Genomic DNA, 118,129 nt, shown 5'->3' on the forward strand with positions numbered 1-118,129 from the left:
AGTGTTGGGCTGAGTCTGGCAGGAGACAAGGGTAGGAGAGAGGGAGCTCATGTTAGCCACCTGAGTATAACTCAAAGGGAAACTTGCCAAACAGAAAGCAAAGCCACCACCCATGAGAGGGGCACCTCAGAAAAAGAGCTGAGAGGGTAATGAATGGAGGAAGGATGATGATCAGAAAGGAGTAATTATGGTGAGGGTTAAAAGGAAGATGAATGTGAGCAGCAATATTGCAGAAAGCACGAGGCAAAGGGTGAGGTGAATCCTGGGTGTTTGAGAACTGCTTTGAAACCTCATCTGGTCTCCTCTTGGTCGTTGGTGCTCCTACAACAAGCAAGAATGAAAAGGATATGGTGTCAGCAATCTACATTCCATCATTCACAGTTCCTTGTGAGTGTTCAGTCCAGGCATTCCCCTTCCCTCCGTCAATGGTATCATTTTGGCAGGGAACAAGACACAGATTCTCAAGGCTACAGTTAGGTAAAGAGATGTGCAGGCTTACCAGCAAGTGGCTAAATATGAGTTGACTCCAAACTGGCAGGTCTAGACCAACTGTTCACCAAGAAGTCACATTTCTGGCAAAGTAGTTTGTGGGATTAACAGGTCTAACCAGAGAGACAATCGCTTCTATTGATATCTGGGGGTCAGGAGGTGACATCATGGGCAAACATTTTAAATCCAACCACTCTGTTGAGGACAGTGAGAGCCCAATTGCTCAGGAGGTGCTGCCGAAAGCCTCTTGTATGTTACTGTCAGCAGATCCCATCCTGATCCCATCGCGATATCACTATGCCTCTAGGAGAGGCTGCAACTAGGAGATCCTGAATTGGGGTGGGGAGGTTGTTGGGTAATATATGGTGTGGCTGCTGCCCCATTGTGTAGATTTAGGGACATAGCAGCGAAACTGGAGACCAACACCCAAACCATCAAGGATTGAGAATCCTATGACTTACCCATATGTCATTTCCCCAGGAAGAACCAATGTGGAAGTAAGTGCTATGAGGTTCTCCTGCGTGAAGAGGATTACATCCTTGCATGGTTCCAGAGACTTAAAATAATATTTGCGATTCTCCCAAGGGCCTACATACCTTTAAATGTGGGCTGATGAGAGACCAGCCTTAAAAAGATAAGTGGCTGGTGTGATTCCTAATTCCCAAATAACTCAATCTCAAGGAAGCTCAATTATGAACCAACCTGAAACAGGGAAAGGAGTGACTCAGGACAGGATCTGGATGTAAATCAAGGAGGTGGCTTCACAATATTTATTTTTCTGCAGTTAAAAAGCCCAGTAGAGACTCGTTTCAACCAACACCAACTAGAAAGTCAGCAGTTCAGCTGAGAATGAAGAATCCGGTCTTAACTCTGCCATTTTGCTCCTAACCAAAATCTGGAACACATCCCTCAACCTCTTAAATTCCCACCTTATAAAATGTGTGTGCCTGCCCTACCTACCTCACAGGATTTTATTTAAGCAAAACAAAACAACACAGAAATGAACACTTTCCACACAATTAATGAAAATCCTTCTTAGTCACTGGGGGCCTTACTTTTTCTTCAGTCTGGGCAGCTCAGAGACAGCCCAGATTGGACAAGCATTGTCATGCAATTGTCTCTTGGGCTGGATTTTTTTTTTTAAGCAAGGTTTAAATGCTCTAGGACCCAGGAAGTTTATGGAGCAATCCCAGAGCCAGCACAATCTACTTATATCAGGAGATGAGAACCAGTTTCGCTCCCAATTTCACATCATCTTTTGGTTCCCGCTTCTGTTGAGTTATCTCTTGGGAGAATTCTAGGTTGCTGAGGTGGTCTGCTAGTCTCTGGTGATGCCAGGAATGTAATCCCTCAAGATCTTGGCTGCCTCCATTTGTAAAACCCTGCCACCTGGAAGTAAGATGCTTAGCACCGTGTTGGCGCCCAGTAAATATTAGATGAACTTAAGAAGGAGGCAAAAGAAACCATATCTGCAGTTTCACCTTCCTTGGTGCCTCAGGATACCTTCTTTGCTCCTTTTTTCAAGGCACCGAGGTGTTCAGATGCCTCAAGTTGATGCCCACAGGACAGGGCAGATAACTGCTTTGGAATTTCTATCTAAGAGCCAGTAGAGGGAGCTCCTGAGTAAAACTCCTCTTCTCTGGTCCACATTTCCTTCATTTCGCTCTAAAACCAATCTCTGGCCCACAGGCCAAGGACTTTTTCTCAGAAAACGGAAGAAAACTGGAGACCTCATTGAAAGACCAGGGCCCAGTTCTGCTTTCAAGGCACCCAGTGGTTCCTGAATTTTAGAGACAGCTTGAGTCCCAAGCCAAGGTTCACCCTTGGGCTCCAGTTCCAACTTGGAATAATGAAGATAGTTCCTATTGGGGCTGATCCCAGAGACCTGAAGCTAACACTTTCCTGGCCCTTGGAATTTTGAAAAGGTGTGTTTTTTTTTGTCACCTTCTTCTCACAAACAGCTAGATTAAAGTCACTAAAGGACTTTGCTCTAAACTTGTTATAAGGCAGCCATGGAGCCTGGACCCTGGTAAGCAGCAGAGCGAAGGGGATAGTCTTTGCCTGCTCTTAAATGCCTTTAAACACAAGTAAGTACTTGAGAAACCCTATTATGGACATGGCATTTCTCTCAGATAAAAGACCTAAAATGGCCGCCAAATGGTGGCAGGAGGGACTTTGCAGAAGCTCTGGGCCACACTTGTCCACAGTTCCTTCTCTTCTCAGACTCTTCAGGTCAACCAGGTGGCACAAACCTTTTTTCTTATCCTTATTTTCTGGCTTACAGTTAATCAATGCAATAGTAGGAGCCCCAAGAGATGATGGGAGATCTTTCTAGGCTTTCTTATAATTAACATTTGCTCACAGTTTGCTTTTGATTAGAAGTGGCCTCATTTCTTTTAGGGTACCCAAGGGGCTCTGTGCCTCATCTACTTACAGGGTGATACAAGACTCAGAGTGAGGCAAAGACTTGCCATCCGGGAAGGTTAAAACATCAGAGAGATTCTCTGCCCCCTTCCGCTAGCATGATACCAAGAGTAACAATAGCTGATATTTATGGAGTGTTTACTAACCTCAGGTATTCTGCTAAGAGGTATGTATACATTATTCCACTCAATTCTTATAGAAATTCAGTAAAAACAGTTCTTATTACAATTTCCATTTTAAAGTTGAAAAGCTAGAGCTTGGAGAGGCTAAATAAACTGCCCTAGGTAATAAAGCTGATAAGTATAATAGCTGGTATTCTGAAATACAGAACAGCCCCCCTCTGGGCTCTAGCTGGGTCCTCCACAACTGACAATAGTGGAGTTCCCGTCCCTTCAGGATTAGGAGATGTTTCTAAGGGCGAGGGGAACCTGGGACTTAACCCTTGTTAAGTCCCAGCCAGAACCAATGGAAACACCTGATGTCTTTCTCAGCCTATTGTCCCATGTCCACAGGGCAAGTGCAGCCTGTCTCGGGAGGAAAAGTTGCCCCCAGGATGAAGCAGTTTACATTCGTTTTCTTCTCTAAGATAATCCTTTGGAAGAGAATTATCCAACTTGCTCTGAACAGCAGTCAAGAGACTGGTCTGGAATCCTAGGTTCGACTCCTAGTTCAGTCCACCTATCTGATCAAAGGGTCTCTGCAGAATGGGGCACTGATAAGGGAAGGTAGTTAGGGGCCACTGATGTGTGAGTCTGCTGATACTCAAGAACCTACCTTCTAGAAAAAAGAAAGTGAGGTATTCCTTTAATCTATTTAGGGAAGCTGGAGCCTGGAAGAAGAGTCAGCTGGACCCAGGTCACAGGCCAAGTTAGGAGTGAGCTCAATGATTTCTATTCCCAAGTATCCAGTTCACCAGATTCCCTATCTAGCTTTTAAAAATCTGAGAGTTTATAAACCAGTAGGCTAGTGTAGACAAGGAGAAAGCCTCTTGCCTTGGTATAAGTGGATAAAGGAGTTTTCAGGGAGAGATGGTGGCTATTTTGCTATTCCCTTTTCTCTTGCATCACCTCTCCAAACAATTTATGTTTTCCAAATCTGTATGAATTCATATAGAAAAGTAAAATGAGGCAAATAAAGCTTGTAATAAATAGGATCCTAACTCCTGCTTTCCCCAGAGTAAGGCTGGGTTAAGGTTATTCCCTGCAAAGCAGGTCTTTTCAGGCTTGGTGGTTCTTACTACCCAAGATATGGTGGTCAGGGGAGGTCCTGTAGTCCTGGATCCCATGGACCCTCACGTAATCAACCCATGGGCTTCCAATAGGATGAGCTGCCATGAAAGCCTGTCCTCTTCACCAAATGTTACCAGGAGTCTCTGGAACTGAAAATCTGTATCTTAATGGATGGGACTTGTTGCTCTTTCCCAACTGTACATCCACACTCATATACACTCATGGATTAAAGGATTCCTGATAGAACAGGACACAGGATAGATAGGTGTAGGACAGGGAAAGGAAGCTTGTGGTGGCTATTGGTCAGGAAAATGTTTTATAAAAATCCAGGGTTACCAAAATAAGACTGGGGACTTCCAAAGGCCTCTTTCACATTTGGGGCTATGAGTGCTATGGTGGCAAGCAGGATGCAAGTCTTAATTATCTCTGGGTTCTCCAAATGAAGGACACGGCCTGCTATCTAGTGGACCCTCCATAAATTCTTGCTGAGCTCCAAATTTTGATAAGGCCTTGGGGTCCAGGTAGGGGATTACTTTATTCTGTTCTCCATTTTAAAATGAGGTCATTGAAACTCAAGATCTGGATGAGGAGTAGATAGATAGTCCTGCTTCCCTCAACTGAATTACTGAGGGAGTCTCACAATGACCAAGGAGGACTTGGAACATCTGCTCCAGTGGGAAGGAGGAGCCTCGAGTCTCCAGGCTTGAGTAAGTCAAATGCAGATGATCTTCTCACCTATAGTCTTGGGGTCCAGACTTGTGTTGAACATTGACCTGGCCCCTTTCTCCTCACCAGAATGTCTCCTCATTCAGGACTGGAGGCTCCTGGGGTGGGGGTGGGCAGAAGAATTTATAGGCTCTGAGCTGAAGTGAAAGCTCCAGAGAAGTTTCCCAAGCTTGCCTCTGGCTTAGCTGGGTCAATGGAGAACAGTTCCTCTAGTTTCAGTGGGGTAAGGAGAGGGGAAAATAGATGTTATCCAGTGTCTCTGAAGAGGAGTCCCAATGTATGTGGAAAGTTCTAAGAATGACTCTACTAGCTTGAGAGAAGGAAGAACCTATCCAGGAAAAAAGGCACATGATGGAAATGCCACCCTACAACATGCTATTAAAAGATGCTTCCGCCAAAACCGGTTTGGCTCAGTGGTAGAGCATCGGTCTGAGGACTGAAAGGTCCCAGGTTCGATTCCGGTCAGGGGCATGTACGTTGGTTGCGGGCACATCCCCGGTAGGGGGTGTGCAAGAGGCAGCTGGTCGATGTTTCTCTCTCATCGACGTTTCTAGCTCTCTCTCTCTCTCTCTCTCTCTCCCTTCCTCTCTGTAAAAAATCAATAAAATATATTAAGGGAAAAAAAAGATGCTTCCAAGTCACTTTTCTGTTGCTTCCTTGGTCTCATGAATGGCCAGAGGTGCAATAACAATAAAAATAACAATAAAGTAGTAATATATCAGCTATTTTGTATATGCCAGGCACTGTGCCAAGCATTTTGCAAATAACGCAACGAACCATCATAACTCTTTGAGGTAGGTACAATTATTACTTTCATTTTAAGTTTAAAGAAAACTATGCTTTGGGAGTTTATATAACTTGTCAAAAGTCTCATAACCAAATACAGGAACCAAGAACTGAAACAAGATCTGTTTGGTTTTAAAACCTGAATGGTTCACCATCATACTGTACTTAGGACACTGTGAGAGCCCTGACTATGAAAGACCTATGTCTACCTCTATTGCTGAGATAGGAAAGAGAGGAAGGCAGGATTTTTTAAAAAGTTAACATCCGCCTCTGTGCACACATATGCTCAGATGTAGAGCACTCTAGAGTGCTTTTGATTAAGCCACCACACTTCTCATTTCATTCTCAATGGAGTAGGTCAGTGGTCAGCAAACTGTGGCTTGCGAGCCACATGTGGCTCTTTGGCTCCTTGAGTTTTTAGCAAAGGCCAGCTTAGGAATACCCTAATTAAGTTAATAACAATGTACCTATCTATATAGTTTAAGTTTTAAAAAAAAAATTGGCTCTCAAAAGAAATTTCAATCGTTGTATTGTTGATATTTGGCTCTGTTAACTAATGAGTTTGCTGACCACTGGAGTAGGTGAATATTTCCATTGTTCAAGAGAGATAAGCAGGTCACAGAGAAGCTAAATAATTTGCCCCCAATTCATACATCCACTTGGTTGCCTGAATCTACATGGTTTGATGGCAAATCTGTGGCTCTTTGTAACATTTTGCCACAATAATGAGGCATACTCAGAGTCAGCTAGCTTTTATTAAACACACACCAAGGGTCAAGCACTGTGATAGGCTCATTCACAAGCAGTAAATACTCATTGATTGGTCTTCCAGTCCACTAACTGGGCTGTCACTGCATCAGCTTCCAAGTCTAGTAAGGGTTACACAAAAGAATAAGTGAGAGTAATTCCTCTCACAGTAGCTTAGTAAAGCTAAATATTTAACCAAAAGGTGTTGCTGTCATCTAAAGAACAAGGCAAGAAAGAAAAACTAGATTGAGGATGAAAAACACAACTCTCAAACTCCCTGAACCAAGTATCTCCCTTCTCTAGATTGGATGCATTTTTAATGCCTTCCTATTTCCAATCTAGTCCACCTCAAATTTCTGAGGTGCCCTCTAGCTTTGCTCCTTAGAGGGTAATTGATGAAGGAAGGAAAGATTCCCTTTCCACTGGGGTCTATCAGAAATATAGAATTGTCTTTTTGACCCTTTGAGTCTCAAGCTCTACTTCTCCCATGTCAACATCAATTGAATTTACTGCCAGTCATTTCTGACCAAGAGATTACTGGGCAGACATTGGAGCAGTGGTAAGATAAATAATAACTAAAAGCAATAAATGCTAACTAATTAGTACAATTACTCATTAAACAGGCTAAATATTATTTTATTCATTTGTAGATGGTGGACCTAAATACATATCAAGCAGAAGATATGCTTCATGGAGCCAAGCTTGAAAGTGATGGGTAGGGATTGGATGAATACTTAATTTTCAAGGTGTGGGCTCTAACCCACGACTTCAGGAGACCCAGAAGGATCAACCGATGAACTCTCTCTTCAAAGCTGTGACACCATAATCAGGAAGTGGTGGACTTTTCATAGAGTATGACTTGGAAGGAAAGAAAATCCCAATGGATCAAAAATGGAGGCTTGCTGAAGTTTTGTTGCTTCAGACAGGATGATTCTCTTGATGAGGGAAGATAAGCCAGAGGGTTCTCAGTCTGGGACTGGGTTACTTCTCATCTACACCTGCCCAGGCTAGCTTCAAGGGCATGTGACGTGTATAGTGATCAGAAGGGCCTTGTGCTTGGTTTAATACTCTGTTATCATTATCTTGAGATTCTTAATAACTTTATCTTTGAACTTGTGTTTTGTAAGAAACGTCTGCAGGGAAATGCCTGGGTAGAGAAGATATGCATACTACACATGTCCACCATCCTTGCTGCCCTGCAGTGTTAGCAATATCCTAATAGTACAGAATTTCAGTGTGAGCTCAGTGAGACTCAAAGCAAGTAAAAGGTAGTCTAAGACTAAGTAAGTGGAAACACTGCCAGTACCTGGAGGTCATGCTTTTTGAACCAGAACTCCCTTCGAATGCAGAAAGAAGGGTTCTACCAAACACTAATGACCAAAGAATCCTATCTTATTTCTTACTGGTGTTCCTTCCCTGCATGTGCTGAAAATGATGACATAGAGGGAAAGGGAAGGGTAAAGCACAACATAGTTCCTTTTCCTTTTAGTCCCTCCTTACTTATCAGCAAGCTGAAGTCAGAATGCTGGTGGAACATTCACACATAAGAAATGAAATACCATAAAGGCAGTTGAGTTCATTTTGTTCAATGTTTCAATTGTTCTGGTAAGAACAAAATACATATGCATGTACGACCTATGAAATACCAATTATGCAATCTCAGTGATTCTGCAAACGAATTAAGTGTTCTTATATTTGCATATAAAACTACCATCGCACAACATAAAGATGAGTGGTAAAATTCATGCTAATAATTTAAATTTTTATTTAGCACGACATTAAACAGCAAATGAAAAAACATCACAAGTGGAGAGAGATGGCGGAAGAAAGAGAAAAACTTTGTATTTTAGTCCCTTTAATAGCACTTTTTCCTGGGTTTTGAACAAGGGGCCCTTCGTTTTCATTTTATACTAAGCTCCATGAATTATGTAGCTGGCTCAGCTCCCGCCCTTATTTTCTTATAAGAAAACAAGGAGACACATCAGGTCTCATCCATGGTGACGAAGGGACAAGGCAGACTTCATTCTTCTCATAAGTGGGTAGATATCAACTTTTAGTAATGCTCTCCAACGTCGAGTGAAGGGGGAACTGACACTCCTGAATGAGTATGAGGAAACCCAAGGCAAATTCAGGTTCACCACATACACTCAGGGACGTCAGATCCACCCCTAAACCGGATGTGGCAATTCTCCACTGGCATCTTCAGGCTTGATAGATGAAGAGGTCCTCTCTTGTGTGTAGCTCATGAGCTCAAAAATGGAGAGAACTCTGCGCACACACACATACACATGCGTGTTGTGGCCTTGTCACACATATGTGCATGTATACTGCATATATGTGTTTGCATGTGTTGTGTGCCTGGGCACTGGTGTCTTTACATGGATCTCAGAGGGTTGGCTGGTGGCCATGAAACACCTTCAAGGTGAGCGTGGAAATGGTGTCCTTCTGGGACTTAGTCCTCAGGAGACCCCAGCTAAGACTAGCAAGTGATACCGATGGGTTTGGGGAACTGTGGAGGACACATGCCTATACTTCCAGAACCCGCTTTTTCTTGTAACCACTTTTGATATAAAAGGAGACAAACACTTGTTGACTTAGGTAAAGAACAGACACAACTTCCTTTTGAGGGGCATGATATAGGTGACCCTATTACTTCCTAGGCTATGAAAGACTGTCCCCCTTCTGCCACTGAGCAAAAAAAATGAGGGGGCCGTCCTCTGAACTAGGACCTTAATGGTGTGGACTGTAGATGGCAGGCATGCTGGCCTGGCTTTACTCCACACCAGCAAGTCCATAAGGACGGAGTTGCCATCCGCTCTGTGTCCTCACCCCCAACCCCCCCACCCTACCCCCACCGAGGTGGACAGCACTCCATTCCACCAGCAGGCTCTGTTCCAGTGTGTGTGCATCTCACCTCCAGTCCCGTTTGTGCGTAATCCTTGCCTTTGGGTTATTCTAGCTCTGGAGCCATGACAGCGGCATGTTGATTCTAACCTCCAAGCATTCCCCCCAAAATCTACTTCCCACCCCCCGCTGAAATAAATTCATGTTGAGTTGGTAACCACGCTGGAGGAAAGGCTGCAACTCACTCCTTGAGAATCACATTCCCATCCAGGTGGTCTTCACTGCCACCAGCCCGGTCCAAAGAACCACCGCTTTGGCCTTCTCCATTTTCCCAAGTGCGTTCTAGCCAGACATGCAAATGGTGCCCCCACACATATATTTGAAGACGCACTGGAAGGAGGTGTTCCACCTCCCAGGAGTGGCTGCTCTTCAGCGTGGCGGTGATTCAGCTTTCCTGGAGATCATTTGCAGGGGAACACAATATTACCACTGAGAGAGAGCGCTGCCTGCTTCCCAAGGCTAAAAAAACAACTCTCACACATGGAATTCCCATGGACGAACTCTGGCCAACACCAGGGGCTACAATTCCCCCATCGCACACAAAGCCCAGGACGAAGGATGGGGGGTGGCAGTTGGGGGTGACAATACCTTTTCAGCCTTTTCAACCATCTGGGAGGGTTTGAACTCTGTTGCCCAAAATCAAATGGCTGATGTTCAAAAGTCCCCTCTTTTCAATCCCTCCACCTCTCTTCCCCAAGCTCCTGACTAACAAAGAAGGACTCTTTGCTACACACACAATAAAGCCTGGTGGATTTGCCCAGATTAAAGAACCCCTTGAAGTCTCTGTCAAAACTAATCTTCTCAGGAGAGAAACACTTGTTGATAACCACCTTGCTTTGTGAAGCAGCAGGGAAACCCGGGCCCCGCTGGAAAAGTTGGCCTCTGACCTCCCCTTCTCCACACAGCACCAGGCACCATACGATCCATGACCTCATAGAACGCATCCCACCACCACCACCACCACCACCTTATCCTGCAAGCTTCCGCCCCCAGTTAGCTTCTTCACTTCAAGCTGAACCATCTTCACACCAGCCTCCTAGAGCAAAGAGGCCAGCCCTGCCGCTCCCCAGACTGTGAGAGGCCCTGGCTGGTGGCCAGCCGCCAGTCTCTCCCTCCTTCTCTGCGGCGCCCCCCCACCCCCCCACCCCGGGGATTTTACCCTCCACCCAGCGGAGTTCAGCCTCTGTTCATGCTGCAAAGTTTGCCAGGCGCCTGCTCAGGCGGTTTTCTCTGCACAGTGGGCCCTAAGAAATCATGCTTAAAGATTTCCCTCTACAGGTGGTTGTGAGCTGCAGCAGTTTTTGCTCTTGCAATGGGAATGTGTTTTTATTTATTTATTTATTTCATTTCACCCACTGATCGGGATTTTAAAAAAAACAAACTGTTTTTGCTTGCACCCACTAAAGACTTAGTATTTTCTCCAAATAGTGGGGAGAGAGATTAAATTCTTTTTGCAAATGTTACCATTACCATAAGGACCACCATTTTCTGACTCTTTATCTCCCCCCCCTCCCACTTTGCCTTTTGGGAACTACATTTTTATGTGCAAAATAATTACAATAATGAAGACACTTAGTGGATGAGAATCAATCCAAAATATGACAGAGTGGAAGAAGCACTTGCTCACTGCATAATCCCCCTCCACCCTCCCATCCCCCTGACGCCACAAAACATTAGGGTGGGGGGAGACCAGACAGCACCCCCTCCCCAGTATACCACCACCACCTTATCTCCCAACTGTCATGCCTTCTACAACCCTCTCTTCTCCCTCTCTCCTTCAGCCTTCCCCAACCCCTCTTTCTTTCTTTCCCCTCCACACACACACACACACACACACACACCCACACACACACACACACACACACACACGCACGCACGCGCACACACACACACAGCCCCCCTCCCCCCAAGCCTGCTCAAGAAGTCTAGGTAATTTGTACACATATAAGTATTCAATGAAAAACACAGTAATCATGGCCAGTCACACAGACCCACTCCTCCAAACATTCACCAACTGACATCATAAACTTTGCAAAAGGCAAACACAAGACAGTGCACGGTATCACCTACCTTGGCGAGCTCCTTCACTTTTTGTGCAAATGTTTTCCCCTTCCGCACGCTTTGCACGGATTTCTAGGGAAATTTGGAAGGACCCGGTGCGGGGGTGGGAGAGGTGAGGGGATGAGGGTAATATAAATAAGGGAGCGTTTTAAATGCACCACGAAAAAAAAAAAAAAAAAAAAAAAAAAAAAAAAGCTGGGGATTTCACGTTATGTCTGCACTCTTCCCCAAGCAAAGCAAAACAGTTCGCGTTCAGTGCCAGACTTGGTGGGAGAGGGAGGGGGAGAAGCGGGGTGAGGCGGGGAGAGGGAGGGGAGAGAAAGACAGAGGGTGGGGAAGGCTGAAGGAGAGAGGGAGACGAGAGAAAGAGAGGAAATGAGAATGGAATAGAGGAGGCAGAAGAGAGGGGAGATGAGCGGGAAGGGAGGAGGAGAGACGGAGGAGAAAGGAGGGGGAGAGCCGAGGGAAGGAGCGGAGCGAGGAGGCAGCCCCCCTCCCACGCTCCCACCCCCGCACATTCAGGCACCTCCTGAGTAACTGATCAGAGAAAAAAAAAAAACTGCTCGCCCACGTCCCAAAACCCCGATTGGGGACTGAGTCCCGAGGCACTCACGCTCGGGGTCTATTTATAGACAGACCCCCCTGATAGGCATTGCATTCTGAACGTAAATGTGTGTCTGTGTGCGACAGGTATGATTTTCTTATCTGTATATTTTTGACTGCGGTGCGTTTGATTCTATCTGCTTGGATTTTCTTTTCTTTCTCTTTTATTGCATCAGGAAAACATGCATCATTTAAAGGTTTTTTTTTGGGGGGGGGTCTTAAGACCCTGGCTAGCCCCCTCCCCACACACAGATCCCCCCCAGTAAAGCTGGGGATATTTGCAGAGTTGGGGCTGCTGAAAAGGCTCCAGCGCTGGCTCGTGTAGCACGCCCAGTTCCAGCAGTGTGTGCTATTGACCTGCATTGACGTCAGTGCGTCATTAGGTCTCCCTTAGAAACACTGACTTTCAAAAATAGTATCAAATTAATTCAGTTGGAGCCTGGTGAAGAAAGGCTACTAGCTGGAATCAGCCATAAAACTCCAGAATTTTCAGCCCTAGATCTCTTCTTTTTTTCTAGGAGCCCAACAGAAATCAGATTGTATGGAAAATGCCATGGATGGGATTTTTTTCCCCCCTTAGAAAAGGGACCAAATTAGATTGCAAAACCCAGAACTGCTGCTTCTTCTTCTTCTTCTTTTTTTTTTCCCTTTCCCCTCTTTTTTTTTTCTGATCTAAAAATAACCCCTGCTTGAGCTGACTGCGGCATCTTTTGTGTTGCAGCTCTCTGTTTTTAGTAGTGTGGTCTGGTGAAGGGGGGGACACAAGCACAGATTGCCATCTATTGAGATGTGGGAAGCCAAGAATTAATTTTTAATAAAACAGGTGTGTCTTGGGGTGATGGTGGGTAATAAAGGAGAAGGGGGCGCCACACGAGAGATTCATGCCATTCACATGTTTCTCCAATTCATCTTTTTTTAGGACATAATTCCCACCCCACGTGTCTCACGTGGCCTCTGACCAGCACAAGCAACCCCCATTCATACAAACACAAAGCACCAGCACATTCACACTCAGCAGAGACAGTACATTCATAAGCAAAGGCTCTGGATCTTTCTTCCTCTCATGGCTGCTTGGCAGAGAAGGCATAGCAGCCCACCAAAATGGGATTAGGTTTAATCTTGGGGGATTTAAATTTGCCATCTAATCATTAGATTGCATTGTCAAAATCTGCATTTATTTAAAATCTGCTTTTTATAGAGGAGCACCCACCCCCTTCACCTAACAATGCAGTTTCAGTTGGTCCATCTTATAACCATAACATATATATATATATATATATATATATATATATATATATATATATATGAGTTATATATGTGCATAGAGAAAGTGCCTCCCTCCTGCAAGCCAGGAGGGTGATATCCTCCACTCTCAAAAGCGTTCATGTAGGGGGGGGACATTAGATCTTCCTCTTTTCAGAGGAGGCGTTCTACAATGATTTTGTATTGTCTTCATTTTTCATATTCCTACTTTCCACCCTTTCTCCCTTGCCCACTCTTCTCAAATGTGCTGAGTTTGTGCCTCTGGGTGACAAAAGAATTAGGTTTCTCTGACCCATTCAGTCTTTGCCCCTGCTGAGACTATTAATGAGGGGACTAATTAGGGCCATTGTGTACAGGGGCACTCTTGGAGGCCACTAGGATGACAAGGGGTGTGTGTGTGTGTGTGTGTGTGTGTGTGTGTGTGTAAGGGTGGAGGTAAGGAGAGCCCAAGATATATTTAAATAGTATGACTCAAAATTAAGAAGTCCTGAATTTTTTTTTTAACACAGCTACAAGGTCAGGTTCATAATCACCCAAACACTTGTGCTTATCATTATTTCCTAAAAGAACGAGGCCCTTCTATTCATCCCCTGAAGTGGAGTTGGGAAAGAGAGAGAGAGACCTGGGTAAGATCTTGTCGACCTCAACATTTTCAGACAAGGACAGAATATGCATGAGTCTACCATGCCAGGCTAGCAGACCAGGGGAATGGAAGGCAGAGAAAATCATACCCCCACTCTTACCCATCTGTCCCTTGCTGAGCTCCAAGGAGGAGCACTGAGGGTGAGTCAGGAGACTGTGGGGCAAGAGTTTATCTAAGGACAATTTCTAGTGTTTGAAGGAAACTTCAACTGATGACAGACTGACCACGTGCTTTCCCTTGTCCTGCCTCGCCCCCTTCATTCTCTGAGGGTTCTGAGAGGACAAGACAATGGCCAATAGTTAGACAAAGGGGATGTGCAATGAGAATACCCAGTGTTCCCTTCTCTCCCCATAATCAGCACTTACAGACTTTGGTAAAGTCACTGATCAGTGGATGCTTTCCAGCCACCCAGGCACCTGCAAACCTCCACAAGGGCTTGCAAGGGTTCCCATACACCCTTCATCACAAATGCATTCATTCACAGAAACCTAAACAGTCATTCATGCACTTGCATACGACCACATTCATTCATATTTTAGCCACATATTCACCTGCAGAGGCCAGGCAAGTGTGCACAGCAGGGACACACCTTTAGAAGGCTGCATTTTACTCCTCCCCTCTTACACACACACACACACACACACACACACACACACACACACACCATCACTGTTTGCCCCTGCTTCCTTCTCCCAGGGGGGTTTCAGCTCTGAAGTGTGCAAAATGCTGGTAGGAATAAATTCTAGATGGTCACAGCTCCAGCCTGTATAGAGACCCACTAACTTGGTCCATGATTAGATAATGGAAAAGATGCCAAAGAGCTGGCAGAGCTACAAATGCCTAGGTGTATGAGGAGGGCCAGTTCTCTTCCTGGCCTGGCTTTCCTCACTTGGCAGCTGGTGAACACAGAGAGGGCCAAGGGAGGGGCTTATCATGTGGCCCAAGACTGCACAATGTCCCACTTGGCCTGTTCCGATCTTGTCCTCTGGAGAAAGGTTAGACTTGTGGAGAGCTGTCAAGTACTGCAGGAGCCAAGACTTGGCATCCTAAGGCCTTGTCAGCTTGCACATGAAGGATGGGGAGCGGGGGATTCTCCATTTGTCCCTCCAGATTCACCTTACACTCTCTCCACTCTCCTCTGCATCCAGAAAGGTTGACTTCTGTAACAGATTCTACTGATCTCAGTTTCGGCCAGTGGGGGACCCTCACAGGGAAACTGAGGACAGAAGCAGAGCCCCAAAGGGTACTTAGTCCCCCATCTGCCTCCTTGCCAAGCTTTGGGTTATCTGGGGGCTGTGTCTCTCTGCCAAACGCCAGAGCTGCTGGCAGGTGGCCTCTTACACAGCTAGTTCCCACTCTAAGTCCTCTCTCTGTGTATGACTATATCTAGACCAACAATTCTAAGACCCTCTAGGTGTGTGAACCTCTTCACCAGGACAGAAGTCCCTGAATGCACATGCCTCACTGGCTACCTAAAAAGTCTCCCATCAGAATACTGGGTAAGTAGTGTTTGTTTTAGTACATAAAACACAGTGAGTTTTTCAGTCGAGTACATGGAATCAAAGAATAGATGCCGCAGAGATATTGCTGAGTAGTGGTTAAGGAGAGTTCTAAAAATGGACCATCTGCTCGGCTGTCTACCAGATTTGTTCTCATGGACAAGCTACTTAATTTCTGTAAGCCTCAGTTTTCTCCTCTGTGAAATGGGAATGATAAAAATAGCACCCTACACTTAGAATAGTCACAAAGACTGTACCAGATAATGTACGTGAAAGTGTAACACAAAGCCCAGGACAGAGTTAACCCACAACAAATGTTCGCTAATAGTATAAGCATGCATTCTACAGATGGACTTCTATGGGACATCTAGAACTTCCAAAGTTTTTGAACCAGGGCCAACAATAAAGTGTTCATTTTATATCATGACCTGAAGACACACACACCACACTGAAAGAAAACTGCAATGCATTTTGATATTTAATTTGTTCTACTTCATTAAAAATTAATGGAGAAACAATGATCTGGTGAACCTTTTGGGATCAATGTAATGAGGACATCCTTGAAGGTGACAGAATAGGGAAAGACCATTTCCTGATGTCTTTAAACAGGTGTAGTCACATTAATGGGGGGAAAATCATTTGGAGATATTCTCTACAGAATCTGAAATTCACTCAACAAGCATTTGAATGGACTTGTGTATAAGAAACTAAGAGTTGGGGCTTGAGCTCAAGGAACTTAAGGTTGAGTAACAGAGTTAAGATTCATTCACTCATTCATTCATGTAACAAATGGAGCACCTACTGTGTGTGAGAAAGCACTGTTCTACATCAGCGTACAAGACAGAACTTTCTAATCTCACAAAGCTTACTGTTTCATGACAGTGACAGACAATAAATAAATAACCAAGTAAACATACTATGGTTCAGATAGTGGCAAAGGCTCTTAAGAAAAGGGACATGGCTAGTGACTGGTAGGAAGGCCACTTCTGGATCAAGTAGTCAGGGAACACTTCTCTACGGACAAGGTATTTGGCCAGAAATATGGGAGTGAACCGTGTAAATTCTGAGAGAAATACTCCTTTAAGAAGAAAGCCAAGGTGTCAAGAGCTTAGTGAGCATGTGAGAAGTAGAGGGGGCCAGATGACATAGGTTCCTGAACATCATGGTAATCTCGAATTACTTCTAAATGAAATGGGAAACCATTGCAGAATTTTAAGCAAGAGAGTGATACCATGTGACTTATGGCTTTGTAGGATCCCTCTTGCTGCAGTATGGAGGACTGACTAGCGAGGGCAAAAGGGAAACAGTGGGACTGGCCAGGAGGCTATCACTGCAGCCCAGACAAGAGATGTTGGTGGCTTGGACTACTAGGCTGTCATGGATGGTGGTGGCAAGAAGTGGTTGAATTAGCGGTACCTCCTTTGAAAGTCGCTGCCCCTACGTATCCATAATATGTAGGAACTCAAGTGAAAATTATATATGGCTGAAAGATGAGCTGGCATTTGAGCTGTGTCTTCAAGGATGAATGGACAGAAATGGTGAGGAAGGAGAGGACATTCCAACGAAACAGAAGAGCATATGGAGTGAAGGCATGAAATAGGGAAAGCAGAAGCCATGTTTGGGGTTCTAGGGTGGTTCTGTGGATTATGAGAGGCCTGAAAGGGTGGAACAGACTGAACAGGTAGGTTTGGGGTAAATCATAAAGGGCCTGGAATGCCATGATAGTGCTGGGGCCACTACCCCAATGGAGAGCCACTCCAAGTTTCTAAGGAGGGCTTTGTAAAATCAGAGCTCAGCCTTAGAGCTCTGGGTACCTTGGGGAGGCAGGGGAATCCAGAAGCATCTGCTTTGGGCCTCAGTAGATTAATTCATCCTGGCGATCTTTGACCTACCCTGATCCTGAATCTTTTGTTCCAGCCAAATCAGCCTTCTCTGTGACCAGTAGGCTGACCACAACCATCCCTTCCCCTGTGTCTTTGTTCATGTAGTTCTTAGCACCTAGGTGCTTCCCGGGTTCCTGTCCATTTATTCAAATCATTCCCATTCTTCTCTGGCTCCATGGCCTCTACCTCATATAACCACTCATATTTCCTTAAGTATATATTTCAAGAATATAGGACGTCCCCAAGGAGATATAAATTCCTTCCCATCAAGGACTGTACCTGGCACATGCTTTGTTTTCTTCACAGTGTCTAGCATTTAATAGCCATCCTATATAATATAAGCCTAATATGCTAAGACTCCTGATCAATGGGTCATCCATTCAACCAATCAAAGTGAAATATGCTAATCATATGCTAAGGCTGCTCAACCGCTCCTATGATTTGCATTGACCATCCAAGGACAGACTCTCAGACTAGTAGGTTACCTTGCTGCCAGGGTCCAGCTTATGAGGACTGAGATGGGCTGGACATGCCCTGGAGCCCTCTTGCAGGCCCTCCTCTGCCCCAATCGTGCACCAGTGAAGTCCCTCTGCCTGGCCTGTACCCCCTTACAACCCAGGATCCTTCAGGGGATGTTGGAAAACCACTTTCAGCCTGATCCCGCAGGCTAAGTCGAGGGACCCCACTGGTGCATGAATTTGTGCACCGGGCCTCTAGTTCAATTATATTGACCACTCTCATCCATACCTAATAAAGTGAGTGTTGAGAACCAAGTGGCCTCCTGAAGAGCCAAAGGTAGAAAGGCAGTTGTCCAGATAAACTGACATTTAGAGACACAGCCAAAGGAGACCCAACTCCCTGTCTTTATCCCTCTCCCCATTCCTTGGCCACTCGAGAAACGAACACATTAAAATCTGGACACACTTAGTGTGTGGGTTTTGCCTTTCATAGAACTACTATCCTGGGGAATTACCTCTGCTCTAGGGAATACAATCCACGTTCAAGAGAACACAGCAAGCCCACAGTTTTTCTTTTTCTTTCTTAAGCCCACGATTTCTAACAGGGAAACATGCAAGGATAATGGAGTGGGCCTAGGTCCAATTCAGTGTCCTCCCCTGGCCACCTCACAGTCTTGCCCCTCCTCCAGCATGGACGGGTGGCTTCCCTGGCTCCTCGCCCCCAGCCTTTGGGCCACACGGCATACATCACTTTTCATGCAGACAGGGGCTTCCACTCTAGAGTGTTTCCCCCTGGCAGTGTCTGCTTCATTGGAAACTGCAACCAGTGAGATGCAAGATTCAAGACAGCAACAGGGCTGTGTGGCCTCCCTCAGCACCTGACACCTTGCAGGGACATGGGTCACTTGAGGACACATTGCGAAGGCATAGATGACGAGCTCCCTTTTCTGTTGCTGTGGACACTCAGTGTGGTGCTAGGCCTGTGCGTGGCCTCCACTCACTGGTTCCTTCCAGATGCTCCTTTGGGAAGAGGGTTGTGAGGAGGTGGGGGGGATTCGGGACTCAAGAGAGGTCACTGACCCAAGTAGGATGGAGATGTCTGATTCTTGCTCTGAGCACTGAGCTGGGCCCGGGCCCAGGCTTAATATGGCAGGGCATCTGACTCAAGCAGCTGGTTGAGACCCACCAAGCCAGGATGCCAGGGCACTGGCGTGGTAGTGCAGGCTTAAGAGTGCTGGGGGGACCCTTACCCCCATTCCAACATCTCTTCCCCCGACTCCCTCCCAAGCCAAGCTTAGGGTGAACTTCCAGAACCATCTCTTCACTGGGGGAAGAGACCCCTCACCATCTGCCTCCACCCCTGACAGCAGGGGCTCTGGGGGGTCAGGGAAGCAAGAACTCCTTTCTCGAGTCCCATCCCCCCGCATCCCCCCAATTCGGGCAGAACCCCAGCTCCGGGGCAGAACGGGTGGGGTTCCCAAGGCCGGGGATGGGGAAGGGGTGAGGGGCTGCAGCTGCAGAAGGCAGCTTCCCCGCAGCCTCTCCAGGCCGGCTCACCCCCACCGCCGCCGCCGCCGCCGCGCTCTCCCGCCCACGCGTGGGAGCCGCACGGCCGGAGGCGGCACGCGGCCCTGCGCCGCCGCCACGTGAGGGGGCGGGGCCTGCGCCCAGGATCCCCTCGCGCGCTGCCTGCGTAGGAGCCGGGCGCCCTCCCTCCTCCCTCTCTCCTCCACCCTCCTCCCTCCTCCCTCCCTCTCTCCTCCCCGCGCCGCCCGCCGCCCGCCGCCCCCGCAGCGCCGCGCCGCCTCCGCCCTGAGAGCTCCGCGCGGGGGCGGCGGCCGAGCCGGGGAGCCGGGCTGGCGGAGGGAGGGAGGGGAGGTGGCGGGAGCTGGAGGGCGGGCGCCTGGGCACCGCGGAGCCCTCCCCCCACCCCCGGGGACCCCCTGCGCCAGCCCCGCAAAGGCTCTCCGGGACAGTCCTTTATTTTTCTAGATTTGGGGCGAGGGGCTGCAGGGGTGTGGGCTGAGCTGCAGCGGGCGGAGGCGGGGTGTGTGTGTGTGTGTGTGTGTGTGTGTGTGTGCAGGAGCGCACCTCCCCCACCCGCCCACGCGCGCGTGCTCTCCGGGCGCTGGCGGCTCCTGCCCGCCCCGCGGCTCGTGACTCGGCGTCGTGCTGGCAGAGCTCCGCAGCGTGCCCGCCGGGCGGGCGGGGGCGGGGGATGGGGATGGGGGCGGGGGATGGCTTCTAAGCGTTGCCCCTTGTGCATGGCCCACCCTGGGACGTGCCAAGCCACCCCCCATACCTCCCTCCGCCCGCAAAGACCGTGACCTTCCCCATCCAGCCCCCGCGTCCCGTCCACCCCACAGGGGACACTGTCTGGTGTCTCCATTCTGCACCAAGCGCCCATCACTTCCCCTGGGCACCCGCTCTCCCCATCTCTAGAGTCCACGTGGAGGGGAGCGGGGGGGGGGGGGGGGGATGGTAAGGAGAGTGGAGGGGGGGCAACTCTGACTGTCCACAGGGCCCCTTCCGTGCACGCCCTCTGGAACAGGACGGTGGAAAAACAAACAGGAACTCGGAAGATGGAGCCAACACACCAGCTCCTTTCCACCTCCCCGGCCGTGGGTCAGCACGTGTGCCCGCCCCCGGGGTAAATATTGTGGTTTGGTTCCGCTCAGCGCCCAGAAGACGCACTTGCTGCCCCTGGTAACTGGGCAGCGAGGCCTGGCCCCGGGCTCTCTCCCGGAGGACACGGTGCCTCTGACGCAGGGGCCCCAGATAAGGCGGTGTGTTTTGGACACCCGGAGAGAGGTGGGGGTGAGAAGATAAATATTATGAGACGCAACAGGTACTCAGAAATCACACTAGGTGCCCTTCTGTTGGTAACACCCTGCCCTGGAGGGTGTGGGCTTACTCCGAGGGAGGGACTGGGAGAGCTGTTTTGCCCCTCCCCTGGCTGGAGGTCCATTCGGGAGACAGCCCAGAGAGAGAGGTTGGAGGCCCTCTCACCATGCTGCACTGCTGAGCTGGGCCCTGAGCGGTCCAGGTTGCAGCCATAGCTACTGTCTGAGAATATGATCTGCATAGGTTCTTGCCCTGAAAGAGAAATTGGAGCAAATGGATCCATCTCCCCAGGTTTACTACCTACTGGATGTGTCCAATCTGGTTGTCCTTAGCCACCAGCAACATGAGGGCGTCCTTCAGAAAGCCTTCTACCTCCCAGGCCACACATCTCAGCATTCTCATGACTCAGGATAGCCATTTTATGCAATGGAGCAGCAGATTGTCCTCGGATCGGAGTTCATTTTGTCACCTGATATTGCCGTGAAGAAGGGGGTTTTTGTACTCGTGTGCCAAAGACCTCAGGAGAGGGCTGCACTCCTTGGGGAGGCAAAGACAGTGCAGAGCATGAGGACCCTTGGACCTTTTATTTATTCGTTCATGCTTGGAGGGCTCACTGTTTCATGCCTTGTGCAAGGCACTGGGGAAACTCGGTGAAAATGCCGCGGGCTCTGATGGTGAGGAGTTGGGGGTCCACAGCGAATGCTTACATCCCGGTGAGAGCACTGATAGAATTGGACTGCTCCCGAGGTGCAACTGGAATCTGCCCTGGTGACTCTCATCAGCCAGCTTAGGCTACATCATGCTGCAGTAACCAGTGACTCCAAGCGTCTAAAACAATCAATGTGGTTCTCTTCATTCTGGAACCAAAGGTGGAGGTGCAGGCCCTCTGTGGGACTGGCTGGTCTCAATGGCAGAGGGAAAACGGAGATGGCAGAGTCATGGAATGGTTTCTGCTCCAAAGCACGCTATGCCACTCCCACTCCCACCTCATTAACCAAAGCAGGTCATGTGACTAAGGTGGCCACCAATGGAGCCGGAAGTATAATCTTTCCATGGGGTGAGGCCAGTGGGGAAGGACAGTAAATATCTTGACAAAGAATATAATCTACCACAGCCTCCCAGAGTTGGTGAGGCTTGGGGTGGTTGCAAATGTGAATTGGAACTGAGGCCAGTTGGGCAGACAAGGCAGGGAAGATATTCCTGTAGACTCAAGGACCACAGTCATGGAGGCATAAAACTGGTTGGTGTTTTCAGACAAGCCGGTCATCTCCTGTTCAACACCCTTTCCTCTGTGTCTGCATAGTGTAGGGCAGGTAGCATTCTTTGTCCACCCTGCCCTCCCGGTGGGAATCTCTTCTTTGTTTTGAGGGTTGTTTCTGGGGGAAGAACATTGATTTGCTGTTCTATGTCTTTCCAAAGAAAATGGACACCAGTTACCTAAACATTCTTGTCCTCCGTTACTACTGGAAAACAGACCGAAAAACCCAGCAGCTTGCCACAAAATTCTTGACCCCTGGGAGGCAGGGGCTATGCATGGGGGCTGAAGCTGCTAGAATGACCGCTGTAGGTGTCAAGTCTTCTAAAATGTCAGCCTGTGTTCATGGAGCTGTTTCAGGAACTGTCTCTGGCTGGTTCCGATGGCCGCCTGGTCTCAGCAGCTCAGTTCTCTCGCCTGGTGAGCCTGGTCAATCAAGGCCTCCTTTCCACCCTCTCCTATCAGTTTCTATCCTGTTTTAGGGATTAAAAGAGGTGCACCACTTGGCCACACTGTCTAGGTGGCAACCCCCAACCCCCAATGCCGCTAAGCACGAACAAATAGGTGATTCCTGAACTATTAGTTGAACGTTGCGTAGTGGTTAGTCCTTGGCTCAAAACTGACTGGCTATGAGCTCCTTCCTTTGGTTAAAACAAGTCACAAGGCCAAGTTTGACATCAGTGGGGCCGAGAAATATACTGGGGGAAAAAAAAATCATCCAACTTACCACAGTGCCACAAAAAGGGAGATCAGCAACAGGACTAGAATGTTCTGTGTGGCTCCTTATTCACTATTGTCTCACGTTCACCTGGACATGCGTGACGAGTACTGCAAGAAATATCACCTATCAAGTGCTTTCCTCCTCACTAGCTTCCCCTAACGTTTAAATATTGTTTCCTTTACTCGCTATTCACTGAGTACTCCTTACACCAAACATGGGGGCGTTTTCCTCCACCAAGCAGTTCTCCAACCGTCCTGACACCCGCTGGGTGTCCCTACATTCAACTCAGTTCTGACAGAAACTGCCTGTAGTCAGCAAAGACCCCGCCGGTTAAGGGCTCAGTCCCACAAGGGCCTCCTTCCCCACCTTAGATGTCCATTGCAAGTCCAGGTTGTCCCCTGTGTTTCTCCCCTTCTGGCTATAAATGAAACCCTCCTTGGGTTTGATTGCTAAGAATGGTTCACAAAGCTCAGGAAAAAACAGTTTACTTCCCAAATAATTGGCTTAAAGAGATAGAACTCCGAATAGCCAGATGGAAGAGACGCAGAGGGCAAGATACGTGGGAAGGGATGTGGGACTGCCTGGCCCATCCAGGCACGCAACCCTCCCGACACCTCCACGTGTTCAGAAACCTAGAGCTCCCAGGACCACGGGCTGTTGTGTGTGTATGTTTTTTCTAACAGAGGTTTTATCGCTTAGCCCGCGATTGATTAAACCATTGGTCACTGGCGGTTAACTCCACCTGCAGCCCCTCTCCTCTCCTAGGAGATCAGGGCAGGGGCGGGAAGTTCCAACCCTCGAATCACAAGGTTGGTTCCCCTGGCAACCAGCCCCCATCCTGAGGGGCGTCTCAGAAGTCACCTCATTAACAACCTCAAGTGTGGTTTCTAGGGGCTTCTTTGGAATAACAAGAGATGCTCCTTTTACCGCTGTGACTCCTAAACCTTAGAAAATTCCATGGACAGACTATATATGTTTTATTGTACATCACAACATCACACATATATTTGAATTTCTTGTAGTAAAATACACGTCACATAGAATGTATCATCTTGTTGTACAACCATCACCACGATCTACTTCCAGGACTTTTTCATTTCAAACAAACTCCATACTCATTAAACAGTCATTCCCCATCTCCCCCTCCCGCTCACCCCTAATAACCTCCACTCTACTTTCTGTTTCTATGATTTTGCCTATTCTAGGAACTTCATATAGGAGAAATGATCCAAAATTGTCCTTTTGCGTCTGACGTACTGAGCACACTGTCTTCAAGGTTCATCCATGTTAGAGCATGTACCAGAATTTCATTCCTTTTCATGGCTGAATCATATCCCATTGAACATTTTCCCCGCCCCCCCCCCCCCCATTCATCTGCTGATGGACACTTGGTTTGCTTCCACTTTTTGGCGATTGTGAGCAAGGTTGCTATGAACATTGGCACACAAGTATCTGTTAGCGTCCCTGCTTTCAATTCTTTGGGGTACATAAGGTTCTGCTATGTTTTAAATTCAAATTAAACAATAATCTAATTTATATAGTTTAAGTCCAATTAAACTTCCAGCTCTTTCCTCTTCTCAGTGCTGGACAAGGCAGTAAAGAGCACCTTTTACGGTCGGGGAAACTGAAAGATGAAACAGAGGGGCCTGAGAGCAGGACACAGGCATTATTGGAGGAGAAGACCCTGCCGGCTGCCTTCCAGAGGGGAAAGAACACACATGCCGGGGGTGAACACGCCTTTTGAGGGGAGGAAAAGGAAGGGACGGGGTTTAGGGCACTCAGCACATGTTGATTGGTGGTTTCATACAAGGCACATGATTAGGGACCTAGGAATCAGGGACTTAGGGTATCTGGCAGGTGTTGATTGGTGGTTCAATGTACAATCCATATAAGGTGCCTTGTTAGGTGCTCAGGAATGTCTGGGCTGCAGGTGGAGTTTACCTCTTTCTCCGTCGTCCATCAGTTGAGGGAAGGGAGGATCTATCAGAAACTGAGCAGGAGGCCAGGGCTGAAGATTAGGACGGGAAGCTCCGCCTTTGGTGTGTAGACTTTCGCCCTGGAGGCCCATCCCTGAGGACAAGCGTTTGGGTCTGTCCTTATCGCTGTGCATCTCCAGGAGGAGGGATTACGGTGCAGTCAATACATTTTTTGAAAGAATAAATGAATGTGGGTTTTGTGTGCTTTACACTCTGGCAAGAGCCTCTGACATAAACTCCTGGTGTCTAACAACGTATTTCTCTCCCTTTCCAAATCTCCCTCTCCATCTACTAGACACTTCCCCACCGGAGGGACTTGGGCAAACAGGCTGTTTCAGAACCATGTCTTAAAGGATAACAGCCGCAGTAAGGCCTGAAAAGGCTGCTTTCCAAAGGGCTTCTGTTCACAGTCACAGCTTGCCCTTCTCCCCATCTGTGTGTGGCTCCGTGTGAGCTCACCCAGGGGTTCCCTGCAGGTCCGGGAGCAACTGGCTCCTCGCTGTGGGGGAGGGGGGGTTGGAGAACTGCCTCTGGCTTGGGGGGGGGGGGATTTGAACACCCTCAAACCAGATTTTACTAGCGATTTCTAGCCTGCTGCACAGTTGCAGGTCCTGTTTTCTCCGTGCTGTCCTGGGGTTCGGGAGCCTCCACCCAAAGTCCCTTTTGTTTAAAAATGGGAGAAACATAGGGTTCGAATGGAGTGGTGAAGGTGCTGCTCTTTGGCATGCTGCACTGTGGGCTCAGCGTTTGCTTTAGAAAATGGGGGCTCTACCAGGATCCCCTGCTCTCTCTCCTCCTGGGAGAGAGTGGGCTCAGGGCTCCCAGAGGAGGTAAGGGGTGTGGCTTCAATCATCTGGGGTCCTTTGTCCACTGCTTCCTGCCTGCAAGACAACAAAAGCTGTCACTAATGGCACAGGGATGGGCTGCAGGGGCGCCTGGACTGTCTCTGCCCATGGAGGGAGTCTGAAAGGAAGGAGAGAGGTGATGGGGAGGAACACACACAGGCATCCACGTCTGGCCCCCAAAGAATCTGGCTTGTGGTTCAGCTCCACCAGGGGATGTCTTTGACTGTGAAGGCGCTGAGACAAAAGGTTTCATGGTGGAGGTGGAGGTGGGGTGGGGGCTGCAGACGAGCTCCTGCAGGGCTGGCCAGGGCTGGCCAACATAGAGCCGGAAAGTCATCTATGTAGAGCCGGACTGGAGGCAATAAGTACCCCCTCTCCGCTGAAAGGGCGCGGAGCGGAGCCGGCCCGGAGGGAAGCAGCTTCCTCGGGCAGCAGAGGGTTAAGCCTTCCGGGGCGCCCAAGGACGTCAGAGCAGGTTTCTATCTGTGGCTGGGATTGAGAGCTTTCATCCCTTGTTATTTTCCCTCCTGTCTTTGCTTGTTATTGTGCTCGGAGTTCGTGATTTGGCTTTTTTCTTTTTCTTTTTTAATGTTTAAAAGATTTAGAGGGGAGAAAAAAAATTCATCCCAGCGAAAGGGTGGGAACCCCAGCTGGTAGGAGGGTGGGCTGTTGGGGGGGGGGGGGGAGAGACACATCAGGCGTCCTGAGTTCAGGGCAGCCACTCTTACCAGCACCCCTCATTCCTACATCTCCCTGAAGCCCCCTGAAACCTCAACCTGGGCAAAGGGGCTTCCTGCTTTGGAGACCCCCTCCACCACTAGTCTGCTAGGAGAACAGCTGTTGACAGGGGTCACCCCCCATGGGTGTCCCTCCCAGACACACCTTCCCCCTGAACAGTGGTCTGAGCCTCTGTGGAGCTGGGAGGCAAGGAGATCCATGGTCCTGCATCCTTTTTCCTCTGTCCCTGTTTCCTCTGCATCCCTTTTCCTCAGTGGAAAGTGTCTGCAGAGGAAGGAAGGACACAACCTCTCTGAGAAGGACACACTCTGAATGCAAAGGGAGAGAATGCACCTGCCACTGAGGAAAATGGAGGCGATCAAGCTCCAGAAACGAGGGGAGAGGTGGCCTGGCTTACTCAAGGGCAATCGAGAGCGTAGATGTTTATAAGATATTTATGAAAGGAGGGCATGTTCAGCCTGTGGCCATAGGGACCAGCATCTTCTGTAGCAAGCAGGCTTCATGTCAGAGTCCTTGCTCTGAGGCCAAAGTCGCAGAGCACAAAAGTCAGGTGAGAGAAAGGTCAGGTAGCCAGGGTGTGGCACTGGGGGGCCAGAAGCTGAGACAGAGATGAGGTGACAGAGCCTTTGAACCCCAGAATTCCAGAGCTGGGAGGGTAAGCATGAGGGTATCTAGGGGGCCTGCTCCCCAGAGCAAGAATCGTGTCAACCCACGTCCCTGAGGTGGAGGCATTCTGTGGGCTGCATAATTTGGGCCCCAGGGAGATGACTGGGAGTGGACAATAACTACTTCCCAATGGACCTGGTAACCTGCAAGCCCTGGGAAGCTGCAGGAGTTGCAGGCATTTGCACCTCTCTTATTCTTACGTGTAGTAACTCCGACAGCGAAGTAAGCCCCGGGTAACGGTCCCCTCGTGTTACAGATCGGAACTGGGTCTTCTGACCTAAAACTTCCATCATGCAAATGGACTTCTACCAAAGACAGACTACATCTGAAGGGGATCATGGCAATGGTGCTGGGCAGGAAAATCTCCACCTGATCAACATAATTCAGAACTAAAGTTTGAAAGAAAGGGGGGGGGGGGAATATCCACCTACAATGACAAATGGATATCACAAAAAAAAAAAAAAAGAAAAAAAGAAAAGAAAAAGCAAAGACATTCTCAGTTAAAATATATATATATATATATATATATGATGTTTTTATATATATAAACACTGTGAAATGATTACCACAGTCAAGATAGTTAGCATCTATCACCTGACATAGTTATGATTTCCTCCTTCCTTCTTTTCCTCCTTCTTCCTCCCCTCCCTCCCTTCCTTCCTTTTTTCTTTCTGTGAGAACAGTTAATACCTACAAACTCTTAGTAAATTTCTCTGCAGTCACCATGCTGTACATTAGACCCCCCCAGAACTTATTCATGTTGCAGAAATGAAACTTTGATCCTTTGACCAACATCTCCTCATTTACCTCCTCCCCCCCAACCCCTATCAGACAGTCTACTCTTTGCTTCTATGAGTTTGATGATTTTAGTATAAGTGAGATCATGCAGTATTTGTCTCTTTGTGTCTGAATTATTTCACTTAGCATAATGCTCTCCAGGGTCATCCATGTTGTCACAAATGGCAAAATTTCCTTCTGTTTTCCAGTGGCTAAATAGCACATCTTATTTTCTTTATTCATTCATCCATAGACAGACATTTAGGTTATTTTCATATCTTAGTTATTGTGATAACATGCATTCATCATCCATCCATCCATCCATCCATCCATCCATCTATCCATCCATCCATCCACAATAGGTATCAGAGTCTCTGTTTCTATGAAACAGTAAATAGACCAGATCTAAAACAGCAGCTGCATTGAAATCACAGTCTGATTGCTCTCACATAATCTGCCATCATTCTCCAAGTCCAAGATACATCTGCCCAACCCAAATAGGTAAGTCAAAGGAGGATGTGATAAGGATCAACAGTGGTTTGGTGGTAAACTGGCTCTTCAAAGGGGAAACAAATTCCTAATTTGTAACATTTGCCAATTTCTGTGGTTTAAATCATTTCCACCATGGCCGATTTCAAACTACCAAAGTGACGTCACTGAAAGAGGAAGTTGCAAGGTAATGTTAACACTCTCATAACAATTTTCTTGAATAATGATAACAATTCTTATGAACCTGTACACGCTGATTCCAGCACACCGCTGTGCCACCAAACTCGCATTTTTCAAGCTTCTGTGACAGCACTAATCTCAGTGATTCTCCTGGAAACCTGTTATCGATTTTGATTTACTGTTTTCGTTAGAAAGAAACTCACCAGTTTTCACTTGATCCTTCCTATCATGACAGTCCTTAACCCATAGGTCAGGCAGTTGCTGAGTATATATATTCCAAATATACATTCAGGACCTAGAGCAGTAATGACAAGGGGGATAAAACTCCACTGGGAAGTGGGTTGGCTCACTCCAGTTCATTCCCACTCAACCCATGACTAGAAATAAGCATGATCTCAGAACCAGTAATAAGCCCTGAAAAGTTTAGGTTTTTCTTTTCTCCCATCCATCCATCCATCCATCCATCCATCCATCATCCATCCATCCATGAACACTTACTCTACTAAATGACCCCAGTTTCCTTGGGGAATGTCCTATGGTACATTATACACCTTTTTTCTATGCACCTGCCTTAGGTCTGGGAATTTAATGAAAACCTGTGATGCTCTGATGTCCTGGTATTTCACTTATCAGAACTCTAGGCTCTAGTTTGTGTGTGTGTGTGTGTGTGTGTGTGTGTGTGTTTTAAAGAAATTCTACAGATCAGGTGGAACCTTAATCAGTTCTCCATATATTTAAGTCCTTGGTATTCATGATCAATTAGCCATCACCCAAGACCCCTGTATGGTAGTCTATTTTGACTATCACTCTGGCCCTGAGACCTTTTGGGGGGTGTCCAACTGCCTTGAAGGCAGGAGAGGCTGCCATCTATGTCCACTTTGCTTAGGGCAGTGAGTGAATACATAGCCAATACTGGGATCTCATCATCCCCATTAACACTCAGGAACACATTTCCATGGCAGTAACTCCCATCGTCATCCCCAGCACATAGAGGGCTGTAACTATAACACTTATGATGAGTGCTGATGCTCTCTCCTCATCAATGTATTTCTCTATATCTGGATGGTAGGAAAGTCCTTCGGTCCCTCTCAGGGAATATAGCTAAAGCATGGGTAAGCCAGCCACATGTGATAAATCCACTTCACTATACCTAGCTCCCTAAGTCTTCTTTAAATTTCTCCTATGTTACTTCCGGGAATTTTGGGGGGCATCTCAATTACATTTGACTCTCCCCAAGCCCAGGCTTCAGTTGTTACGCACTGAAGTAACAATAGAACTTTTAGCAGATCCTTGAGCTGATACACCAATGTCAGAAGCTCTGGTAGGAACAACCATACTGAAAATTCTTACCAGGTTGAAAACTATAATCTTTTCTTGCCTTCTGGCACAATTAAAGCCTATTCATGTGAATAAGCTCCAGGTTTTCATTGCTATATACATTCTGAAAATTTGACATATAAGCATTCTAGGCCAACTTTGTAATTGGCATGCTGGGGACATCTTGTCTTTGCCCATGGATCTGGGTAACGTGTGTGGTGGGGAATAGCCACAGAGCCCTCAAGCAAGGCAGGGCCAACCTCCTTTGACAGCATAGGAGTGGCTGTTTCTATTGGTGAGAGAAGCCTGGTGGAGCTATGAGGGTCTTCAGATTTAACTAGGTCCTCCTAAATATTACCATTCTAGTTTTTGGGTTTTTTTTTTGGGGGGGGGTGAGGGGGGGGGTCTGGTATTTCCTCATTATTGCCCTAACTTAAGAAATCTGCTGAGGCTGTGAATTGAATCCATTTTGTCAATCAGCAATCTAGAGGATAAGAATTTATACCTGATTTTGGCTACATCAACTCATTAGCTCTAAGAGAGTTGCTATTATTTTAGGGCAATCGTAAAATGCCCTCTTAGGACAGTTATGGAAGTCCTTGGTTCTCTGGCTGTATCTTGAGCCATAAATTTAAAGCCTGAGCTTGTTAGGCTATTTCTTTAAACTCTCCTGGATGGTTAAAAGCAGCCAGCCTATTTCACAGTCCTTATATTCTTTACTAGTGACCCAGTGCACGGATTCGTGCACACTGAAAGGAAATTAATTAGAAGGTGGCCAGCAGGGTGGGACTGGGCGAGATGGACCGGACACACCCTGGAGACAACCTCCCGCTGTCCTTCCCCAGCCAGCTGCACCTGAGGTGGCGTCTTCAGAGTGTGCGGGGTCCCTCTGGCTGGAGGGGGTCCCTGACATCCCCCAGAGGTCCTGGAGTGTGAGATGGCACTTTGCAAAGCTGGTGTATTACAGGGTGTGGGACGCAAATGAAAGTGTGCACTAAACCAGATTCGGAGCTGACAGTACTCCAGCGACAACATAATCCACAGCTGAAGGTGGAACTGTGCGGACCCAAGAGGAATCAGCCAGCTCCCTCCTCTCTGGTTTTGGGGTTCATCACCCGAGAACTGCCACTGCCAAGTCACCACAGCTTAGCAGATCCTACATTGAGCATCTGCCTCCTGGTGGTCAGTGTGTATCTTAGCTACCGGTTTGACAGACACTTAGCATATTAGCCTTCTATATGTATAAGATGACTAGCAAACTGTGTTATGGCATTTGCCATTCGTTGTGCCAAAGCCATATTTAAAAAAACAAAAAACTTTTATTCCATGTGACCTTTCTTTCTTTCCCCCTCTCTCCCTCTCTCTTTCCTTTATCAAGATGATAATTCACACACCCTGCAACCCACCCATTTAAGTTGTACACTTCAATGATTTTTAGTATATTCACATAAGTTGTACAACCATCATTACAATGAATTATAGAACATTTGTTTAAAAAACCCATTACTTTAGTTATCATCCCCAAATCCCCATCACCTCTGGCCCTAGGAAACCACTAATCTGCTTTCTGTATCAATATATTTGCCCATTCTGGACATTTCATATAAGTGGAATCAGAATGCATGGAAAGCAAATTGCCTTCTTAAATTGTTTTTTATTTTAACTGGAATAATTCTTCAATGCAAAAGAATGAAGCACTAACTGTAGCCGCTCAGGCACTAGCAGAATGTGTGTGTGTGTGTGTGTGTGTGTGTGTGTGTGTGGGTGTGGGTGCGCGCGTTGGGGAGGGAGGACTTGGAGATTCAGACCCTACTTCCTCTGTGCATAACGCTAGTCCATTTGTGTGTGTGTGTGTTTTTCTATTATAAGTGCTTGGGAAGGAAAATGTCAAAAACCAGTCCAGGAGACTCCGGGAGAAGGCCAGTGAGTCACTGTAGCAGCTGAGGCCCTGCTGAGCATTGCATGAAAGAAGGGAGGGATCTCTGCCTTGGGGCTCCCCTCTTGAGGGGAAGACCAGCTGACTGTGTGGAGGCACCGGAGGGAATAGACAAACATTGCTGATCTGGAGGTGGCAGGTGGAGTGGAGGGAGGGGAGGCCGTGGTGGACCCACAGCACTGCCCCAGAGGACTGGGAGGGTCACCCAGAAGCCCCCATCTTTCCTTCCGCCCACACAGACAGCTCTTCATGGGGTCAGAGTAACCGGCACAGGATGGGGCAGGGCTCATCAGTGTTTGTCAAACTGGGGGCATAGACTGTTTGAACGGTGTATATGATGTTCAGTGGCTCACCTGAAACACATTTAGGGGCATGCCAGCCCCAAGTAACATTAAAACGCCCACTAAGAACAGTTCCTCCCCCTTTTAATTCTCTTTTAAGCCTTTTAAGTTCACAAGAAGGAACCACTTGGTGCCCATGTTTTTAACACGTCATTGAACATCCTCCTTAAATAAGGGAGTGGGTCTTAGAATCAGGGCCCGCCCCACCCACATTATCTCCCCAGGACTTACTATCACGGTTTGATGACAATGAATTGATTTTATCCACGATGTTGACCTTCTATGTCTGGTCGTGATGTAAAGTTTCCATCTTATGTAAATCTTTTTTCAGATTTAATGAGTGAGTCAGTTGAAAGACATCACAGCAAGCGGTGTACAGATACGGCAACACTGGTGACAGTGAGACATGAAATGGCCAAAGCAGGGACAAACTGAATTAGGATCTGTTTCGGCTCAGAGCGTCTGTGACTCGGGGGTTGAGAAGATGAGAAATGCCACTGAGGTCAGCCCTGGACTCGCCCGTCATTGCTCTCACCACCCTGCGCGGTGATGGGCAGCTTCCCAGCCTGCCTCTGTTACCAGATGTGGTGCCAGATATCTGTCTTGTTTTTATCGTGTCCCCAGTGCCCAGCATGGTGCCTGTACTGGGCACACAGAAGTCCTCAGTACTTATTTACTGAATGAACGTACGCATGAATGAATGAAGTGAGTGAATGGCTGTCTTCTAGGTTATTGGCCTTAATACCGAGAAGTTACCCTGATTATGTCCATCCATCCATCCATCCATCCATCCACCCATCCCATACTTATTAAGAACTACTATGTTCAAGACATCCTGGCCTTAAATCCCTTGTCAATGGCTTTATTTTTAGTCCATAAACAATCTACCTCGTGACCAGAGTAAAGATGCTGTCAGTGGTGGGGAGAACAACCCCATCTCTCTCTCTCTCTCTCTCTCTCTCTCTCTCTCTCTCTCTCTCTCTCTCTTAAAAAAAAAACAAAACAAAACACAACTTATTGATTTTTTACAGAGAGGAAGAAAGAAGGATAGAGAATCAGAAACATTGATGAGAGAGAAACACCAATCAGCTGCCTCCTGCACAACTCCCACCAGGGATGTGCCCACAACCAAGGTACCTGCCCTGGACCGGATTCAAACCTGGGACCTTCCAGTCCACAGGCCGACACTCTATCCACTGAGCCAAACCAGTCAGGGCGATCAACCCCTTCTTGATGTTGGTGCCAAGCAGACCCGAGATCGAATCCTGCCCCGGACCCTAGTTTGCCCACCTTGTGCCATTTCTCTTTTCGAGTAACTGTCTCTCCTATAAAGTGGTTTCACTAACATGCAACTTGCGGGAAGGCCCTGAGCCCGCCTCAGTGGATGTTGTTGAATGAAGGAGACAGAGGGAGGGACTGAGTGAATGGAGGCGGGGCTATGGCCTCCCTCAGGCTGGGTGGCGGGACCCAGGCGGCTGCTGAAAATTCAGGAAGACGAAGAGAAAGCCTAAGCCCCAAGCTTTGCTTAACCAAGTGGAAACAGAGCACACTGTAAAAAAGCAGGGAGCGCAGACATCCCCTCCCACAGTGGACCCTGCGGCCCGTGGCTGTGCCACCAGCAGGGCTCCTGGATGGGTGACCCAGGAGCTAGGCCATCCTATCACTAGGCGGAATGTCAGATGGCCCCAACCCGCGGTACCCTCCCTCCCCACAGGGTGTTGGCATGGTGACCAGGCAGCCAGTCCTCCCCCCACTCCTCTGCACGCTGACCTGACAAAGAGGCCCTTCCAGCAGAATGGGGCCCTGTGGGCTCCGCTGCCTCTAGAACGGTGGGGAGAGCGGGTTCAGGGACTGAGGGGGCCTGGCAGCTAAACACCCGCTGGGGAACAATGGAGCCGTTGCCCTGGCAACCAGGGGAGCCTCTCCCTGGGCCTCAAGGCTGAGTCTGGGAAGAGGTGTCCTGAGAAAGGGAGGCCGGGAAAGAAAGGGGTGGATGGGGGGGGGGGGGGGGGCCTTGTTCTCAGAGCAGCCTGCCCCGCAAGAAGGGCGGCAGGGCCCCCTTCCCAGAGCAGAGGACCATTCTGCAGAGCCAGGACCTTCTCTATGGTGCGGCCTCCCTCCTGCTCCCGGCCTCCAGAGGCTGGTTAGGGAAGGGGCTGTGAAATCAGGCCCTGGAGGCCAAGGGCAGCAGAGGCTCCACCTGAGACGGTGCAGATGATGGGAGTGGGGGCTGGGGTACTGGGGATGAGGGGGAACATTCTCCAAGCCTGAGAGGCCCTGGGGTTTTGTGACACTGTCAGCTTCTGGAGGGAGACAGTCCTGGCTTCAGGGCTGGCCCCGTCACCTTGCGGGATGACTTGGTCTCTCTTGCATCAGTTTCCCCAGCATCAAAGCAGGAAGGGCCCGGCCTTGGCTTGGTCGGAGTGAAGGCAGGATGGCGCTGTGAGCACCTTGAAAGACAGCATCGCTCATTGTGGTCTGGCGGCCCTTCCCCTCCCTCCCCAGCCACGTGTTTCTCCTCCCGAGCGCCTGGAACCCGGATCTCTGGGGGCACCTCCCAGGGCTGCACAAACTGCGGAGATGCCCCGGACACCAATGCTCCCCATTCTCCCCAAAGCCTCCTGAGGAGCTTAGTCTGTGAGGGCCTGGGCAGGATGGGCCCTCTGGTGGTGACGAGGGGTTTCTAAGGTGACCTGGTTACAGGTGTCCTTTGCCTGTCTGAATTTTCTCATGTTTCCCTTTGAATGGGGGTTGCTTTGCCTTAAATAAAGAAAAGGGGGATGAAGCACACCTCACAGAAGGCCTGAGAGCTCAGAGGCCCTGGGAGGGGCCGGCCCAGCCTGGAGGATGATGTCCTGGGCCATTTGACAATTGCACCCGCCTGGGTAGAAGCAGGTGGCTTGGGGTCAGCCTGACTTGGCTGGTGGCCACGGAGCCAGGGTCCCAGAGCGGAGGCCTGGCCCTGCACCCCATGCTCTGTCCTCACGCTGCAGTCAGCACCCAACAGGCCCGGGAGAGCTGCGTGGGCGTAGGATGGAGGCGGGAGTCACGACTCAGGCCAGACATCTCGTCCTTGCAGAACAAATGGGTCCCTCTTGTGGCTGCAAAGCCTCATAGCCCTTGCTTATCTCAACACTCCCCATCCCCCTGCATTGGGGGCTGCGCAGAGCACTCCTGCAGGTGTCTGAAGGGAAGGGCACCAGGGAGAGCTGAGTCTAGGACTGAGGGGATCTGGTCTGCCTGGCCCTTGTGCACCCAAAGTCAAGTCAATCCTGGCCTGCTGCCCCTCCCCCAAGTCTAATGGCTCTGCTTTCTCTGCAAGAACCTTGTGGAGGTTGAAATGCAGTCATTCTGAGAACCTCAACACACTCAGACTGCACTGCCCAGCGGAGGTGGGAGGGCTGCAGGCATCTCTCCTGCAAAGGTAATCTCGGAGTGAAGAAGATGGCACAAGTCCTTCACAGACTATTTTGGGAAATCCTGTTCCATCCTAGCTCCGGGCTGGGCTCTTTGTGGGGTGCGAGGCAGAAACAAAGAGACCAAGAAAATCCTCCTGTTGCTCTCCAGTGCCTCCAGTCTCAGTAGTGTGTGCATTCCACACAGGGGTTCTTACCTGGGATCCTTGGATTGGTCCATGGGTCCCCTGAACATATATGCAAATTGTAGCCTCATGAGCATTTTTTTTTTTGGACAGAGGGTCCAGAGCTTTCATCAGATGCCCAAAGGATCTGAAAGAATGACAACCATAGCCAAAATGAGTAAGCAGAATTTTCCTGCCCAACGCTGTCTGGGCCTTTTAACGGTAGTCACTTTTGGGGGATAACCATGTTCAGATGATGCTGTCCTCTTCCATTAGGGGCTCCTTTGGGCTGTCCCCAGGGATAACTTGAAACTATGGAATAATCTCAGGCTCATTTGTTTCTGATCACACCTCGTTTTTGTCCCAAGAATGTCCCAGCTTCATCACCCACTTTAGTCACCAGCTTTGAAGCCAACGCGGTTGACTGTTAGCTGTTTCCAAAAATTCCATCCAACTTAACTAGGCAAAGATTTGTCACCCTCAGGAGTATTCAAAGGAACAGGATGGCATCACTGTGGGGATCCTGACACTTCCTTCAGAATTCAGCGTGGGAAAGCAGGAGATAACGTTTTTTTGAGGTGACTGCTCTACAGGCTCTGATCAATCAGTAAAAAAGTCAGCCTCGTGAATTTATGATGACTTGTGAGCCTGATAGATAAAGTAACAATACCCAGATGAGATAAAGGGCCAAAGGAATGAGTGTGGGAAGTGAGAGGACAGGGAAGTGGTGGCCAGGAGCATGCCTTCATCCATACAGCATCCAGGATACTGGCTGACGCCCACTCTGGGCCTTAGATAAATAAGACAAGAGCTGCCAGAGTCAGGCCCACAAAGAGTCCGCTGTAACCCATGTGGGAAGTGGTATAACAGAGAGAGAACAGGGGAGGGGACACCCCAAAAGTTCACCCACATTGACACTACATTCACTCAAAAGTGACAAATCCTTCCAGAGAGAGCACAGAGCCAGGATTTTATCATTCACTGTCTTTCAGGAGTGTTTCTGTCTGGAGCTCATAGCCATTCCTCATCCTCTTTCACACTCAGCTTAAGCCCCACCTTCCCCCTCTCCTGCTCCCCCACAGGCACCACTCCTAACCCTCCTTCCCCAGGCTGGGCAGCTGTCTCTCCTCAGGGCTTCTTACACCTTCTCTTGTCCATCCCAGTGCTGCTTACCTCGCTGTCTCCTGATTACCTTTTTATCTGCCTGCCTCAAGCACACTCATGGGGAGGAATCGAGTTTATTTTTAAAAATAGTTTTTAATTGATTTTTAAGAGAGAGATAGGAAGGGATAGAGAGATAGAAACATTGATGAGAGAGGAACATCCATCAGCTGTTTCCTGCATGCCCCCTTATCTGGGATCGAGCAAGTGCCCTGACTGGTTCATGACCTCTTGGTTCATGGGTCAATGCTCAACCACTGAGCCACACCAACAGGGCCTTAAGTTTGCTTTCTAAAACCCCTTTTCCTCTGTGCTTATCACTGTGTGTGGCACAGGGTAGGGCCTTGGCTTGGCTTAAGTTGAGTTGCCTAGAAGACTCTTAAGATTCTAGTGCAAGTCATTCATTTGGGAAGTGAGCTGAAGAAGCAGAGGGGTGGAGAAAGCCAGTGAAGGGTGTCCTGTCAGGCCAGTTGCCCCTGGGGGGTGGGTCACCACAATTAAATCCCCTGGGGGCCTCTGGGAGAAAGGCTAGAGGAGACCTCACTGGGGGTATCTATCTACCCAGGCAGCACAGCGAGGGCCAATGTGCTCCCACAGCCACAACAACCCCCCTGGCAGAGTCCCAGCAGGCAAGGCCAGCAGTAGCAGAGGTGCTGAGGGAGAAGGCACCCATAACTCTAGTACCGTGCCCGCTGTGTGGTAAGTAGATGTGAAGGAAGGTGCAGCCAGGCTAGAGGTGATAGGCAGCAATGGGCAGAAGTCTGCTGATTCACTATTCTCAGGCTCCCTGGTCGTCAAAGGCACTAAGGCCCGAAGGAGCAGGGTGTGGCAGCACCTGCAGCTGGCTCTCAAAACACCTCCAAGTACTCCTTTAGCCAAAGACCCAGGTGCTGTCCCATTTCACACCCGCTTTCATCTGTAGCCCTGAACCCAAGTCCCATCAAGCCCGGAGCAGAAATAATTTCTGAGAAGGAGGAGATGAGGAGAGGTCTGCTTCAAAGGGACCCACGCTTTGGGGCCTTCTGAGGGCGTTCTCTAGGGGTGAGCTCCATGTCAGACTCCCTCTGAGGTCTGGGTGGTGGCGCGCCGGGGCTGTGGATGAAGGTCATTAGCCAGGGCAGCACTCTCCCATGGGCCCGAGGATGGAAATGTTGCATGCCTGTGCCATCCTACCGTAGCCCCTGGGATGTGGCTGGTATAATCGAAGAGCTGAATTTCTAATTGGATTCCATTTTAATGAATTCAAATGTAAATGTCAATACGCAGCCCTTCAGCGGCTACTGTGCTGGATAGCACAGGTCTGGGGGTTCCACCCACCTCCCTTTCGCCTCTCCATCCTCTGCAGCCAGCCGCTGGGAGCTCCTAAGCCAGGAGAGCCATAGGTTCCGCCCCTTAGTTGCCCAGTTTGGTGCTTCGATGCTCAGCCTTGTGTCCAGCTGCCACCTGCAGGATTTGGAGAGCAATGGGCAGAAGTTGGCTGATTCCCTATCTCCAGGCTCCCTGATCCTCTGGAGCCTTGCCCAAGGCATTGGCTGTAAAGAGATTGGCTGATGAGACTGACTCTGAAACAGGTTCTCAAATTCTTGGAGAGGCCGCAGTGGAGAAGCCCTGGCTCCTCCCTGCCATTTTAGGAAGCCAGCATGTGGTAAGGGTCTGGCTGGGCCTTACTCTTAACCAGGGTCTAGGCTTTATTTTCTAATAGGGAATTGGGAGATATGGTAGAACAGAAGAAATCCACCAAAGTGAAAAACAGAAAGATACACATTTCCCCAGGGATTTCTACTACATGCTTTTATGGGCAGGCTCCTTACCTTAGGCTAGGATCCACTGTCTCAAGAGCAGTCAATCTTTTGAATCAGAGTCCAGAAATGGAACAAAACACTTAACTGAAAGGAAAAGGTAATTTATTTATTATTTTTTAAAAACATATTTTTATTGCTTTCAGAGAGGAAGAGAGAGAGAGGTAGATAGAAACATCACTGATGAGAGAGAATCACTGGTTGGCTGCCTCCTGCATGCCCCCTACTGGGGATCAAGCCCACAACCTGAGCACATGCCCTTGACCAGAATAGAACCTGGGACCCTTTAGTAGACAGGCCAATGCTCTTTCCACTGAGTCAAATCGGATAGTGCAAAAGGTAATTTATTTATGGAAGTAGGAGATGTGTGGCAGGATTGCAGACTTCTGCTAATAAGAAGAGCTAACAACGCTTAAACCAGTTTGGCTCAGTAGATAGAGCGTCGGCCTGTGGACTGAAAGGTCCCAGGTTCGATTCCGGTCAAGGGCATGTACCTTGGTTGCGGGCACATCCCCAGTAGGGGGTATGCAGGAGGCAGCTGGTTGATGTTTCTAGCTCTCTCTCCCTCTCCCTTCCTCTCTGTAAAAAAAAAAAAAAAAATCAATAATATATATATATATATATATATATATATATATATATATATATATATAGAGAGAGAGAGAGAGAGAGAGAGAGAGAGAGAGAGAGAGAAGAGCTAACATTACTTGGTTGTGTAGGGTATGCCTGCTGCTAGTCAAAGCGCTTTAAGGGATCAGGAGGTGTGGGTGGCTCAGAGTCTGGGTTGAGATAAAGAGAGAACAGCTTCTCCACATGTCCTCTGGAGTTTTCCCTAACCGAGTCTTCTCTCTCCCTCCCTCCCTCCATTTCTCCCTCCATTTCTCCCTCCCTTCTCCTTCTCCCTCCCTCCCTTATTTCCCTTCCCCTTCCTTCCTTCCTTCCTTCCTTTCATAAAAATATTTTTATTGATTTTAGAGAGGGAGAGGAAGAGAGAGATAGAAACATTGTTGATGAGAGTCATTGATTGGCTGCCTCCTACACACCCCCTACTGGGAATGGGGCCCTCAACCCAGGCATGTGCCCTTAAATGGAATCAAACCCAGGACCCTTCAGTCCTAGGCTAAGGCTCTATCCATTGAGCCAAAGCAGCTAGGGTTTCTCTCTCCCTTTCAATAGCTATCTGCTTCTAGTCTCTTCTTCCTGGTGTTGCTATTCATCATTTGTTCAGTAGTTCAGTAACTATTCTTTTTACCAAATAACTAGAGGCCCAGTGCACAACATTCATGCACTTGGGGCGGGGGGTCCCCTCAGCCTGGCCTGAGCGCTCTCACAGTCTTGGAGCCCTCGGGGGATGTCCTACTGATGGTTTAGGCCTGCTCCTCATGAGAGGCTCCCTCCATCACCACTCTGCTCATTAGCCATGAGCCCAGATTGTGCTGAGTGGCACTCCCCCTGTGAAAGCACACTGACCAGCAGGGGGCAGCTCCTGAATTGAGTGACTGACCCTTGGTTCTCAGAGTGCATCATAGCAATCAGTCATTCCACCATTTGGTTAATTTGCATATTACCCCTTTTATTATATAGGATTGTTTTGTTCCAGGCCCATATGTTATTACAGCAGGAGATATAGACATTAGACATGGAGCTAAGCATCCAATCATAGAAAAGATATGTAGCTCATTTCCATTCAATGTGATGACTGTCACGAACTGGGTTAACACTGATGCTGTAGGAGCATGGCGTCCTGTGATATTTGGACAGCCCCTCACAAGACGAGTGGAATTAAAGGAGTGAGTATAGGAGAAGAGTGGGAGGAGCTGGCATTCAGGCAGTGGGCATAGCATGATCCCAGGCACAGAAATGGGGAAGTTTGATGTGTGGAGGGAACACTAATTCGTAGCTTAAAGTACAAGCTGGAGAGTGGTTCTCCATTTTCCTCAGGATAGAGCCCAAGTTCCTTAGCTCTGCTTATGATGTTGCTCATGATCTGGCCCCAGATTCATCTCTCACCTCTTCCCCTCCCACACACACACCTCCTCTTCTGCCCCCCAATGTACAGATTTATCTGCAGTGGCAACACAATCCCAGGCACAGAATAGCATTCAATCCATGTTTTTTATTATTTTAATTTGTATTGTTTTCAATTACAGCTGACATTCAATATTATATTAATTCAGGTGTACAGAATATAGTTAGACATTTATATAACTAATGATGCCCCTGATAAATCTAGTGCCCACCTGGCAACATATTACAATATTGACTATGTTCCCTATGCTGTACTTTATATCCCTGTGATATTTGGTAACTGCCAATTTGTACTTCCTAATCTCTTCACCTTTTATTTCTCTTAAAAAATGTTTTTTAAATTGATTTCAGAGAAAGGAGAGGGAGGGATAGAAACATCAATGATGAGTGATGTTTCACTTTTCCACCCAGACACCCAACCATCAGCTGCTCTCTGAATCTATGAATGTTTATTCATTTATTTATTTTAGATTCCACAAATAAGTGAAATCTTAATTTGTCTTAGTCTGTTTGACTTATTTCACTTAGCATAATACCGTGTTTCCCCGAAAATAAGACATCCTCCGAAAATAAGACCTAACGCATGGAAAGATAAGACATCCCTCAAAATAAGACCTAGCGCAACTTTGGGAGAAAAAATTAATATAAGACACTGTCTTATTTTTGGGGAAACAGGGTATCCTCTAGGTCCATTCATTGTCCATTCCTCTATTGTCCCTCCCAAATAGTAAGATTCCATTCTTTTTTATGGCTAAGTAATATTCCGTTGTATAGATGTACCACATATTTTATGTACCGTCACCTACTGATGGACATTTAGGTTGCTTTTATATCTTGGGTATTATAAATAGTGCTACATGGGTGCAAATATCTTTTCAAATTTGTATTCTGTCCAATCTATGTTTGCTGAATGAAAAATGAGCGGCAAAAGAAAAGCATGGAAAGGCAGGCAGGGCTGAGCCATGGAGGACTCTGCTTGGAGTGTCCAAACCAAGGCGTGTGCACCTAGAAAAGCCTATGCAATCCCAGGGGACTCGTATAATAGATCCGTCAGAGAACTGTTTCTGAGTCTTCAACATTCAGGTTTCTGCTGGAGTGGACTCTGTCTTTTAAGTCTGTTTCTTCTCTTCAACTAGATGTGACTCTTTGAGGGCAGAAACGATGTCTAGTGTCTCATTCACAGTGTTGGACATCAGCAAGTGCTGAATGGAATGCTTGTAGGTAGAGCTGGACTTGCCTGGTTGCATTTTCATGGAAAGGGAAAACATGGGACTAGATCTAGGGAAGGCACATCTGATCACTAGAAGTCTGACCATTAGAATCACCACATAAAGCTGAAGTTAGAAGCCAGTCTTCTCAGCTGTTGATTCAACCACTGGTTGGAAGACAATGGCAGGCATAGGAATTGCTGGAGGCCCAGGAAAGGGAAATTATTTGCACAAAGCTGCCCCCACCCCCACCATCTTCTTAACCAATGATGCAGAGCCCTTGAGAACAGGGAGCCTGAGGCAGAAATGTGTGTGTTTGCAAGTTCCATCCTAGAGAAGCAAGATATTTCATTTCTCTGAGATAGGTTTTCTAAACAATTATAAGATGTGGGTGGAAAGCCCTCAGAACTCCAATAGCAGGAAGAAGAGGAACATATTAATTGCATTGTTTATAAATTTTTCAGCATTTATTAAGTATAAATTTTTAACATAATATAGTGCACTTAGTGCTAGGAGACACAGACATAGGACATATGAAACACATATGAGAGAGACAAGATCAACGCCCTGGAAAGCAAATAAGGAACATTTAAGGATGAAGTATAGTCACTAGAATTAAGTTATACAGGAAAGTATAGCAGAGCAGTGAAGGGATCTAGTTTGGTGTACTAATTGAGGCAAATCTCCAGCATATACTGTGTAATTATGAACCATTACTTCACCTGTGAGCTTGGTCCTCTCATCTATAAAATTGGAATAGTATTGTCTACCTCATTTTGTAGTTTTGAGGATTAAATAAGATACTGGGATGTAGAGAGCATGATGTTTGGGCATACTGGCCCCAGAGTTAGTCTGACTCGATCACTTCCCAGCAAAGGTCTTGAGCAAGTCATGTAATCTCACTCATTCTTAAAATTGAAGTAACAACAGTACCTGTACTTTTGGGTTGGCGTGAGGCTTATATGAGTTTTATCCCATGAGAACTTTTAGAGTACTCTTGGAACATAGGAGGAACTCGGTACATCAACAACAAGAAAACAAACACTGAATTGTTTACACAAGAGAAATGAAAACCTGTAATGAATGCTGATTGCAGCTTTATTCATAATCTCCCAAAGGTGGAAACATCCCAGTGTCTCCCAACAGGTGAATAAACAATGGAACACTATTCAGCAATAGAGAGCAATGAACTGGTTCACGCAACACGGATGAATCTTAAGTGCCTCATGCTAAATGGATGAAGTCAGACTTAAGAGGCTACATACTACAGAATTCCATTCTGTGACAATACGTTAAAGGAAGAAACAGAGAGAACATATTGGCGGTTGCCAAGTGTTAAAGATGTGTTCGACTACAAAGACTCAACGTGAGGGTCTTTTAGGTGATGTTGTTGTGGCTACGTGACTATGCATTTGTCAAAATTCACAGAACTGCACACCGAAGACTGAATTTCATTGTATGCAAATTAAAAAAACAAACAAACCCAAAACAACTGTTGAGCGTTTCAGGATCCTGAGCACCAAACTGTGAATAAGTGGGGTAGAAAGGAATACACACACATTAATTCATAAATATCTTGGTAGTGATTCAAGTCTCACTTTGTTCTGCAACCAATGAGCTTATTCTCAGAATACAGTGGACAAAACTGTGTGGGATTGATTGGACTCTAGTTGCATGAAGGACAGAGAGCTCACAGGCATGTCTGACTGCGCATCTCTTCTAGGTGCTCACATGGTCTGTGCTCCAGTGTCTGAGGGGATTGATGTCTGATCATGTGCTTGGGACGTCTGCACAAGTTCCGTCTCCCGTGGAGTCCTGTCCCAATGGGCTGCTCAATTTCATTCTGTGAAACTCTCACCAAGAGTCTCCCTGAAGCTTACTTGATAAACTTGAGGACCAGCTCTCCCCGGAGGGGATGTGACTGGCTTACATTACTCCTCCCTTCCTGGGAAGGTCCACACACACCCAACTCTGAACACCTGCTCATCGCACATCCTTCCTGGCCAAAGGTTCATGCTAATACGTTCATGGACCATAAAGGCTAGTGAAGATGTTTCTCCCCTCCCCGGGCTGTGGAAAGAGAAAGGTGGCCTAGGACTCCAGCTCAGATGCAGTGACAGGCGGGCTTCCCAGCTGTCCCAGGTAGCCCGCTCTGAAGAAAAACCACACGACACACCTGCTTTGATCATAGACGACTTTTATTTTTGTTCTCAGTATGTGCCCTTGAAGATTCCCAAATGTCTGGAGTTTCTGATTCCCCTGGGACCAGAGGTGACAGCATTGTACGGAAACACTGGACCCTGGCTCAGCTCTCCCCTGAGGAGCTAAGTTTGAAGGCCTTGGGGAGAAGGAGCTGCCACTCACACCTTATTCCAAGATGGGTTACACAGCGAACAGAGAATTAGTAAAACACAGACCCAGTCTGTAGAGGGCTTCAAATATACATATTCTATATATATAGACCTGGGATATAAGATTTCCACTTATTGGTTCCCTTGTGATTTGTAATCAACGTACACATGATAAAGATGTTGTACACCACTGGTTTCCCCTCCTCAGCCCCCCTCCCTCCCCAACATAAATAACATACAATGGTCAGGTGATTCTAAGGGTTTTCGCTGTTGTGAATAATTTGTTTTAAAAATAATTTCCCCCCCTGCCTCCCCTGCAGGCTACCTCTGAGTTTGTCACATAGCAGCACGGAACGGAATGGGTGAGACTGGGCAGCAGGGAGATCTGGCGGAGAGCGAAGGGCGCCGCTTCTCACCCAGTGGAGCTGGCTGGGCTTCTGCAGCCGAGGCTGTGAGGCTGGGACGGGAAGCGGAGAGCGTGTGGTTCGTCCCCCGCCCAGAGGGGAAGGCTGGCTGGACCACTGCGGAGAGCCCTGAAGGCCTCGAGGCTTTGGAGACAGCACGGCTCCAGAAACGCCTTGGCTCAGTATTTACACACCGTCTTTCAGCTGCATTTTCCTTTCGGAAATCTGTTTCTGAGGTTGGCTGGGGGAAGGAGCTTAAAAACAAAACCAAACCATTCCCACATACATAAAAGTCCTGTTATAAGTCTTACTCGGTTATTTTCACACGTCATTAAAAGTAGATAGACAATGATTGGTTTCTTTTCTTATTCTTTTTTTAGGAGCATGGGAGAGAGAGAGAGAGGGAGAGAGAGAGAGAGAGAGAGAGGGAGGGAGGAGGGAGGGAGAGAAAGGAGAGTTGCCCTACGGGGAACGTCGTCCCTTCTTCAGCATTAAGTGACACTGGATGGTCTGGATTCGGTTCTTGGCCGGGACAAACTCAGGCTGCAGCTTCAGAGTTGACTCGTACCACACCAGCGCCTTTTCAAACTCCTCCTGCAAGGGGAAAAGGGACAAATGTGAGAGGTACTGGCGCCAGACAAAATATATACTGGGAACCCCTCAAAATACACCTCTGTGCTAGTGACAAGCTGCCGCACTTTCTCAATGGACCTAAGTGCTGAGAAACCAGGTTTGAGAGGAAACAACTGCCTCCACCCCCACCTGCAACATCACAAAGTGAACCAGGGGTCACTTCACACAGGACTGCTAAGGGCGGTAGCTGGGGCGGTAAGAGTAGGAGCTAGCATCCTGAGTACCTGTGTGTGCCAGGCACTGTGCTAGGTGCTTTATCAAGTTCCTCTATTCAATCCCCACGGAAACCTCTAGAAACATGCCCGACAAATGCTCATTACACATCTGCCTGAATACTCTACTGCAGCGGGAAAGATGGAAGTAACGTCAGATACATACCTCAATTAAGACTTAGAAACAGTTTTTATTCTCCCTAACATCTAAAAACATGGGCCTGGTTTAGAAATGATCACTGCCACCAAAGGTGTTTATCTTTTATGTAGACTAATCCTCCCAAAAACCAGCCCATACCAGCTGGTTAAATGACTCCTTCTAGGCAGATAAAAGGAAGAATGCCTCTTCAGGGCAGAAAATGTCACACTTGCTGGGGATGAAAGTAGATTCTTCAGTTTCAAGCAGCAGAGGGCAATCGCACATTGACCAATACCCCCCTGGCCAAACTGCACTTCCTGCCCTTGAAGTCGAGGATGACCCCTGAAGCAGCCTGCAGCTGCTCCTTCTGTGACCCTTTCCTGGATGCGCCCTGAAACAGCCCCATGGTGGGACACCAGGTTTTAGAGGGAAGTGGACGACATGATTCTCATGTTAAATTCGGCTCCGTAGCTTCTGGGACCCGCCAGAAGTTCATGTTCTCAAATCGGTCCTTGTTTCTGACCAGGATGGGGGGGGTTTGCTTTTTTTCTCTGTCAATGGTATCCCATGAAACTAGAGGCACTTCATGATCTACCGAACACTTGGTGAGCATCTACTGTGTGCCAAACACTAAGTGCTGGGAACAGGGAGATGAAGAGCAGTGTTTTTCCTAAGGAGCGCCTAGTCTGGGGAGACAAATACTGAAACAGAAATTCTAAAGCACAGTGAAAAGACAGTAAGAGAAGAATGCACAGGGCACCATGGGCACAGTGCTAGGTCTGAGGCCCAGCGACCATGTGGAGTGTGAGCGAGGTTTTCCGGAACAGGTGGTGTCTCCAGAAAACTTAGGTGAATCGGACTCTGTTGTCATTGTTACTTGAGACTATTTAGATGAATTCCATTTACTATTTTAAAAAACTCACAAACCCCTTATCTATAAAATATACCTTTGGTGGAGCTAGCTACCAATTTTGGACACAAACCTTCCAGGAAACTGGAGGACAGACATAGTCACATGAGATCTGAAAGCAAAACAGAGCCCCGAGAGGCAGTGGCAGAGCAGGTGCGCCTGCCCACACGCCAGCCTCACCATCGCCACGTAGACGTTGCCCAGGGTGAAGTGGTTCACAGCGAAGTGTGGCGCGATCTCTACTGCCATGGTGGCCACGATGACAGCGTCGTTCCAGAGCTTGGCGTTGTGCAGGATGTTGGCCAGGCTGATCAGGGGGACGTCCTGGGGGAAGAAGGAGAAGGGAGAGAAGGGAAGAACAGTGAGCTTTCGTTCTTGGTGTTTGTGGTCATAAACAATGCAGCCGGCTTTCCTGGTAACTCGTTGAGCTAGTCTGCTGGTGGCTACTGGTCTGTGACAGGGAAGGAGCTGGCACCAGACTACAAACCAATGCATCACTTCTCTCACTGAGAAAGTCCTGCCTCAAAAAACAAACAAACAAACAAACAAACAAACACCACAAAAGAGCCCTGACTGAGTAGCTCAGTTGGTTAGGGCCTTGTCCGGATACTCCAAGGTTGCAGGTTTGATCCCTGGTCATGGTACATACAAGAAGCAACCAATGAATGCACAAATGGGTGGAACAACAAATCGATGTTTCTCTCTCTATCTTCCACTCTCTCTAAAATCAACAAAACATACACACACACACACACGCAAAACAAAGCTGAAGAAATGCTCTGCCGAGTGGAGCTGTTGTCTTACATTCTGGTGCAATCTCCTCACCTCACTTCAAACCAGCATTAAACAGTTAATGGGCTGACACCTGTCACAGGCCACACCATGGGTCATGTTGTCACAGAGCAAAATTATTTCCTGCAAAGACCACCACACCTCTGAAGCAGGGGCTGGCAAACTCTGGCCCACGGGCCATATCCAGCTGCTGCCAGTTTTAGTACATTTTATTGGAACACAAGCACCCCATCCCTTTACTTACTTCTGTGGCTGTTTTATGTTACTGTACAGAACTGAGCAGGTGCAGCAGAAGCTGTCTAGCCCGCCACACTAACATTTCTTACTATCTGGCCCTTTGCAGTAGAAGCCCTCTGATCCCTTTCCCTATTGCCTGGCAGTAAAGAGCACGAGTGATGGGTTGAACAACGGCAACATTATCATCATCACAAATATTTATTCCCTTTAAATGTGTTACCTGAGCAACTATCTATATCACATTGTACTGGGCTCTATAGGAGATTCAGAAGAAATGGGTTGGGGGTGGGGGAAGGAGCCATTTTAGACCTAAGTGGACACCCATAAGAGTGTGTAACGATAAATGAGGTCACAGAGGCTTAATAACATGCCTAGATCACAAAGCTCGTGAGAGGCAGAGCTGCATTTAGAACTCGGCAATGCCTGGGGAAAGAGCCAGGGGCCCTCCCCTTTTCCTGTGCTGCCCTGTGAACACAGACATCAGCGTGTCTTTAGGGAGAATGAGATCTGGAGGTTAATGCAGACCTCAGTACGTGTAGATACAATGTGCTGTTAAAAACACTGGGCATTCTCAGTCATCACAGCAATAATGGGCTTTTTGAAAAGACTGAGGTTATAGGGGGTTAGCTCTTTTTGTGTGTGTGTGTGTGTGTGTGTGTGTGTGTGTGTGTGTGGTGAAGTTGAACGAGGAACAGGAATTGGCTGATGTGCATGAAGAAATTGAAATTTTCTTGTTTCAGCGTCTGGAAGCAAGCTTACTTCAGGAGTATAGTAAGTAACACAAGTACAGCAGGCCCCAGGCCCAGGAGGTAGCTAATTCCAGGACGACCTCTAAGGTGGTGGCCCGGCCAGGCCAGTGGACCTGCCATATGCTGGGTGGCTCTGATACGGTGGAAGGGGTATTCAATGATGCCATCTTTGACAGTGACCTTGAAGTGCTTCCGCTATGCCCCAACTTGCTGAGGTGGAGAAGGCATGAGGATGGGTTTACTCACGAGCCTGCAGCCTGGCATCAGGGCGGCCACAGGCTCTTCTGCCCTCTCCCAGCCTCTGCCATCATCGTGGCTGAGCCAGCTGAGACCTAAGCATACTCCACTGGGTGATGGAAAGGACCCAGGGGCAGAGAGTCAGACCTGGGAGGTCCACGCACCTTCATCTGGTGTGGAGCGTAGTGGAGGGCCTGGCGCAGGCAGTCGATGGCCTTCTTCCCTTGGCCTTTCACTCTCCAGTAGAGGGCTGCCATGCTGGAAAGGACCCAGGACGTCTGGTTCTACGGAGGAATGGACAGTAAAGCCAATGTCTCTTAAACACCGTGTTCATTTACCACCAAGATTAAGGACAGTAACATGAGTTAATAACCACTTAACTGAGTGTTTACTAAGTGCTGGCACCCCGCTACGCACCTTATCTCCATCCTCTCATTAATCCTAGGAACAATCTTATGAGCTTGATTCTACTATTTCAGCCTTTTTATAGATGAGAAACTATGACTCATAGAGAGGTCGAGTATCTTTTCCAAATCTACTCAACTACTGAACAGCAGAGCTGTATTTCAGGTCCATGTTCTTCATCTACAATGACTTAATTTTTGGAACAGGTAACTCATTCACGTTTCAAAAACTGGAAATTATACAAAGTTATATACAGTCAAAAGCCTTCCTTCCATCCTTGTCTCTACAGTGTATCAATAAACACTATTTTTAGTTTCTTATGTAACCTTCTAGAATTTTCTGTTATACCTGCAGCTATGAATACAGACTTATACCCTGCTCTTTTTTAATATAACTTATTCCTTATATACCTACACTTAGATTTTTTTCACTAAACAATACGACTTGGAGATCTTTCTCCATCAGAGTACAGGAAACCTCCTCCTTGTTATCAACTGCATAGTATTTCATTGTATGGAGGCACTTTTATTTATTAAAATAGATCCTTATTAGTGGATATTCCTCTCTCCCATTGTTAGTTACAAATAATGCTGCACAGATAACCAGTCTAGGGGCAATTCTGCACTTGTGCAGGTGCACGTGGAGGATACGTTTCCAGGTGTCAAGGGGATTCACACTTGTCATTTTGATAGAAATCAGTGTCTGTCCTCCATAGGATCGTACAAATTAGTCTCCCACCAGAAATATGTGGGTGTCCTGCTTCCTTATAGCCTCACCGCCAAGTGTGTTATTAAACTCTTATACCTTTGATGGGGTGAAAAATGCGGTTTGAATCTGTATTTCTTATGATTGAGCTGATCATTTCATGTTTGACATTCTTTTGTATTTTTATGTATCTATTCTTATATTTTGTTAATTTTTCTGCGAGGCTTTCATCTTATCTATTTGAGAGAGCTCTTCATGTATTCGGAAGATTGGTCCATGGCCGGTGACATGAATTACAGAAGCACTCCCTCAGTTTTCGCAGCCCACCTGAACTTGTGGTGCTTACGTGACGTCGGTTTTCGTTTCTACACAGTTCAGTTTATTTACCTCTAATGACATCTGGATTTTCAGTGGTAGTTAGAAAGGTCTTGCTTATTTCAAGGTTATCAATACGTCTTTGCAGAACTTTTATAGTTTTATTTTTCATAAAATTTTGATCCATTTGAAATTTAACTTGGCATAAATAATATGGCTCCAGCTTATTTTCTCCAGATGGCTACTAAATTGTCCTAATAAAATTTAATGGATAATTCATCTCTCCCCCCACTGAAATTCTGCCTTTACCAAAGACAAAATTCTAGTACTTAATTTAGGTCTAATTTTGGATTTTCCTATCTATTTAACTTGCCCTTTTTGATGGATGGTCTCTACCTCCCAGCAATTACAGATGAGGCAATCAGAAAGCTAACCATGCTTCCTAGCTTGTTTCGTTCTCCCAGTCTAATATTTTGGTAATTTTATCGTTGTTCATTGTCAGGGCGCATCGCCCTTCTATTTTGTCCTGTCACCCTATTGCCTACTTTTTGTTTCTATATTAGTTCTGCAATTAAATATATTAATTGATCACTGACATAAACTTTTATCTGGTTCCCCCAATCGTCTCTGGTTGGCTGAGTTCATCTTCTAGTAGTTTCCTCCAGAAGAATGCACAGGAATAATATTCTCTTGAGACTGTTATGGACTGATATGTGTCCTTCCAAAATTCATATTTGAGGTCTCAACCTCTAGTGCTAGTACCTCAGAATGTAACTTGTATTTGGAGACAAGAACTTTGAAGATGTGGTTATAGTAAAGAGGCCATTTGTATGGGGCTCTCCTCCAGGCTGACTGTGTCTGTGAAGGAGTTACGGAAGAGGAAGAGACATCCCAAGGTCAGTGTAAAAAGGCATGAGCATGTGAAGAGGCGGCAAGAGGACTGCCATTTGCAAGCCAAGGAGAGAGGACTCAGAGGAAACCAACCCTCCTGGCACCTGGATCTTGGTCTTGCAGCCTCCAGAAATATGAGGTAAAAAATTGTTGTTTAAGCCACCCAGTCACTGGTAGTTTATTATGGCAGCCCTAGGACACTAGCACAATCGTATATGTTCAAAACTTTCTGTCTGCAGCCTTCACACTTGAGGGCCAGCTGGCTGGATATAAAATCGTGGCTCATTCTTTCTTTCCTTGAATATCATGTTGGCATTGCTCCATTGCCTCTTGGCGTGGATGGCTGCTGCAGAGAAATCTGAAGCCAGCCTATTTTATTCCTCCTTCTTAGTGACTTCATACATTGACTGGCTTCCCTAAAGGATTCTTTTTTAAAGAAATACAATTGGCTCAGCAGGCATGGCTCAGAGGTTGAGCATTGACCTGTGAACCAAGAGGTCATGGTTCAATGCCTGGTCAGGGCACAGGTTCAGGTTGCAGGCTCAATCCCCTGTAGGGGACGTGCAGGAGTCAGTCCATCAACGATTCTCTCTCATCAATGATGTTTCTATTTCTCTCTCCCTCTCCCTTCCTCTCTGAAATCAATAAAAATATACTTTAAAAATATATTACAAATACAATCATCTTTCGTCAATGCTAATACTTGACACATACAAAATAACATTTACATAATTATATATAATAAATATGTAACTGTATAAAACGTGCACTTATGCTTTGAAGCACAAAATAATGAATATCCTAGAAACTGCCATCCTATCAAAGAATAAACTTGCGCCTACCGACATATTCTTACACCATTCCAGCCTCTAGCCTCTACTCCAGAGGCACACACCATCCTAAATGTTGCTCTATATCAAGCATGTCAAGCTCAAAGGCTAACCTGGGCCAAATAAACAAGCTTTAAAAAAGGCCACAAAAAGACAAAAGCTTCAATTTTTACAGAAACGTGGATTTATTTTTATATACCTGCTGAATACAAAGGGCTGAAATAAATGAGTAATCGTTAACATAAAAATAGAACATTTTAATAAAAATTAATATTTTTTCTTGACCATTAACTTACCAGACACTGAATAACTGCACAAATAAGCATAATGAAAATCTATTTTTCTTGTTCTCTGAAAGCAAAATATTTCCTGTTGCGCACTCCAAACAAGTCAGTACAAGACTAATGACGTGGCAATCGGCTACTAAAATATTCGCTGCTAATGTTAGTGGAGAGCAATGGTGCGCCTGCGCGTAAGGAGCATCAGGCAAACGATTGCAACATGATTATGATAATCAGTCATTAGTTGTAGTTCGTTCTTAACAATTGTGTATAACAGGATATTGTAAAAATTAAGTTACGAAATGTTTATTAAAATGTTTCTTACATACCGTTATATTGGCTGGGCCGCAAAAATATTCGTCGTGGGCCGCATGTGGCCCCCGGGCCGAGGGTTTGCCATGCTTGCTCTATATCATCACTAATATTTCCCATTGCTGCTCTTTTACTGTAGCCCTACAATTCTAGTCATGCTTCTTGCTTCAAGGCTTATTTTTTTCTAACAAGAGTGTAGCTATCCCAGCTTTCTTTTTTTATTGTTTGCATGGTATATTATTTTCCATCTTTGTACTCTCAACACTCTGTACCCTAACATCTTAAAGTGTTTCTCTTATAAGCAGCGTGCAGTTAGATTTTTTTAAAAAAATCTATTCCATACTAAATGCTTAAATTATATAATCTTTTTGTATTTAACTACCAGTATACTTGACTCTGTATTTGTGTTCCATTTTCAAGCCTTTTCTTTGGATTAAATGTTTTACATTGTTCCATTATCCTTCAATTAAATTACATTTTAAAACCATTTTTTAATAGTAGACTGCCGCTTGAAACATGCATTCTAACTTAGGACAGTCCAATGCAAAGGATTACTTTTACTACTTGGCTGATACTAATTAAATCTTAGGACTTTAAATTCCATTCACTCCCCTCCCATCATGTTACTGTTCCCGTGAATTTTAGTATGTATAAAACTGAAGCTCCTCAGGGTACTGCCGGCCTTATTTTGTGTAGTTCTGTCATTTATATTTTCCTCTCCGAAGCTCTTTATTCCCCCTTGCTTGTTCGAAGAACTCGCTTTAATTCTTATTTCAGGGCAGGCCTACCGGTGTTGAAGTCTGAATTCCTATTTGTTTGAACACATCTTTATTGCACCTTCATACTTGGAGGATGTCTGTGCTGGTAGAGAATTCTAGGCTTGTTTTCTTCTCCCACCTTTAGCGGTGTTGACTGGCTTCGGGTTGCCATCACTTCTGGTGTGAAGCTGCCAGCCTCGTGGCTCCTGTGAGTGGAACTGTGGTACAGTGAGGGCGGGCCTCACATGCTCTGTCACTGCGAGCAGGCGGAGGACACTTCCCTGCCATGGATCTGAGAGGCCCTGGCACTTGCTTGGGCAGTGGTGCCGCTCCAGGGCCCTGCATGGGCTGGGAGGCTGGATGCTCCTGCTTTCGTCCTCGTAGAGCCCTGAGGTCTCGTGTAAACAGGTGCAGCCAGGGCGCTGAGAGACTACATGGAGGGAGCGCATTCCCAGCTGAGCCTGGCTATTCCGGTCGCTCTGGCTGAGGCACCATGCATGTGGGGAAAGCCTGCTTCGGTGGCAGCCCCACAGGAGGTTCCACGTGTCTGCAGTCGCATGAATGATGCCAAGGGAGTCCAGAAGAAATGCCCAGCTGAGCTCCACTCAGACTGCAGAATAACTGAGCAAATAACGGTTCTGCTTTAGCCAGTAAATTTTGGGTGGATTTTTAGGCAGAAGCAGCTAACTGAACTCGTATTTGGGATCAAGAATGGAGTGTGGCCATGACAAAGTTAAAACGTGTGGCATCTGTTTGAGAATGGCTGTAGACATCTGCTGAAGGCGAGGCCGTGAGACTCTTGCAGGAGCTGGCCGAGCTCGGGGAACTGGCTGCTGGAGGCTGGAAGGAGGCACTGCTGTTTATTGGCAAAACACTGCGAAGCTGCATCTCTCAATTCAGAAAAAGTACCTAACGCAGTGCAGGCCTGGCGGGGAGGACTTGCAGGAAGAGTACTGAGGGTGACAAACGGATCTTTGAAAACCATGTGTCACATGCAAGTAACGGAGAGCAGAGCTGAGCAAGGAACTGTGTAGTTTTCAAACAGAATTTTGAGAAAATGCTTTGAAGCTGGGACTTGCAGGGTTAGAAAATGAAACTTTATCAACTGCCAGAAACAGTCCCTACTCTGGAAGTAGGGGGAATGATGACATATGTCCAGATGGATTTCAGAATGACACGGAACAGTGATTGCTACATGCTCTCAGCTTCCTCTCTTAAATTGGTGCGATTATACTATTCCTATTGTATAGCCAAGTCAGGCTGGAAGTAGATCCTTTTAATCACTGTATTCTTCAATATATATAGTAATAAAGTAGAAAGATATGGGACCATAAAGTAATTAATTTTAATGTAAAAAGCTGTGTTCTCTACATCAGCGATTTTCAACCTTTTTCATCTCATAGCACACACAAACTAATTACTAAGATTCTGCAGCATAACAAAAATATACTTTTTGCTGATCAGACCAAAAATAGGTATACTTTTGATTCATTTACAGCAGATGGCTATTGTTGTGTTGAGTGTTGGTTTTTTTTGTTTTTTGTTTTTTTTTTAAACAACCTAAGGGAAAAGTGGTTAGTGCCCTGACTAAACACTCAGCTGTTGCACGTTTCATAAATTCTAGCAGCACAGCAGTTGACAATCGCTGCTCTACACACATCTCACACAGAGGCGGCAAAGGAGCAGTGTGGGAGACTCATTCTATTTTCTGTAGGCTGTATGAAAATGCAGTTTTCCAAATATTTTATTGCACAATTTCAAGAGCAATGGGTACTTAAAGGTGTGTTTCCCACCCACAACTACTATTCTTCACCTAGAATGCCTGGCTTGTTTCATGCCGAGATTGAAACAAGTTCCCCGGACCACCAGCTCTCACCCCCATACTGGAGAAAACCAACGAGGTAGTTTTCTTCACAGAAGGTAAGTGAAGCAGCAGAAAAATACTAACCAAGTGGTGAGAACAGCAATGGGAAAATGACTGAAACGTTCTGTGTGGGGCTACTTCACGTCGTCCCTTCAGTTACTAAGTCCCAAGTAACTACCAGAAAAGGTTACCAGCACCGAGTGACAAATACTCTGGAGACGTCAGAGGGTGGCAATAATTCCCAGCTTCTCTACAGGGTGACTTACCTTTTCCAAAACTTTGGCAATTCGAGTGCCAATTTGCTCAAGGGACTGCTGTGGATACTGGTCTTTGCCGAGATTTTGTAATACCTGGCACAGGGAGGAAGATGGGAGATGAGAGGAGTGAAAGCGAGGCAGCATCTAGACAACGCTTCTGCCGCTGAGTAGGGCACTCTCCCACAAACGCAAGCTCTTTCCCTAGGGCACAATCTGTGGTCCTGTTGGTAAGGCATTTTATGGAGATGCGTTCAAGGCCATTATATCTCATCCCTTCAGTCCTCTCCGAGTTAACAAAAATTATAGACACGTAAAGCACATTCGTTCTAGCAATGTTAGAAAACAGAATAAAGAAAATAGAAGCCGTTTGTAATCCTGTCACCCAAACATAACCACTGTTAATATCTTCACATATATCTTTCCGATTTTTCTGTGTATACACATATTTCTCTCACAGAATATGGGATCCCACTGCATACTGTCACCATTTTCACGTAATAAATTTCTTCGTGTGACTAAATATATTCCTATACATCTTTCTTAATGATTCCACTTTTTACTATCACACATCTATACCAGCATTTATGTAACAAATTCTCTATTGTTGGACATTTGTGGTATGTTTTCCCATTTCTTCTTGGTATATTCTGGGTCTGCCCTCCTTTCTTTCCTTTTTTAGAATGCCAACAGGAGAATCAACTGCCCCAATATTTCTCGTGGGAGCCTCTGTCTGACAGCAAGCAGAATGCTACCTACCCCGAGCAGTGAGTTAGAATGAAAACTGCCTGGTCATAGAAAGAAAGCATAAGCTTAGTCCTGGGGCCTGAAATAATCAGGCTTAGCCTAAAGCCACCAAAATGACAGCCAATGAAAAAAAGGCAAAAAAACATGGCCTGCCTTAGCTGGTTTGGCTCAGTGGACAGAGCTTTGGCCTGTGGACTGAAGGGTCCTGGGTTTGATTCCAGTCAAGGGCAGATGCCCGGGTTACAGCTCCATCCCCAGTGGGGGGGGGGGGGGGGTGCAGGAGATAGCCCATAATAATTCTCATCATTGGTGTTTCTAGTTCCCTCTCCCTCTCCCTTCCTCTCTGAAATCAATAAAAATTATTTAAAAACAATAAAAAACATCGTCTGGCAATAGTGCTTTCTGCTCTTAGTTGAGCCAAGACTGGGGGATAAGAACCACAGACAAGCTGAGTGAAACGGAGCACTCACCTCCGTGAGCTGGCTCTCGCCTGTGTAGTGCAGGCTGGCTCGGTTGGAAACCCCGTGCAAGTGGTCCAGGGTGTGCATGCTGGTGGGGAGATTGCCGTTGCAAAGCGGCTCCATTGCTGGCTGCTGGATCGGAGTGGCAAAATCTATGTGTTCCGTGATGCTGAAAATGGAGATGGCCACATTAGCCACGAAACATTTGACTGGGTGGGAGAAAGTGTGCTACTAATCAGCTGGTCATGACTTCAATATGTTATCAAGATTGCCTGGAACCGCAGACTCTCAGATTGGAAGAGACCACCGAAGTTATTTAGTCTGTTCTCTCATGACACCAGGGTGAGGACTCCATGCCTGGCAGTAACTGCCTGTTGGATGAATGACTCAGGATCCATCCCAGATCAGAGGAGCAGTGCTGGGATCTGAGTCCTGTGCTCAAGGAGTTCCCGGCCCCCTTAGCGGCTCCTTCCTATCCTGCATGGAGCCGGATTTGCTCACTCCTGCTGGCCACCTTCTCTCACTGGGGAGGTTTTAAGCCAGATGGGTTTTCTTCTAGGATGTCTTTTTCCAGGGTAAAGAAAATGGTAAAGAGCCACAAGTTGTTCCTCTTTTATTTTCCCTTTTGACACAAACATACTGGTCCCCAGAGAAGTTTAGATAGTAAATTTTATTTATAGCTATTTAATTCCAGGGCTATCAGAATTAACAAAACATACCCAGTCCCCCCGTTATGGTGCTTATAGTCTTGTGAGTGATTTAACTGTTGCAGATGCGCTAAGTTATAAAGACAAAAACATGGTACAATGTCAGTGCCACACCACAGGAGGATACCTATTTCCTCTACATGATGGAGGAGGGAGATAGTGAAGAGTTCGTTCCCCGAGGAAGTAAGATTTAAGTGAGACTGGAAGGATGAGTATACATTAACCTGGCAGGGAGAAGGTGGTAAGGACAGAGCAAAGGAAGACACGCTATATGAGGGCCCTGATGGGAGAGAGGACAGAGTTGGGGATGGAGACGCACAGGAGCAGACTGACAGTGCGGACCACTGGAAAGAGCAGTACGAAGAGAGCGTTTGAAGAACTGACTTATAATTGCAGAAGAATTCTGAGTACTGTGGGGAGAGTGGATTGAATAGAGCCAAGAGGAAATAAAGCAAGAGGACCAGCAGGAGACACCGAATGAATGTAAGCGGAGATGATGGTGATCTGATTTAAGGAGGCAGCAATGGAGGTGGAGAAAAGCAGATGGTTTTGCAAAAAACTCATCAGGTAGAAATGATAAGAAGTGGTAACTGACTGGATCTAAGAGGTAAGGTGGAAGATTGTTAAGGATGACTCCCAAACTTTTGGCCTAAGCACTGCTAGAGGCACTTAGTAGGAATAAAAAATAGAAAACAAACTGCTAGAAGTTCTGGGAGTTGATCAGTCTGAATAGGGTGATTATAAAGGCTGAGTGGTAAATCTTGGGGAACTCCAACACTTGAACAAGTGCCTGAGAAGGAAAAAGAAGTTCTCACAGAGGCAGCCACATGTTTTGGAAGTGTTTTCCAGATTTGCCCCAACTCCTTTTTCAAGTGCATGATGTCAGTGAGACTATAGGTTTCATGCTTCTAAAAGAGAGGGACCCAATCTTCAATCCGAAGTAAATCTGGGTAAGTTACAAAAGTGTGGGCAAAGGCACAATGACTGTTCAGTGCACTGGCTGCGCCCACCTGTGGGCTGTGGTCAGCAATGGTCATCCTCTGAACCACCAACTCTTCCTGCCTGGCTAATGCACCACCTCTGCTCACAGCTGCTGACAAAGGAGGGCATCAGGATGTCGCTGAGGCCCAGGGCGGTCACCGGTACATGAATGCCAGGGAAAAGGGAGAGGTTTAAGATACTCACTCAATGTTTTTTGAAGAAACTGCAAGCCAGGTACTCACGATGGCAGTCAGCTCTACCCAGCGGAGTTTGACGCACTCGTCTGGGCTGGGCCACCCCAGACTCTGGTAGTCACGCTTTTTTTCTGGGAAAGAAGCATGTCGTTAATGACACAGTTGCAAAGGAACAGAATCCAGTGTCTCATGCCTGGGTGATTACTTCATCCAGACTGGCATTTTAAAGGTGCTTGTCATTCTTCTAGTTTTCAGAATTTCTACCATATAGAGAGCTAATTAAAAACTTGTCATTTACAGCCACGGGAATAAAGATCCCTCTGAACAAAGCCTTCTTCTCCCTATGGACTCACAAATCACCTGTTTCATAATTTGCTTAGGCCTGGCGGGTGTGGCTCAGTGGTTGAGCCATGGACCCCAGGAACCAAGAGGTCATTGGTTCAATTCCCAGTTGGGGCACATGCCCGGATTGCGGGCTTAATCCCCAGTAGGGCCCGTGCAGGAGGTAGTCAATCAATGATTCTCTTTCATCATTGATGTTTCTGTATCTCCTCCCTTCTTCTCTGAAATCAATAAAAAATATATTAAAAATATAATTTGCTTAGACCTTTGTCAGAATTCATCACGAAGCTTATAACTTGGAATGGAAGGAATCCATATTTATTTGAAAATTGGGATATAGTCTTCTCTTGTCTCTTCCATGCTTTAGACAGGGGTGGGGATATTTTTTCTGCCAAGGGCCATTTGGATGTTTATAACAAAATTAGCAACTTAAAAATTAGCCTGCTATATTTAGCCAAACATTTAATAACTCACTCCTAATGCCTTGGCAGAGCTAGACCAAATGATTTTGCAAGTCGTATATGGCCTGTGGGCCATACATCCTCCACCGTTGGCATTTTTCCTGGAGAGTAGTGCTAAAGCATTTATCTTATACTCAAAGAGATACATGACACACAAAAATGTTACTGAGTAATAAATATGTACTGAGCCTTACGTGCCTGGTTCATTTCAAGCACTTTACATGTATGAACTTATAATCCTCACAACCAACCTATAAGACAGACACAATTATCATTCCCATTTTATGGATAAGGAAAATGAGGCATAAGGAACTAAATGGCAAAGCTGGTGTTTGAACCCAGGGAGTCAGTCTTAAACCTGCATTTTTATATATTAACCTAGACTTTCAAGTTAAGAATCAATAGGATATTTAAGCTCAAGATAATAACAATAAACACCAAATAGCCAATGGTAAAAAAGTGAAGTAAACTGTCAAAATAAACTTTTTATATCAATGACTGGCTTCTTGCTCACTTAGCCCAGTTATCTTCTCGTCTACTTTAAGTCATAAACATATCCTTTGTGAGAACCGAGACAGTAAAATCTGAAGGAAGAAATTGGCACATAAAACATTCAAATTTACCTTGTGGCCCAGGAGATGCCACCTTCGGGCCAGTGATCTCCAGGTTTGCTTGGGAGCGATGTGCATTTTCTGCTTGATTGGGTTCTGTCTTTTTCCCAGGAGGCTTTTTATGGTCCCCTTTGGGTTTCTTCACACGTTTGACCTGGAATGTGATCTGGGAAATGGAAACAGGTTAGGGACAAGTGAGACCAATGATCAAATCTGTGGATACCGGCTTTAAGAAAAACCAGTCCTGTGCTAAGTAAGGTTAAGTCTTCTCCTTCAGTTTATTTCTTTAAGGTCTAAATAAAAAATGTTTAGTGAATAAATATAGTAACCTATCCTTGAAGAATGTACAGAAGAAACTGAAAATTAAGATGTCTGAACTGGATAGTTCCATATATAAAGGGTTTGAGTGTGGCCTCACTCCCACCATTTCCTCTCCTTCCAAGAAGAGCTGGCAATACGTAAGTCACATGACATACTTCCTGCACCATAATTCCAACGTGAAGGCTGACTGGAGTATGGAGCAAAGTAGTGCCATATATCCAAGAGAAACATCATACTTTGAAAACTAGGAGCTCCCCTCCCCCAAAGATTATGCTACAACTTGGTAAGAATTGAGTTGGCAACTCTTACCCATTCTGTTGCTTCGTCATCTTCACTTCTGCAGTCTCCATAGCAAGAGCTTTTGGCCACTCCATCCTGGGGCCCTTTCTTTAGCACCCGTATGCCCTGGAGGTCCAGACGCCGCCCTTTCATCTCTAGTGCTCCCCCAAAGCCATCCAGAGGCCAGGCCTGTTGAAATTCATCCACCAAAGCCAAGATCTCTTCCGACATTTTGGTTTCATCCGCATTCTCTATCTGCTCAGAACCATTGCTTTCTTCGACTACTGTACCTGGAATTCAAGTGCCAGCATGTTATTAAAAATTACATATATTGACTCAAGTGGTTGAGTGGCTCCAACTTTGCTTTTTGAGAAAAATTTTGGCTTTGGTTAGAGGCACTTGTCTAGCCCACTTTCATAAAAATACTATTCGGCATCTTCAAAATTCATAATAAAATATTATCTTTATCATGTAGCATTTGTCAAGAGCCTGGCTGAGAACAACGGTGGCAGCAAGATGGCAGGCAGTCACAATTTATGTCCCTAGTGAGCAGGAGGATGCCTATTTTATGTATGTATTTTTTCCAAAACCCCAATAGATATAAGGCACACATGGCAAAGATAGTTTATTATGTTATTTAATGTGGGGTTCTTCAGGCTTTATTCAAATAGTATGTGAAATACCATAGCTGGATGTCCAGATCATAGTCTAATTGCCTTAAGTGAACAATGATTTGTTTAATAGGAAATTATCCTCATTCCACATGAAGGTTCCCGTTTTCACTAATGGCTGATATAAGAAATAGCTAACTGAAACAAAACAGCAATTTTTCCCCTAAAATGGTTATCAATATATTATTTGCTATGTTGCTCAAGTTTCTTATGTGAAGACACACCACAATGGCTGAGTAGAGATTCTTTCTCCTGAGAAGTTAGTACATTTCCATTACTATACCCTGAAGGTTACACAACCCTACAACTTCCCCTCTGTGCTTAGCTAACTAGGAAGGTAGGGGGAAAATTACTCGAGTTTCTAAACAGAATATCTTTCTTAAAATAAATTACTATTTATTTCATTTTGAATTAATGGCTGAATCTTATGTTGTGCGTTCTGTGCAAGTTATCTCTAATCCTTTTTGGAAGTAGAAAAGGGTATACAAATGAACAACAAACTGAAATGTCTGCTTTTCTAATATGTACTCACTGAACAACACGAGAGGTTGGGGCTGATTGCTCAAAAAATGCTATTTTCAATTATTCTAGTGATCTTTACTTGGTAATTCTAGCTTGTTCAGTGATTTAGAACATGTTATCAAAAAGATGATGGTCAAGAATCTCATATCCATATGGACCTATATAGTGATTGTGAGTAACCCCTCTTAGAAATGCACAGTATTTGTCTCTGAGGAGGCGTGGCTAACAATAGCAAAGCTTTGAACCCTATTCACAGAAGATGCAGGGTCACCCTTACTTCTGGTGGCATCTGTCACCCATTCCCCACTGAACTCCAGAGAATGGGAAGGTCCATTGTCAGTACCACCAGAAATCTGTTATTCTTTTTTGAAAAGCTATAGGGTTCTTCTATTTGTAACAAGTGACTACAGAATGTACAACTGTCCTTTTAAGGATGTTTATTTTAGATTTTCTGAACCAATCTGCTGGTTTCTATTGATGATGATGATGATGATGATGATGATAATGATGAGTGGCATTCTGAAACAAGTATAGAGTACAATAGGGGTTTGCAAAAGTTTTTCTTTAGAATATTCAGATAAAAATGGTTAGTGACTTGCCTAAATTTGTGACAAGTAGTATAAATGCGGGGTTGACAAACAGTTTTAATTTTCAGGTTCTATCTTGTTTGTTACTATGTCCTGAATGTCCAACATTTTACCTGACACATAGTAGGCACAGGATGAATAAATGGGAACTCAGAAATAATTTGGTTTGTGAGATCTTGCCTTTTCGTTGTCCTGCTAACTTTTTAAACTTTAAGGTTTACCTTTTAATGTGTTAAAGTATAGTCAACCCAGCTCAATGGTGAGCAAAGTAGGTATGTCTTTAGTGTAATGAGCAGCATATTAGGTCATTTACAAATTTCTCAGGAGCTAACCCAGGAAGGCAGCTGGGCAAGGTTGCTATGGGGATCCCAAATAGCAACTTAGAGATTTACCTGTCATTGGACTTGTAGCAACACTGTTGTCTCTAAGTATTCCTCATGGTATTTTAGCTTACTCTCCTTCCTTCTCCTAAGGATACTATGGGATTGCTTGCACCTGGTCCTGAGAAGGAAAAGGTTTTTTGGTTTTTTTTTTGACAAATTTTGCCATAGCCAAGAATATGGGTTTAAACGAAAGTGGCTTTTGGCCAAAAGGAGGCTGCAGGCGACTAATTCTCCAATGTATAGTTAGAACGGCATATGGATGCTGTGTTTGGAAGCTTAGCTTACTATTTAAAAAGCATTTATGCTGTTTAGTTGCAAAGGGTTCCCAGAGGTTAATGGTTTCCTGTGCCCTTACCATTAGGTAATATATATCATTTAAAAGTTCTTAAAGAAAGAAGCTTTCATTGATGAAAATGAATATTCAAATAAAGAGAGATTATGGAACTTGGTCTCTTTATCCTCTGTCCTGCTCTCCTTCCTCACTCCCCACTCCCAAATACACCAACTGATTTACCACCCTAACTTTATAAATACAATGGTTCTCATCTTGGTATTCCTCTGCTTGGAGCTTGCTGCAGGCTTTTGCTGCTGGCAGCCAGTAGGTCTTTTCAAAGGCTGCTGGGGTATGGTGACCCATAGGGGGTGTGCAAGAGGCAGCTGGTCGGTGTTTCTCTCTCATCGACGTTTCTAGCTCTCTATTTCTCTCCCTTCCTCTCTGTAAAAAATCAATAAAATATATTTAAAAAAAAAAACCAAAAAAAACCAAAAACACCAGTCCTAGAGCATACTATGTGCTCATCTACACATATGAGCAATGTAGGTGGGAACAAAAGGAATAGGAACCTGAGGAATCTGACCCTGAGGAATTAAATGGATTTATAATTAAGTGGAAGACACAAAACTATACATATTAAACAACAAGAGAACAAATACATTTAAATATTTTTTGCAAGGGGAAAAAATGTTTGACTGTAGTCACAAAATGCTTCCTAAAAGAAGGCAGACTACGTGTGGCAGGATTTAGAGAGAATGGAGGGCCAGGGGACTCCCCAGAGTGACAACACTAAAAAAGCATGTACAAACTCACATACCCATACACATGGACAGATACAGGCATAAGGAAGGTATATGTGCAGGAACTACTAATTTCAAGTTAACTAGGACAAAAAGTGTACATAGATGCTATCAGCAAATAAGAGACTCAGGGAAGGTGGGAGACACTGAGAATGTCTGGGAAAGTCTGGAAGAAGATTCACTGTAAAGAGAGCCTCTTGCTGGCTTAGCAGAAGAATTACAAGATGAGAGTCATAGCATTTGTGAAGGTTACAGTAGTAAATCAGTTGGTGTATTTGGGAGTGGGGAGGGAGGAAGAAGAGCAGGACAGATAAAGAGATCAATTAGAAGGGTATTTCAATAATCTATATAAGACTTAGAGTGAGGATAAAGGGACTTTTTTAAAAAGGAGGGGAAGAGGTATGTGAAGAAATTTCAATGGAGAAAAATAAATTTCAATGGAGAAAAATAAAATTAAAAAAAAAAAAGATTTTAAAGCTTAATGTGAAACAGTGGTTGGGCTTTTTTTTTTTTTTTTTGTTATTGTTGTTAATCCTCACCTAAGGATATTTTTTCATTGATTTTTAGAGAGTGCAAGGGAGGGGGAGAGAAAGATTCTTCCATTGGTTGCCTCCTGCATGTGGCCCTGGTTGTGTTGGGGACAAGCCTGCAACCGTGGTATGTGCCCTTGACTGCAATCAAACCCAGGACCCTTCAGTCTGTAGACCAATATTCTACACTGAGCCAAACCAGCCAGGGTGAACGGTGGGTTTTATACTATGTGAACATGGTTTTGGAATCTGTGAATATGACAACAGAATGCTGTTTACAAAGACAATGGAATTAGAAAAGGGCAATAGGATAAAGCATTGGGATTTGTGAACCCAACTGTAACTAACTGGGCTCAAATTTTAAGAGTCTAGCAGCCATTTCTACACAGGGCTTCTCACGCCAACTGCACTTTGGGGAGAAGTCTGCACTAAACTGCCTGCCTGCACTGTGTTCCTGCCATCTCAGCCAGCTCGTATAAAGGAGTTCCTGGAATCCTACCTCAACCAATCGTATGTGGCTTTCCCCATGCAATTGGAGCTGTGCAGCCCCAAGCAATCAGAGCAGCTCTATTTTGACCAGCCAGGACAGTGCCTCTTGGACCAATCAAACTGTAAAGATTTAGAGTCCCAATTTGCATGAGGACTAACCAATCAGAGACCAGAGCAGGGACTTCTGTCCATAAAGCCAGCTACCTCTGGCTCTATGAGTGCACTCTCCCTTTCCACCAAGACTGAAGATTGCATTTCCCTGGCTAGATGTCTCACCAGAGCAGATCAGAGCAGACCTGGGCTGTATCACCAAGGAGCTCTTTGCACTGAATAGTTCCCTTCTTCACTGAACCCCAAATTGAGGAATTCAACATGAATTGGCACCACCATCAGTTGACAGATTTTAGATGCTTACTCATTAATTTTTTAAAACATTTGTTGCTGTGTCTCTAACAATGTCCCAAAGGCCTGGAATATAATAACTCATAGAGCTTATAGTCTGGGCTAGAATGCATGGAGGAACATATCTTCAGACATTGTTCAATAAGCAGTTGGAAATACAGAATCCAGGTTTGGTGAGTGGCCTGGACTGTAGCAGGATCTCAGAAGGTTTTAAATTGTGCTTGAAGCAAGAGGAAAAAGTAATGTTAGGCATCTGCTCGTGGGACCGATGGTATGGTATAAACTGAAAACACAGAGACTGAGAGCCCTATCTCTGTTATTTTCTTTATCTTCATTAACCTGCACCATTTCTATACTGAAGAAGGGAGAATATAAATGTTGAAATGGTGAGATGAAGCCACTATGAGCACCCCAGTGAGGCTTATAATGAGTTCACGGTTTTTCACTTGGATGAATTCTATCTCAGAGTGCCAGGAAAACTTATAGTTGAGTTTGCGCCACGTTAGGTAACCTGTTAGAATCACAGGGACTAGGGGCTATGATGGAGAGAGGCATATGATGCCCTGATTTCAAAAAGAAAGAAAAAAAAAAGGGGTGGGGGTAAGGGGGAAGTAAACGGAAAGAGAAAAAGGAAGAGAAAAAGAAGTCCAGTACAATCTTGCCATGTCTGAGACTACCTGGAGATTCATGGTTAATTCAGCCTGGGCACCTCCATTTAAGAGATTTTCAGAGCACAGCACATTCAGAGAAAAGTGAAAGAACTCAGTGCAAGTACTCAAAACAAAGACACGCATATAAAATTATAACATACACATGTCTAGATACTTAGACTCATCTTTATTCTGAGATTGTCTTTGTACCTTTTTGACAAAAAAATATTCTTTGCATTATATAATGGTGATGACAGATTCTACTTTTCTTTAAAAATGACCTTACCAATTGAAAAACAGAGTTCTAATCCATCAAACCCCTACTTCTAAGAACCATGTGCAGAAGGACAGTTTATGAAATCAGAAGGCCTAAGAATAATTTTAATTATGCTACCTACTGAATATCTTAGGCAAGGTATCTAAGCTCACTGGGTCTCAATTTTCTCCTCTATCAGATGGGCTTAGTAATAAAATCCATAAAGTTAATACATAATTCAGAATACTTTGTAAATTATAAGTACCACAAAAAGGTAGTAATTATCGTAATAGTTTATGGCTACTAGAAAGGGTACTAACTTTTTTTCCCATTTGTCTACATTTTGGGAGTACCTTCTTCTGAAATTCCCCTGAACAATGACAAGTCCAAGGAGACTACAGTTGTACCAGTTGGCATGTTCAGACCAGTGGGCTTCCTAAGATGTGGTCAACAGAGACAGAAACACTCCATTTTTTAATACAAATAGTGTGTTATAATAAAAGCCAAGTATAGACATTAAGTAATTTTTGTATTATACTTTTGGAGGAAATTTTAAAAAGTACAAATAGTAAAACTAGTAAAAGTCATCATCATGTTATAGATTATGAAAAGGAACCCACACCAGGAGACAGTTTGCACAATGCTGAAGGGAGCTGGGGAACACCTAGGCTCAGCCAGGGCAACTGTACTCTATCCTCAGTAGGGTGATGAACAGAATAAAGAACGTAAGCACCAGGTTATAATCTGTCTTACGCAATGGTGCATTCAGAAATCAGGGAGACAAAGAGCAAGATTTTGGTTTTATTTTGAGTTGTCCGAGGAACAAAGACTCTAATTTGGTAGTCAAGAGTATTCTGGTCAGTGGGGAGTTGTACTGCATTTCTATAAACTGAATAAAACGCCCCTGAACATGACTCAGTTTCATTTGTGTTAACTGTAAATTTATTAAGCAACCTCCTGATGTCCATTTGGTAGTGTGGGTGTCTGATGCCAGAAAGAGACAGAAGTCTGTCAGGCACAGGAGAGGAGTCGCTTCCTTGTAAATGAATAAATGACCATCTGTTTTGAGAGTCAATCTTTTTTGAGTTAGTAAATGGGAGGGAGTTTTCTTAAAGCCCAACAGTTTCTGGCAGAACTGATGAAACTAATTTTCTAAACCTGCAAATGTGAAGGTCACAACTTCTCCTTTTGGGGTCTAGACTGCTTCTCTTAGACATCATTTTTTTACAATATCACTTGGGAATAAGATTGTGTAATTGGCAAATATGTTAATCTGACCTATTTAGGAAGGCAAGTGCCATGTTTTATTACTTTAATGAATATTTATTGTACGCAGGAATACAAAGTTATAAAAGACATGGCCTATAAGAAGCTTATAGTCTGATGGGAGATAAGTGACTAATATTGTATGACATGTGTGTTGACAGAAAGTGAAAATAAGGCAGCAACTAAATGCTTGGAGTCCTTGGTGGATGCTTCACAGAGGAGGTGACATTGGAGCTGGATCTTGGAGCCGCTTAGGAGTTGTCCATGTAAAGCAAAGAGTCCACAGGGACCTTTCCCAGCCTGTGCAAGGACATGGAGGCTCAAAACAGCACTGCATGTGAGGGGAATGGTGAGAGATTTGCACTTCTGCCACGTGCAGTACTAGTGGTGGTTCAGTTACAGACGAAACCAAGGCAAATCATCACATATTCCATTCTAAGATATTTGGATTCTCCCTATCAATAATAGAGTTATTGAAAAATTTAAATGTAGTCAACTTACCTGATCAGATCTGATTTTAGAAAAAACTCTGGATACACAAGAAATTGGTGACAGGGGTTGCTTCTGCTTTTTAAATATTGTACCATTACATGTACTTTCATTCTCATTCTCATTCTCTCTCTCTCTCTCATTCTTATTGCTCCCCTTCTTCCTTCCCTCCATCCTTCCCTTTCTCTCTTCCTCTCTAACTCCTTACATAGACTGAAGTAAGAGACTAGATAAGAAGGAACCAACCTAAGAGGTCACTCTAACAGCCCAGGCAGAAATGAAGAAAGTCTGACTTTAGGCAGGGGAGAAGGAATAAATGAAGATTTCGGCAGGGGAGAAGGGACAGATGAAGAGAAGAGTCAAGTGGTCTTAGGAGCTGACTGAGTATAGTGGTGACTGGGTGAGATGCGTTGCCATTAACAGAAAGTAGGAATACAGAAATTAGAAGTCATTCAGGAAATAGGGTGAAAATGAGGACAAGTTCAAGTTTGGATATGTTAAGTTTGAAGTGTGTGGAACATCCAGATAAAGAGAGAACTAAAAAAGGAGAAATGAGATCTAGAGTTTCAGAGAATATCTTAGCTGAAAATATAGATGGAATCATTGGTATATTCAAAGGTATGTGAAATACCATAGATAACACATAGAGAAATAAGAAAAGAAGACCAAAGTTAAGATCCTGGATAACTTAATAAGGGGAAAAGTGAAGAAGTGAAGGAAATTGAAAAAGATGTCTGAAGACAGGAAGAGAACCAACAGCAAATGATGTCCCAGAAGCCAAGAGGAGAGGAGGGAAAGTTAAGAAGTGGGGACTTGTGCGTAGTTCCAAAAGCAATAAATGTTGGTTAAGTAGGATGAGTATTAAAAACAAGTCAGTAATTTCGCCAGTTATGGAATTGACTCAAAATATAGTCACAGAATGGGATTTTAGGTGGGGGGGCCTGACAGGTATGCCATTATTCCAAATCTTTACATTTTATTGGGTTAGCGTCAATACAACTTATCTTGCTTTTTTTCAATGACTTACTCAATAGACTAATGACATTAAGAAGACTGGTATATAAACATATCAAATTTGTTCTAGCAAGAGATAGTGAGGCAGAGAAAAAAAGAAAGAAATGTGAAGAGCATTTTTACATTTTACAAAGTAATGAAAGAAGGAAACAAACTCTTGAGTAGAGAAAAGCCTTAGAGCCTGAGAGTTGATTTTACCCCAGAAGCACAGCTCAGGTCAAATCAACTTACTTTCAAGTCTAAGCACATCTGAGTCCCTCCCTGAATTCTCAACAGAGAGTACGGGGTCCTCCTCTGTGCCTGTCTCAGAGGGCTCTTCTTCAGCAGCATCCAGTGACTGGGCGTTGTCAAAGTATTTCTGTTTGTCATGGTTGTTGTCCGGGGTTTTCTCATGACAATGACCTCAATGACAAGAGACACAGATACAGCACATTAGAAACATCGCTCTTCTGTGGCCCATGGCTCAAGGTCCCTAAGCATTAAGAGCAAAAAGGCGACAGTGTCAGTGTTTCTCCAGCAGAACATACAAAATCAATGATCTGGAGGGCCCAAAGCCAGATCACCTCCGTGACTCGAGATTCAGCACTGAAGTTCAGGATTCACCTGCTAGGCTATAGTAGTAAGAACCAAGTATGTGGGAAGGGGGGAGCGGTTTGTAGCAACAAAGATCGTGCCCAAGGTCTCATTCCATACATAATGAATGACTGTTAAAAGATTTCCTTGAAAGTCAAAAACATCATTAAAAAGTTTGCCTTCTACCTAAATAAATCTGGATATAGTTTAATTATAGCAGAGAAATGTAGTATTTTTGTCTCATAACTTAAAATGAAAGGCATATATTGAATAGAAAGATAAAGGATTATAAATGGGAAAAAAAAACAAAGACTTAAAGGAGGATGGTGGTAGCAAAGTCCACCTTTAAGACTGCAATATCACAAAGGGGACTTTTTCTTTTAGAAAACAAGTTCTGGTCATGGACACAAAGATTGACTGAAGCATAAAATTTCAGATCTTGCATGAAGTCGCAGCACTCTTAGATACTTTTATATGTCTGGTGAGCCTGACCTCTTACATTTTTGCCAGGGAGTTGACTCTGTTAGGGACTGTATGTTAATATGGATAAAGAGCTGCTGACCAGTCCCATCTGATGGTCTTCTCTGGTAGGGGAAGTTGTGTCTGATGAGACAACGATCTGGTTAGCTGACCAGGTCTTCTCTTCCTTGTTTATATTCCATGCGCACATGGGCTGTAGATGCATGTTTAGTGGAAGCCTGTAACTTTCCTATTTCTCTTTGGGTAAGAGTGTATAAGTAATTTCTCTCCTTTACCAGACATTTAAAATGCTCTAAAAGCTTATTTTCAGAGAATGTTGTCTCAAAGAGATATATATTCCAATCAGGCTCTTTCTACAGGAGGGGGAATACAAGAAATCTCTTTTTGGCTTTGATGACTCCCTTATGGACTCCACAATTTAGGAAAGCACTTGCCATGCCACTTCCCTTATTGTGCCAGGGAAACATGATGGGCTCAAAACCTTGCCCAACTCACTGAGTTTAGAGTAAGGGGACTACATATGCGGGGAGTCCCTTTCCATTTCTGCACCATCACACAGTAAGTGGTAGCTCTGGGATTTGAATCAGTTCTATCACATAACTGAGGCTACCATATTCAACAAGGCTACATCGAAACAGGATTCTGTTTCAAGAGAGCTTTAGCTCTCAAGAAACTTGCAAGCAACTTGGGGAGACAGTATATACAAGATAGCCAGCAATGAAGAGGTAGTATACCTGCCAAATAAGTCCTTCAGAGAATAAGCTTTGAGTAGGTAGATCTTGAATTTTGAATCATAGGAAGGACTTAAAAAGGGGAATCTACAAGAAAGGAAGCTAATATTTGATGAATGCTTCCTTTGCCTTTTTCTTCTACGTCCTCAAAAACACATTGTGAAATATTAACTTTCATTTTATAGATAAGGAAAACCGATTCTCAGTGAAATTAAGTAACTTAACAGTAAATGGCAGGTCTGGGATTTGAAATCAGTTCTTACTACAAAGTCTCAGGGGTTTCCACTAGTCAACATTTCTACAGTAGCAGAAAACATAGAGAAGGCATTATAGACAGGGAGAAATGATTCGCTGAGCAAAGCAACAGGAATAGGAATTCTGATTTGTGTTTGGGATACGAGAGGGAAGGTACCAGGTGTGGGTTTATATGTGCCCGTGGAGGGCTAATAGAAAAGCCATGAGCAATAGTTGGTTTCTTACTGCAGATACTCCTGTGAGAGTACTGAGGTTGCTGAATTGCCTCCACTTCTGACTTCGCCATTGAGTGTATGCAGGTAAGTAAGTATGGGGAAACTACAGATAAGAGTATTAAAACAAAACAGAGCAATGATAACTCTGCATACTCAATTGCATAAAGTCTACTATGAAGAACATCATACTTCTCTGAGACAATTCTTCTTTTTAAAGGATGTCTAGAGAAGCACATTTAATCAATTTTTATTTATTGATTTTAGAGAAGGGAGTAGAGAGGAACATTGATTTGTTGTTCCACTTATTTAAGCATTCATTGGTTGATGCTTGTATGTGTCCTGACTGGGGACTGAACTTACAACCTTGGTATATCATGATGACATTCTAACCAATCGAGTTACTTGGCCAGGGCAAGAGACAATTCTTAATTGGGATGTAAATAAGCATGACTATTAAGAGCAGAGAGGAAATAATGATGGCAATGACGCTGATAATTTTAAAACATATGTTATTTCCAGCAAACATTCCTGCCTTCAGCTTTGGTGAATTAGCTTCTAAAGCTTTTTCACCTTGACACAGGTAGAGTAAAGCTTAACACTACAAAAGCAAAGGACAAACCTTAAATACTGGAACCCAGTAAAATTCCAGCTGTTTTCTGCAGTTGACTGCCTCCTCCAACCTTTGCGTCTCTTATTTTTCTCTCCTACCTTCTTCTCATTATAAAAATTTAATTGGTCTCATCTTTTTAAATGTCTGGAATATTTAAAATGCTTCATAAGCAACTTATAAGGACACCATCCTAAAGCAAACTGTGTGCATTCTAAGGATGTCTCATCCTCCAACTCGGGAAATTGGGGCCAAAACCTCTGAGAGAGAGGGCAGAGGAGGGGACCAGGGAGAACTGGGTGAGTAAAAAGGAGAGTGAGAAGTTTATGTTCCGATATTTCTTGGAAGTAGGCAGAATTAAACTGATCAAGAAAAAACTATATTCTTGTAAGATGAGAACTGTTAATATTGATTTTCTTAGGGTGACAGTTAAAAAGACTGCTTTAGCATTCTGATTATGATTTACATAACTATCTTGGCTAATAATAGCCAAATTGTCTAATTTAAAACCATCTCTTCCAGTTGTCTGAGGAAGAACTGAAGCACCCCAGGAAGAATGAGTTTCCATTCCTTGGACTACAGTATAGGGGAACTAAAAAAAGTTGCTTAAATGGAAAAATATCACTTGTCTCCCCACAGAGGTGGAGATTATGTTCTCATTAAAGAAACACAAGAAAATGTTGGAGAAGGAAAAATGGAAAGACACCTACCTATGAAGTAGCAAGTCATCTTCCTTGCATATGACTTATTTTTTGCTGATGCAAAAATGAGGAGAGTCTATGGCTTAGACTAACCTTGAGAGATATGATTTTTTAAAAGAATTTAAATGAAATGCTTTAGATAACAAGGTCCCAGGTGAAAATGGGAACACTTTTCTGTGCTTAATGCTCTATACTTGCTTGCAAAGCATTTAGCATCTAATTCAAATCCTGGCAGTTTGGTTTTTCTCAGAAGTAAGAGACTGCAAGGCAATACCAACTAAGCATAAACTCCAAGGAGGATATTTCTGATTCTGGAACTGCTATGAGATCTTAAGACATATTAACATCTTTTTCTTTGCTTAGAATATCATATGCATAAATTGGGTTACTAACATTAACGTATCCTAAAAGGGTGTTCTGGGAAATAACTAAATGTTTAATATACTTGTCAAAGTATAAGTCTCCTAAGAGATAAAGGCACAATTTATCCCATGGATACAGGTTTTCAGAGTAAACTAACCTCTCAGAAATTCCTATCATTTCTAAGGTTAAGAAAATCTCCTATCTTCTCATATGAATTCTGTTTACAAAGGTCCAAGAAGAATATTTATTTTCTGACTAGAGTTGGGTAACCACTTGTTTAAAACAGCATTCTTACCTTCTGAATCTCAAGGTGGTAAGAGATTCTGGTTGGGAATCTTAGGATCCTTGAGGATTACTTATACTAAAGAAATGCTACAAATAAATTGAGAGGCATGAGAAATGTTGTGAGCCATGTTAACTAGTAAGCCAAGTAAAGCCAATGCCAGGACCATGTAGGTCTTTCAGTAGCAGAGCACAGGGGGTGAGAGCATAGATGGGAGCCATACTAATAAGTGAGTTCAAATCCCTTTTAACCTCTTGTGAATCAGTTTTCTCATCTGTAAATTTAATTTATTAATAGTATCCACTTCATTGGGTTGTTGAGATTATTAATAAATGAGACCACTGCCTGGTACATGGCAGGATGCAAAGGAATGAGAACTTATCCCAACATAATCTCATTTCACACAGGCCTTTTAGCTGTAGCCAACTCAGAATCTCTAGTATGAGCAACTGATTCTCAGAAGTTATCCAGATATTTGCCTAATTTCAACTTCCAAAGTGTGTGTTTGTGGGAGCACATAAATGCTGGAGACAATATAGTGTTTGTTTCTATAAGTCTCTTAGAAGAAAAGAGCATTTATTTCACATTAAAGTGTTTAGCATATCTAAATTATAAATTAATTAGTACATTTATAAATAAGCTTCACAGTCTGCTATGTGCTCTTTAAAGGACATTTTAGGAGATTGTGTGAATTCACTCTTACAATATAAAAACAGGTTATAGATACTACATTCAGTTAAATCAACACTTACCTCTGCTTAACAATCCCCATCAGGTTGCTCCAGTCTGCTCCCAAATCATACTCCCTCTACCATACCATCCTCCCATATAACAAATAAGTGTATTACCCATGTGCTTCTTATTACATAATGAATTCCTAAGACACAAATAATAATTAAACCGGTTTGTAATGGGAACTAGAATTCAAATTTTATGTTGTTGAAGGTAAAAGTAACAGATGCTAGAAAAAAATGCTTTTTGTGAATAGTGAAATTTTCTAAAAATATTCCTACTATCCCTGTTCTAATAGGGTTTTATTTCATTCTAAAGTCTTCTTTCTTCTGCCTAGAAGGAAAGTTACCGTATAGGAGGCATTGGGTACATTCTATTAAATGTAAGGCACCTGAGTGGAAAATACAGATAACACTGTCCTTTCACGGACATTGGTGACTTTTTGAGTATGTCTTTCTCTTTATTGTTCCACTCAATTGCACTAAAATTATGCAACTATAAAACCTTAAAAAAAAAATAAGCAGGTAACTTAAAAACACATTGTGATTTATTTTATGACCATTTTAGCTACCTCATAATTTCGTGATATTTATTTCTCTAGTAAGATAATCTTTTAGAAAAGGTAGTAAAATAAATCATGAAGTGTACAAAAGTATATCTTTTAATTGCTCACCTTTGCTGTGCAAACATACTTTAAAATATTAGCAGGAAACCGTAACTATGGGTGGCATGTGGGGCTTGGTACCACACAGAGTAATAGGAAGAAAGAAATCTTACTGGGAACAGATATCTTTATGATTATCCACCTCCTCCCAAAAGGGATAGTTCACAAAATAAATTTAAATTCTGCCTTAACTGCAGCCATATCATATGAACTCAGGCAAATCAACTCACTTCTCTATGTCTAGATTCTTTATCTGAAATTTTGAAATGGAGAGCTAATACTGTCCTGCTATAAGAGGATTCTTGAGAAAGAGCATTAATGAAACCACTGTGGATAGAAGCATATGGAACTCCTTGAATCAGGATGAGACGTAGGTTGTGATGAGTGCACCTGAGACAAGTGAAGCCATCTCGCTTGCTCTGCCCTCTACTCAGGAAAGACGAGAAATAGTTTCAACAGAAATAACAGCTCCTCACTCAGTGATTGCTGCAGCATGAAGTTCTTTGTAGGCCTTAAAGTAATGATTATGTCCTAACTGACCTAAAAACGCAATGCCACCCACTGCATGGGAGAACATATTTGCCAACTGTATATCGATAAGGGTTTAATCTCCAAAATTTATAGGGAACTCATACAATTTAACAAAAGCAAGATAAACAATCCAATCAAAAAATGGGCAAAGGATCTAAATAGACACCTTTCGAAAGAGGACATACAGAAGGCCAAGAGACATATGAAAACGGGCTCATAGTCACTAATCACCCAAGAGATGCAAATCAAAACAATGAGGTACCATCTCACACCTGTCAGAATGCTATCATCAACAAATCAATAAATAACAAGTGCTGTTGAGGATGTGGAGAAAGGAACCCTCATACACTGCTGGTGGGAATGCAGACTGGTGCAGCCCCTGTGGAAGACAATAGGGAGTTTCCTCAAAAAATTAAAAATGAAATTCCCATTTGACCCAGTGACCCCACTTCTAGAAATATATCTAAAGAAAGCAATATATACACCTCTATGTTCACAGCAGCACAATTTGTAATAGCCAAATTTGGAAACAGCCTAAGTGTCCATAAGCAGATGAGTGGATTAAAAAACTGTTGTACATCTAAACAATGGAATACTACACTGCTGTAAAAAAGAAGGAACTTTTACCATTTGCAACAGCGTGGATGGAACTGGAGAGCATTATGCTAAGCGAAATAAGCTAGTTGGAGAAAGATAAATATCACATGATCCCACTCATTTGTGGAATATAATGAACAACATAAACTGATGAATTAAAATAGATCCATAGACATAGAAGCATCGAACAGACCATCCAACCTCAGAGGGAAGGCGGGTGGGTGTGTGTGTGTGGGGGGTAAGACATCAACCAAAGGACTTGTATGCATGCATATAAGCAGAACCCATGAACACAGACAATGGTGGGGGGGGGCGTTGAGGGCATGTGATGGGGGGGGGTTGTTGTTGGTGGAAACTAGCAGGGAGAGGTCAATGAGGGAAAAATGAGACATATGTAATACTTTAAACAATAAAGAATTTTTTTAAAAAGTGCAATGCCAGGTAGGAAAGAGACCATATTAAAGACTTGAAATCAGCAACCTCAGGATTTTACAGGCATTTCCCACTAGTGAGGTGAATGAGTCAGAAGCAAGTTAAAAAAAACAACACAAAGAATGAAAAGTGGTGCCCTCAAAGACAAGGAAGTGTGTGTGTTTCCTTCTTATGACATATTCTGGAGTTGAAAGCTATCCTGGGAAAGCTCTGTTCACACATATCAGGGGAATCTGCTCTGTCTCAGAATTTTGGTTGCACTGGTTTCTGAGGACCTACATTTCCTGCCTCCTTTCAGAAAAAGGAGAATTGGCTGTAAATCTGATCTCTTTGTCATGTCATTCATCTTAAGTTGACAAAGCATGGGAAGCAGTCAGCGTCAGTTGAGATACAGACACTGTGACAGGTAGACTGTGGGAGAAACAACCCCAGGCAGAACCAAAATGCTTGGCAGCTACATAACTTCCTCTAGAAATGTGAAAGGTCAGCTCAGATCTCTGAACGCTCCTGGGAAGTTTACTATGAAACATGTTCCTTTGCAGATACTATGTTGAAAAAAGAAAGAAAAAGAGAAAGAAAACTGCCATACCTGCTATTAATATTATTAAATTTAAATTTCTGGCTTATTTCATCCTAATTTCAAGCAAGAACGCCAGGGAGCCCTAGCATTCTTGAGATAACAGCAGGCTAAGCTTCCTAGAACAGTGGTCGGCACACTCATTAATCAACACAGCCAAATATCAACAGGACAATGATTGAAATTTCTTTTTAGAGCCAATTTTTTAAAATTTAAACTTCTTCTAATCCCACTTCTTCAAAATAGACTCGCCCAGGCCGTGGTATTTTGTGGAAGAGCCACACTCAAGGGGCCAAAGAGCCGCATGTGGCTCACGAGCTGCAGTTTGCTGACCAAGGTATAGGAAAACCAGTATTGGGTGCCAAATCTACTAAATAGATTTTATTATTTATTTATTTATTTAAATAGACTTTTTATTGATTTCAGAGAGGAAGGGAGAGGGAGAGAGACCTAGAAACATCAATGATGAGAGAGAATCATTGACTGGCTGCCTTCTACATGACCCCTATTGGGGATTGAGCCCATATCCTGGGTATGTGCCCTTGACCAGAATCGGATCCGGGGACCCTTCAGTCCACAGGCTGATGCTCTAGCCCAGGGGTCTTCAAACTACGGCCCGCGGGCCACATGCAGCCCCCAGGGGAGTCTGATCCTGCCTGCCAGGTTTTTTGGGCAGTGAGCGCAGCCAAGGTGTTACAGTAGGGATTAGTAGTTCATATAGTCCGGCCCTCCAGCTCTCTGAGGGACCGTGATCTGGCCCCCACTTTAAAAAGTTTGAGGACCCCTCAGTCTAGCCACTGAGCCAAACCAGCTAGGGATCAATCTCTTTTACACAAGTTGCTTAGCCAAGTGGAAGTCACTTGAAAAAAAAATCTGAAGTGAAGGACTGAACTGCTTTAATATTATAATTAAGTTTGAACATGAATGGAGAACCCACTGTGTGCCCTACAATGGCAAGGCAATGAGGATTCACACATATGTAAACCATACCTCTCATAATTCAAGTCCAACTCATTTTTTTTTTTTTGTAGTAAAGGTTAAACAAGTAAATTGCCAAACATCATGGAACTCTTAGAACCGATGAATTTGTAATAGTTTGGATATTAACTCATATATTTTTACCCAAGTGGACACACATGCACATGCATAAGCAAAAATGCAAAGTAGCCATGGAAGAAAGTGGAAGAATGCAAAGTGATACCACTAATGCCAGGTGATTATGTTAAAGGTGCCGTAAGGTCTGGATTACCTTCATTGAAAGGCAAGGGGCTGTACTTCAGTGAAAGAGGATAGAAAAAGAAAGATTGCTTCGAATCTTATTGCACAGTTTGAATACATGGATAGGAAAAATATCCCTGACCACAAATTTCAGTCACTATAAAAATCAGAGATTTAGGGAAAAGAAATAAAATAAAAGCTCAGAGCCTACCAATCCCAGCTGAACATCCTTCATTTTAGGCAGTCTTTCTCAACTGGGTTTTTGGGAGAGAATTAAGCCTAACACCTTGAGGTATCTGTATAGTAAATAATAAACGATTTATTTACTATGAATCTAGAATTATAGTAGTTGGGTTAGATCCTTGGGGGAAATAAGAAAACCATTTTCTGTGTTCTGTTGATCAGAATAGAAATTCTGGCTGAACTCATTATTTTGCCAGCACTTAATAGCTGCTTACCACTGCAAACAGAAGAGGTGATGTTGTACAGAAAAGGATAAAACTGCATACAGCGAATCAGCTTCAGGCTGCTTTCACACTCTGGGCATTTGGTCGTCAATTTCAAAGCCTGTCTAAAGGCCTCAAGCGCCCCACTGATATTCTTTAGAGCGAGGTAAGCATTCCCCAGGCTCAGAAAGGTCAGGGGCTGAAAAAAAAAATCAGCAAAATGTTAATGAGTTAATATTTCTGGAGTTGCAAAATACTTTTACATTATAGATCTTTTGGCTTTTTTTTAAGGTTACCCCAAAGAAGCTAATGTCTAACTGTCCACTTTACTCGCACCAGCCAATTCTAAACTGCGTAACACAATATAAATTTATCTTTTACCTTGTTACTAAGATAAAAAATACATAAAGTATGTAATGTATATTAGTCTTAAGTGTATAGATCAATGACTTTTTGTATAGATCCCTTAACATTTCAAGATATAGAACATTTAGAAAGTTTCTAGTATCCCAAGAGGTTCCCACTGAACCCCAATCCCAGAGGTAACCACCATTGTGATGTCGTGACTTCTATCACCATAGATTAGCTTTGCCTGTTCTTAAATTTCATTTAAATGGAATAAATACTGTTCTCTTATGTGTATATACAATATGTACCCTTTTGTAGCTTCCTTCACTCAATACAAAAACTAGGTTTCAAGAAATTGAAAGTTTTTTTGTGTATCAGTTCATTCTTTTTAAAATTATATATGATGTTCCAGTATGTGAATATATTACAGTTTGTTCACCTATTTTCCTACTGGTCTATATCCAGTTTTTGGCTATTATGAATAAAGCTACTATCAATAATCTTGTAAATGTCTTTTGACTGAGAGGCATATGCACTCATTTTCCTTGGGTATATACTTAGTAGTGGGCTTAAAAGGGGCATATATTTAGTTTTAACCAAATAGTTTTTCAAAGTGGATGTACAAATTTATACTGCTAACAGTAATACCAATTCACTCTACAGTCTAATATTACACTATTATAAAAAAATGTGATGGAGAAAAGTAAGCAGGGAAGAGATAGAAGTAATACTAGAGTGGGGAAGGGATTGCCATTTTCTTTTATGTTTAGTTATTTACTGATTTGGGGGAGAGAAATATTGATTCGTTGTTCCACCTATCCATGCATTAATTGGTTGTTTCTTATATGTGCCCTGACCAGAGATGGAATCCGCAACCTTGGTATATCAGAAAGATGCTCTAACCAACTTACCTATCCTGCCAGGGTGGAAGTGCCATTTTAAATAGTAAGGGAAGGACTTACTGAGAAGTTAGTATTTATAAAAAAATTTTAAGGATATGGAGGAGCAAGCTATGAAGAAATCTTGGTAGGAACCGAAGTATTCCAAGTGGAAAGAATAGGCCCTGAGGTGGGAGCATGCTAGCATCTTCAAGTAAATGCGAGGAGGCAAGTGAGGCTAGAACAGAATGAGAAAAGGATTCCAAAAAGAAACAAGGTCACATTCACATAGGATCTTCTTCACCATTATTAATCCTTGTTTTGTTTTTTTGTTTTTTTTACTGTGAGTTACATGGAGAACCACTGCAGAGATTTGAAGAGATGAATGACATCTGTTTTTGTTTTTGTTTTCATAAAGATCTGACTGGTTGCTGCATTGTGAATAGACTATCTGGGGACAAAAACCAAAGGCAGAGAAGCCAATTAGAAGGCTCCTGAAATAATTCAGAAAAAAGATAATAGTGGTTTAAATTAGACAGCAGTGGAGATTATGATAATTAGTGAAATTATAGGTATATTTTGAAAATAGAATCAGCAAGGTTAGCTAATAGATTGGATTTGCCTTAAGAGATGGAGAAAGGATGGCTCCAAGTTTTTGTCCTGAGGAACTGGCTTTACTGTTTCTTCAAGTGGGGAAGACAGAGAACAACAACTTGGGACAATTTTAAGGAGCTTAGTTTTGGCCTTTAGTTTTTAGTGTGTTTTAGACACTGAAATGGAGATATCAAGTAAACTGTTGGGTAAAGGAGTCTGGAGTTCAGAACAAAGGTGATAGGTGATTCAATAGGGAAAGGATAGTGTTCTCAAGATATGGTGCTGGAACAACTGGGTATCTATGTGGATATGAACTTTGATATGTGGATGTGAACTCTGATCTCTACCTCACATCATAAAGAAAATTCAACTTGAAATAGATCATAAAACATCTAGATGATAATATAGGAAAAGATTTTTGTATACTTGAGAGTTAACTTATATAAAGACAAGTCATAGAAAACAAAAACTAAACAGAACTATTTTTTTTTTCAAATGTCTTATGGGGACATCTTATATCTAACAACAGGAATAAAAAGAAAAAAGATGGACAAATTTAAGGGCAATTTTTAAAAGCTAAGACAAAAAGACAAAGAGAGAAAATATTTTAACATGACAGATAAAGACTATTATATGAGTTCATATAAATTAAAAACAACTAAATTCTAACAAAATGAGTGAAATACATACATGCATTTACTTTAAAAATTAAAAGATACATTTATATTAGAGAAGTGAAAAATTTTAAAGGAACCTTGTTTCACAAATGTAAATTCAGAGGCACTGTGACACGGCTGAAGATGTGAGCTCTGTGGCCTCTCTCCCTGAGTTTAAATCTGAGCTCTGATTTCTGATATATCTCTTAGAGTTTCTTTATCTATCAAATGGGAAAATCCTATCCCACAGGGTGGTTGTGAGGATCAAATGAGTTATTACATGTGTAGTGCTCACTATGGTACCTGGCTCTAGTATACAACCAATAAAAGTTAGCAATTATTTTAATTGCCCAATTCTGGTGAAGATACAGATGAAATGAATATTTTAAACCTTGATTATGGCAATGTATATTGGCCCAAGTCTTTTGATGGACTGTTTGGCATTTTGTATTATAGTCATTGAAATATTTATTCTCTTCTTGACTTACTAATTTCAGTGCTATCTATCTTTACTAAGAAAATTATCTGGGATACAGAAAAGGCCTCATGCAGAAAATGATACTGACAACAGCTAAGCACTATCAGTAACCTAAATATTCAACAACGGAACAGTAAGCTGTGATATACTAATTCACTGAACCTTTATAGAACCATTTACATTGATGGTTAAAAAAAAACTATGCAGTAATAAATTATTTTTATATAATAAGTTTTAAATATCACCAGTAATACTACAAAATACTACAAAATATTTTATATTTGCAATACTACAAAATATTTACATAGGAGAAAAGCTTAACAAGGAAATACTTCCAAATGTTGACAGTTAGGGATGGGGTACTGATTAAGTTTTATTTTGGGGGTATCTACCCTGATTAATTGACTTATATATTTTTTTCTTGTTTCAGTACACAGTTTATAACAACTGCTAATTTAGTATCATATTCAAAAGTGGAAAGGCAAGTAAGCTCTAAAGGAGCTCTCTTTTCTTCAGAAGAATAGTACCTAATTGCCTTGGCTGGTGGTAGCAGAAAGTGAAAAGTAGCAAGGGGAACACAGCTGTATCAGCCTTCCATCTGGAGGTCAATTCATCATATCTCATATAGAGCATCTGTTCCCACCACACATGGCACATGATAAACATTCGATAGATACTTGGATGTACTTCTTCAGCAACTTGACTTGTTGTGTAGTACCCTGATTGTAAACTTCTGCTTAAAATCCAGCTATGAATTTCAAAGGATTCTCTTAACATGGCAATATTTCTTCTCATACTTAAAAAATTAGTTCTGGGATATCTCAAATAAAACTTAACCATTCATGTACACTGTTCCTAAACATTTCTTTGGATAGAAAATCTACAAATATTTAGATACTAGGTATAAAAGCAATTTAATTATATATGTATTATAACTGTATTTTATCAAACTTAAGATGGTATCAATTGTAACATATATACTTATTTCTGAGATGTTAAAATATGAATAAAAGTAAAGAAAAAAGAATTGGCTTCTTAGAAACTATGAAATAAAGTAATTAACTGCAAAGTAGTGATGTGACTCCATGGACTGCATGTAGTAGGTTCAAAACATGAATATCAACCCACCTCTGTTCTTATCAAAATAACTTTTAACTAGTGCTCTGGACTTCTTGGTATAAAGAGATCTGTCAATTAAAGTTGTAAAATAGTATAAAATTGAGCAGTGTACATATTGCGATGAGTAGGACAAAGAAAAGCCAGATGTTTCAGACTGCCATAAAAAAGTGGCAGTATATTTTTAGCAGCTATGTCATTCTTATTTAAGTGTAATTTTCTAAAAAAAACAAAAACAAAAAACCTCTGCATAATTATAAATTTCACTCATTTAAAATAAAGAAATTAACACATAAAAAATAAAACAAAATGTTTTACACCTCTCTGAATATGCAAATTCTTCTCTGAATCTTGAGTTACCCCCACATAGCGTATGTGACTACAAAGGAACCTAAAACCTCACCTCCGAGCTATTAATGGCCAAAGCTTGAAGTAGCAGCTTAGCAGCATCGAGATGAAGGCCATAGTGAATCAAAAGGTTGGCCAAGTTCACAAGAGGAATGTCCTGGTATTGAAGTGGAGCCAAATTCAAAGCCCTCTGAAGACAAGCAATAGCGAAAGTGCTATTTCCTACCGCTCTCCAGTAGAGTCCAGCTTCATTGAGTATCAGCCAGACAGGAGCATTCGGCTGAAAAAAAACCCCAAATATTTCAGTTAGTACAAGAATACAGCACTTGTTCTAAAAAAGAATTTTAAACATATGCATTTCATTCTTTTAAATGAATTTTAAAATATGTTTTTATTAATTTCAGAGAGGAAAGGAAAGGGAGAGAGAGAGAGAGAGAGAGAGAGAGATAGAAGCATCAATGAGGAGAGAGAATCATCCATCGGCTGCCTCCGGCACGCCCCCTACTGGGGCGTAAGCTCCCAGCCTGGGCTTGTGTTCTGAATGGGAATTGAACCCTGACCTCCTGGTTCAGGGGTCGATGCTCAATCACTGAGGCACACCAGCCTGGCAATTTTGTTTTTGCTTTAGAGAACACTTGTCTAAAGGCACTTTCTATCTTTTTAATTTTTATTTTATTTATTTATTTTTAATTGAATTTATTGGAGTGACACTGGTGAATAAAATTATACAGGTTTCAGGTATATAATTCCACAATACACCATCTGTATATTTATTGTATTGCGTGTGTACTAGCCCAAGTCATACATTTTAATTTTTACCTAACAGTTACTTAGCACTTAAATTTCAGATGTCTGAAGTAGGTGACTCACCTTGTTAATAGCATGAAATAAGAAAGACCCAATTTCTTCTTCTGGGATAGTATAGTTATTAATACGGGAAAGCAAAATCTGAAAACAACAAAAGGAAGACTGACTCAATTGAATATAATAGGAAAGACATTTGAAAAGAATTTCTATAGATAGCAGTCTCTACTTGAGCTCCTCAGGAACAGCTAATTTGAATAGATATTTATAATCATGTAACAATGAGATCATAGAAAGAGCAACAGGTGTCGACCTGCTCACATGTATGCCCTAGTTTTCTATAACTAAAAAGTGTTAAAAGACATATACTTATTAAGGTGACCTATCATATCCCATTGAAGTCAACCTAGGTGTCCAGAACCAAGTGAGGAAGTGTTCAGAAGATAGCAGCATGCAATATCTGATACAATAAGAGTGCTATCTTTCCTAGCCGGAAATGCACCAGATCCTCAGTCAGTCTACTTTATGTTCTTGCAGCATGCATATAACTGTGAGCAACTCCAAGGCAGGAATCATGGCCTATTTATTTTTGTATTCCTAGCACTCAAAACAGTGCCTAATCCATGATATATATATTTTTTGCCTCAGTAAATGTTTGTTAAATGTAAGTAGTAACTGTTCACAGTTTTAAAATTAATTTTAAAAAGAAGGTCATTGTGATGGTCTGTTTTCTCTGTAACAAGTTTATTTTTTCATTTGTATCTATGGAATGGTATGTAATACAGAATTTATAGTCAGTAATAAAACATTCCTAGTTACACATAACTAAGAGAATTAAAGAAAAAACATAACATAACTTATTTATAAAAATGCTGTAGTTATCCAATTCATACAAATCCCTAAGGACCTCGTATAAGCCCAAAACAGAGTTCACAAGGCCAAGGAAAGAGAATCAAGCTTTCAATATATACAAACTTCTGGAGGATACAAAGCTAAACTGAAGTGGTCAGACGGCCTCCGTCAGGTCAACAGAGAGCTTAGTCACTCATGTTCGCAGACTTCTCAGCGAGAGGAACAGTGCTTAGGTGGCTATGCCAGCAGCAGCCGAGAGGAACCCCTTCCTGGCACCCTTCAAACAGCATTTTAACAATTCTTTAACTCTATCCTTCCGTTTTATAAAGTTAAAGCTCAACAAAATTACCTTCTATCAAATTTCTGTTCTACCTAAGAGGCTTGTGAAGTCACCCAGAATGGACGGCAATACACACCAGCCTAAATGAGCCTTACTTTTCGTGCATGGTCATCTGGCATTTTGGCTTTCAGATCCATGCGGACCTCTAATTCTTTGACTAAGTAGGACAGAGTCTGGCTTTTTCTGAAGTCAGTTATGGAACAGTCAGGGGTTGGGGCCTCTTCTTCTGAAGAATAATCATCACTGTTGAGTTCGTGGATCCTGGCACAAGAAAAAGGAACAAGTTTCATATTTTCAAAGTTTGGGTGATGTCAAGATAAAGACTTAACCTTTCAAGTCCAAGGCTGGTGCTCTCAAAGAACTGCCAGGTGACAATCATGCAGAATCAAGTGCTTTGCCAATCCACCAGCACTTGCCTGAGTCCTTTGTTTTCCGGAGGAAGAAAATAGGTTGGCAATTCTCCGCTAACAGGGACTCTAGGATAGCTTTCTGCACAATCCGCTCTTTTAGGCCACAGAATATTCTGTTTGTCCTAATAAAAACAAAGAAAGTTCCTCATCAATTTCTTTGGATTCAATATTTCAACATGCTAAATGAACTTTTAAAAAGGACACAAATATACCAGGATAATTAAACAACAATTTAGTATTTTAAGATAAATGCAGACATTTTGGCTGATTCCAGAATATCCCCTCTACTGCAGGCTAAATTAGTAGGCTAAATCAGTAATTCTACCTACTTTACCACAGACTGGTTCAGGGTTGGGCAGGTCTAAGTCAGCTGAGTCAATGAGAAACAAAGAGAGGCTTGCTTGGGGTGCCGAGAAAGAAAAGCCAGTCTTAGTTTTTTTATGCCACCTAGGAACAAAAAACTCGTTGCTCTAGTTGCTGCTGGCTGTCACCTCGTGAACAAGACAAGTTTTAGGATGAAACCAATACTGTGATGGCAAATTTAAGAAAAAAGAATGAAATGGGTCACTGGTAACATCACTGGACCATTGCATCAACCAAATCCAAATTCTGCCCCATCTCTGGAATTCCTGTAATATGAGGCAAATTTTCTTTTGCTAAAACCAATTTGAGGTGAAATTTGTGATTTGTACCTGAAAGCACACATATACTTATAAAACTGGCACAGAAAACTATTTTTCCTTGAACTAAGACCTCTTCTTTGCCAATACCAATGCTTAACAATTATTTTTGATTTGTAAAATGTTCATTTTTCTAAATATAAAGGCTTATTAAACTTATATCCCAAAGCTATCAAACTTTGGGGGAATTTATATTACATATTTCTAAATCTAAGTGGCTATATTGTTAGAATAAAAACAAATTCTGAAAACTTAATAGTGAATAAAAAATACATGGTCTCTGTCCTTATATCTTGGTATTTCCATTGACTAAATTTCTTAGCCTAGAAATACATCTTTATTAACTTGTTTATTATCTGTATCTTCTGCTAGAATGTAAGCTCCAGCAGAGTAAGGAATTTGTGTACTATATTGATAGTACACAGTTAGAAGCTCAATAAAAGCATGCTGATTAAAAAAGTAAATATAAGCATATGTTTAAGTCAAGTTTAGAAACTTGTTAGGGTTGGAAACTATACCCAGAGCTAAAGCTAAATTGAAATCAGGGAGTCTATCCTTCTTGCTTGACTGGGAAGAACTCAAGGCAGACCCAGTGTCTACTTATCCACTACCTAACCAAAGCCTGCCATTTAATAGAAGTTTAATAAGTGCTTGCTAAACTAAGCTGAACTGTGATGAGGCCATATTAATCAGTGAGGTTGAGAGCCACTGCTCTCAAAGAGCTTGTCTGTTTGAGAAAATGCCTCCATCATCCCCTATTAACTTACCCTATATGCATTAGAGTCCCTGCCCCAGATCCAGAGAACAGAATGGGCTACAGGAGGAGACTTGGCCAAATTGCTGACATCACTCTGATTTGTCTGAACATCAAAGTTCACAGACATCATACTGGAGGTTGATGAATCTTCACCAAACTAGAAAATGAAAAGTTTAATCAATTGGAAGCAGAAAAGGAGTTGTGACTAAGATTTAATTAAAAACATTTATTATATATGGAAAATTAGTAGGAAATCAGAAAGTAGGTGGGTAATAAAGCAATCAGATCTTTTAATTCTCAGAACTATGCCCCAACAATATTCTCTCATAGATAATGCCCAGTTAGCAACTTTCAATCAATTATGCTATTGATTTGTGCTCCTTCCCTTTATTTTCTCCTCCTCCTCCTCCTCTTTTTATTTTTTATAAATTTCTTTATTGATTAAGGTGTTACATATTCCCTTCATTTCCTTTCTATGATTTAGTCTCTTTCAGGTTTAAAGATTAATGATTTTGAGGTTTGGTTCATTATTGCATACCCTCTACCTAGACTAAAATATAACTACTCTATAAAATTAGTGTTCTATGGGTAGAGGCAAGGGGACTTCAGGAAGGATCTTAAGATTTTAATATAGATATCTCCTAGGAATTATAGACTATTGTATAACCAATTCCAAATATATATAGACTTCCTCCAGAGCAAAGTAAAACAATGTCTGATAGTCTCAGAAGACTTTGTATTTCTAAAATCTTGTTAGATAAGAGAATGGGACCACGATGGGATAGTGTACAAAAGACATGGGGAAAGGGAATGAATATGATACATATTCTTTTGGCAAATAGAAATATCATTCATGGAGGAACTGAGCACTTTTTATAAAATCTGATTTCATAAACATAACAGATACTCAAAACCTTAAATGAGAGTCATAAATTTTAGAGATCAAATATACAAAGAATCAAGAAGGGGGGAGGGGGAGAAACAATGTTACTCCAGAAGAGAACAAGAAAAAGACCTGAACATAATCCACGTTTTCAAAGATGTCTCCACGATGGTAGCGCACAGGCAGGTCCCACTGGCAATGTAAAGTATGCTGCTGGTTGACCAGACGGCATATCTGATGATTTCCTGGAATAAGAAAGAAAATTAAATAGATGAAAAAGATCAGCAACGCCAACATGATTTTCTGAGTCTAAAACATTTAGTTCCAACTCTATATTCTTCAGAGCCTGGCAGAGTACTTACACAGGAGGAACTTATACAGAGAAACACTAATTAATGGTTCATTAAATTAAATCATTCTAAAGAAGCCTCGCCTGTTCCATCTACAAATCAAAGGGGCTCCACTAGATAATCACGGCAATTACATCTTATAATGGTAAAATCTATTTACTATTTTGCTTTAAGAGACTTTGGCCATCTCTCTGGAGAGAATTTGCTTTATATATTTCATAATCCTGCTTCAAATTTATACATAAGAGCTCTGGTTGCACTTCAGTTCAAACTGAGGAAGAAATAATCCCAAGGACCAAACATAATAGCAAAGAATATTTTTTAGATGGAATATAAAATGAACTGTAAATGATCACTGCTAAGATTCAAACGTTAAGAGGCTTAGTCGGGGAAGGTCCATGGGGGGGAAATAGGAGGTATATGTACTATTATATGTAATACTTTAAATAATAAAACAAAAAAATTTTTAAAAAGAGGCTTTGTAGACCAATATATTTATCAAGGGAGAAAGGTGTAATATAAGGAATTCTATTAACTTATTCTTTGGTGTCAAGCTGTGAGATCTGCTCTCTTAGGGTTTAATCAGACATGAAACATTTTGGATACAACCAAATCACTGACCTCCTGCCAACCCAAGTTCTCTTAGACCAGTGGAACCACAGACTCTAAGAGATTTTAAAGAGAGTTCTATACCCTCTTCCCAGAAAAAAAAAAAAAAAATTATGCACAAACACAATTCTAAATATAATTCTGGGGAGAATTTCAAAATTCCCTAAAATTCATCTACTGATCCAAATTAAGAATTTCTCCTGGAGCCAAATTCTAACCTAAAATCTTACTTCTAAATGAAATATTTGTTTTCAAGGGAGAAAAAAAGAAAAGAAAAAAAGAAAAAAAAAAGGTATTTATTTAGCCTTGTTGCCAGTGTGGACTGAAGCGGGTGGATACTTAGTTTCTAAGGTGTGTCTGGTTTATTTTACTTGGGGTAGGCTCCAATTGCAGTGTTTTCAGACCAGCAGCGACTGGCATCAAATGGGAGCTCATTAGAAATACCGACTCAGCCCCCTTCTCAGACCTTCTAAATCAGAACCTGCATTTTAACAAGCTCTCCAGGAGACTGACATGCATATTAAAGTTGGAGAAGTATCAACGTAAGCCATAGAGGGTAAACAACCATTGTTAAGACTAGGATCTAAAAAGTTTCACTTTTACTTTAAATGTGAATTTTAAAAAGGTACAGGGACCAAACCAGCTCCCCTGACCTGCTGCTGGTGTACCTGCTATGATGATGCTAGACTTTAAGATCAAAGGAAGTCATAAGCACAACTTTATACTGCTTTATAAAAGTTACGGAAGTAAAGTGAACTTCCTAACCTGTCTCCAATTACTTAGAGTCAGTACTTACCTAATTGTGCCTCTTTTGCCATCTGTGTCTCATGGATGATATTTCTTAGGATTTGCTCTTCTTGAATCAGCTTATGTTTTTCCAGGATCTCCTGCTGTCTCAGGTAGTGGTCATGCTGCTTTTGATATTCTTTCAACTCATTCAGTGTTCGCTGGAGGGATCTTAACATTTAACACCAGGAAAAAGTTACCGAGGTTTAAAACTGTGAATTTTAAACCCACTTATATGCATAGATTTTCTGGTTCTCAGTAATAATTGCCAAGGTATTTTTTTTTCTTTTAATGTACAATCACTGTACCACAAAGTTCAAGAATAATGAGGCTAAATAGATGATATTGTTTTATTAAACTTAGGGGCAAAAAGGTGGATGCAAAACTCTCCCCTTAAATAACACTACCTTGACATTAAATAAATGGTGTGTTGGACTTGTCAGGTGCCAAAAAAGTTGCATAACAATATACAATTAACTTTTACATATTTAACAATTCTGTTTCCCTCCACGAAGTTTTGTTAGTTCCACTGACTGCCAAAGCCTTTCTGGAATCTCCCTTTGATTTTTCCTGAAGACAAGCTTAAGGGTAAGGGACACTCTACCTTGTTCTCACATACTATCTCCTTGGTTTATAGAACTTGGAATAAACCACAGAAATTTTGCTTTAGAAATGAATATTCTCTACCACCTGGTATAAAATCAGCTGCCTGATTATATTTAGTGACAAAAATCTTATTACCTATTACATTGTAATATATGGAGATTTAGGAGCTGTACAGATTGTATAAGAAAGAACCAATTCGATTCTTAACAGCACAATCTTGGAAGAAGCTCAGCCAGGGAAAGATCAATCAGGAGTAATAGAAGCCAGGTATAAACAAGCAAGCTGTCATTCTTTCCTTCTCACTACAATATGCTCTAAACAGACCGCAAAATAAGCAAATATAAAAGTTGAATGAATTCTAAATCGCCATTTAATTCTCTAATAATCAAAGTAGAATTAAAACATTAAGGCTGATTCTATATGTGATAAACAATTCACTTCTAAGTTATGGGATGTTTCTTAGCTGGCCCTATAATCTATTGAATCAAATACTTTTATTAAGTATACTGCGAGGACCAAGTGCAACAGAATTCCATTACTGTACAATTTACACACTTCTGATTAAAATGCGGGTCTCTCAACCTCACTTAACTAACATAACAATAGCTCACCCCTAGGAGTCAAAGGGGAGAAAAGATCACAGGATGTGCAAGTGACTTCACAGATAGTGTATATAAGGGTAAAAATACTTAAATAGTAGAATTACTGATTATCCAGCAGCATCTCCGACTTCACAAAAGTAATGATGATCCAACTGTAAAGTTCTAAAATGATAGCATTTGTTGCAAACATTCTCTAGTTCTAAAATCCATGCTAATCAAGAGATCCCTCTATGCAACCACCAAATTGTACTAAACATGCTGGATTTGGAGAAAAGGGATACAACTAGCAGTAGTGATAAGATGTTTTTCTTAATTCTAATGAAAAAATTAACACTGAGAGCACCATCCACAGGTCTAAGCTAAGGTTCTCTGGTGCCAGTGCTTCAGGGACATTTTTCTCCCAATTACCTATGTTGAGCTTCCAATTTCTGCTCGAGTTTTTGCTGACACAGGACAGCATGCTTCCTCTTTACAGCTTGCTCAAACCCAGGTCTGGCCTGCAAAGCGTGGTCATAACAGAGCACGGAGTGGTTATACTCCCCAAGCATCTGAAGAGACAAAAGCAAACACACACACACACACACACACACACACACACACACACACGGGAAAAACATTAGCCACCGCCTGTTTGCGTCTATCCAAACCCCCTAACAATTTATGAGGTCACCCCTCTATCTCACTCTATAATTAGTATTATTTTGATCAGTGGCCAAATATCCACAACATAAAAACATACTATAGCATGTATATAGCATGCTTAATTGGGAAGTATTGCTATCTTAAGAGGTGTGCTCTGCAGAAATTTAATATTCCTATCAATTTAATTATTTTTCTTTTTGTCAAAAGGCTGGGACAATTATGATACATTATTGTGTTGAGATTTCCTGCCTAATTAATTTCCATCCCCTTTCCCTTATTTGGACCAAAAGAGAAAAGGAAAAGGTATTTTATTAAAAAATATATTTTTTTATTGATTTTTTTTTTTTACAGAGAGGAAGGGAAAGGGATAGAGAGCCAGAAACATCGATGAGAGAGAAACATCGATCAGCTGCCTCCTGTATACCCCCTGCTGGGATGAGCCCGCAACCAGGAAACATGCCCTTGATCGGAATCGAACCCGGAACCCTTCAGTCCGCAGGCTGGCGCTCTACCCACTGAGCCAAACCGGTTAGGGCGGAAAAGGTATTTTTTATTGGAAAGAAAACAGCAACTGATTTGGCTCATGAAAACAAAAAGTTGTATTTACTGCATATATATTTCCCAACGTGTAATAGCTGGTGAAGAAGTCACTGTCGTCCAGCGCTGCGTGGACCACAACAGCAGCATCAGCAGAGAAGTGTGCTCTGTGCAGCACATTCGCCAAGTTGACCAGGGCAATGTCTTTATTGTGCCTAAAAGAGGAGAGAGTAATCAGACGTTAGGAAAGAAGCATGTGATCCACAACTTCCCAACAAGGGAAATTACATTAAAAGTTATTGAGCTTAGGGGCATAACTTTCAGTATACTTATAGATGAGAAAACAATTTAACAAAATCGTAATGTTTCATTCTTACATACTTGATAGTGCTTACTCAATCTGATAATTATGATTTTTACTGCAAAAATAAGGTCTGGGGGAGAGGGGAAAGGTCTGAAAGACATTTTGTGATTTTAACATGTATTTAGGCCTTATCTATGGAGGCTAAATACATTTAATCTATGATAATGTCTCCAAAGTCCTTGCATTCAAGTCTCAAGTGAATCAGAGGAATCTACATTATATATATTTTTCTCTAATGGAAATCAGAAGTATATTATACTATTATTGCTTTGAAGTCTTTGAAATTAGTCATTTTTTTGTGATGGGACTAATTTTTTTGAACAGGAATAAAGGAGAGTATAACACAATGCTTCTTATTGTTTTCTCTTTCTTATTGTTTTCTTACGTTTTGTTTCTTTAAGAGCCCAAGTTATACGGAAAATGCAAGGTAGAGAAGGGGAGGAAACTTACCTGGAAGAAAAGTGAAGTGCTCGCATGGCACATTCCACTACCTGATATGGCTCATTCTTTATTCTCCAGTAAAATGAAGCCATGTTATACAGTACCCATGAGGAAGAGTTCTAGAGATTAAACAAATAAAATGACAATAAGACATAACTCAAGGCAGTTTCTGAACTCAGAATGTTCCAAATGAGCACCTTTACTACTGTCTCTTCTGAAATTTAAAATGAAGAGCAAGACTTACAGTAGAGATAAAGCACGAGACAAAGTAAAAATAAACTGCACCTGTCAGGAGAGCCTCCTGACCACCAGTTGTGCAAGTGCATTAGGTGTGATCTCACAGAGACCATACAACTACGGGCTATTACTCTAAGGAGGAAACAAAGCTGAAAAGCCCACCAATTGGCCACAATTTAATGGGTCTTCCTTATTTCAGGAATCAGTTGCTTTCCCATGAAATTTCTGAAATTAACATATTTTAAAGTTTCCTATTTACTTAATATCTGAGTGGAGGTACATATGTTATCAAATGACAGGCATATGCTGAATATTTGTCATTTTCTCTTTTGTGCTCAGAACCTAATTTAAGCCTTCACACTATAATACATTTATAATAAGTGTATTATTTTGTCAACGTAAAAAGAAGTTCTTTTTTATTTTAAGGAGCTCATAAAAGATCTAAACAGTCAAAACAAACAAACAAACAAACAAACAAACCAACTAACAAATAAGAGATCATGGTCCAAAATGACAGTTAAAAGATATGAAACAATGGCTAATTGGCAGGTTAAATGATATAAAACTTAACAACAACAACAACAACAAAAATAGAAATTAAAAAGATACAAGTTTCTTTAAAAAAAAAAAACTGGCAAAGAATGCCCAGCCAATGTGGCTCAGTGGTTGAGCATCGATCTATGAACCAGGAGGTCATGACTGCGAGTCAGGGCACATGCCCAGGCTGCAGGCTCGATCCCCAGTAGGAGATATGCAGGAGGCAGCTGATCAATAATTTTCTTTCATCATTAATGTTTCTATTTCTCCCTCTCCCTTCCTCTCTGAAATTAATAGAAAATATATATTAAAAAATTGATAAAGATTAAAAAAAAATGCCAATACTGGCTACACTGTATATTAAGTTCAGACATTAACTGTAGAAATGTTAGGTTAGTACAGTCTAGTATTTCTGGGGGACAATTTGACAACATGTATGTAAAAGGCCTTAAGAATGTGGTAACCTTTCAACTCTATAATTCCACTATTAGCAATTTATCCTATGAAAATAGTTTTAATTATACAAATGTGTGAAAATAAAAATCCAAAAGAATATATTATAAAACAGTAATTTTGCCGAAGCCAGTTTGGCTCAGTGGTAGAGCGTCGGTCTGTGGACTGAAAGGTCCCAGGTTCGATTCCGGTCAGGGGCATGTACGTTGGTTGCGGGCACATCCCCGGTGGGGGGTGTGCAGGAGGCAGCTGGTCGATGTTTCTCTCTCATCGACGTTTCTGGCTCTCTATCTCTCTATTTCTCTCCCTTCCTCTCTGTAAAAAATCAATAAAATATATTTAAAAAAAATAAAAATAAAACAGTAATTTTATCTAAGTTTTTAAATTATAAATTTTACTTCATAGATTTTTAATATAATCTATTAAAATATAATCTCATTTTTTACAAGGACCAATTATTTTATTTTTAAGATTAAAACTAAATATAATTATGTATTAATCAGACTATATATTCTATCTTCAAAGAAATGTATGATTTTCAAGTGATGTAACTAAAGACTTGAGCACTATATGCAGTCAGTTAAAGGTTACTATATTCTTTCATAATTGACTTATGACTTGAGATTAAGTCTCTTTTTCAATAGCCTTTTGAGAAAATTTTCCTTAAAATAATCAAATACTTTGATTTTTATCTCTTATTTTCATACTTCATATTGTAAACTGGAACAAAAAGATTAATTTAAATTCTACATGAATTTCTCAAAACATCAGGATAAGCAGAATATTCTACATATTATGAAAAATAAATCTTCAAGAAAAATCTTTCTATAAGATTTCTTATAAAATCTCTCCCCAAATTTATAAATATTCACATAGCACTGTTAATTACTCCTTCCTTAATTGGAACACTTTTTTCTCTTGACTCTTAGAATCACATTCTTCTAGACACCCTTTTGAAATTCCAGCTTATACAGGTATTTCAAAATCAACAAGGCCAAAACAGAACTCTATCTTCACTTCTCTCATCCCCACCCTGCTCCTCCTTCAAGTTGCTCAAGTCAAAAGTTGAGAAATTATCTTTGATTCCTCTTTTTCCCTCATTCCCTGTTCAAATTCATCAGATTCTAAACTTTTAAACACTTCCTGAAATAGTTCCTTCATTTCCCAAACTAATCATTCTAGTCCAAACCATCTTCATCTCTCTCTTGAACTACTGAGGATATTTTAAATCTAGGCCAGTTTCCCTTATTACTCACTCATCGAGTTCTGGGAATGCAATATTTTACATTATTTTCAGAAAAATAAGATGAAGGTGGTAACTTAGCAACAAAATAATCATATATATATAATATACAATGTATTTGAATAATCCATACAAATATACAATGTTTGTGAATAAACTATATGTATATAAATGTTGCAATTATACATTTTATTTAATACCACCATAATAATGCTGAGGAACGATCCTACATTTTAATGCACCCTTTGGGCATAGAGAAGAGCAAAAAGCATTTTCTAATTCCCACAAGTTATCCTAACTGATACATTTAAAGTCTAGGGTCCTTCCTGTAGCACAATTTTCTGTTTCATTTTTTGAAGTAGATGATCCCTTAAAAGAAAAAATTACAAGAAGACTTTATTGTTGGTGGTGATTCTTTTTCATGATCAGAAAATAGTGATGATCTATGTATTATGTGGAGATATAGCAAAGACTCGAAAATTAAATTTTCTTTCACATTCAAAATACATACTCAAACCTATAAGCTCTGTTGCTTATATTAGTATATAATTTTATTTTATGAATTAGTTTAAATACATCTTTTTAGCATTCCTTCCTGGTTAATGGCACAGGATTACCAATGTTTTTCTTTAGCTTTAAACTTTACAGTTTCTATTAATGTAACCTAATTTAAAACCACTGTCTAGATAGAAACAAGCTCGGCAGGTGTATCCTGAGAGTAAAATATCTTCCGTTCACACAAAGTTTCCTGGCTCTTCAGTCAGTGATGACTTACCTTCTGTAGGCCTTCATGAATGAGGTGACCAATGTCATCTATATTCCTTCCTAATCGTTTAGATAAATATGTGAAGATTGGATCTTCTTTAGATAACAGAGGTGCAGAAAGATTAACTCTCTCTTGTACACCCTGAAGAATAAAAATTGAAAAAGGAGATTATAAAAGACTATAATTTGGTATCTAATAACATTTATTTTGAAGGAATTTTAAGAAATACAAGATGTTTGTAAAATTATAAAGCTATGTGAAAGGAAAAGAAAAAGAGTATTTATAAACAAGAGACTACATTTCTAAAAATTCATTAAAAAAAAAAAAAGTCCCACAGCTCTCTACTTACTCGCAAGTGCTGAAAAGCATGTATACTATATGGAAGTTCTAGAATTTTAGTGCAATCAGGTTGCTCAGGCTCTGGAGGGACAGGAGATTCTGTATCTATATAATCTTCAGGGCTAAAATCAAGAAGCAAGAAGCAATGAATAAAAGGTGAAGAAATGTTCAATTTTTCCCTAATTGAACTATATTCTCAAAACATTTCAACTTTTCAACCAGTATTACTCAACATTCATAACGTTTTCAGTGTTGTTAGAGTCAAACATTTTGGGAGTTCAGATTAAAGGAGATAAATCAACAGTGAGAGAGAAAACAGGCTGGTGAGAGAATGTTAAGGTCAGGGACTTTTTAAAAACTAATATAACACTGCTAAATTCTTTCTAGAAATATCAAACCAATTTACATTTCTGTTGATAGCCTCTCCCTATTTTTATAGACGAAAACTATCTAAATGTTTTAATTTGTACGTACTTGATCATTACTGAGAAATATGTTTTCTACATGCTTATCAGTCATTTGTATTTCTTTTGCTATACATTGTTCAATTTACTGCTGTCGTAAATAGTATGTACTTTGAACTTGCAAATTTCAGTAGTATGTACTTTGAACTTGCAAATTTCAATAAACTTATCTGTGATTGAAGTTTATTCACATTTAGAAATAATTTATTGCTTTGAGAAAGAACTGTTCAAGAAAACATAATTTGGGGGGAGGGAAGAGAATGGCTTTACCTGATGTCTTTGCTCTCCAAAGTTATGTATGTGCCATCATACAGATCCAGGTCCCCTAAGGGCACCTTGGCTTTGATGCAGTCTGGATCTTCTTTATTATGTCTTTGTTCCAGTCCTGTGTCTCTGTCCTCATTCTCTTCTATGTGAATTTTTTGAGCAACTAATTGCTTCTGTTGAGAAAAAAATAACACAATGGATTTTTCTAATATTTCCATCGAGATTCCACGTAGGAGAAAGGAGAATTTAATGTACTGAAGAAGCCTGAGAATCTTTTACGAAGACAAGAATTTTGAATATGTCCTCAATTAATTTAGTTGACATTAATAAGCTTCTCTAGATAGGTGAGAATAGCACTGAGATTTGGGGTCTATTTTTTGCCAATACAAAATTGACCAATATACTTCAAAAAAATATAGACTATCTTAACTACTCAATCATTAATGAGAATAAATATATTTTCAATATGTGGATGCTCAACCACTTAGCAACACTGGTCGGGTCAGAAGAATCTTTTAAAACAAAAGATAAAATACTAATGATCAGAAAACCAATTATATTGAAAAACAAATTACATGGTGGTTTACCTAGACTTACTTTTGGTCAAACATTAAAAAACTTAAGAATATGTCAATATTCTTAAGTTTTTTAATGTTTGACCATAAATTTTCCAACAGGATTTTAATTTATTCAGTTTCTTTTACCTTCTCCTGAACATGACAAAAGAGTCTAACATGCCTTAACCAATAATTAGTGGATTCAACATTTCTCATTTGTATTTTCACTGACGTGGTGAATGGCATTCCCTCCTGTATATACTCTAATTTAAGGCTCTTTCTCTTTATATTATGTCATAACTAGAGGCCTGGTGCAAGAAAATTCATGTACTCGGGGGGTGCCTCAGCCTGGCCTGTGCCCTCTCCTTGGGGGGATGTCCACCTGCTGGCTTAGGCCCACTCCCCCAGGCCTAAGCTGTTAGTCAGACATCCTTAGCACTGCTGAGGAGGTGGGAGAGTTTACCACCACCACTGCGCTCATAGCCATCAGCCTGGCTTGTGGCTGAGCGGAGCTCCCCCTGTGGTCACTGCATGTCATAGTGACCAGTTGTTCCCAGTCATTCCACAGTTAGGGTCCATTTGCATATTACCCTTTTACTATATAGGATGACCCCTAAAAAATGGGATAGCATTAAACATATACAATGTGCCTATGCATCTGAAAATAAAAAGTATTTTCTGTACCTCTGAATCTTTTGAACACTGTGTTTTTTAAAAACAGATCAAGCTTCCAAGCATGAAGCCTGATAAATTATATATTGGCAAGCTCAGGGAAGGTCTACATGGCCATCTTGCAAACTCTAAACTCTAAAGTAACCACAAGGATGATCTGAAATTAAACTTTAACTAAAAGCAGTTATGGTGATAATTAATTCGTAGGCTGGTATCTTCCCTGACAAGGTCAATCTTTACCTTAACTGAGCTTATTATCTTTTTGCATCTAAGATAACATATTATTGAAAGTCACGGTAACTTGTAACTTCCCTTTTTCTGGACCCCTCAGGGCACAGCCAAATGTTCTCGGTGCCAGGACAGATACAACAAATTCCTTTATTGTTATTATGTTAATTGTTGACTGCTAACTATCCTGTACCATCTAAGTAAAAAGAATTAAGTGTCTATCATTCTACTCTTTATCCAATCCCACCTCCTTTGCTTTCTCCAGCCTCTCTACTCATCATCAATGGATTTCAAGTAACCCACCTATGTCTCCTCCTTTGATTAAAATGTATAAAAATAGGTTAAAAAATGTCATTCTCTGGAGCACTATCTCAATCCTTTGAGATTCTGCTTCCCAACAATTGACAGTTTGGCTCAAAAAAACAAAAATCCTTTACAGGTTTGAATGTTTCTACATTCACAATAACTTTTATGAAATGCAACAAGTTTCAGTTGCATATTGCATGCCCACTTGCCTCACCTCCAGTTCTTTGAGGTAGTTAACTGTTGATTCTTGTCTCATTAATATGACTAAGTCATGGGGATGCTTCAAGTTCATTGGTGAATCCACCTGCAAAAAAGCAAGCAATAAATAAATAAAGCTCAGATATTGTTAACATAATAAAGTTTCCTTTTATATGCTCTACATTATTGTTCAACCCCCATTACAACCAGTGTTAGGTGCTCAATAAAACTCAAGGGGTATTTTCAAAAGTGATCATATATAAATTTCAACAAGGAGCATGACAGGTTCAAAGCTGTCCTTGAACTTCTACTTGAAAGAGCAAGCTTTTGAAGTGAATATTCTGACTTGACTGGTTAGATGAGAAATATTCAACATGAGAAGTATTTGGCAACAGATGATAAATTCCTTAAAAGATATCTCACATCTGTAATAACAAAAAGGGATTGTCTTGTCTTGATTATCACATTCCATATCTGAACAGATTTGGAAGCAATAAAAGGAAAGTACTAAAAGGACCAATTTTTTTCCTCTTTTTTTTTTTTTTTAATGTTTTCTTTTTTCTTTATTCTTTTTTTTCTAATGATAAAATGATTTTAAATACAATTATGTTACATGCAGTAAACACCAATTATTCAAGAAAAACGATCTTAAATATTACGTGCAATAAACATTAATATTTCAAGAAAAAAAGGATTTTAAGTATAATAATATTACCAAAACTATACTAACATACTATGATATCACAAAAGTTGTAGGAAATATTAAAAATCTGCAAATAACATTCCTTCCTTCCTTCCTTCCTTCCTTCCTTCCTTCCTTCCTTCCTTCCTTCCTTCCTTCCTTCCTTCCTTCCTTCCTTCCTTCCGGTACTAGAGACCAGTGTACAACATTCGTGCACTGGAGGGGGAGCAGGGTTCCCTCAGCCTGACCTGAGCCCTTTAGAAGTCCAGGAGCCCTCGGGGGATGTCTGACTGATGGCTTAAGAGCCTGCTTGTGGCTGAGTGGCACTCCTCCTGTGGAAGTGCACTGACCACTAGGGGGTAGCTCCTGTGTTAAGCATCTGCCACCAGTCGTTCTGCTGTTTGGTTGATTTGCATATTAGCCTTTTATTATATAGGATTATATATGTGTCCTTATCCCCCCATTACCTTCCCCCATCCCCCACTCATGCCCTCACATCCCCCCCCTCCCCCCCCCCCCCCCCCCCCCGGTGTCTGTGTCTGTTTGTTGGTTAGGTTTATGTGAGTGCATACAAGTCCTTTGGTTGATCTCTCGTCCTTACCCCCAACCTCCCCTACCTCCCCTCTGAGGTTTGAGCATCTGATTGACACTTCTCTGTCTCTGACTCTATTTTTGTTCATCAGTTTACATTGTTCATTATATTCCACAAGTGAATGAGATCATGTGATATTTATCTTTTTCTGACTGGCTTATTTCACTTAGCATGATGCTCTCCAGGTCCATCCATGTTGTAGCAAATGGTAAGAGTTCCTTCTTTTTTACTACAGCGTAGTGTTCCATTGTGTAGATGTACCACAGCTTTCTAATACACTCATCTGTGATGGGCATTTAAGCTGTTTCCAAATCTTAGCTATTGTATGCTGCTATGAACATAGGGTGCATATGTCCTTTCTAATTGGTGTTTCTGATTTCTTTGGATATATTCCTAGAAGTGGGATTACTGGGTCAAATGGGAGTTCCATTTTTAATTTTTTAAGGAAACTGCATACTGTTCTCCACAGTGGCTGCACCAGTCTGCATTCCTACCAGCAGTGTAAGAGGGTTTCTTTTTCTCCACATCCTCACCAGCCATTCTGACAGGTGTGAGAAGGTATTTCATTGTCGTTTTGATTTGCATCTCTCAGATGATTAGTGACTTTGAGCATGTTTTCATATGTCTCTTGGCATTTTTTAATGTCCTCTTTCGACAAGTGTCTATTTTAGGTCCTTTGCCCATTTTTAAAAATTGGATTGTTAATCTTCTTTTTGTTAAGTTGTATGAGTAGGACCAATTTTTGAAAATGATTTATGGAAGCCAGAAATGAAAAATATAAATAACCTTGAGATTTATAATTTATAACTTATGTTCTCCAGATCATAAACAAGCAACTATGCCATTGAAGATGTAGAAAAAAGACCTTTCATATGCTGATAGCAGGCTTATAAATTTATTCTTATTTGAAGGGTTATTTGACAACATAATCAAAATGTTATAAGTACATACCCTTTGACCTGGAAATATAAACTCTAGGGTACTATCCTATAGTCATTCTTAAACAAGTAGGCAGATATATGTTCACTATAAGACCTGTAGCTAGAAACAAACAAACAAACCCACAACAATAACCTAATCCATCAATAAGGAAATCCATTATCCAATGGAATGGGATATGGAAAGCTAGATCTACTGTCCTGCAAAAAATGTTCACAATGTATAGTTAAAAACAATAAAGAATAAGTATACCATGATTTTTAAAAGAAGTTGTGTGTATACTTTTATAGATATAGATGTATACACAAAACTAAATCAGCTTATAGTATCTTTTGGGAATTGGGATGAAGAGGTGTATTCATGCTTTTATTTTATATATTCATTTTTATTTTTATTTTTAAATTGTTGGTAATGTACACATAACACTTTTAAAATAAGGAAAAATAATTCATACACATTTATATACATCTTTTGAATTTCAGAAAAATCTAAGTTATTGGCTGTCCTTGGTACCTAAGGGATAAAATGAAGTTCATGCTATCTCATAGTGTTGAGTTGTCAAATTATATACCAGCTCTTCAGGAAGTTCATTCTGAGAAGAAACTATCTTTTTGTAACCTCTAAGAAATTGACATCTGCTCAACTAACTGATTTTGGAGCTAACTTTTTACCTGCAGAAGATAGCCTTGCTTAGACCTTGGTAAATATGATTTATTTATAATTTATTTAAATAAATACCATTAAAAATTATTTTTAAAAGAGGGGATAAGAACAACATAAAATAAAGTTGGCTTTAATTATATACAGTTGTTTTCATGTGACTACAATGAAACTTGCCTGCCTTTGCTCATTCTACCATCTTGGAGATGCCAGAAGAAAAAGAGATGCTAGTCCCAAGTAATTTCCATTCATATTTTCATTGCATTGATCTGAACTACATAATTCCCATTATCTAGTTACATAATGATCACCTCTCCTGGTCTTGCTTTTAAGATAAAATCCCTTCACTGCTACCTGGCCTTCCCACTATATTGGAATTTACATTAAAACTTTTCTGAATTTAAAAGGCACTAAAAATATAATAGCAAGGCCTATACATGGCCACCTGAGCTGTAAATCTATATCAAATAACCACGCCTACCAAAGGCCTATAACGAAAATGCTGTTTATCTCAATAAGAGGTGGACAATTTTGCTTCTCTTTTCAATAGTAGTTGAATAAAATTCCCAACAGGTATATACGAAAGCTACTATAATAAATTGAATTTGGACCAATTTAAATTCAAAGCCCACCAGTCTTCTTTACAATATACAATATTACTTGTGATATGTTATAGCATACCAAAATTTTTATAGGAGAAAATGTAAAAGCTACAGCCAGTGGCTAGCGTACAAAAGAGCTATGCATAAGAAAGCCAAAGAAAGTCTGCTTACTTTGCAACTTTATTTCTCAAGAGGTGGCTATTTATTCAGTATGTCACTTTATATAAAGTATTTTTTCAATGAGGATTTTTTAGGGGAAAAAACTGGAGTGAGAGTGAAAGTGGGACTATGACATTCCTATTCCAAAATACTTAACCAGTTTGATGACCTGGTATTTGGAGAATTGTAAGAGGAATAAAAGAATGAGATAAATGAAGGTTTACATTAGAGGACTAAATGCAGGGGTGGGGAATGTTTGGCCCTGCCAACGCATCAGGGGTGAGTTAATTGTTTGGCTAATTTTTAGCTGGTAATTTTGTATGGCCGGAGAATGACGTTATGAATACCCAAATGGCCTTTGGCAGAAAAAAGGTTCCCCACCCCCGATTTAAAGTACAATCTTAGTTTTAGATGAAAAAGATACTAGGTAACTTTATATATTTGAATAGCATGGGTTTGGCCAACATACGAATATAAGGAAATACTTTTCATTTCCTTGAAGCTTTCAGTTCAACAAGATACAGCAGCTAGAGGAGGTAAAAGTGATCTGCAGAAGGAAGGGAGTCCGCTGACAGCTGTGTTTCTGTTTTTACAAGGCAGCAAATGGTGTGGACCTTCGCCAGATAAGGGTTAGCAGGAAGTGATTTATAGCCTGACATATATTTTTATTGAGGTATCTTCAAGTTCTTAAATTGTAAGACATGATAATTATCCTTGGCAAATGTCAATCAGCTCGAATTTCTCTCCTTTCAAACACCCCTCCTTCTTAGAGGATTACAAATACCACACCATCCACTCATCCAGGCGCACTATGAGTCAATATTCAGAACCTATGTTCTCGTATTTTATACAAATAGTGAAAAGTAATGGTAATATCCTTTAAATCCAGCTGACATTTCGTGAATGATAGTTTCCAGTTGAAGGACGCTGGATGATTAAGAACCAGCGAAATGCTGTCTCTGACTCCACTTGTTCAAACCTGTATTGTTCTCATGGCTCCGGCTTTAGACAAGCTAATTATTAGAGGAATTCTGCCTGGGGCTTGAATTAAAAAAAAAAAAAGCCCCTCCTATTTTCCCTTCTCTTGACATAAAAGAAGCCTGAATCTTATACTTTCTTAAAATGGATCTGAGGAACTACCAGGGTCCCATCTTCTTGGTTGGTGCCTTCTTGGTCAATAAACCTTTTCTTACTCCAGACTGACATTTTTAGTTTTGGCATTCTGAAGCTTCCAGCAAAGAAATTTTGGAGGTTAACAATTATTCTTTTCTTGTGTTTTCTGACTTTTTTTCTACAGGGAACACATATTACTTAAATATATAAAGCAGTTTTGTTTTTTTTGTTTTTTTGCTTTTTTTTTTAAGTGCTATCTATGGGTCATCTTGCTAAAAGGAATCTTTGGAGCACTATGCTACATGTATTTACTAAAAATTATTTTTATTGCTGAAAATATACAGATATTCCTTTCCCCAGCCCATTGACTCCCTCCAGGCCTTCCCCACACAACTTTCTCATTTCCTCCTCAATAAAATGGGCATAGCTGGTGGTATATTCAGGGAAGGGGCCCAATATGCTCCGAATTTGCTACCAGTGGTCATCTCAGATGCTTCCCAACACCTCTGGCAAAAAGAGAGTAAGGAGAATTGAGAAATCAGAACTATCCTTGGGTCCAGGATATGCCTGCTATCTCTTTTCATGTTTCCTTAACCCAATTCCTCGCTGAACTGGGCAAAGAAACCCTCAGTGTTGATGATGTAGTTTACCAGCTGGCCCCTTGAGCCCCGTAATTTTTAAAACTGTGTTATGAACTTTCACTGAAACTTTTACGTAAGAAAAGTTGCATGAACATCCACAAGTAGACTAAAAGGTAGAAAAGATCCAGGTTCACACACATAGTATACATACAAAAGAAAAAATTACCTTAGTATAATTTTTACTTATCAAGTATATTGAACTATAAATAAACTTCAGCCACAACAGTAAGAAAAAAGGAAAAAACATAATAAGCACCTTGGAGCAAATTCTGTCAGGCAAATATTTTAGACACTGCTTATTCTTTTTTTTTTTTAATATATATTTTATTGATTTTGTACAGAGAGGAAGGGAGAGAGATAGAGAGTTAGAAATATCGATGAGAGAGCAACATCTTGCACACCCCCTACTGGGGATATGCCCACAACCAAGGTACATGCCCTTGACCGGAATCGAACCCGGGACCCTCCAGTCCCCAAGCCGACGCTCTATCCATTGAGCCAAACCGGTTTCGGCTACACTGCTTATTCTTGATTTAATATAAAGAGGCTGCCCTAGCTGGTTTGGCTCAGTGGATAGAACATCAGCTCGCAGACTAAATTCTGGTCAAGGACATGTACCTCGGTTGCAGGCTCAATCCCCATCCCTGATCAGGGTTACGTGTGGAATTGTTTCTCTCTCTCTGTCTCTACATCTCCCTTCCTCTCTAAAAATCAATGGAAACATATTCTCAGGTGAGCATTAACAAACAAACAAACAAACAAAGAGACTGACTTTGCCTTTGAAATAGAGATAAATAATATAAATTGCTTGAGCACTTGAAATCCTAATTTCCTATTAAACCCTCCCTCTCCCTTCATTAGGAACTTGCTAACATTTCTCAAATAATCAATCTCCTGAATAGAATTCCCATTTTTCCAGAAGTATCCCACAAGTGGATCTAATTCTCCTTTGTGTCAATGCTACAGGCTTTTACAATTTAACTAATTTCTGTACCCTTTTATTAAAAAAGTAATGATTGAAGCAAAAAAAGTAATGATTGATGCTGGCAAAATCATTGCACCATCTTTGCTCCTGTTATTCTTTGTTATTTGAAGCAACAGTGACCTATCCACAGTTTTTCATATTGATATCACTGTTCCTTTTTTTTTTTTTTTTTTTAAGTTTTTTTTTGTTTGTTTAGGTTTAAAATAATATCAAAACACACCATTAAACATTTCCTGTTTAAAATATCAAAGCACACCATTAGATATTTCCTCTATTTCATATCTGGGGGGGGAAAAAGGAAGGGGAGAGGCAAGAGGCAAGGAATATGGGTGGCAACTAGAAAAGGCAAGGAGCCGAAACCGGTTTGGCTCAGCGGTAGAGCGTCGGTCTGCGGACTGAAGGGTCCCGGGTTCGATTCCGGTCAGGGGCATTGTACATTGGTTGCGGGCACATCCCCGATAGGGGGTGTGCAGGAGGCGGCTGGTAGGTGTTTCTAGCTCTATCTCTCTCCCTTCCTCTCTGTAAAAAAATCAATAAAATATATTTTAAAAAAAAGAAAGAAAAGGCAAGGAAATGGTTTCTCCCCTAAAACCTCCAGCAAGATATATACTGCTTCTGTCTGCCTGGGTAGAGTGAAATACAAGTTGGTAAAATAATAAATTGGTGTTGTTTTAAATCACTCAATTACTGATTTTTAGCAGCAGGATTAGAAAACTAATATCAGCACCAAGTAGCAGAAATAATACTAGACATAATGGAGATTAATAAAAACATGGCAGTTTACAAGTTTTTACTTAGATGGGTGCCGAGTTGTATCTTCCTAAAATACAGACATTGACGCCCTGACCCCCAAAGTGAAGATAACTGGAGAATGGGCCTTTGGGAGGTGATCCAGTTTAGATGAAGTCGTGTGGTTTTGGGCCTGCAGGGTGGGAGTGGTGACCTTTTAAGAGGAGATGCCAGAGAGCTTACTTTCTCTTTCTGCCCAGTGACAGCAATAATGCAGCTATCTGCGAGCCTCACCAGAATCTGACTCTGGTGATCTTGGATTTCCTGCCTTCAAAACTGTGAGAAAATAAACTCTGTTGCTTAAGCCTCCCAGTTGACAGTATTTTGTTATAGCAGCCCAAGCTGAGACAGATGTGTTAACCAAATATTGGAAAAGTGACACTACAATCAGTGCCAGAAATGGGATCTTGGTAACTTTATCGTTACTCAGGTGATAGCACACTCAACAGCCAGGGAATTACTTACTGTTCAAGCTAGATTACAGTGTTTCCCAACCTTCTCTCATGATGAGAATCACCTGGTGGAGTTGTTAAAACACAGATTCCTGAATCCCAACTAAGAAGTGCTAAACTAGAATTTTTGGGAACATATAGGTAAAATTGCATACCTAACTTAGTGCTCTGTATATAACATCTGTGTTAGAGCACTAGTTAAGTATACAATTTTACCTATATGTTCCCAAAAATTCTAGTTTAGCACTTCTTAGTTGGGATTCAGGAATCTGTGTTTTAACAACTCCACCAGGTGATTCTCATCATGAGAGAAGGTTGGGAAACACTGAGCTAGAAAATGTTGCTCTAAAAAAGACACAACGGAGTAAAGTTTAACTTGATTACTACTCATCAAAACTTGATTACTCATCAACCTAGGCAGAGGGTTGGGGGGAACCTCCAGTTTGACTGTATTCCCAGCAATGTGAAATAAGCATTAATGACAATGGTTTAGTTTTTCTACGAAGGTCAAAACCAAACTGAAGGTTCCTTTTGTCCAGACTTCTACTTACGGCTGCAACACTTTAGTGAAGCGCGATGGATAGAATAACGGTTTTTCACTAGAAAGGTTTTAAACGCTGCTGGGTATTTTCAAACACTCCTCATGCAGTTCCTTAGGATAAGGTGACCAGATGTCCCGCTTTTGGCGGGACAATCCCGATTTTTAAGAATTTGTCCCGCGGCGTTTTGAAAAAGTCCCGATTTTTGGAAAGAATCTTTTAGATCTTTTGGACTTTTTAAAAGTGCCACGGGATGCGGGACAAATTGTTAAAAATCGGGACTGTCCAGCCGAAAGCGGGACATCTGGTCACCTTACCTTAGGAGGGCAGGTGGGCAATACTTAAGAAAATGAAATATAATGCATTCTTAGAACCAGGAGATTCCATTTCAAAGAATTTATCTTACAGACAGACATACTCAATAGATTCATGAAGCATACATAAATGTCCCTCCCTAGGAAACTGGTTAAATAAGTCACAGAACATCTATGCAACTGAGTACTATGCGGTCTGAAGGTAGAAGGGGTTAGCTTTTTATTTCTGACATGGACAGATGTTTAAGTCTTATTAAGTGAATAAAAGATAGCGGTGAGACATAATGTTTCCAGCTGTGTGTTTAGAACAAATCTCTCTGTGTGTGTGTGTGTGTGTGTGTGTGTGTGTGTTTGCAAATGAATAGGAACTTTTTGGAAGAATGCACAACTAATTCCGTGATTGCTGCCAGGGAGGTTTGTGAGTAGTTACAAAACTTTCACTTTTCCTTTTATAACATACTTAGTAGCTTGGGGGGAAAAACTTGAATAATGAGCATGTATTTTATAATTTTAAGTTCAATTATAAAATTGAAACAATCTTTAATTTTGGTATTTGTTTTACAAATAAAACTACACATTTTTTTGTTATTGTTAGTACCCATGTTGAGCACTGCAGCAAGGAAAAACAGTTTAGAATCAAATCTGGGCTTAGGTTTACATTCTGCGACTTCTTACCTGCATGGCAAGGAATTTAACCACACTCAGCCTAAATGTCTTTACTCATAAGAGATCAATACCCACGTTTTCTGGGTCTGTATGAGAATAAAAATGAGATAACAGGAAAATACTGGGTAAAGTGTTCAGTGAAATACAGGCATTAAATTGTTTTATTACAACAAAAGTTTCCTGTTGAAATCCTAAATTACAGTCACTTCCACGTATTTGTATGACTGTATCAAGTACAAACTCTATGAAGGCAGGGGCGGTATCTCCCTCACTGCTGTCTTCCAAGTACTTAACAAAGAACTCACTCAGGCATGGCGGAGACTGTGTGCGCCAAGCCAGCCGAGTGTTAACAGGCACACAAAAAGCACTCGGCAAATACTTGCTCAAATAAAAACGTTCCTGACTCCATTTGGCCATGGTTGGCAGTACTTTACTCTCTTAAGTTTTACTAAAGATTAATTACCCATCTCAACTCCCCGCTCGAGTGGAAAAGACTGACCATTAGGCTCCCTCTTGGCAGTCACCTGATTTTAATTAAAGAATAGCTAAGTGCCTCAGAGGGAAAGTGAGGACTGGAGTAAGAGGTTAGTAAAAAATGCATGAGTGAGTTCTTTTCTAAAGTTAGATCCGCGAAGTGGTTGCTGCTTGACTAAACAAATGTGGGAGGCGCAGTATGATCTGCCAGTGTGAACGCCCAGTAGTGTGTCTTGAAAGCAAATATATACTTTGGCTTACATAAAATTGTCATGACCTTATAAATTCTGTTTGTTCCTTGTTAATCCTCACCTGAGGATGTTTTTAAGAGAGAGTGGAAGGAGGGAGGGAGCAGGAGAGGAAAACATTGGCCACATCAGTGACGGAGTGGATGACCTCCCTTGCACACACAACCTGATCGCAGCAGACAGGAAGAGGCAGCTCTGAAACTGTGGCTCTTCTCACCTTTTCTGAAGGCCGAGTGCTGGTTCTTGGACACGTGAGGCTTCCTTTAGGCAGGCCTCCAGATGACTAGCACATTAATGAGTATGGTACGGCTTCATTCAGATAATGGTAAATTCCTAAAAGGCAGGAACCTTTTATCTCCTTTCCTTACACCATCCACTCAACAGAAACCAGCCTATGTGTTTAAGCAGCATGAGAAAGGATGGAGTTGCAGAGAAGGTGATATAGCCACTCCCCTCATGGAGCAGGTGATAGTCTAATTCAGTGGTCGGCAAACTCATTAGTCAGCAGAGCCAAATATCAACAGGACAACGATATTTTTCCCAACGATAGAAATTTCTTTTGAGAGCCAAATTTTTAAAATTTAAACTTCTTCTAATGCCACTTCTTCAAAATAGACTCGCCCAGGCTGTGGTATTTTGTGGAAGAGCCACACTCAAGGGGCCCAAGAGCCGCATGTGGCTCTCGAGCCGCAGTTTGCCGACCACGGGTCTGGAGAAACATTGATTGGTTGCCTCCTGCATGACTCCTGACCAGGGCCAGAGAACCTGCAACCAAGGTATGTGCCCTTGACTGGAATCGAACCCAGGACCCTTCAGTCTGCGGGCTGACACTCTATCCACTGAGCCAAACTGGCTAGGGCCATTTTTTTTCTTTAAGTACTCCCCAAAATGTTAGATATTTATTTTTACAATGCCCTGCTTTAATTTTCTAATTCAAGTTTTCATTACTGAATTACAGTAATGATAGTGGCTTTGGGAAGATGATATAATTAGAAAGTAAAACTGAAAGATGTTGGTAAGGATTAAGGCAGAGGGAGAAATTAAAAGAGACCATTTGATTTCTGACATAGACAAATGTGTAAATGGTGAATGGTAGTGTCTTTCATTAAATTTGGGAAAATAGAGCATGACACAGGTGTAGGGGTAAAATAAGTTAAGATTTGGTCATATGAAGTTTGAAGTACCCAGAGGGCATTCACATGGAATTAAAAGCTAATATAAAGGTCTTGAATCTATAACTGGAGAAAAAACCTGAATTGCAGAAAGAAACGTGGATACTCTCAGCATAGAGATGGTAACTTAAGTCCTGAGAAGGAATGAGATTGACCAGGTGTAAAGAGTAAAGAGAGAAGGCTTTAGGACAGAAGTTGGAGGAAGAGCAATGTAAAAAACCGAATTTCCCAGAATGATCTGTGACCCTTCTGCATTATAATCTCCCCAGGAGTTTGATAAAAATGTAGAATCCTTGGCTCCATCACCAACTTCCGGAATTAGACCCTCTGAGTGGCCTCTGAATCTGCATTCAGGCAAGAATCAGATTATTTTTGTGCAAAGTAAAATTTGAGAACCATTGATCTAAAAGATAAGTGCAGTAAGAAGAGGGAAAAAAAAAGTGGAAAAAGAGCTGTACTTTGCTCACTGCTAAAGAAAAGTGAGAATTTTGTGTCACAGTAGCCAATGGAAAAAAAAGCTGGCAAAAAAGGGAAGCAGCCAATAAATACTTGTTCAATAAATAACTGGAGAAATTATTTAAAATTATAGTTTATCTCTGTATATATCCAAGTTCCTATTACTACTCTGCAGTATAAACAAAATTAATATTTGGGTAATTGATAAGAAGAAAAATAATAGTAGGAAATATCTAAAAACAGTGGACTGAATAAGAGTCATTTTGATACCAAAGTCTAGGAGAAACTGCAAAGGTTTACCAGGTGCCTAGTAAGTTAGTGAATAACCACTATGACCTCTCAGGTCCAAGTAAATCCCTGAAGTGTATAAACAAGGAAACTACTCCATGGCAAAATGATAGGTTCAGGTTTTTTTTAATTTTTTTATTTTATTTTATTGATTTTTTACAGAGCGGAAAAGAGAGAGATAGGGAGTTAGAAACATCGATGAGAGAGAAACATCGATCAGCTGCCTCCTGCACACCTCCCACTGGGGATGTGCCCGCAACCAAGGTACATGCCCTTGACAGAGATTGAACCTGGGACCCTTGAGTCCACAGACTGATCGATGCTCTCTCCACTGAGCCAAACTGGTTAGGGCTAGATGGGTTCACTTTAGAAAAGCTGTGAAATGAAACTGTCAGTTTAATGGTACTATATCGATGCTCTCTCCCAGATTAACCAAATTATTTAACATCTGACCAAAATTAAGCTACTCCTTCACTTATAAGCTATTAGAAACCAATAAAGACTTAGTCTTGTCCAACTAAAGCTGATAGCTCTTCTTTAGCCATAGCTACTGAAATAGCTGCTCATCAAACGAATCTTTGCCAAGACTGCTAGGCTTCAGGGCATCATTTTGTCAGCAACCTTGTTTGTTCTGTCTGAACAGTTAAAAGGATCTGCACTCCTAACACATCGACTTGATAGAGAGGAGGTAAGTTAATTCACACCTATTTGGGACCCTCCCTGCCCACCTACCCCCAATTTGAAGTCACCACAAAACATGCTGCAGAGGAAAGCAAACTGGAAAAGGGAAGATATTTACTTCATTGGTCTTATTTTTGCTTTTATTTTTATTCCTTCATTTGTAAGGTGTTACCAGAAAGGGATGGGCACTTCACATTTACTGATTACAAAGTGCTCACTTGTAGGCTACTGCAGATAAATACATTTTTACTGATTGTTACAACTAAATACCATTCATTAATTATGTGACTTGGAGTGACTTTCTTGTCTAAGAGTTATATATTCTTTTTAAAAAAAAAAAAATATATATATATTTTATTGATTTTTTTACAGAGAGGAAGAGAGAGGAACAGAGAGTTAGAAACATCGATGAGAGAGAACCATCGATCAGCTGCCTCTTGCACATCCCCCACTGGGGATGTGCCCGCAACCAAGGTACATGCCCTTGACCGGAATCGAACCCGGGACCTTTCAGTCCGCAGGCCGATGCTCTATCCACTGAGCCAAACTGGTTTCAGCTAAGAGTTATATATTCTTAAATAATTTTTCCAAATCTAAAATTCTATCATTCTAAGATTAGAGAGGGAAGCAGTAGCCAAGAAGATAAATATTATCAGAGAGCTGAAAAAGATGATACCTACTTAAAATTTTAGAGCAATAAATCCAGTACTAGCTAACAGTACAACTTCTTGACTCAATAGGCTGCAACAAACAAACTTGTAACATTTCAAGAATCCATCTGTTAGAACAGGGAACAATTCCACCCCCCCAACCCTCACCCCGCACCCCAAAAAAGATGCAATATATAGTAACTAGGCTCTCAAGCTAATCCACAAATATATTTAATCTCCAATGCAATTGAGTTGCTAGACACTTTAAAATATATTTTTTATTGATTTCAGAGAGAAAGGGAGAGATAGAAACATCAATGATGAGAATCATTGATCGGCTGCCTTCTGCATGCCCCACACTGGGGATCGAGCCCACAACCGGGGCATAAGCCCTGAATGAGAATTGAACTGTGAACTCCTGGTTCATAGGTTGGCACTCAACCACTGAGCCATGCTGGCTGGGTGCTAGACACTTTTGATAAAAATAGAAAACAGATGTTGCTACACTAGTAATTAAGCAAAAAGAACATAAAAATGAAACAAAAAGCCGAAACCAGTTTGGCTCAGTGGATAGAGCGTTGGCCTCCAGACCGAAAAGTCCTGGGTTTGATTCCGGTCAAGGGCATGTACATTGGTTGCGGTCACATCCCCGGTGAGGGTGTGCACGAGGCAGCTGGTCGATGTTTCTCTCTCATTGATGTTTCTAGCTCTCTATCCCTCTCCCTTCCTCTCTGTAAAAAATCAATAAAATATATTTTAAAAAATGAAACAAAAAATGTTTATCTTGAAGCCTCTTCACAGTGAAGTCAACCAAAAGATCCATTGACCTAATTACACACAGGGTAGATCCTTCTAGTGACTAGATTACAATAGCCCACTGCTCAAATCCACGGACTCCAAGTTAAGGACCCTGCTCAAACAACATTAGAGAGCTTGGTCACTAATGGGTCAGAAGTATTCCAAAGCCCACAGTTGGGAGAAAAACACAGAACTGCAGAAGAGAAGGAAGGAAGGGGCCTTTTTTAGATATCCCCTGACTTCAATGGGAAATGAACTTAGTGACTGGAGCATTCTCTTCACATCCCCGCTCCAGGATTTCCTGGACAATGCTCCTGGGAGTTCAGTGGTGGCTCAGTACACATGGAGCCTAAGAACACTACAGATATGCTTCCTGGCTGGAGCAGGGACTGTGGGAAGAACAATTTCCTGAGCTGCTATGCCAACTAGTTAGACACCTGCTATTGCCAGAAGCAGCCCAGCTTTGACTGTGAGGAGGCTGTGAAGGAGTGTCTGCTTCCTGGCTCTGACTGAATCCCCATTTCAACCCCTTCACAGATCCAGGGCTTCCAGTATATGTGCATGTTCACCAGTCTGCAGTCTGAGCTTGTGGGTGCATATCTTGATCATCTACAATAGGAAGGCCAGGAATAGAAAAACCAAACAAATGTTCAGTCTCTTCTCCTGGGAAGGACTACTTTCTTATTTTAAACTTTAACTATAATGATAGAAAATGTCTCTTTAAAACTACACTTGGCAACTCTAATTTTTAATTCACAAGTACTTCTCCACATTCACTATGAAAACAATGGCCTATTATATCTAATTTAAACAGGTTTAAATATCAGGTGAAGCGATTCAAAAGGTATTTGTCCCTCTACTTTTCTAAGATCTGTTATTTCAGTTTGCCCTTGGCCTTTGCCCTGGTATTAGGCAACATGAAAATGGAAATCATAGATAGTATAACCAAGAACAAGTAACAAGAAATGTGGTATGTCATGAAGGACACAATATATACACTAAGTTTTTTATTATGTTTCTGAATGAATGGATAGATCTGCAGTATACTCCAATCTATTGTACATACTGAAGGGATCTTGCAATTCTTTAACAAGTATATCCAAATGTGATAATTAATCACAGTTATAACGGAAGTTTGGATTTTGCCTGCATTCAAATTATTGCCGAAAGGGCAGCATGGGTAATGCACACACAGCTATCAGAGTGGAACTTAGAAGCTGACCATGATATCCAACTCGCCTCCTATTGTTTCAATATAGCCACCAACTTTATTCTGTTATACATTTTTATGATGGCTCGAATCTAAGTATATGTTGTATAGCAAAACACCGGAAAATTCACTGAAAAGGGTCCTTTAAGAAGGCATGTAGCAAAGAACCTTGCTTTCCTAACGTTAAGCCTAATAACTTACTGCAGTGGTGACTTGGCAGAGATCCAGAAAATTCTCTAGACTTCTCCTTTTCTGATGCAACCCGTACCTTTCCCCACTAAAACATATACATCAATGTGCAAAACGAAGGAATTTGTTTAAAAAAATAAAAACCCAATCAGATTCTACTTTCCCTTACAGCATAGAAGTAATTACTTTCAGCATAAAAGTAATAAATACATTTCTACCAGATGGGCTACTTTCTCAGCTGAGTGGCAGGACACCAAAATGGTAAGGAGAAATCAATGTCATGGAGTATAAATAGCTGTGGCCAAAAGCAATACCGTAGAAGAGCCAATAGGAGAAGGGATCCCCAAATTGCAGCAGGAGTGAATTAATTCCCTGTCTCCCTTCAGGAGGGCCTCAGGGAAACGAAAGAAGGGGGCAAGTAACCAGGACTCACATAAGATTTCCAATCTTTCCTTAGAGATGAATGTGCAGTGTTTTCTAGGGTTTCTTTTAAATATATATATATATACACACACACACACACAATATGTGTGTGTGTGTGTGTGTGTGTATATATATATATATATATATATATATATATATATATATTATAGATTTTTTACAGAGAGGAAGGGAGAAAGATAGAGAGTTAGAAACACCGATGAGAGAGAAACATCGATCAGCTACCTACTGCACACCTCCTACTGGGGATGTGCCCGCAACCAAAGTACATGCCCTTGACTGGAATGGAACCTGGGACCCTTCAGTCCACAGGCCGACGCTCTCTCTACCCACTGAGCCAAACCGGTCACGGCTAGGGTTTCTGAAACACATATTTCTTAAGCCTCGGCTGGCACGACCATGAAAGGAAATTTTTTTTTTCTAGTGTAAGGTAGGTAAAGAGGAAATGCCACCCAATAGGAAGTCAATCTTTTCTCAGCTCTGCTGAAAACCACTCACCAACACCAACGCTGATTTTTAAACGTTTCAACTCCTTCATTATAGGTGAGATAAAATGCGCATCCCACGGCAGATCTAAATGTGCACTAGACTCTACACAAAAGTGAGCCTTGCACTGCGTTCCTATCACCGTTCATCACAGGCCACTCGAGGGACCGGGCATTTCACACAATGAATGGTTAATCCATTTGAGATCAGGGGGCTAAACTGAGCTAACCTGCTTGGGGCTCACACTTCACTTTCTCCATGTTCGCTGAACTTTTCAGAATTGCTTTCAAGAGTGTTGAAATCCACGAAGTTCACCAAGATTCTGTACCACACACACACAGAGACGTACCCTTTGGGCATCAGCATGCACCAAATGCAGGCAACCATAAAGTTATGCAAGAAAAGCAGGAATTAGTTCAGGCACAAGAATGCAGGAAATGGCACATCCTTCTTGCAGGGCTACAGCAACGAGGTACAGACACAATGCCGAGCGCGCCCGCCCGCCGGGGAACGGAGGGCCGTGCCTGCTGGAAGGATGCAGGCGACGCCACCAGAGGCATCTTCTGCACACATTCCTTCGCAAGGAGAGAGAGTGCATCTGGTCTCCCGTGAGCCCCTGCCGACCTGGGGACACGGTGAAACGTGTACCTGGGTAACGGTACACCGCAGCCAGACAGGAAGGCCGGCGGCGGGGAAGGAGCAGGACGAGGGGAAGCAGCCAGCCATGACCCCCTGCCTCCGGGTGCCCAAGCTGTCACGGCCCCGGAGCCCCGCGCTGCCACCTGCTTTCCACTTCCTCCGGGAGCTGGCTGGCGACGCGTGGGCCCCAGGGGAACCAGAGGCGGACAGAGAAAAAAACGAATCTATGGTTTACAATGTCCCCGGGGCCCGAACCCCGACCGCCGGGGCGATGCTCCGCACGCGGCGCGCGGCCCCGGGAGCGGGAGCCTGAGAACTTGCAGGCGGCCGTGGGGAAGGGGGGCGCCGGGGTCCCCCGGGCCGGGGCCCGGGGGCCCGGGAAGGTGGGCCGGGGCGGGGCCGCGCGGAGCCAGCCAGACGGCCAGCCAGGGGTCGGGCCGGAGCGGGGATCCCCCCCCCCCCCCAGGGCGAGGGCCGGCGCGGGCGGACCGGGGCGCCGCCGCCGCTACCTGCTGCTGGATCTTGCCGTCCTCCGTGACGACCCAGTGCGTGGTGGCCCAGGCCCCGCGAGCCGCCATGCTCAGCAAGGCGGAGAGGCCGAGGAGCCAGCCTGGGCCGGAGCGCGGTGGCAGCTCGCACCGGCCGCGGACCCTTACTGCCGCCGCCATCTTGCCCCCCCCGCCGGGCCGCTAGCACCGGAAGCGGAAGTGGGCCCCCTCCGCCCGCCATCTTGGGGAGGTCGGCGCTAGACGAGGAGGAGGAAGAGAAGGAGGAGGAGCCGGCGGGATGCTGATGGGCGTTCTCCCTCTCGGTTTGGACGGCGGGGAAGGGCGGCCCCCGGTGGCCGGCCCAGCGTGGTGTCAGGTCGGAGACCGCTTTTTTGTTGTTGTTGTTGTCCAGCGTGGGAGCATGGGGACCAGAGGGAGAGGAAAGTGGTGTATGCCAAAGGGGAAGGCTCACACACACACACATTTTAAAATAAAACCTTGGCTTTTTATCTTTATTTCTGGGTAGGTAAAAATAGTGGAGAAATGAAAGGTATGCCTTCAAAGCACCTAAAGGGGAGAGATGTCTTATGTTTTCATGTTAACTTTCCTTTTTTTTATTGGTTTATTCATTTTTATTTATTTCAGAGAGGAAGGGAGAAGAGAGAGAAACCTCAGTGATGAGAGAGAATTGTTGATGGGCTGCCTCCTGCGCACCCCCCACTGGGGATGTGCCCGCAACCAATGCACATGCCCTTGACCGGAATCGAATCGGAGGGCCTTTAGTCCGCAGGCCAACGCTCTATCCACTGAGCCAAACCGGTTTCGGCTAGTTTGTGCTTCTTAAAAAAATCTTATCCATTATTTATAGCATGATAATTTTTAGTTTGTCCTCATAGGAATACCATTCCCTTATTTATTCCTCTCTGTTCCTTTTCTACTTACCGTAGTGTATTCTTGAATGCAAACTAGAACAGTATGTAGTATTTTACCTAGGCTTTGTCTCAGATCTTATTTCTAATATCACCCTATGATAACCAGATTTTTACTGCATTTTCTTATTTGTGGTAACATTAGTTTTAGGGAATGAACATACAACTTCTAGGAATAAATATCCAATTTCTTAGTGTTTTTTTTTTTTTTTTTTTTTTGAAATTAGATTTGTTTCCATTATGCTTGCTAAAATTAAACCTCACTTCCTGTTTCCTACTCATCCAGAATTAATTTGAATTCCCCCTATAGTTTCTAAAATGGGGGAAGGATAGTAAGTTGAGGGAACACACAGGACAATGGTTAACTCTTAACCCTAACCCTAACCTGAAGGATCAACCAAATAACCAGATGAAGACTTAGTAGATGAGGAATTTAGGAGTTCTGGGGTGGAGACTAGGAGCCTACAAGCTTTGAGCAACCCTCTTTAGCACAGTCTGGCATTTTCTTTTTTAAAATATATTTTATTGATTTTCCACAGAGAGGAAGGAAGGGAGATAAGAGAGCTAGAAACATCGATGAGAGAGAAACATCAACCAGCTGCCTCTTGCACACCCCCCACTGGGGATGTGCCCACAACCAATGTACATGCCCTTGACCGGAATCGAACCTGGGACCTTTCAGTCTGCAGACCGATCCTCTATCCACTGAGCCAAACCGGTTTTGGTAAATCTGGCATTCTTAAAGCCAGGTGTTCGGTAGGTTTTGCTACCTCCAAGTCAAACGCTTTTCCTTGAAATCTTTATTAGGTTGGTTCCAATAACCATCCAGATCTCTGTTCAAACAAATTTCTCAGAGGCTTTTTCTAACCATTCTGTCTATGCTAGCTCTCTCACACACAATCCCAACAGAATGCTTCAGTGTCCTTGTAAAGTCTCATTAGGCTCTGCATAATGAACTTCATGAGTTTGCTTGACTTGTTCACCACTTATATATCGAGAGCCCAAAACACTACCTTTGACTTATTGAAAACTTACTGTCCTTAGAGGCTTGAGCAACATGCAAAAATCAATACTTTGTGGCATTTTAGCCACATTATAGTCTATCAGGGGGAGACAGAGAGTAAGCAACATATAAGCAAATTATGTGCTCCAGGAAACATATGGTAGGGTAAGTGGAATCTGGAGTCTTGGCAGGATAGGAAGGGGCATTGCAATATGAAATGATTCCTTGACGTGATCTTTGAGGATTTGAAGGAAATGGAGTGGGCAAGCAGACATAAGGAAGTGTGGCTAGAGGGGACAGCTAGTGCAGATTCTAAAGCAGGAATGTGTTTGCCTAGCCTGCATGAAGCCAACTGACTTGAGCAGTGTGATGGAGGGGAAGAGCAGCAGCTGGGGTCAGAAATTAAAGCCACAGCATTGCTTTTGATTTTTATTCCGAAGTGAGGAGCCAATGAACAGCTTCAAGTAAAGGAGTACATGTCTCTTTGCTACTGCGTTTAGAGCAGGCTAGAGAGTCGTGTACTAGCAGGAAGATCAGGTTATTGTGAAACTCGTAAATAAGAAATGGACACAAATTTGGCAGTCCACAGTCAAATAGGTGCTTTTAAAGCCACAGAATGTGACCACCAAGGGAACTTATCTTGTCCTGGTGCATTTCAGCTTTTGGCTTTAGAACATTTCTAACCTTTGATACTACTTCAGGAAGACTTTTTTTAAAATCAAGGCTGGTGGTCAAATTAAGAAGTTCCAACTTGTTTTTGAATATTAACTTGAGGATGGAAATATTTCATGCTTTGATT

General features: G+C 42.5%; 1 protein-coding gene across 1 annotated transcript; it reads right to left on the minus strand.

Moving 5' to 3' along the window:
* Positions 1-42,021: 42,021 nt before the first annotated feature.
* Positions 42,022-115,617, minus strand: TTC17 (tetratricopeptide repeat domain 17). The gene is made up of 25 exons (XM_084894000.1): positions 115,420-115,617; positions 98,062-98,151; positions 96,088-96,257; positions 95,364-95,475; positions 95,024-95,155; positions 91,788-91,897; positions 91,044-91,188; positions 90,203-90,342; positions 88,597-88,757; positions 86,974-87,086; positions 85,969-86,115; positions 84,528-84,643; positions 84,207-84,372; positions 82,986-83,063; positions 82,171-82,395; positions 77,710-77,896; positions 68,524-68,694; positions 59,990-60,249; positions 59,372-59,525; positions 57,956-58,076; positions 56,073-56,232; positions 54,868-54,951; positions 48,405-48,524; positions 46,406-46,549; positions 42,022-44,925 (listed from the first exon to the last, which is right to left on the minus strand). Exons 1-25 carry the CDS (start codon positions 115,576-115,578, stop codon positions 44,794-44,796), a joined length of 3,597 nt encoding a protein of 1,198 aa, XP_084750126.1. The 5' UTR covers positions 115,579-115,617; the 3' UTR covers positions 42,022-44,793.
* Between the last annotated feature and the right edge of the window lie 2,512 nt (positions 115,618-118,129).

This window comes from Pipistrellus hanaki, assembly GCF_964339955.1.
Source record: "Pipistrellus hanaki genome assembly, chromosome: 9".
Taxonomy (NCBI): domain Eukaryota; kingdom Metazoa; phylum Chordata; class Mammalia; order Chiroptera; family Vespertilionidae; genus Pipistrellus; species Pipistrellus hanaki.

Excerpts from the sequence above, each read along its gene's own strand:
- TTC17 (XM_084894000.1), bottom strand. The coding sequence starts at position 115,578 with ATGGCGGCGGCAGTAAGGGTCCGCGGCCGGTGCGAGCTGCCACCGCGC. Across the intron at positions 60,250-68,523 it reads AGATGTGCTTAGACTTGAAA|GTACAGTAGTCGAAGAAAGC; the intron begins GTAAGTTGATTT and ends CTTGAATTCCAG. Across the intron at positions 56,233-57,955 it reads GTTTCTTCAAAAAACATTGA|CATCACGGAACACATAGATT; the intron begins GTGAGTATCTTA and ends CTCCATTTTCAG.